This window comes from Periplaneta americana, chromosome 2, assembly GCF_040183065.1.
Source record: "Periplaneta americana isolate PAMFEO1 chromosome 2, P.americana_PAMFEO1_priV1, whole genome shotgun sequence".
Taxonomy (NCBI): domain Eukaryota; kingdom Metazoa; phylum Arthropoda; class Insecta; order Blattodea; family Blattidae; genus Periplaneta; species Periplaneta americana.
Window position 1 is genome coordinate 199,864,763 of NC_091118.1, and position 121,583 is coordinate 199,986,345.

General features: G+C 36.8%; 3 protein-coding genes across 4 annotated transcripts in view; 1 reads left to right on the forward strand and 2 right to left on the reverse strand.

Annotated features, from left to right (window-relative positions):
* Myo81F (Myosin 81F) overlaps positions 1-2,387 on the reverse strand; it is a 337,994-nt gene extending 335,607 nt beyond the window's left edge. For both annotated transcript variants that reach the window (XM_069819364.1, XM_069819362.1), the window contains exon 1: positions 2,182-2,387. In XM_069819364.1, the coding sequence (XP_069675465.1) occupies positions 2,182-2,194 (13 nt within the window). In that variant the 5' untranslated portion in view covers positions 2,195-2,387. The remainder of the gene's footprint in view (positions 1-2,181) is intronic.
* Positions 2,388-29,409: 27,022 nt separating this feature from the next.
* On the reverse strand, positions 29,410-96,906 carry Pkc98E (Protein kinase C). Its single transcript, XM_069819365.1, has 14 exons — positions 96,346-96,906; positions 83,591-83,651; positions 82,817-82,976; positions 62,468-62,499; positions 57,319-57,401; positions 54,685-54,832; positions 53,139-53,281; positions 51,125-51,344; positions 48,182-48,480; positions 45,342-45,496; positions 42,765-42,903; positions 39,476-39,664; positions 35,917-36,063; positions 29,410-31,884 (listed from the first exon to the last, which is right to left on the reverse strand). The coding sequence occupies exons 1-14, from the start codon at positions 96,688-96,690 to the stop codon at positions 31,708-31,710; spliced, it is 2,298 nt and encodes a 765-aa protein (XP_069675466.1). The 5' UTR covers positions 96,691-96,906; the 3' UTR covers positions 29,410-31,707.
* LOC138695038 (iron-sulfur cluster assembly 2 homolog, mitochondrial) lies at positions 96,879-104,972 on the forward strand. The gene is made up of 3 exons (XM_069819366.1): positions 96,879-96,982; positions 103,817-104,023; positions 104,697-104,972. The coding sequence occupies exons 1-3, from the start codon at positions 96,903-96,905 to the stop codon at positions 104,872-104,874; spliced, it is 465 nt and encodes a 154-aa protein (XP_069675467.1). The 5' UTR covers positions 96,879-96,902; the 3' UTR covers positions 104,875-104,972.
* The last annotated feature ends 16,611 nt before the right edge of the window (positions 104,973-121,583 follow it).

Sequence of the window (121,583 nt, forward strand, 5' to 3'; positions counted from 1 at the left end):
GTTTCATTGTATTTAAAAATTGCAAGGTCAATTTTCTCTGTATGTCGGTCGATTTGAGATGGAATAGCCCATATGTACAATTATTGCTGTCACTAACTGAAATAATTATTAACTATAAACTAGAAAAGCATTGCGACCAGGAAAGCCGACCTCTGGTATCGAGACCCGGATCCCCGGAATTACATACGAAAAGAGCCCATCTGTTGGCAACACTGTTCCTATCCCCGGATACAATTACACATGCAAAACATCCGACAAAACTGCGGCAAGTGATAAAAGTTGGCCAAGCCGCCGAACTTCTTGACTCCCGTGGGGGACGTTGCATATGCACCCGGAGCAGGGCACACTGCGCTGTGGCGCCGGCCCCACCCTACTGCACCGGGGCTAGCAGGGGCTGCATGCGGCATGACGTCACGGCGAGCTGGCTGAGGGGAGGGGCAGTAACGAACGGGGCATCGATTATCATAGCGAGGGTACAGACGACGGCCAGAGCCAACGGGGGAAGACACCGCCCTGAGAAACAGCGTCGTGGCACCGAAAAATGTAACCCTATATGAAAACTTAACATTTGCCGTAACAAAATTAATCTTCCTTGCACTTACAAATCAATAGATTGCTCTCGTAGAGGGCATTGCTTGCTTCTCTCAAATACAGCCAATAAAATTCCTGTCTTCAACAATGCAATAATCGTTATAAACTGCAAATCAGTTTTGTACAGAATAAACATTTAACTTCTTCCTTTATGTCCATTTCTATACCTATTAATTTACATTTATTTAATGCTTTGTTTTTGTATTTCTTTTACCAATTGAGGAGCGTTTTTGCAAAAGTCGATAGGTGCAGAAATTTTCGATAGTGAGTTACATATGGATATCGTATGTTTTCTATCTCCGGAATCGATCTATGAAACCAGATTTACCAAAACTTGATTCATACCGTATGTAGAGACTACCAAACCTTCCAGGTTTTTTTCAAAACTCGATAGATCCTGTCACTTAGTGTAATTTATGTAAAATCTTGTTTTCTGCATTTATCGACTTTTGCAAAAACGCCCCTCAATTGTTTTACGGCTTTTTTATTCGATGTATTGCCACTATTTTAAAGTATTTCATCATTTCCATCAGATATTTTATCGTAACAGCGTCGCTTTCCGCTACACATTGTTACGTGTTTTGTAACAATTTGAAGTCTTGTTAAGCGCATGATATACTAGCGTTGTAAACATATCCGGTAGTCGTAATTATTGTTATATTATTTAATCTCTTCATCCGCAACCAACTACAACATCTATTTATACGTACATGTAAACACAAAAAGAAATAAAACAATTGACTGCACAATACACCGAGTTAATTTATATGGATTGAAATTTCAGACGAAGATTCTGTGCTTGAAGTGACATCTACGATTTTCCAGGTGTGCTCCGACTAAAAATGTACATTTCCGAACTTGTCATTGACCTCTGCTCTAGCAGCACGCGCAAAAGAAAACAAAAACTCTTCCAACTGGCATTTAAAAATTTAAATGCCCACAAACATGAGGGCTCGCTTTCAATATGTTGCAAAACAGGAACATCTGCTTGCAAATCGGTTTGTTCTATGCCCTCAGCTAGACAGGTGGAGGCACAAGAAATGCTCCTCCTCCCACAAGTTCCCGTGGAGAGCACACGCTGAGATCATGTTGGTTCGAAGAGAGAGAGAAGGGAGGCTAGCAACAAAAAGCGTTCCATGAAGAACATCTTTCGCCGACGGTGGAAGATTAAGTTACACCCATGGAACCGTATTCATAAATAAATCCCTGCACGCTAAAAGCCCCCTACTATGTAATTCAAGAATAACGCCCTATGCTCACAGTGTAGTGCATACAACTTCGATCCAGAGTGAACCGAGTTTCTAAATATTAAATACATAAATGTCATAACATTGCAATTGTATTTCCGTAATAATGTGAGTACGCTTTTATAACTTTACCTCATTAAGATATAATAACAAAGCTATATTCACAACCCTGTCTTAAAATTAAAAAAGTGTAGTATAAATAACCTTTGGATCTATTATATTTAATTCAGTATTTTGGGTTTTAATGAGGGGAGAACAGCCCCAGAACACGCAAACATAACAGCATGCCGAAGCAATGTTGTACGTCAATACTGGGGGTAGGCAATGTTGTAGGGTGGCTTACCTTGTCCGACCATGATTGTTGTGTGTATATCCTTTTACACGTGACACAAACACATGATACACTTTCTCATCCACGCACCATTAAGCGAGAAACAGTAAAAAACAAAGCATGCCTAACACGCTGTTCGTCCGGCGTCTACCTAACGCACTGACAAGAGGGGACTAGCATCGTCAATACGGACACGCTACACCACACGAACACCGCACGGTCTCAGCTGAACTGAGCAGACTTCCCCTAGCGACCTGCCTGCGAAACACATGAATCAAGACATGTGCACAAATATGCGCAGTGGATGGGACGAGACGGGGGAGAGATCACTAGCGCACCGCGAGCGGTACAAACTGGAATTACACATGTGAGAGGAGGAAAAGAATAGGCCTACCCCTTATTTCATTTGTCGACTACGTCAAAGCTTTTGACAGAGTAAATACTCGTACTTTGATATAGAAAACGGGATATAATGGAAGGTAAAGGCTACCCACAACATTTAATTAACCTAATAGAAAGATTATATTATAATTCGGCAATTTCAATAGAGAGTGGAACTACAAGCCCTAAGTTTGAAATTATAAATCAAGGGAGGTACCATGGGTACCCAATAATTATAATTATTTTTATTTCGAATAAATTTTATTCAGCTTCCTCCAAGTGAAGGCTGCCTAGAAGACAAAGCTTACCATAAAAAATTGTTGTAATAATGAAAAAAAAAAAAAAAAAGAAAAGAAAAGAATGGAGAAGAAAAAGAATAAGAAATAGCACAATTAGAAATAATTGGAAAAGACTAAACAAAACATCATTAATTCCAGAAGAAACATAAAATTTCCTAGTATCTATTAGCTATTGGGTGATCACAGTCGTCTATTTAGCACTAGTTGCAAGACGCAACTTAAGAGAGCAGATCGCCATAGCAAAGAGATCAATCTATATAACTGTAGAGATGGTTTCTTAGTATTTTTATAGATCCCTTCACTGCAGACATAGATACTTCAGTGACAAGAGTTTGTCCTTGACCAAACTGCTTACAAAAATGCGCAAATCTTTTTGTGATGGTTCCTCTAGCCCCAATCAGTAATCCAATAACTTCGATCGATGTTAGATGATATTTTTCCTTATAATATGGTATAGTGGGGTCGTATATGTCGCATTTTCCCTGATGTATCTCAGCAGGTTGATTTTCGTACGTTTCCATCCTTATAGTTGGATCAATTATGAATTCGCTTGTTAATCTTGTCGGGATAGCGATGATGTCAATGCGCCTTGTAGACCCATTTGTGGACAAACCATGGAACTCCTCCTCTACTTGGTAGTTTTTTCCTCGTAGGGCCGATGCTAGGAGGGATCGAATCTAAATGTAAAGTGTATATGTAAATAGTGTAAATAGAACTAGTTTCATTAACTGAAAGATAGTGATAGTGAAAATCCAATTACTAAAAGTGTATATATGTAAATTGTGTAAATAGAACTAGTTTCATTAACTGAAAGATAGTGATAATGAACATCCAACAGTGAATAACATAATGAATATTAACAAAATCGTCCAGACCTATGTAGTAACGGTTAGCGCGTCTGGCCGCGAAACCAGGTGGCCCGGGTTCGATTCCCGGTCGGGGCAAGTTACCTGGTTGAGGTTTTTTCCGACGGTTTCCTTCAACCCAATATGAGCAAATGCTGGGTAACTTTCGGTGTTAGACCCCGGACTCATATCACCGGCATTAGCACCTTCATCTCATTCAGACGCTAAATAACCTAAGATGTTGATAAAGCGTCGTAATAGTAATATGCGTTACCAGAGCGGTATGTTGAAGTTTTCATGTTCGAGGAAAAGTTTGAAAAAGCGAAACGTAGTTGTACGTGTATCGTACATTATTTTGTGCGAAGATCGTTTATTACATACCTGAAAGAGGAATTTCTAATTAGTTGCAATGAAATCTCCATCTTGGTTTCTGTTAAATGACGGAAATTTTGGAAAAGAAAAATATCTATCTTCAACATTGTTGCTTTAAAATGTTTTCTGTGTTTACTAAACTCCAGCAGGCTGTGATATACGTCTGTCTTTTTTTCCCCCCAGTCTATAAATGCGAACTTAAAACAAACGGCTTCCTTAATGTTACATGCATCACGAAATCCAATTACTTTAGTGGATTTGTAGAGTTTACTTAATTTTTGCAAATATTTAAAAACAATAATTAACAGTGAAATTTAGGTGAAATTGCAGTGGTAAGTTTCCAATTTATAATTATTACTATATTGAACGTCTCTAAAAATAATATGTTAAAAACCTAAAGCAGTAAAATGAATAATATGTCACTTAAGCAGTAAGAAGAGGGAAATTGTTATGTGTGTTCGGTTGGGAATACTGAATGTGGAATTTTAGACTTTCCGCGGATTGATTTTGTGTGGAAACCGAGCAAATACGCACGATCTCGCACAAAATAGCCTACTAAAATAAAAAAAAAATCAACAAAATGACGGAACAATGAAGCAAAAGACAATGAGACACCAATGAAAACATAAGTGATAAAGAAGTTGCTATAAACCATGTAATATGACTATATGTTATGGGGCATGGTGAATATTAAACGAAATTAAAAAGAAATGGGTACCTAATGTCACGCAGAGTAAATTAAGGAAAGCCTCCGGCGCAGTTCACAAGCAAACATTCTCATGGGGGCAGATAAAAAAATTATTTTTTGTCTCCCACCATGTTAATAATGTCAAAGAAATGCTTATATAAATTTTGGCTACTCGAGTGCAATTACGAAGGCCGTAAAAATAAGTTTCCCTGGGTCGTTTACAGAAAGAAAACACAATTTCATATAAAGATTTATTGGAACAGATACAGCAATTGTTGAGCTATTTTTCAACATATTCCCCACCGGAATTGAGACATTTCTCATACCGTGGGATCAACTTTTGTATCCCTGTGTCTTAGAAGTCTGCCGCCTGGGATCGGAACCAGTGTGTGACAACCGTCTGCACATCTCCGTTGATCCCATGGTATGACAAATGTCATAATTCCAGTGGGGAATATGATGAAAAATAGTTCAACGGTAACGGTACCAATAAATTTTTCCAATGAAATTGTATTTTCTTTCTGTAAACGGCCCCAACAGCCCCAACGGCTCTCGTAATTGCGCTTGATTGGCCAAAATTTGTGCAAGCACTTGTCTTAACATAATTAACATAGTGGAAGAAAAAAATAACTTTTTTATCTGCCCCCCATGAGAATGTTTGTTTGTCAGTCGGCTAAGGCGCTTGCCTGCCGATCCGAAGTTGCGCTCGAGCATGGGTTCGAATCCAGCTTGGATTGATTACCTGGTTGGGTTTTTTCCGAGGTTTTCTCCAACCATAACGCAAATGTGAGGTAATCTATGGCGTATTCGCGCCATCATCTCACCAAACGCCATCTCGATATCATCTATTTCATCAACGCTAAATAACCTAGTAGTTGATACAGCTTCGTTAAGATAACCAAGTAAGGAACAATTTTACTTTAGGAAATATGCTTTTAAATATGGCCACAGTCTAGTATATACAGTCACGAAGCTCAATACGTAGGGAATATGCATCCACAGATAGTTGCTGATCACTAGGAGCTACTATCGCCTCATCATAGACAATGTGAAACAGTACCGGCACGATCTATTGTTTCTAGTACCCTCATCAACTCTAGCTTCGTGACTGTATATACTAGACTGTGATATGTTGATGTTTGATAATAATAATCAGTAGATAGTCGATGATTTCTCAACCAGAACAGCACAAACGGGGCCGCATCCCATCCTTTCAAAGGTTGCCGATAATTTTAACAGCCATTAAACTAGACAAGAGGGAGACTGTAAGCTTACCTCTTTCATAAGTGGCAATGTCATCCATTAATCATTACGCTTAAGCTTATTTCAGCTTTCCCGGTGCTAATGGTGATACTTATGGCTTTTAAGGAATCCGGAGGTTCATTGCCGCCCTCACATAAACCCGACATCAGTCCCTATCCTGTGCAAGATTAATCCAGTCCCTACCATCATATCCCACCTCCCTCAAATCCATTTTAATATTATCCTCCCATCTACGTCTTGGCCTCTCCAAAGGCCTTTTCTTCTGGCCTCCCAATTAACACTCTATATGCATTTCTGGATTCGCCCATACGTGCTACATGCCCTGCCCATCTCAAACGTATGGATTTAATGTTCCTAATTATGTCAGGTGAAGAATACAACGCATGCAGTTCTGGGTTGTGTAACTTTCTCCATTCTCCTGTAACTCCATCCCTCTTAGCCCTAAATATTTTCCTAAGCACCTTATTTTCAAACACCCTTAACCTCTGAATAATTTCGAGGGAAAAATTGTTCCTAGGCCGGGCATCGAACCCGGGACCTTTGGTTTAACGCATCAACGCTCTACCAAATGAGCTACCCGGGAACTCTACCAGACACCGATCCAATTTTTCCCTCTATATCCACAGACCTCAAAGTGGGCTGACAATCGTCAAGCAACCAACATTGAGTGCACACTAACTCCGTGTGGCACGTCACTGTTCGTTAACAGAAAACCACAATTTAAGTCACACGGAGTTAGCGTGTACTCAATGTTGGTTGCTTGACGGTTGTCAGCCCACTTTGAGGTCTGTGGATATAGAGGGAAAAAAAATTGGATCGGTGTCTGGTAGAGTTCCCGGGTAGCTCAGTTGGTAGAGCGTTGGTGCGTTGAACCAAAGGTCCCGGGTTCGATGCCCGGCCCCGGAACAATTTTTCCCTCGAAATTATTCAAATCAACTTTACAGGGAGTTATACCTGAAAGCTTGATTTGCACCCTTAACCTCTGTTCCTCTCTCAAAGTGAGAGTCCAAGTTTTACAACCATACAGAACAACCGGTAATATAACTGTTTTATAAATTATTTCATATTTTTTTTTATAGCAGACTGGTTGACAAAAGCTTCTCAAACGAATAATAGGTATTTCCCATATTTATTCTGCTTTTAATTTCCCCCAGAGTGTCATTTATATTTGTTACTGTTGCTCCAAGATACTTGAATTTTTCCACCTCTTCGAAGGATAAATTTCCAATTTTTATATTTCCATTTCGTACGGCTAAAGCCGGGAATACACGGACGAGCCGCGGCAGTAATGCGTAGGAACCGGATTTTTATGTAATTACATATTATATTCCTTTCAACCTAATCGTTTATAAATAACAAATCTTTGCGAATCTTGTAATTACCATTAATATATTTAAATTTGATACTACATATTTTAAAATACAGAGTGTTCCGCTTATAAGTATAACAAAAGAAATAGCTATAACTTCTGAATTAATACAAGTATATAGTTGAAACCAACTGCTACAAAGAATGAAAACTGGGAATTTTTGTTACCTTATGTTCCATAAACCTCAACATGGCTTCCATTGGTGGCACGGGAAATATCCAACCGGTATTCAACCTCGACCCAAGTGTTATGAAGCATCTGTGGTGTAACATTGTTGACAGCAGCATAAATTCTTTCTTGTAAGTCTGCCAAATCACGTACTGGCGTCCTGTAGACCTGGTCCTTAACAAACCCCCACAGGAAAAAATCAGGTGGTGTTAGATCTGGTGATCTGGCAGGCCATGTGATGTACGGTGATCTTCTTCCGATCCATCTTGCAGGGAATTGTTCGTCTAAGAATGTGCGAACCATGTTGGCAAAGTGTGGTGGAGTCCCATCTTGCTGGAAAATTGCTCCATCTGGGAGTTGTGGCACAGCATACAGTTGCAACATATCCAGGTACGTGTTTGCAGTGACTGTCTTTTCAGCAAAGAAATAGGGACCAATGATTCTGTCACGCATGATCCCACACCAAACATTCCATTTAGGGGAATCCCGTTGGTGTTCAATTACGACACTTGGATTTTCCGACCCCCAGATGCGACAATTGTGTCGGTTTACTTCCTGTTTCTCTGAGCTGCCTATCCCATTTCATTATTGAGACGTACGTCGGTACAGCTTCCCTCGGTCTAAGATTGTACTGACGGCGAAACAAGCGCTGTACACGAATTATGGATCTATGTTCTGCTAATGACAGCACACAAAAGGCTTTCTGCTGTGGCGTCCACATGCTGACTGACTAAAGATACGATACGAATTCTCTTATTTAATGATCTGCGCATGCGTGAGTCTTCTAAAAATAAGTAACAACAGTGGATTAAAACTTCCCAATTTCCTCTTTACAATGGTACCAATCTTAACCCATTTGCATGCATTGTTATGAAATTATAACTATTTCTTTTATTATACTTATAAGCGGAACACGGTGTATTTACCCCACATTACATATTATGGCATAGTATTACATAAATCTACATATTTAGGAGTTTTATTCATTTTTACTTCTCTGAAAGGAAAAAGAAAACTTCTGTTGGGGAAGTTTACAATTTGAAACGCACAGATTTAAAAAGCCTTTTTACCTATCCAAGAAAGGATATATTTCGGGATGAAACATAACGTCCTTAGTTCCAGGAAGTAATAGAGGCACTCACCCCATATCGCCCACTGTAAATATGAGTGAACAAAAGGCGACCATTCTCATACAACTACCTTGTATTGTAAAAATCACTCAAAAAGTAGCGTTGTCTTCATGCGGTGGAGGACGACATGATTTTTCTCGAACTATAATTGTTCTGCACACGTCTTAACAAGTCGTTCCCATGCAATTTGCAACCTTACCCACCCTCTTCCTAATTCTTCCAGGGAAAACCCGTGTCAAGTCTGACATGAGACTTTCAGGTTGTTGCTTGACCTCTTTATTTTAAATTTAGTAGACCTATACGGAAATGGGATTTTTCGAGGAATTAAAAAGTATGGTTCTCGGCTGGAATAATCCTACCCTTCTGAATAAGGCAGGAATGTCACTTTTCAAACAACAGTTTGTAAATGCCTATAGTTTGAGGTTTTATTAGGTACTTGTTTCTTACAGGGAGCAGCTAAAATGTATGTGTTCCACATCTCCTCTTATTTTCTCCTAATCCAGTAAAGCGAAACAGTGCTTGCAGTACTGTTGTGTCATTCATTTCACTCAGTTCTCTAGTTTTAGTACTTACAGTACCTATAAAGTGCAAGTGAGTTTATCTACTGCTTTTAACTATCTAAAAATTCCCCCTGTATCTTCAACTCTAACGACAAAAATAAAATCATGGATTGCATTGGACGAAGCATTCACTACAGATGGAAAAATAGTAAAAAAGTGTGCGGTAAAAATGTCGGGTGCTCTATGAAATCACAACTGGAGAGTCTTCCTTATCCTATACCTGCCAGATATTGATATTAAATATTTTCATGATTTTACTTATTTTGGTACATATTCAGCGTATTTTTCTTACATAAATATGTACATATTTCACACCTTGATATTGCATAAAAATCCGGTCCCTAGTAATGCAACAAGGGTCGAACAGAATTCGAGGCTTCGTTCGCTCGTTTGTACGCGATTTCAAGCACCCGCTGCGGCCAGAACGCGCACACCTCAAATGCCGCGCAGCGATCCGTTTCTTGTCGGTTTTTCTCGCGAACACAAAGGGATTCGTTGCCGCAGTGTGGACAGGTTCGTTGCCGTTTGTCTCGTGAAGCGAGCACACCTCAAGCATGGAGTGGTCTGAAGTAGACTGCACCTCATAAATTATGTCCAGTCTTGTCGAATCCTGGTGATATCGACTATTATAATAAAAACAACGGAACCTGCCAGTTAACACGCAAGATGAGACAGGGCTCCAAAACGAGCGAAAAAGCAGGATGATAGTACAGAATTATTGGCAAAAGCCGCTGCTGAGACGTTAATTTTTTAATTGGTTATTTTTACAACGTTCTATCAACTACTAGGTTAGGCCCTATTTAGCGTCGATGGGATTTGTGATAGCGAATTGGCAATTGACGCGATGAGGCCGAGGATTCGCCATAGATTACTTGACATTCGTCTTACTGTTGAGGGAAATTTCGGAAAAACACAATTAGGTAATCAGCCAAGCGGGAATCGAACCCATGCTTGAGCGCAATTCCGGATCAGCAGGCAAACGCGCTACCGCCTGAACCACGCCGATGGTTTCTGGAAGGTTAAAGATCACTGTTGAACAATGTGAAATCAAATCAATTTGTACTTTCTTTTATTTTAGTATTTAGTATTTATTTATTTAACCTGGTAGAGATAAGGCCATCAGGCCTTCTCTGCCCCTCTACCAGGGGATTACAACTATAACATGAACAATACGATTACAATTAATATTAAATTTACAATTACAATAAAAATTAAAGTACGACAAGAATACCTGATTAATGAAAGCTAGACATTTTATCATAGAAGTTAAGAAAAAAGAACATTTTTGTATTTACTAAATTACAAATTAAACCTACAATAACAAAATTCTATAGTGATGAAATTACCGGATATTGAAATATTTTGTGATAGATTAAGAGAACTATTTACAAGAAACCATGTCTGAACGAGTCTCAATTACTGACCAAGTGCCTAGTAAGTTTGCGTTTGAATTCAATTTTATTTCGACAGTCCCTGATGCTAGCAGGTAACGAATTCCAGAGTCTTGGCAGGGCTATTGTGAAAGAGGATGAGTATGAGGAGGTGCGATGGGATGGTATTGTTAGTATTGTTTCATGGCGAGAGCGTGTGTTCAGATTATGGTGGGAGACGACAGGTACGAAGGAATAGAAGAGTTCAAGATTTCGAAGAGAAGGAGAAATGAATGTAAATTTCTTTTCTTATTTAGTTTAAGCCAACCTATTGCTTCCAGGGATGGGGTAATGTGATCATATTTACGAACATTGCTTACAAAACGTACACACAAATTATGAGCACGTTGAAGTTTCGTTTTGTTGTCGCTGGAAAGGTCAGTCAGTAAAATGTCAGCATATTCAAAATAGGGAAATACAAGCGTCCGCACAAGGGACATTTTTAAGCAAGAGGGAAGATGAACATTTACCCTTTTTAGCACATGGATAATAGAATATACTTTTCTGCAGGTTTCTGTGATTTGCATGTCCCAGTTGAGATTATTATCCATGTGAATGCCAAGAATTTTTTACCGAAGAATTGAAAGGGATATGCACTGTACTTACTTTAACGGGGGAAATGTCGAGGTGTTTTACAGCGTCGGTTTGCCGTTTGTGTCCTAATATGATTGCTTGTGTCTTTCCAGGATTGATATTAAGATAGAATTTCGAATTGGGAAAGGAATTCAGCAAGATATTTATGACATTCAGATGAAAGCAAAACGAAACTTCTTAGAAATACCATCTTACTATGGACAAGAACGTTTTCATTCATCTGCACCTTCATTTGATGTCTTATTCCCAATTACTCCCTCAACTTCCTATGCTTCAGCTTCCGAATCACCGCAACGTTCTCCGGCTCAAGTCTTCTCAAGCCGACTTTTAATGACAAAATCTCCAATCCCATTCTTACTACACTACACCCTGTCACTTTCGGATTGAATCAAACTCTCTTGGCTCTCCCCAACATCATCCAGTCAAAACTCCGTCCCCAGAATGTTCATCACATTGGCTACTCCGATAGTCAAAATCAGCACGTTTAATGTCTTCAGTTTTTTCTTATTATCATTTTTAATGAATTGAATAACAATTTTTGTAGTATTTGTTGTATATATTTGCATTCCTATGTTTTATTTTAAAATAATTTTCTTTGGCTGATTTAAAATACTCATTTTGACTGTACACTTAAATTAAAAACATCATTTGGCAAAGTCGGCTTGGGTAGGTTGCGGGTTCGATCCCGGCCCAAGTCGATGACATTTAAGTGTGTTTAAATGCGACAGGCTCATGTCATTAGATTTACTGGCATGTAAGAGAACTGCGGGACAAAATTCCAGCACACCGGCGACGTTAATATAACCTCTGCAGTTGCGAGCGTCGTTAAATAAAGCATAAGTTTTTCTATTTGGCAATCAAACTTTGATTACTCGAAAAAGAATATGTTTGTAGTTTTGTTGTACGTGTTTCTTTATAACAATGCGACTTTGAAATATTATTGATTTTTCTTGGTGTGATATTTCGAATTTTTAACTGTAATTCTCTCAATGTTTCATTATTTATATTGCAATTAAAATATCCTCATTAAAGAAGCACATTATGTTGGTACTATGATTTAACTCTTCTTGATGTTTTTCTTTTCTTTTTTCTTTAATGCGCTGACAATTGCTGGGCAAACTTCTGGGATTATTTCTCCGATAATCTGTATATATCAATATTCCAGTAATTATGTATCTTTATTTAAACTTATTTTTTGTACATTTATGGTTCAATACCAATACTGACGACAATAGAAGCTGTGTCGTACAAATTGTAACTGAAAACAAAAAATTAAATTCTTCTAGTGCAGAAAAATATTTAGCATAATAACATTATGACCTCACACATAAAAAATGAAAATAAAATGAATAGACGATATCGTTCTTCCCGCCAACCCTTCATATCGAAAAGGTTCTTTTGACAGTTCTGCAGTGCAGATGTTAAATATTGTGCATTGTCGATTTTAAACTCATTTTAAGAGAGGTATTCAATTCGATGTAGATTTTGTTACTCTGACAGTGAAAAATTAGAGAAGGGAAAACGAGTCCAAATAACAAACTTTAGAGAAAAATGAATTTTAACCTCTAAAACACTGTGCTTTAATTCGTATGAGTAATGTCATTTACTTTTAATTTTTTTATGGCACCTGGAGATTTTGTAATAATCATGTAAGCCTCTATTAGTTCTCAACGTAATCCAATAGATGGCACCTCTAACTAAATTTCATTTTATGGACCTTCATCGTCAGTATCAGTCCTCTTCGAAGTCTGTTTCACCTCCTGATGCCTCCGCAGACTGTGCTTCCCTGAAAATACCCATATATCATTCACGTCCATCATCATTTACACATTTTAGCAAATCAGTGACATCTTTCGCTTTAGCTGCTTTTATGCAAACACATGGAACTCTTGAAAGATAACTGGCAACAGAGGCATAGCCCTCTTACCCCTCTCCTTCAATATACGTAATTCCCGTCCTTGGTGCTGCGGCATGTTCAATTAGAGTCCTGACTTTATTGTGAAACGTTCGTTTAACATTTTGTGCATCTGACAGTTCATATTTTTAATATCTATATATATAATTTGAACTGGTAATGGAAATTACGGGAAAACGGCTGAACGGATTTTAATAAATGACCCCTCATTTTGAAGCTTGGAACTCAAAGTTTTTCAGAAAAATAGTAGTTTTCAGTGAAATGTCAATTTTTCAACATAATTGTCCTATTTTCCAAAATCCATCTGTCGTCAGTTTTGAGAATTAGCTAATTGCATTTCAGAATAAAACAAAACACACACTACAGTAAACAATATTACACGAAGGCCATGATCTGCAAGAATGCTGACATATTTAGAGCTCAAATTAAATTGGTTATTAAAAACTTAATAAAAATAATTTACAGGTTCGATTCTGTGATGTGTAATTTTCTGGGTACAGCTGTGTATTGGATATTAAAAACTACAAAACTTGAGGTGGTTTGATGACATTATTACTATTAGAAATGAAGTATTATTGTAGTTAATGCCGTGATGTGACTATTTTTCATTAATTATACATATTAATGCTATATTGATGATATGAAAGTGAAATATTTTGGGGTTATGTAGATGTAGAAAATAACTTAAATTAGATTTTGATTTCTATATTTTACTGAGTGGCGGCTATATAGTATATATAGTATATGTTACTGAAAGCTATAAAACTTACGTAAGATAATAATATTATTAAAAATCAAATATTTTTATAGTTATTAATCAAGTGGGGTTGGGTCTTTTCAATAATATTTAATGGCGGTGTGGTGTAGATATTTATATGCGTGGTTCTCTTCAGTATTGGCTCGAGAGAATCTTTCATTGTTACGGAAGCAAATAACTTTCTGAATGTCTGGTATTCTTCATTGAAAATAAATCTGAAAAATGTTTATTTGAACGTCTAATGAACTTAGTTTGCAGCATTTGCTGCACAAGCCACTAGAAAATATATAATATGAGTAATAATAGGGGGAAGTAGAATAAAGTGCATAAGATTTGCTGGTGATATGGCGTTGTTAGTAGAAGAGGAGATGATACTAAGGGATATGTAACTGGAGCTAAACGACAGCTGTGAGCAGTATGGGACGAAGATAAATGCAAACAAGACGAAGACCATGATCATAGCAAGAAACGTAAAGAAGGTAAACTTGCGAATTGTAAATGAGGGAGTAGAACAAGTGGACAGCTTCAAATACTTGGGATGTACTATAAGCAGTAACATGAGCTACTGCCAGGAAGTAAAAAGGAGGATAGCAATGGCAAAGGAAGCTTTTAATAGAAAAAGGACCATCTTCTGCGAACCTCCAGAAGAACAACTAAGGAAGAGATTGTGAAGTGCTTTGTGTGGAGTGTGGCATTATATGGGGCAGAAACATGGATATTAAGACGAAGTGAAGTGAAGAGAAGCGACTAGAAGCGCTTGAAATGTGAATATGGAGAAGAATGGAGAGTGTGAAATGGACAGACAGAATAAGAAACGAAGCTGTGTTGGAAAGAGTGGGTGAAGAAAGAATAATGCTGAAATTGATCAGGAAAAGAAAAGAAAACTGCCTGAGGAGAAACTGCCAACTGAAGAATACACTGGAAGGAATGGTGAACAGGAGAAGATTTCGGGGCAGAAGAAGATATCAAATAATAGACGATATTAAGATAAATGGATCATATGCGGAGACTAAGAGAAAGGCAGAAAATAGGAAAGACTGGAAAATGCTGAGTTTGAAGTGAAAGACCTGCCCTTGGGCAGAACACTATGAAAGAATGAATATAATATGTGATAATATTAATAAAATATCCAACATAGAGCAGTAATAATAGTAATAGTAATAATAATAATAATAATAATAATAATAATAATAATAATAATAATAATAATAATAATACTTACAAATGGCTTTTAAGGAATCCGGAGGTTCATAGCCGCCCTCACGTAAGCCCGCCATCGGTCCCTATCCTGTGCAAGATTAATCCAGTCTCTATCTTATCCCACTTCCCTCAAATCCATTTTAATATTATCCTCCCATCTACGTCTCGGCCTCCCCAAAGGTGTTTTTTCCTCCAGTCTCTCAACTAACACTCTATATGCAAATAATAATAATAATAATAATAATAATAATAATAATAATAATAATAATAATACACACAATTTAAAATACCAATAATGTAAATTGTAAACAATTTTAATAATAATCTCCCTCGTCACTGGGTGCAACAATGACACAAAATGACAGAAAATCGAAGTGGTCTCATTATCGGATTACAAGAGATAAGGAATGGCAAAAGATTACACATTTTTACATCGAGAAATTCTTTCATCAAAATCATTACCACTTGAGATGGACTGTGATTGAAAATCTGTCATTAATGTGGTTAATTCCGTCAAAGAGAGTTGCAAAGTCGTATTTTGAGCTATATTTGTGAAGACATAGGTTCGTTATATGAAAATCTTCTTTATCACACGGAAATAAGGTGACTTTCATGAGGTAACATGTTGATAAGAGTTTTCAAGTTAAGAGTAGAACTTCTAATGTAGGCTACCTGCAAGACGAGAAATCGGAATATGCAAACCTATTTTACAATTCTCTTTGATTTATTAGGCTGTCCATTTTTGCAGATATTTTCAAGTACTTGAACACTTTGAATACGACAGTAGTTTGCAAAACCAATATGTTAACATAATAACAGCTAGATATAAAATTAACGGATTGATAAAGAAGCTTGATTTCTGGTCGACATCACTTGACAAAAAGGAATTTGATTAATTCTAGCGCATTAAAAAATGTATGAAAAATTTGACTACGTGTGATACGACAAATACTGAGTTTGTTTTTGCGGATATTCAATAAGGTAGCAGAATAAAAAAACAGCTTCTTTAGTATTTTTTGGAAGAAACTCAAAACAACAAATATGACAGTCACAAATGAATATTGGATCCATTTTTATAGTTTCGTTCAACTGGCTGAAAAAAAAAAAAAAAAAAAAAACGGAAAACTTAAAGAAGTAGTCTACGTACCTATTTATGAAATATTGAAACTAAACTTCCTTTTCGCAGAGTGTTGGCAGTTTTGGATCAAAATACTCCGAGTTTGCACAAAAAAAAAAAAAAAAAAAAAAAAGCTCTGAAATTATTGTACCCTAACATTGGTACTTCGCATCTATGCAAAATAATTTTGTGCGAGATCGTGCGTATTTGCTTGGTTTCCGCACAAAACCAATCCGCGGAAAGTCTAAAATTCCACATTCAGTATTCCCAACCTAACACACATAACAATTTCCCTCTTTTTTTTTGTGGGTTATTTAACGACACTGTATCAACTACTAGGTTATTTAGCGTCGATGAGTTTGGTGATAGCGATATGATATTTGGCGAGATGAGGCCGAGGATTCGCCATAGATTACCTTGCATTCACATTACAGTTGGGGAAAACCTCGGAAAAAACCCAACCAGGTAATCAGCCCAAGCGGGGATCGAACCCGCGCCCGAACGCAACTTCAGACCGGCAGGCAAGCGCCTTAACCGACTGAGCCACGCCGGTGGCTCACTTTCCCTCTTCTTACCGCTTAAGTGACATATTGATTTTACTGCTTTAGGCTTTTAACATATTATTTTTAGAGACGTTCAATATAGTATTAGTTATAAATTGGAAACTTACCACTGCAATTTCACCTAAATTGCACTGTTAATTATTGTTTTTAAATATTTGCAAAAATTAAGTAAACTCTACAACTCCACTAAAGTTACTGCATTCGTGATGCAAGTAACATTAAGGAAGCCGTGAAAAAATCAACAAGATTCCAGACTCATCATAGACTGGGGGGAAAAAAGGACGGACGTATATCACGGCCTGCTGGAGTATAGTAATCACAGAAAACATTTTAAAGCAACAATGTTGAAGATAGATATTTTTGTTTTGCAAATTTGCCGTCATTGAACAGAAACCAAGATGGAGATTTCATTGCAACTAATTAGAAATTCCTCTTTCAGGTTATGTAATAAACGATCTTCGCACAAAATAATGTACGATACACGAGCGGTATGTTTTCTTTCAATTCTCGGAAATTAAAAAAGCTCAACTATGTTTCGCTTTTTCAAACTTTTCCTCGAACATGAAAACTTCAACATACCGCTCTTGTAACGCATACTACTATTGTCGTCTATGACTCTGTCATCGAAACAAAAGTGAGAAATTTTCTTGAACAGAAAATGAGGTCAGTGTGTGTGTGTGTGTGTGTGTGTGTGTGTGTGTGTGTGTGTGTGTGTGTGTGTGTGTGTGTGTGTGTGTGTGTGTGTGTGTGTAGAATACGGAGTCCAGATTTGAGAAGATTCTTTCTCAAAAACAGGCATATTTATCGAGTTCATTACTTTTTACTTTATAACAACTCGTAATTAAACGTTTTTTTTTATTTTATGTTCAACGGTGTTATATTTCTAAATATAAAATAAATGTATTATGCATGATAATTTGTATCGATCATATCATATCATATCGTATCGTATCGTATCATATCATGTCATATCATATCATATCATATCATATCATATCATATCATATCATATCATATCATATCATATCATATCATATCATATCATATCATATCATATCAATTTCAATAAATAGCATTGATTTCAAGATGTTAAATGCTTTAATCAAACCGCAAAAGTGTAGTAGGCTAAACTCAATTAAAATGGAAACAACTACAAAACTACACATTTCCTGCTTGAATCAGACATTAAGTAAAGTAAATCCATGGCGCTACAACCCTTTGCAGGGCCAAGACCGACCAGCCGGCTGCTGGCCTCACATCCACATGCCGAGGCAGAGGTGGACAATCATTCAATCAGAATGGAGGTATCGTGTGGTTAGCACGATGATTCCCCCACCGTTATAGCTGGTTTGCGAAACCGGATTTTCGCTACCTATCGTAGCTCCCCAAGCGCATCACGATGCTGAGTGGGCACCGGTCCCATACACTGGCCGAAATTTCATGAGAAAATTTCTTCCCCCATGAGGACTCGAACCAGCATGCATTCCGTAACGCGAGTCCTAAGCGGGATGCCTTATACCGCGACGCCACGGCGCGGGACTGAATCAAACATCATTAAATAATTTTTATATTTCAGTTAACGTTAAAACCTTTCAAAAAGGAACTGTGATTTCATTTATCTGTTTTCGTACCTATAGGAACTGCCAAAGCCATCTTCAGTTACAAGTCGGATCATACGTCGACAACACTGTAATGAACTGTCAAGCGGTGGCCTACGATACAGAACATGTGTGTTTGTGCTAATGCCGATTTTCAATGTACCTAAATTAATGTTACAATATAAGTGTGTGTCGATGGAATTATGTTCGCGGTCGTACCAAACGTTAATTGTTGATGTATTATAAACCAAGTGCGTGTTGGCGATAAAAACAAGACAGAAAATATGGCTGCAGTCTTTGGCAATTTTCACGGTTATTAATAATGACAAAGCGATTGACAATTCTTCTAAATATTAAATGAATGAATGAATGAATGTATGAATGTGTATATTTGTCTTTAAGCAATGTACCTTTTGGTGAGACGGCACTTCACATTATTAGTATACAGTGCCGTCTCCCCGTTTTACAACGCCTCTCGTACAAGTCATTTAGGTCGTTATTTATTTTTAATTTATTATTGCAATTCTTCCACTACTTTACTTTACAATGCGAAGTTGTTGAGGGTACTAGGAACAATAGACTGTGCCGATACCAGTGGCGTAGCGTCAATGTAAGCTAAAAAGCTTAGCTTCCCCAGTTAATAATAATTTCATAATAAACCTGCAGTTTATGGACAAAATTATTTATTAATTTTAATAGAATTTATATTTACGCGTTAAATATTGTGATGCGGCAGGCCAGGATGATTTGTGATGCAGCAGTAAGCAAGAAGCCTGCACACACCAGCTTCCAAGCAGACTGGTTCTTTCACTCATTCTTCTGTGTAACCCACCCGCAGATTTTCCATCCCTTTCTAACTAAACTACACTGGTCGCAAGGCTCTCAAGAAGCTAGCTTTGACATTTAAAATAAGTAGTTTCCGAGTTATCCCTTTTCGTCAATTGTGTTCAGTTGAAGTGTTAGTGTGCATTGTGGCTGATATAATAAATAATGAGTGAAATAACAGTTCCTGACACCAATTTACTTGAATTTTTTAGGACAATTCTATTATCAAGACTGACTTACGAACAAAAGTGTGATCTAAAAAGCAAATGACCGACTCCCTTGCTGTCAATGAAGGGCACACTCAAAATACAGACGCATACTTACGTAATGATACTAATACTGTATCTATTGACCGTTAATATTGTGATTTATCTAAGTATGACAGGGAATGAGCGAATGTTATACGTATACGTGTCTATTTGTTAGAGATATGTGTAAAAACCGTGAAATCATATTTTACTGCGTATCATTTGAGGTCATGCCTTATTGGTGTTACGAGGTTCCAACCAATCTTCGACTGCTGACTTGACATTGACTACTATTTATTTTAAGACCATATTTTTGTAATAAGTTTTCTCATATTGCATGAAAGACAACTTGAGTTAGCTTCCCCTGCTCAAAATTTCATGCTACGCCACTGGCCGATACTATTTCGCATTGTATGTAATGAGGCGATAGCAGCGATCCTAGTGAATAGCAACTATCTATTGTATATTCCCTACGTATTGAGCTTCGTGATTGTATATACTAGACTGTGAACCTACCCATGCTTCGGCTTGTAACTGAAGAAGGCTCTGGAACTGCAAATAAAAATCACTTTCATTCTTTTGTGTCCTATTGTCTCAAACGCCACTGTTTTGTTTCCACTATCTAAAACCATATTCATACTTTCATATTGTCAACTAGCCGTACCCGTGCGCTCCGCTGCACCCGTTAGAAATAAATATAAAGTAATTACATAATTAAAATAGGACATTTGATCCCGGGAACATTCGTGTTTGATAGAAGGATAAATCGTTTATTATGTTACTTAATTTAAATTGTATTTAAAAAATTAAAATGCGATCATTTTGGTCCAGAGACCACTCATTCGGTCATAAAAATTATATTAGGAAATACAGGAAACGAATGTACAGAATAGCCTATCAAGTTTTCTGTGCATAAGAAGCTATTTTAATCTTACCTGTCCTCGATTCACTCAGAAGTTACTGTAATAACATTATAGCATTATGTCGATCTAGAAAAACTACTCTTTCCAATGGTGAATTAATAATTAATTATACAAATCGGTTAATTTAGCTTCCGATATTACTTCATACAAACACAGAAACATTCTCTGTAGGCTACCGTATGTTTCATAGCTTTCGATTGTTGTTGTCCAAGGCCCCTTATAGACAAAGTCATTTGTTTTTTATTTCATTACACCGCCTTAGATGGCATTGTTATTGTGATTTTGAAACTCATTTATCTCATTAAATATCAGTCCTATCAAAATTTTGCATAGAATAAAACTTATCGGAAATTATTTTTAAAGAAACTTTTGTTATGTAATATTTTTCATGGAAATTAATAATAAGGGAGATCTTTCGATTTATTTAATTCAAGCCCCCTTATAACCCCCCCTTTTAAATAAAATATTTTGAATGCCATATAGCCTAAATTCTAAGTTACAACGAACTTAATTTATATTCCAATTTTCATATAAATCGGTTCAGCCATTATCGCGTGAAAAGGTAACAAACATCCAGACAGACAGACATACAAACAAAAATGTCAAAAAAGCGATTTTCGGTTTCAGGGCGGTTAATTATATATGTTACGACCAATTATTTTTGGAAAATCGAAAATTACCAGAAAAATTTCTGCTACAGATTTATTATTAGTATAGATATAAAGAAGTATCTAAACATAAATTTTAATTTTTAATGAATTAATTAATTTTTGTCTAACCTTACTACAGGTCATAGAAAAACAGTTGTATGTAACTCTCATATAATAATCCTAGAGTACTCTAGCATATAATGGCTATTAGGACACTCTTGCAGTTTTTGACGCTCGCGTCGAAACTCGGCCACTCGTGTCTCAATAGCAATTATTAAATGATCGTTTATAAATAACTATTAATTAGGTACTTTTTGATTTATTTTGTAAATCGTCTCGCGATCTCCCTCAGCTCTTTACATGACCCCTAGGGGATCGTAACTTACACTTTAGGAACCACCTAATGTGGTGACATGAGTAGTTACTTAAGCGACTCATTTACTTAGTGATAAACATGCACTTCAAAGTCCACACTTGTGGAGTAACGGTGAGCGCGGATGGCCGCGAAACCAGGTGGCCCGGGTTCGAATCCCGGTCGGGGCAAGTTACCTGGTTGAGGTTCTTTCCAGGGTTTTCCCTCGATCCAATACGAGAAAATGCTGGGTAACTTTCGGTGCTGGACCCCGGACTCATTTCATCGGCATTATCACCTTCATTTCATTCAGACGCTAAATAACCTAGATGTTGATACAGCGTCGTAAAATAACCCAATAAAATAAATAAAAAAATGCACTTCAAATTCATATAAACTTACATATTATATAACTGTATATTATTATTATTATTATTATTATTATTATTATTACACTATCGGCCACCGGCGTAGCTCAGTCGGCTAAGGCACTTGTCTGCCGATCCAGAGTTGCGCTCGGGCGCAGGTTCGATCCTCGCTTATTACCTGATTGGAATTTTACCGAGGTTTTCCACAACCGTAAGGTGAATGTCAGGTAATTTACAGAATAATTCAGTGACTATGTTATGATAGAGGATACAATTATGAACATCTTTCATATACGAACCTGTGTGGAAACATTGTTTGGTAGTTACAAGCCTAGATATGTTAGTGTAACCAGCTAGAATCGAACTTAAGGCCATCCTTTTGAAGTTATGTTGCGAACAACCTGCTCCTGCGAACGTTGGTGATTTCTCATAAACATGGTATAATCTATTTGGCATCCCCGGTAAACAGTCGCACTCAGGTGGCCCATAACTCAAAAGAGGTCACTGTAGTATATAAAGCCTCGTCTCCACTATTAAACATTTAACAACATGTTAATAAATATAACATGTTGAATTTAACATGTATATGGACATTTCAAGTCTCAATTGACTTAACAGTTAACACTTTTAACATGTTGGCGTGCTTTCCAGCAGAAATGGAAAACATGTCAAGTCGATTCACTTGCTCGTGCAATGTCGGTACAATTCGGCAAAGTTCGTACAGTTTCTGCAACAAACTTTCGATTTTGTGGCGCGTAACTAGGAGCACCTCTTGATTTTTTTTATACGATCCTTAGTGTTGGCTGTAAGTTGTTCGAAGTTCTGGAGTGGACGAAAGAAAATACCGTTAAAATAAAATTGATTAATGCACTCATGGAAAAAACCTTGTTTGTGGGATATGGCTGCAAAATAATACAGAGACAAACCAAAGAAGGCTGACTGTTTTAGAAAACTGAAAATTATTATTTAACTGTTCTCGAGAATACAATAGAGAGTTTTCGCATCCTCGTGGTACGCTAAACGTTAATACTATGTTGACGTCAGTAATGGTCGTATTTGGTGACGTATGTTAACATTAATATTCGTAAAACTTCGGAAATAATAACATGATATTAACTGCTCCTTAAACATTTATCATATCATAGCTCCTATGACAGACAATCGCGCTGTAATTTTTTTAAATGAGATGAAATGGCTGCTCTTAATTGTGTGTTTTCCTTTGATATGACAAAAAATATTTTTTGCAGCACTACATTATTAAAATCGTGTTCTGACATTCTCAGAAAGTTTTTGAATCCAAATCGATCTTCAACTTTAAGCTCGTTTAGAATGTCTTCTGCATTGTGTCTTTTACTAAGATATTGCCGCATCCACATTCTCATCTTTTCAAGGCCTTGTAACAAGCAATAGAGGCAATTACAAAAGCCAAACCATCTTCATCTGAGTCCATTGTCCAAGGTTGGAAAACAAGAAACAATTGGTACCTACATTAAAATCTCATAGACTGTTTATGGTGGACTACAGAAGGAAAGTAAAGTTTACCATCTTAAAAGTATTTATTTCAGTCACTGACTTCACAGCATATGTTTAAGGTGCTACACCTTTACATTACATATTTAAAAGACGTATGAACGTTTTCGTTGGTCTACGCCAACATCATCAGATACGAAGTACATTTCAGCAATATCAATGCTCTCTACATAATATCTACAAATACAAAACATATTTAGTGGCATGCAAAATGAGACATATTAAAAACCAACATTGCTGTGATACACATTGATATTCTATATGACTGCCTTGATTGTCACTTACTTAAAATACACGTATATATATATATATATATATATATATATATATATATATATATATATATATTTATATAAATCAATATTTTTTGTAATCTATACGTGTATTTTAAGTAAGTGACAATCAAGGCAGTCATACAGAATGTCAATGTGTATCACAGCAATGTTGGTTTTTAATATGTCTCATTTTGCATGCCACTAAATATGTTTTGTATTTGTAGATATTATGTAGAGAGCATTGATATTGCTGAAATGTACTTCGTAACTGATGATGTTGGTGTAGACCAACGAAAACGTTCATACGTCTTTTAAATATGTAATGTAAAGGTGTAGCACCTTAAACATATACTGTGAAGTCAGTGACTGAAATAAATACTTTTAAGATACAATATAGACTTCTCTGAAAATTAAAAATGAATTGCAAAAGTTTACCATGTTTAACAGTGTGGACAAAGTGTTAAATGAAATTAGCATTAACATGTTTAATAAACATGTTGGGATGTTAACAGTAAACAGTTTAACATGTTGTTCTTAAATGTTTATTAGTGGAGACGAACCTTTAAACATTTGTCTTCCTTTATCAAAGAATAGTTCAAAAAATCAGCAAAGACGTAAGCTTTGTCACAGGAAGCAACAATTATATACTCCCCAATATTTTAAATAGCAAACCATAACTTTGTTTCGTGTTTCTTTATCTTGATACACTGAACCTCTTATAACCCCTCAATAACATTGTACAATTTAAAAACAAAATGATTCACAGTAAACAGAATTATCTACATCAACATGCCAGGTCAGGGCTTGGGAAAACACTGAACAAGCAATGTACAAGGGACACCTCAGGGTTTATTGGAAAGATAATTCCCCAAATTTTCAGTGTTAATTTAATCTGGAAGCAACAGATTCTAAATGGGAATAATTAAATGTGAAATAGTGCACATAAATTACAATTCTTACATGTTAGTGTATGTGAAACCTGTTAACAGCCATATCATCTAAATCACCACTATCATCATCATCGGGAACTAACAACTGAAATATACACGAGTTCTTGACCTTGTTCAATATGGAGAAATGCAACTGCTTGAGACGACATAAACACACTTTCAGCCCTTCTGGAACAATCTCAACTTTCTTTACTTAGGACGCAATCCATGGTTATAGAACTTATACCCATACTTTCTATAGTTTTCCATAGAGGCAGACTGCAGCTCAACCAGAACAGTTCTGGAAAATTTTTTCAATGCTTAATTTCACAAATAATTGCGTTTTTTTTTTTTTTTTTAATGACAGATGCTTATAATGTATTTGGGTGCTAAAGAACTTGTTTTGTTCAAATATGATTTTTCTGCTACGAATATACATTTCACAGATTTATAGAGAGAAACTGGATGCTATTCTGCTCTCTAAATAATTTTTGCTCCTACTTTTCTTTCAAGTATATAAATTTGCACTTGCCTCAATCCCTTACTCTGGATCCTCCGGAGCATTAAACTGCTGATATGCTACAAGATTTATAACCACAAATGGACGGGCTGTTATGCTAAGGTTTGATTATGCGGTTATTGTAAGACGTTATGTAGATCTTAAATTTTTTCACTAGGATTATTGCAGCATGAGAGAAAAATCTCGCAACAGTATAATAATTGTTGTATCAGAGACATTTTCTAACGGTTCAGAATTGAATTAAAAAAATACATTTTAATAGTATTGTGTTTCATCTTAATAAAAAATTGCAACACACGCTGTTTCTTTTATCTACTAGCCAACACTTCATTTTTACATGGAATTTGTAATTGTTGGACAGGATAAGAAAAGGATTTGGTGTAAATCTTCTGGCCCTCATGTTCTCTAAATTTAACTTCTTAGTCTAGTAAAAGCATCAGAGCTAGCAACACAAACTTGCAAGGAAGTGAATATACAAAAAGATGAGAGTAGATTGTTGAATTTACTTAAATTATGTCTTGCATTCTGTGGAGGGCAAAAAGCTGTTATGATGCAATAAAAATACTGAAATATTGGGTCGATTTCTAAAACACAGACGAAATCGTGGTTCCTAACCTCGGCTTTTAAACCGTGATTGAGGTCTAAATCCTTATGCGATTTCTAAAACGAAGTCGAGACGCAGCTTGAGAAGAAACTGAGGTTCGTGGGTTTTATATATGGCAACGCAGCTTAGAATCGATTTTTATTCTTGTAAACAGTCGATATTGGAAAGGAATGAACATCGGGATTAATATTTATATTGAATTGCACAAAGTCACATTCTTTTGTTCTCAGCTAATATATTGTTATATTTACTAATTTACAGAATAGACTATATGTGCATTTAAAATACCAGTATTACTTAGTATTTAATAGGGAACGGACTTCTAGGTACCAGAATGATTTTGCCCAAATAATTAGCATAAATTGAGCGTTTATATTGTAGTTTATCATTTGTTCATGACTACTACCAACATTAACTACCTGAAAACCCGGTTCTAAGAAATTAATAACCTAAATATTAACTGGATTAAAATTTCAATTGAAACTAAAATGTAGTATGGTTTTATTTTCACATGTACTAGGCTAGTACTACGTGGAAAGCCCGAGTAGCATAAAACTTAAAATAACGAGACAAAATCACGTTTGCTTTTTATTTTTATAGGCCCACATCAATTTCGAGTATTACATAAAATATCCAAAATTACTGTAAAAACTACGAATTAAGTTATATAGTCTTATGGGCATAAATTTATAATTAATATAAAATATATCTTACTTCCCTCAAAGCAACAAGAAGGTGTAAAAAATTGCATTTCGTTGCAGATTGTTATAGTCCAGATCAGCTTACTTAATACCCAAGGGTAAAACCTAACCATTTTTCCACTTTTATTAAATATGCTAGTGGATTATAGTGATTTTCTAGATTTCAGGTTGAATTTTCTTTTACCAACTTTGTTTCGAATTTCGGGTACTGACAAATACTACAATTGGCAGTTATTTTCTAACTGTTATGTTGGCAGCAATGATTTCGGTTTACAGTACAAAATACTAATAAAAATGCAAGTAAATAAATACATTTTTAGGTTAGGTCTCATGAATCGTAAATTCTTTAGTCAAAGCAATAAATTTCATGTTGCCTGACAAAATAAATTGTAATACTAGATCATACTAATCCTAATTAACAACATAATAAGCGAGAAGTCTAGAAGGAAAATATACTATTTCATAAATAAATTATTGAACCATTTAGGAAACACCTCGCAACATAAAGATGAGCTGTGGTAAATAAGCAAGCCATTGTTATTGTTAACACTGTATTATTATTATTTCAGTACGTAGCATTGTGATTTTACCCTCTTTGGTGATATCTCATATTAGTTGGCGACACTGAAGAGACGGCCAAATTAGACTTTTAGGAACTGCTCTTATGTGATCCTCACTATATATTTTAGCGTTCTTGCTCAATTTTGCGTTGATTCCTTCGAAAATCGAAATATTCGTCTGAAATTATCGTTGTTATATAGTTACAAAGGATTATCCCTGTCACTCATCACTTTAATCCGGGGATTTAATATCCATAGAGACAAATTTTCCTTTGGTAATCATCCATCTGATCTATCATCTCCATCTTGCATACATGAAGCTGTGGTTTTAAACCTACTCCAGCCATGGTCTCTGCTTCAGACTATGGTTTCGAGCCATGGCTCAGGAAAATGAAAAAGACCTCGTTTTAGAAATCGACCCTATATGTTAAACATACACAATGTTTAAGTATGAAATACACGATTATGGAATTAAGGTCCTTGTCCTAAAATTCTCCAGTTTAAGAATTAGATATACTCGTTCATTTTTTCTATCTCAAGTTTCTGAATTTAAGAATTTCTACTTCGGAGGTTGCCAGCCTGTTTCATACGACCTTTTGGCTGTAATGTTGAGGTTATTTACTTAACTTTACATTTTCTACAGGGTTCTCTTCACTCTGAACCACACATTTTCTAAAATTCTCTATAAGTTATCACATAATAGTGAGAAAAGGCCAGAAAGTTTAGCAATGCGGCTTAATAGGAGTTCGACAATAAAATTCTAAGTTTAGGGACCCCAGAAGTTTATTATATTGAGGTTTACAATAAAGTGTAAACTTTATAAGAGGGTCATACTGTACAGTACTAGGGCATGTCCACATGTTTGCATAAGAAATTAACAACCAATGCAAATTTCCATACAGATAATTTATTACTGAAAACAATAATTTCAGGAAGGGGTGCACACAAAATAAATCAAAATGTTTAATGTAATTTATTACACAATTAGAGAAATCAAGGGAGACACAACTTTATAATACTGAGGACATTGCAAGATTTATTATGTTGGGAATACTGATTAGATGGTTACACTATTTTGGCACAGTCTGTAGCATACTGGTTACTATAAACAATGAAGGGGAACCTACATGGCAGCACAAGATTAAAAAGAAAGAAAAAAATTAATAAAAACGTAATAAAAAATTAAAAGCACTGTCCTAAAAGCAATGTCCTCTTTAGTAACAATAAAAATATATATAAATAAAAATAAATACAAAAACACATGCTAATTACTAGCAGATACATATTTGTTTAATCTCATGGACAACAAAAGCATGTTCAGGCAGCAGATAGACATCATCTAACTCGGGCTCTGTGTGTTCTTTGAAGAAATCAAGCTTTATCACTATTCACAATGATAAACATTTATAGGATAATATTTTGCTGTAACATAACTAGAGGATGCAGCAGCATATCTTAATCGTCCATACATCTCGATAAATGCAAAAATTCAGATTTATAAATAATTTTACATTTCTTAATACTGTACACACAACATTTTAAAGTCCTATTAATTTCAAACAAACGTATTAAAAATTTTTAATTGCACTAAAAACTTATAATAGTTTTCTCCCCTTTGCCAGATCTAACATTTTTCGTAACAATTCTGTGTCAAGAGCCTCGACCCCTATGTTTTCCCACGGACGTGTGGGAAACCAGCCTGCAGAGGGACGTGAGACTCTTGCCGCGATCTTATCTTACAGAGAAAATCAATACTTAACTACTCTTGGCCGTGTAAAATAAAAATACTTTTATGCCTTCAGAGCCATCTTTGGTAAAATACTATACATGCATAGTAAAACAAACATAATAGAGTGTAAGAGGATTCCTTTGATAAAATACATGCATGTCCCATATTTCCAACACTCTCTTCCTTTTTTTAATGCTCTGGTGACAGCAAATACTGCAAATTTTCCACAATACTTTGAAAAGTGTTCTTAAAGTACATCGACATTAATTAACTAAAGTCTCTTGAAGAAAGAACTGCTGCATTAGGTCCGTAACCCACCCGCTCTACTAAGCCTAGTACAGAAAGGTGACGCAGCACTGCATTCATTTTTTTATGCTCCAGGCACAGGTTACTATTGTTAGCAAACAACTCATTAGACCATCACATCACAACAACACAATAGATTTGATCACCAAAATATACTAAATGCATTTTTAAATATAATTTAAACTCTAATAATATAAATAAATACGAGATTTATTATTGTACTGTTTCAAATGACTATGAAATAAAATATTTTAGGCTTTGCATGGACCAGACATATTGGGACATGATGCAGCTACGGGGTGTCAGGCTCTCATTGCGTCAGTTTTTCTCAACAGATTCACTCCCGCCGATGCCGATCTGTCCACGTCACTTGAACATCCACACTCGAGACTTTGTAATCGGTTGAAGAAAACCAAGAGCTAATGATACTTCAGATCTCATTGTGCGATGACAACAAATATTGATGACTAGTTTTTGTCACTTTTTCTTTTTTTTTTTTTTTAATGAACAACACGTAAAGTTTTCACATCAACATACAGAAGTTACTGGAGTGAGCAAGGACGGCTAATAGGTTTGGTTGCAGCGCTAAGCGGATCAACAAAGCGATTGAAAACACAGCCAACATTGCTGGCGAGGAAATAACAAACGAATGCATGAAGCAAATGTCTCGAACACTCGCTGCAGGTCCGTTCCAGTGACAGGACTGTGGAGGTGCAGGCTGCAGGAGGCTCCGTTCAGCTCCGGCTTCCAAGCATTCGTTCATTACTGTTGGGCGAACAGGAGCTGTGTGACGCATTGCCACCAATTGCGTTGGAGATATGTCCATTGTGTCAGGAAAGGCCTGTTTCTATTCTAAAACACATAGCTACAAATAGTTATAGACTAGGATTGCTTACTATTTCTTTTTTTTTTTCTTTAAAAAAAAAAATGACAGTAACATTTCATTGCCCACAGTTGGCTGCAACGCAGCCAGTGACTCCCAGTTAATGCAACAGTCTGGTTTCATCGGAAAATGGAAACAAAAACAAGAACTGTTGGGAAATTCCGAAGAAATCGACTGGATGTTTCAATCAGGTCACAGTCACATTGTCACTCCTGTCTTGTGCTCAACTTTGTGCAATTCTCATCACAAATATGTTAAGTATATAATATTAAGAGATATACATATATTACATATATATATGTATATATAGTTTTTCTCTCGTGTTAAAGCTAACAAGTTCTTTTTTTTTTTTTCCTCAGTCAGCTCGTCTACAAAAAATTTACACAAACTTTATACTCCAAGTGTTCAAAGCTTGGAGTTAATGTTACCGACATCCATGTGATATAGAATAGGCCAGAAACTTCCCTCAATTCACTGCAAGATTCGGTCAGGCCAGTTCATATACTGAAATGAACTTTGGTTTATTCATTATTAGTGATCTCGTTCCAGGAAATTTGACTCCCAATGTTGTCTCGAGTTTAAGTCACTGTTATTTATTATTGACAGTGGTATGCAATTAAATGCACTTGTCCCTAATGACTAGATTGCAACAGTCAGCATTGTGTGTGGTAATCAGTTGTCGGGGAAGATCCCCTAGATCATTTACAGGCTTGTAGATTTACCTCAGATAAGTTCATCTCTTGCAAAGAAGAGAAGTGTGCATGAACTGTGTTATAGTCTCTTTATAATATGTTTTTCTTTTTCTATTTAAAAATGCAGTTATGTTAAGTTCGTACACACTTAGTACAAACATCTAAAAACTCGTTTTTGTTTCCACATTTACAATATGTATTCATTTGTCTATGTATATAATGTTGTTGTTTTCATTTACAACATGTAAGGTTATACCTCTCAACTACAGTATTCTGAAAACACAGCTAAATTATATAATGCGCATTGTATCAACAAATGTGACAACAATGTAAACAACAACAATTACAACAACAAACACCCGTAAATATCTTCAGACTCTAACACAACAAACACACATACTTTTACAACAAGACGGAGGACAAATTTTTATGTAACATTACGTACATAATTTTTTGTTGTCGCTCAGCATTACGAGCGATGGTAGGCCTTGGCAAAATACTTGCCACGCAAAATGGAAGCTTAGAACCGTGCATGATACGTAATAACAATCTCATTCACACTTTCACGCACGCTCGCCTCTCACGCGTTACATAATGGACTACATTCTATGAGCATACTGTGCATTCATCAATCCAGCCATAAAACTAATCTCGTAAGTACACCATTGTAACAATGACAATTTCGTTTTTTATTTTTTACTTTTTTGGGTCGGCCAACATTCAAAATACTGACCTTAAGTACTACTTCGAGTAGAGTCAACTCTACTCTGTGTCCTTGGGAGGTGCATCAACAGAAATGTCATTATTCAAAAACAATTTCTTAATATTATCTCTGAATTAGAGAAATGTCAGTTCATCTACATAAAAATTATGGTTATACTTACAGTTACTGTGTGTCTATAAAAATGCTTACATCGACAACACTCAGGGGTTAGATAAGGGCTTTTCTTTTTGGCTTTACACAGGAAACAACATTCTAGACTAAGTTAGTTCTACCTTAGGGTATTAGGCAGCCATCTTATTTACAGGCATTAGGCAGCCATGTTGTCATGGTGCATCAAGTAGGCAACCATCTCACACAGGCAGCGGTACGCTTGTTGCCATGACGTCAGATTTAGGCAGTATTTCACAGGTTGTCATGGCAACATGCCACTGCCGCCGTGGGAACTGTTAGGACCGACAGCACTTTTCTCCTTAGGCTGTGGATTTATCCGCCTGGTATCTTCCTGGATTGAAGTCAGAATTCACGAATGAGAAGCCTTTGAACTCTTCTTGATTGATTGCACGGACAGCCTCGGCATTCACAGGTGTCAGCACTGGCTCTTCTTTTGTGAATTCGGCATCAAAGTTCAGTGCATCCTTTTTACTTTTCTGTGGAACAATAAATACAATATTATATCAATAGTGATAGGCATTTATGTCAGTGGCGGTTCCTCGGGGGAGGGAAGGGAGGAATGTCCTCCTCACATTTTCTTCTTTTGAAAGTAAATACCAAATAAAAGATGTGCCTTGAAATTCGAGGAAGATTCGATAATTTTTAAGTTCACAGCTATAAGAAAAACTAGGTTGATCGAGTTTTAAACGATGCGCGCTCATGTGCTGTAGAAAACTGCGAGAAAGATGCGAGATTGTCTGTGTGGAGGAAAGGCACTCCATTCCTCCTCTACTGCAGTTAACACACATAGACAACAGCGCACTAGCGGCCAGAGAAAGAAGCAGAGTTTTAAAGCAAGTAAATGAAGAGAGAGGGAGGAGATCCTCCTCTGAATCAGTCATGGGCGGGAAATAGAAACCGACTGGTCGTGCAGCAAGCTCGCTACCGCTGCTACCTAACGATGCTGCATTCAACCGGACTGTAACACATCTAGGAGGAGACACAACAAAAACAGTTTTAAGACACCTTGTAAACTTTTTTTTTAATTATAAATCAAAAATATTATTCACTGCACTTTATATAGGCTACTATCCATGGTTTGAAACTTTCGTGGATATTTGAAAGTTAAAGGCGGGTTTATGTAAAACAAAGAGGAAGTAGTTCTACGTAGTTGGCCCCTGAAATTCACTTCTATTCATTGTTTACTAGACAGGGCAACAGCCAAGTTGTCAGTTTTGTACAAATATATTTGAAACTTAAAGTAGGTACTCCAAACTACATTATTTTTTATATAAAAAATTAATCGGCCACCGGCAGGTTTCAACAATAATGATAGTATGACTTTACAAGAACTGACATTCTTCAAAAGCATGTGATACTGACCTTGTAAAATGTACATGTGGCAACACAGACCACGTGGGTGGGTGCAGTGTTCTCTCTTTCCTCAGATTATTTCCCATTCCCATTTCCATTTCCGTAAAATGGTTCCGGTTACGAGTTAGTAGCTGGTCTCTTCCAACACTTGTGATGCTGTAGTGTGCTCAAAAAATGCTACGAGGTTGTGAATTTCCTTGTAATTGTTAATTTTCGCAATTATTCAACAATGAATGGAAGTGAAAACATAATATATTTTGGACAATTTAGGAAACTCAGTTTACAAGAACAGATTATTGCTATACAGAAGGGAAGGCCAACCCCAACACTACCTGGTCTTACATGTATGCATGTGGGCGAATTTTTAGCATGTTTCACTCAAAAAGGTTTCATTTCGTGCTGTTAACTTCTTTCCTCCTCTTAAGAAATATGCAGGAGCCGCCACTGATTTATGTGCTTTCAAGTCTCCGAACACACTTGTAAAAATAACAAAATTCCAGGTGAGGATGGACTCCCTATAGAACTTTTCAAATATGCTGACAGATCTCTCAAAATAAAATTTCTTAATCTTTTGAACAGAATACTTGAAGGAGAGGCTCCACCAACAGCATGGCAAAAAGCTGTCATCATCCCAACCTTCAAGAAAGGCAACATCAAAGATTGCACGAACTACAGAGGAATCAGGCTCCTAAATAGTGGATACAAAATTTTCTCAAGAATAATAGCTCTTAAGTTGGAAGCTCACTACAAAACTCTCATTGGTGAAGAAAAAATGGTTTTCGAAAAGGCAGATCTTGTGCAGATGGATATTTTACTTTGAAGATTTTGATCAAAAAACATAGGGAATTTAATAAAGAAACTCACTTGGCTTTTATTGATTACGAAAAACTTTCGACCGTGTTGACAGAAATAAGCTCTTTCAAATTTTGGCAGATGATTCAGTTCCAAACGCAATTATAAGAACAATTTACGAATTATATAACCACAATATTATCAAAATTACTATTGGATCAGGACATACCGAATGGAGACCGATAAGGTGTGGAGTTCGTGAAGGATGCCCCCTCTCACCACTTTTATTCAATATATACATCAACTCCATCATCAGACATTGACAACTAACAATTCATGGAAACATCCCACTCTTCCGAAATTGAACTCTAGATACATTATTATATGCAGACGATCAGGTTCTTTTTGCTACAAATGAAGACGAGCTGCAATACTCAATACATCACCTGAATATAATAGCACAAAATTTCAATATGAAAATTTCCCCAAACAAAACAAAAATTATGGTGTTCCAAGGTAAACAGCCAGCTAGGAGTAAAATTTGCATTGGAACCCATACGTTAGAACAGATAAACTCATTTAAATATTTAGGTTATAATTTGACATATTTACCTGTTACTGATATATCTGAAAATATTAAACATTTTAATGGAGCCTTAAGAACCATCAACCAGGTTTTCACAACCACGAAAACCCAAAAACATACCAGGTTAAAAGCATATAAAGTTCTAGCAAGACCTGTCCTCATGTACGGTAGTGAGGCCTGGACTGTCCGAAACTCAGATGTTCAACGCCTAACAACTGCGGAAATGAGATTTCTAAGGAGGACTGCCGGCTACAGCTTGCTTGACCACAAAAGGAATGAACTAATTACAAAAGAATTGAAAATTACACCTATTTATGAACATCTCAACAAAAATGGCTGAACCATGTCAATAGAATGGACCGTTCCAAACTCCCAAGACAAATTCTCCGCTATATACCACATGGAAGACGATCTTTGGGACACCCCCTGAAAAGATGGATGGAGACCATAACAGGCCACTAGGCCTAATACCTGCAAGGACGATGATGATGATAGTGACTGATTACTGAAGGGGTAAAATCAACGCCCATTGATGCAATTCATTTGGCCACAGGGAAACATTACACTCAGGTTAGCTATCGAAGAAAATTCTTTGCTCCTATACGTGAAATTACGAATTCCTAGTGACACATACTGGAAGGTTTACGACAACAGGCCAAGAAACCTCAAAACATAGTCAGGTCTCATACAAAAAACTACAGAACTGAAGGACAAGCCATTTATCTCTAATAAACTGGAAGGCCTTCCTCTACCTCAAGACCACTCGGAGATAACTTTTTATTTTAGTAGGTTATTTTACGACGCTTTATCAACAGCTTTGGTTATTTAGCGTCTGAGTGATATGAAGGTGATAATGCCGGTGAAATGAGTCCGGGGTCCAACACCGAAAGTTACCCAGCATTTGCTCGTATTGGGTTGAGGGAAAACCCCGGAAAAAACCTCAACCTGGTAACTTGCCCCGACCGGGATTCGAACCCGGGCCACCTGGTTTCGCAGCCAGACGCGCTGACCGTTACTCCACAGGTGTGGACACTCGGAGATAACGAAGTGCAACTTTATACCAAACTGCTTGACAACTCCAGTAAAGCAGATTTCTCTCAGGAAAAACCACGACTACTGGCCAAAGGATAGATAGCTCCAGGTTTTCACCGATGCCAGAGTCCGTGGATATCCACAATACAACAATCCTTTGCACTGGAAATGCCGGCAAATCAGCCATTGTTATTCCAGCGAGCGCTATTGCCGTATACAGTTGTATAGGGAATGAATGTAGTCTAAATCAAAGTCAAATAATTTTAATTTCCCCAATAATTTCGAAATATAAGTCCCAGGGAAAAATCCAAAACTCTCCTTTTAATTGCCACCAAGACTATTTTGTTGTTTATGTTTACTATTAAATTTGTAGAAATTTACTTTAGGTCCAAATAAATTTTCGAAACGTTAAAGTGTTGTTGAAGAAAGCAATTGAATTCAAAATATAAACAGGTCACACAGCACTCTACCAGCAAGATTTAGCAGGACTGAATTTCTCCCATCAGGGATCAAATCTGATTGGTCAGGGATGTTAAGTAAAGAATTACAATTGCAAGAACTTCATCCCAGTTTGAACCTACTGACTCTCCAGTTTCATCCATTGTAAATTGCCATTACTGAGCAGAAAGGTAGGTGGGTGGAGAAGAAAACTGCACCAAGAAACACATACACAATTTTGGTTCAGACGGTTAACAATGCGTAATGATCCAAACAAACGGAACATCTTCATAAATGCGTTACTTACAATCTTTGGCTTGAATGGTGGCTTAACACGTCTTGCCTCGAGAGCTTCCCAGTCCATGTCTCGGAAGAATGGGTGGTTTCTGATGGCCGCCTCTGTACCATGGGCTGCAACACAGCCCAACCTCTTGGCAGGATTCTTGGTCATGAACTGGCAACAAGAAATACTTCCATTTACTACATGAAAGTCATTAGCACATATCATATGTTACTGAGTATGCATCTCTGACCTCAACAGAAATTCTTTTCTGAAATGCTGAAATAAATTTTTGTTGTTGTTGTTTTCTAATGCCAGGCGTTTGACAATAAAGTCATTTGACCTCTTGCACTCCAATAATTTTCAAAGATATTATCATGGCCAGCCAATGAAGCACAGATTTTGAGGTGTTCCGAATCCATTTCTTGGTTTGAGTTGCACAATGGGCAGTTAGGAGATTGATATATTCCAATTCTATGCAGGTGTTTGGCCAAACAATCATGGCCTGTTGCCAATCTAAATGCAGCTACAGACGATTTTCGTGGTAAATCGGGAATTAAATGAAATACATTTATTGCTGAAATAAATGTAAAGTTAAAAACCTTATAAATCAACATCAACCACCAGAGAGTAAAAGTGATTTGACAAACTAGAGTACAATAACTACTTTCAGAATGTGTTCGTTGATTTTCTGAAGGAATATCGAACTATTATGAGCAAATTTCAAATTCCACAATTAGGCACAAACAAAGTGAAGCTATACAATATAAACAAAGTTATAGGTCATGTGTGCAAAAATATAAATGAAAACTGATGTGTGAAGAAAGTTATTAACATGAAAAACAAAAGTTAAAGTGAAAACAGGCTTGCAAGTCATGGGAAGCAAGGCAATCAGTTAAGGTAAGAGCACATGTCACTACTTTTGCTGCGCAACTTTTCCATATGGCCTAATTAGTCAATACCACTCTCTTCACCTCCACGCTGCAGCTCCTGGGATTCTTAAGATGGAAAAGAGAGAACAATGTGCAAAAAACTACCACATTTATCTTTCCCCCCCCCCCCCCCAAAAAAAACTGCAAACAAGCCATGATGAGTTTTTCCATGGTAAACTTTCCCCACATTCGGAATTGTGTACTTTAAGTAGTAATGCACTACTGCCAGGAGATCGAAAGGAGGATAGCAATGCCAAAATAAGTTTTTAATAGAAAAAGAAGCATCTTCTGCGAATCTTTGCAAAAAAAAACTAAGGAAGAGACTAGTGGAGTACTCTGTGTGGACATACGACAAAATGAAGAAAAATGACTAGAAGCATTTGAAATGAAGCTGTGTTGCAAAGAGTGAGTGAAGAAAGGATCATGCTGAAACTGATCAGAAAGAGAAAAAGGAATTGGTTGGGTCACTGACTGAGAAGAAACTGCCTACTGAAGGATGCACTGGAAGGAATGGTGAACTAGAGAAAAGTTCGAGGCAGAAGAAGATATCAGATGATAGACGACATTAAAATATATGGATCATATGAGCACAAAAATCAAAAGTAATGGCATTTTTAGGACAAGACCCAGTCAGAAGTAAGATAATACACAATAACCAATGCCTCGAACAAGTGCAAAATTTCAATTATCTGGGTTGTGAAATATCTTATCAAAATGAAAAAGATGTGAACAAGAAAATTACCAAATTTACACGAATTCTAGGAATAATAAACAATACATTAAAAGCTAAATTAGTACAAAAATCTACAAGAATAAAAATATATAATACACTAGCATTACCCACCCTTCTATACGGAAGCGAGATTTGGACATTAAAGAAAAAAGACATGAACAGAATCAAAGCAACGGAAATGAAATTTTTCAGGAGAACAGCAGGATATACTCTTTTAGACCGAAAAAGGAATGAAGAAATTTTAGAACAATTAGAAGTAGAGTCAGTAGAAGAAAAAATCACCAGATACAAATTCAATTGGCTAGATCATGTAAGAAGAATGGAAAATTCAAGAATCCCAAAAATTATGATGCAATATAAACCTAGAGGACATCGTCGACCAGGAAGACCGTTAAGAAGACTGCTAGATGGGGCCGAAACAGGTCTACAGAGGCCTAATTCGTGAAGGATGATGATGATGATGATGGATCATATGAGGCGAGTAAGAGTAAGGCGCAAAATAGGGAAGATTAGAGAATGCTGGGTTTGCAGTGAAAGACCTGCCATTTCGACAGGAAGAGAATGAATACGATTATTCCACAAAGCATTTAAATAAAGAAATCTATATGACAAAGCAGAAGAAATGACAATCATCTTTTATCTACTGTATGGTATCAGCGCTTTGATCTCCGAAACTAGGGTAGAATGAAATTTAAGTCTCCACTACATTTGGACTTAGATTTTAACATATGGATCTTGAAACTTAGGTAATTAGGTATGATGTCTTACAGAAAAACATTTCCTTTGATCTGAGACTAGATTTGGAACAACTGGATAATACCCACGGCAGAGCAATGTCGATAGGCGACGTTACTCGCTGGCCACTAGTCACCAGGCCGTACCGAGCCGTGCCAAACAAAACACAATCGAAATGGTGGTAGTAAAATTCGCGACTATATTCTTAAATAATTCACTGCATTAGTCAAGTGCAAGACTTCTGGCTTCTGTTGCATTCAAACAATTATAAAATACAATAATTTGGTCCAGGGAGCATCCGTTTTTGATGCAAAGATAATTTGTTTGGCTTGTTTCTTAAATAAAATTACGAAATGGCGTTCCTGTGCTCAACATTTAATAAAAAAAAAAAGAAATATAGCAAAACTGTTTTGTCCCGAGACTCTCATCTAAGTCACGTAATCTACTTCAATATATTTGCGCAAATATACCTTGTAGCTAACAGTGGTGCTATATCTCAGTAATGTTCAGAACGAAGGAGGCAGAGAGAGAAAAGAAACAAATTTCTCCCTCCAACGACGCCACACACCAACGTCGTGTTCTTATGTTGGCGAGATTGTGTATTTACTTAAATTTGGTGCTAAACGTAATGACACGGTTCAAAGATACCGTGGGAATTCTCCAGTTTAGCGCTAGATTTAATACTATAAAATAATATTAATGTAAGCGCATGTTCTAGTGAAAACTGTTTGTAATTTTATAAGCAAATGGTTTCATGAACATTTCTCCACCTGCATAGAATTGGAATATATCAGTCCCCTAACTGCCCATTGTGCAACTCAAACCAAGAAATGGATTCGGAACACCTCAAAATCTGTGCTTCAGTGGCTGGCCATGATGATAATATCTTTGAAAAATATTGGAGTGCAAGAGGTCAAATGACTTTACTGTCAAACGCCTGGCATTAGAAAACAATAACAACATTTCTCCACAATGTCGCAAATCATAAGCAGTTGCTTGTGAGCATAGTTGAATTTAGTGTGTAAATGTCATTATTATCAAAAGCAGCAAGTTAAACTAGTACAAAATTCACAAATGTAAAATACTGGACAGCAAAAATAATGATAGATTCATAGCCAAATTGTAAGACATAAGAAAATAACACATCTTCCAAAAATGTACCATATTTACATATTTCTTTACTTACCCCTTTGAGTATGGACACAGCCTCTTTTGTCAACCATACTGGATACAACACATCATCATGCAGGATCGACTCAAAGAGATCATCTTCGTTGTCGGCCTCGAAAGGGGGTTGTCCTGCCATCATTTCGTACATGAGTACCCCTAGTGCCCACCAGTCCACACTTGGACCATAATCCAACTCCTGAAGAATCTGCAGGAGAAACAACACAAGAAATGCAACAACCCTCACTATATCAACAGATTAGATTTATCTGTAACAGAGAAAATGGTAATTTCCAGTGTCAGTCTAACATAGATAAATTTAACTTCAAACGTTGCAATACTTGGAAGACCGAATTTCATTACTCCTGATGATAGGATGATTGGTAAGGATGATAGCTAGCAGCACAATTTTGCATCACTCCGACTTTCAGGTACAACTAAGTGCTATATCATATTTTTGTTGGATTCTTCTGGCAAATTTTATGTAATATATTGTGACAGCTGCCTCGGGAATTGATCATGCGTCCCACAGAAGGCAGGAGCGCGAGAGACGAGGCTAGCTTCCCGAGGCAGCGGAAAGGGGAAACACGCAAGTCGGCCAGCACTGTGGTGCGACGCGGCCGAGAGAACTGGAGGGGACGGATGTAAGAGGGGGAAGCTGGAAGTTTCGAAAAGACACGCAAACCGGTTGCTGCAACGAGATTGTTCGCGAAATCATAGTTTCTGGAAAGTGTGGTTTAACTAATAAAAAGTGAGCAGCCTTCGAAGGGAGCCAGTTGTTGTTAGTATTGGACAGCGAGTTCAGCTTGTGAATCAGCAGCGCCCAGGAGTCTAGGGTTCGACACGCGAGTGAACTTGAGCAGCGTCCAAGCGGAAGCAACGTAATTGGAAGTCTTGAATTCGAGTGCAATGGACTGTCTCCGGAAGTCTTGAGTTCGAGTGCAGTGGACTGTCTCTGGAAGTCTTGGATTCGATATACTGTGAACTTGAGTGAATGAGCTAGAAGAACTAGCCAAGACAAACGAACTGTGAACTGAGAACTGACAGTTTTGTTTGTAAATAGTGCTTTGTGAACATTAGTTGAGATTAGGAGTACATTGTTGTTCTCAATAATCCAAGTGAATTGCCACTGTCGTCTGTGGAGTGCAATAACGAATACTGTGTTCCTATGTGGAGTGGAAATCCCATTGTTGACTGGAGTGTTTAAATTCAATTATAGAAAGTGATTAGTGTTGTGACAATAAAAGTTACATTATTGTTTTGAATTAAAAGTCACAATATATTACCACAAATAACAGCCAAGCAGTTTTAAATATTCTGCCACAACTTGGCAACAACTTACAAAGAATCATGTGACCTATCACACTTCCAGTTTGTTTCAAATTGTAGACTGCACTTCGGTATAGCAAAATGCACCATGGATGACTAACCTAACAGTAAGAATTGTAGGTGAATGTTATGAAGGCTACCGAGAACTTTTTAAGACATTAACTGATCAATTTTCATTAGGTTCCTTCATCTGCCACAAACTTAATATGACATAACTATACTTTCCTACATTAAGAAACCATACTTTTCATATTTTTGTCTGAAAACTAGAACACTCTTAGGTGGAGGAGAATATACGATACAGAGATCTAAAAACAAGCACTGTTACTATTGGACCACGAAATTGGGTCAATAAGTAGGGTTTGAAAATTTATGCATTTTCATTTTTACTTTCAGGACTTTCAACTATACAAACAACCAATTTTTGAGTTCAATAAATATGGTCTTACAATGCATGTACACCTTCACATTTCTGTTAATTTTGCATTATTGATCTTATTTCTTTTTATCATCGCGTGAACACAACAAGCAGGGACGTGAAAGGGATGAATGTGAATCCTCATATTGATCAACAAAATAACCTATGAACTTCAGTTAGAAGTCTGCTAGTATATTCGACCAAGCTGGAAACTCACCACTGTTCTCCAATGACAAACTGGTTAATGTCCTTCAAAATGACTCACATAATTTAAGAAATTCATGGATATCAAGAGATGTAAAAAAATTCGAGACATTCTGGAAGACAAACACATTTTCTCTCATACTAAAAGATTCTCTCTCTGTAGAACTGTTAATGTTACTGCCATGAATAGCATTACTATGACATACGAATAATTTTTTTTACGATACGAAACCACCTTGAGGGGCAATAGTCAAGTGTTGGTCATGAACAGCAATTGAGGGGTTGGGTGCAAGAAAGGCACTTCTCTCAAATGTAAGTTTTGAGAAAATTGATGTTGAAAATTCAAACCGTAATAATGTTACCTATGCACACCTTTACATTTTGGCTACTCCTGACCTCTGTGATCACAGTATTGAACTGAAACTTGGTGATCATGTACATAACAGATCAGAGAACACAATAAAGCGTTTTACTCAAAAAGGGCATATCCTCTAAAATGCCCTTCTTACACCCAGCCCCTCAATTCAGTGCTAATTTTAGACAATGAAACCACTATGGCTTCAATTTCTAAGCACTACATTTAAGCTTAGGCGGCCAGGTAGCTCAGTTGGTAGAGCAGCTGGCTACAGACTGAAAGGTCCGGGGTTCGATCCCAGGTGGTGACAGGATTTTTTCTCGTTGCCAAACTTTCAGAACGGTCCCGAGGTTCATTCAGCCTCCTATAAAATTGAGTACCAGGTCTTTCCCGGGGGTAAGAGGTGGTCAGAGCGTGGTGCCAACCACACCACCTCATTCTAGTGCCGGGGTCATGGAAAGCATGGGGTTCTACCTCCATGCCCCCCAAGCGCCTTCATGGCATGATACGGGGATACCTTTACCTTTTTACATTTAAGCTTATAATCAATATTTGTCACGTTACTGAAAACGTAATTTTGTTGACTTATTAGTGCATATTTACTGGCTTATATTTGCATTAACATTTACCAGGTACAAACTGCAAAACACTATTCCTAAGATTTATATTCACGTTCTAACCATTCATCAAGAAGAGTACTGTCCTGGCAATAAGGACGATGACAAATTTCACAAATCCCACTAAAGCAAAGGAAGGAATGGAAACAAATTCCAAGTCCAGTAATAACAGCCTGAGGAATTCTCCCTTCAAAACAAGACAAAATGGATGATGTTCAATATATTCATACCACCACATCCTTATTTTATTACATTTTTACTTACAAGAATCAATCTGCTTCTCAATGCTGGATATATTTCATCCCAGAGGTTTACTTTGCTTGCCCTGGTTTATTTCAGCAAAGCCATTTCAAAATCCATGTATCCTTTCTGTTAAAACACATACCTCAGGGGCAATATAATCTGGTGTGCCGCAGAAAGTTGTGGTGGTGGCACCATCAATAATTCCTTCCTTGCACATACCGAAGTCAGCCAATTTACAATGGCCTTCGTTGTCCAGAAGAATATTGTCTAACTTCAGATCTCTGAAAGTAACACAACAGGTGAGAATTACAACACAATACACAAAAACATGCATTACTCAATACAAGATTAGAGACAAAGATATGCTAAATCATCAGCCTTACAGTGACGGTGACCACAAGGATCCGAATAAAGAACAGTTATGTTTCTTTTTAAGTAACAAGTTAATTAAAAAAAAAAAAAAAATTAGAATTTGGAATTCAGTTGATGCCTAACTGTCATATTGACAAAATTATCTTTCTTGAAAATATAAATGACAGTGGATGTGTAAAGAGTCCATAAAAATTTGTAATACGATGTTCTGTATTTCAAAGACTTCGAATTTTAATTTCAATAGTTGGTAGGTACACTGTGGAAAGGAACTTTTTGCTCTAAATAACATACTTCTGACGATTAACAGATATAGAAGTCATCGGATTAATGGTGGGCGCTAGAAGGACCTTAACAAAACAATTTGTGTCATTCTGTCATAAATTTGCAGTCCCAACAACAATAATTAAGGAAATTTCTATTATAGCTTTGAAGGGTTCTCTGCAGATTTTATGGCGAGATTTGTATTTCAATTCAAATTACAGTTGAATCTTCTGTCTATTTTTTACCTGTATTTTTTTTTTTATAAATTTTCATTATGTGAAATATTATCTACTGCAAATTTTAGTTTCTTGTAAACAAATTTCTTGTAAGATATTTTAATGTCATTTTAAATGTTACTGTTTAACATTCTTTGTCTTTGGCAACCTCATCAAGTTCAGGAAGATTGAATTATTATTAATTAGAAGAGAGGAAAGGCAGGCATGATTAATATATTTCCCGTTTTTCTTTGTTGACCTTGCCTGCTTGCAAGAGGTTTCTCTCAAAGCAGATGGTTGGATTCAATACCATGGCCTTATTTTCATCCCTGTCAATGGGTATGATGTCCACACACCTGTTGAAATCTGCAATTGAAATGCAATGAACCTCTTCATTAACTTCTCAATCAAGGCGCTTTAAGACTTCTGCAATACTTGTCCTCACTCTATGATGTCTATTATTCCGTAGCTGTTCACTTTTCCTGCAGAATCTCAATACGTGACCAATAGTGTCTGTCTTGTTGCAGCCATTATGCCTACAATGAGTTATATTGAAGGTTATGCCAGGAATGGATCTTACTGGAATTGGACTGCAAGATAGCTTCACTGCATTGATGTATTCAGATGTTAAAAGAGATTTTTTGCTGGATGTCCATGAATTAGCTTTGGGCACTCATCATACATAATCACTCCTTTCCCTTTATGTGGCAGTTGACACCAAGCTTGGAAAGGCCTCATTTTTAGAATTTCTCTAAAGGTACGCGTTCACTACATCGTATCGCACGCATCGGACGAATCGCACAGATCGGAAAAAGACTATCTTTGCTGTAATTGTTATGTAATCGCGTTCACTACATCGTATCGGACGCATCGCCTCTCGGCAAATCCGTCCACGTTTCTCAGATGGGCAACTTTTCCAATGCGTGCGATCATGGCCTTCTTTAATAAATCAAATTTAATTGGTCAATTGTTGCTATTATGTTGTGCCATGTTCAGTGTCGCGCCAAAATGGCAGACAGAAAACTTATTTCGCTTGTAGAAAATTGCGAAGAATTATATAATTTGAGGCGTTCCCATTAAAGTAATCAAGTCGTTTCTTGCAAACATATTATGTAACCAATATTTCTTTCGTTTCTTCCTCTTAAATTAAGACGCATGAAGCAATTACAAATTCTTATTCACTAACAGACGTAATTAATAGACCTAACCTCAACTCCTCTGTTTTCAGAATGTCAATATCGTACGACATCATGTTTTAAACAGCTGATAGGGGAATCCGATGAGGCGATGAGGTGGAGCCATTACAGTGAACGCACTGCACTTAAAATATCCGTTGCGTGCGATTTGTACGAGGAGTGCGATACGATGTAGTGAACGCTTACCTTAAGTTTTCTCCCATTGATCCTTGGAAGAAAAGACGATTTATTAATTTTAAATTTTCCAAGGGCCATATTTTTTTCTTCTTTAAGATTCTGTTAAGTCACTTGAAGGAAGTCGTTTACCAAGAGAAAATTACGGACAATGGCCACTTTCAAAGCCGCATTCTTGATGCATGTGCTCAGATGCCTGTCAAGACACTGCACAAAGCGCAAGCTGGGTGAGTCAAACATGTGCATTCATAATGGGGTCATTACTTACTTACTTACAGATGGCTTTTAGAGAACCTCAAGAATCACTGCCGCCCTCACATAAGCCCACCATCAGTCCCTATCCTGAGCAAGATTAATCCAGTCCCTACCATCATATCGTACTTCCCTCAAATCCATTGTAATGGGGGTCATATTGAACATATTTGTAATCACATTCCTAACAAAACTGCTATGTATGGCGAATTTTGAATCACCCTGTACAATGAATAGAGTACTTCTTACCTATACACAACCCCATGCTTATGCAGGAACTGCAATGCTAATGTTACTTCTGCAGCATAAAACCGTGCTCGTGGCTCATCAAACTTCCGTGCTCGCTGAATTTGAAACATGAGGTCACCACCATTTACATATTCCATTACAAAGAACAGTCGGTCCTGTCAACAAACAAAAAAAATTCACTGTGTAATGTTGAAGTGTTACACTATAAATCCAAGATCTAATGATGGAAACAGCAATTACATATATAATCATTTTACTTTTGTCACAATAATTTCATTTCTGCATATGGCAATTCACTAACGTTTCTATCATTCAAGTTGCACTTGAAATTGAAGGGAGGATAGCAAAAACTGGACAAGTCCAAAATATTAATTTTTCAGAAAATGAAAAAAACTGTCCCTCACGTTTCTCATATATTATATAGGTATCTCACATTTCTGCCAACTTTTGGTAAAAAGTTTCACTGTTCCCTTTTATATGATTTATTGCTGGGGGACATTTAGACACATCAACTTTTTGCAGAAAATTTTACATGTACACATTAATTGAGAAAAAGTATATGAAATCATGTTTCATTCATATTGTCAACTGTATCATCAACATACATAGAAAAGAAAGAAAGAAAGCGAGAGAGAGAAATAAGTTCACAATGCTTTTTAATGCTCTGATGCCCACGACTAAAGCCCAGTTCCCACGTTGCTAGTTTCCTTGCTGGCCAGCAAGCTTGGTGCTCTGATGGGTACGCTGCTGGCTCCCATGTTTGATACTATGTTGATTACTATTCATACGCAGCTGACTCTTTTCACAGTTCAAATTGAAAAATAATCTGCTGCTTCATCTGTTGCCAGCACTCATGATGAAAAAGAAACTAAACAGTGAATGGAAAACAACTAAGTCCTACATTAACAACTGTAAATGTCGTAATAATGTAATTAAATCAGAAGTGTAAAACAACTAAAGTATGATATTTAATTGCTATTTCTTAGAAACTGGGGAATATAGAAAAACATATTTAGTTGGAAAACAACGAACATAATAACATGGTTCCAGAGATCATATTACTGTTCTCCAACCAGGAGATCAACCGTCAAAGGAATGTGCTTACTATTGTGTCATCTATTGGAGCGAAGTAGACAGATAATATTATCATTATAACGTCAGTTTAAAAACCATGCACTCTCCTGCATATGTTATTTCCTGTATGGAGGGATTAAAAGACCAGGAGATTAACAGTGATCTAATTTTGTAACTAGGGTAGTATAAATATGTGTGTAACAATGTTATTGTTTGTGCTGTGAGAGCGAGCCAATAGAGATACGAGTACCCACGTGTGTGACCTTATGACATCTTATAACATCAACATTCATTCACAGCATTACCCCGCTGTGTTTCATTCCGCAAAGACTTTCTCGTGGTTGGAGCACAGTATCATTTTTGGTTCCAGCATGCAAGCCAACACGAAAAACAGCAAGCAACCAAATCTCGAAATTCGGCATGACAGCTAACAAAGCAGCCACCAGAGGGGCAGGATTTTCAGTAAACATGCACGCAGAGCTGCCATTAGCACTCCCAGCATGCAATCCATCAGAGAAACGAGCACTGTGGGAATCAGGCTTAAGACAAGCCATTTGAAATTTACCGATCACTCACTGGCAGAAATATAATAAAAGAAATGTGTGTTTATCAACAACTAACGAAAATTTCTTGAAATGGCTCATGATTAGTTCTTAATTAAAAACACTGTTGTAAAATAACATTAAACTACAGCAGCTGTGGCAAAAATGTGATCATGCACCAAGCCACTGTGTAATCTGCAACATGCATAGCACCTATGCAGGGAGGCGGACACCTGAAGGGGAAGTGAAGCAACTGTCTGACTTATTAAAAGGATTTTCATTTTCCTTACGTCAAGCACTTAAATATAATTTTATACAGTACGAGGCTACAAACTAACGTTTAGTATGTGTAACAAAGAAAGAAATGAACAAGCAAACATAGAACACATTATCACAACCTAAAATTAACTGTCTTCGGAATGTCTCCGCGACAGAGTTTCAAAATCAGGAATGATGTCACTTACAGCCAGTCGTAGTTGATCACGAAGGCATTTGTCTGTCAGTTGTGATCTAAATTTGGTTTTTACTATTTTAATTGTTGAAAATAATTTTTCACAAACGTAAGTTGTAGCGAACATGGCTTCAACAGAGCAAGCGAATGAACGAAGCTTCGGATATTTATTTTTTGGCAAAGATTTGAAATGTTCAACATTTGTCAAGTCCTTACATCTAGCTTTCATTTAACATCACATTGTAAATCTGTGAGTGTTAATTGAAGATCTAACAGCATTATTCGTACATCTGCTGAAAAAGGATCGACGTACAGAGATAATAATAATAATAATAATAATAATAATAATAATAATAATAACAATAGCAACACTTAACCTTTTAGTAGTATAATGCCGTTTTATGTTATACAACCATTTTCCTCGTAATACATGTGAATAAATCATACATTTAATATTCTCATCATATTGGCAGCAAAAAAAATACGTCCCATCCTACTTGAAACTTTCGTTTTTGTAGAGGTACATGGTTTCGAGAGAGACATTGCGATACGCCACTTGCAGGTCAGAGACAAATACAAATGGAATGGAGTTTGACTCCAGTGAGTGAGAGGGTGGGGGTTGTGGGAGGTAGGAAGCAAGAAAAATGCGTACCTATTATTGCGAGCCACAATGTGCTCGTGAATCACATTTTCGCCACAGCCGAACTACAGTATTCTCTAAGTAAAATGGATTATCCGTCAACCCCATCATTATAATGGATAACTGAACGTACCTTAGTCTGGAAGCATGAGTGAAGTGCAGTAAGAAAGGGATGTTTAGCAGCGAGAGCAAGGATCCGCTTCTCTGTCATGGTGCAATCTACATCATCGTCCTGGATGATGACGTCCTTCTTTAGAACCTTCACAGCATAGACCTCATCAGTGGAGCCCGCTCCACCAGGAATCTTGCGCTCTGCCAGCATCACCTTGCCAAAGCTTCCCTTGCCCAGCACCTTGATGAAGTGGAAGTCATCCAGACCAATCTTGCGCTCACGGCCACTTCCACTCTTCTCTACAATTTGTTCTGTTCGACCTGAAAGACAGCCAATCAGAAGACATTTAGCAATGGAGTGCTTACAGGCAAGAAGCCACAATTGCTGGCTAATTTAGAGTACAGAAGGTATAACTATGCAGGTGAAGAAAGCTCATTTTTACAATGCAATTTCTACTTAAACAACAAAAGGGTATAGGAAAACAAACCACATTCCAATGGATTCCCTCCAATACTAAGTTTAAAGATAATGAATAAGCCGACTTCTTAGCTAAGAAGGGTATAAACATAATAAACTCTAAGATTACATATCTATCCTGTCCATTGCTGTGGAATAATGGTTAGCATGTCTCACAATGAAACGAATGGCCTCAGGTTCAAATCCTAGTTGGGACAAGTTACCTGGTTGGGATTTTTTTCAAAGATTTCCCCCCCCCCCCTCTCAACCAAGTGAAGCGGAATTGCTGGGAAACTTTTGGTGTTGGACTTCGGACTCATATAGCTATGAACCTGAAAATTTGCGAAATCAGCGAATTTTTTAATTGTGAGGTAGAAAGTATTTTTCTTCATCTGTAAGGTGACTTAGCATGATTTTCTAGCAGAACTGAAAGTGCAGAAAATGTGAATTCCTATCAAATTGCGAAATCACGAGAAAAATGCTAATTAATAGCGATTTATCAGTAAAATATTTCTCAAGCAAAAAGCACATTATATATATATATATTGTTTGGCCAAACACCTGCATAGAATTGGAATATATCAGTCCCCTAACTGCCCATTGTGCAACTCAAACCAAGAAATGGATTCGGAACACCTCAAAATCTGTGCTTCAGTGGCTGGCCATGATAATATCTTTGAAAAATATTGGAGTGCAAGAGGTCAAATGACTTTATTGTCAAACGCCTGGCATTAGAAAACAACAATATATATATATATATATATATATATATATATAATATATACACAAAAACTAAAAGCACTTTTTGAATACTAAAAACATGTCGATCGATTATCTCTTTATCAATTATTATCTGCTCAATTCAATAAATTACATATATTGATAATGAAGGTCAGATGAATGATATACATGAATAATTTCGAGGGAAAGATTGTTCCGGGGCTGGACATCGAATCCGGGACCTTTGGTTAAACATACCAACGCTCTACCAACTGAGCTACCCAGGAACTCTACCAGACACCGATCCAATTTTTCTATATCTACAGACCTCAAAGTGGGCTGACAACCATCAAGCAACCAACATTGAGTGCACACTAACTTTGTGTGACTTAAATTGTGGTTTTCTATTAACGGGTTTGATGCCTGGCCCCAGAAGAATCTTTCCCTCAAAATTATTCAAATCAATTTTACAGGGAGTTATACCTGAAAGCTTGATTTGCATAATACACGTCACTGTTCGTTAACAGAAAACCACAATTTAAGTCACACAGAGTTAGTGTGCACTCAACGTTGGTTGCTTGACAGTTGTCAGCCCACTTTGAAGTCTGTGGATATAGAGGAAAAATTGGATCGGTGTCTGGTAGAGTTCCCGTGTAGCTCACTTGGTAGAGCGTTGGTACGTTTAACCAAAAGTCCTGGGTTCGATGCCTGGCCCCAGAACAATCTTTCCCTCGAAATTATTCAAATCAACTTTACAGGGAGTTATACCTGAAAGTTTGATTTGCATGATTGATATACATATCTTAATATCGATTTATCATGTTCTATATTCGATATGGGCTTGGCTAAAATGCATCATGTCAGTTTACTCGGGCATTTGCTTTTGAGATTACAGCAGAATTGGATAGTTATTCTAGTTATATTGACAGAATTGGTTGAATAAGTGAGACACATGCTCCTTAGTAAAACAGGGCGAACAATTATACTGCTCTTGAAAGAGCACAGCAGTATTCCATTCATGGACTCTATGCTTCATTTGCTAAGACAGTTTTTGTAAATTCTGCAATTGCCGCACTGGAGAATAAAGCATTTTCAGAATGTTGTTTGCAAATACTGTGGACATCAACAAATAATGTTGACAGTGAATGTGTTTTAACACAGTATGGTGCTGTTGTTTCAGACAGTAATTTGAAGGAGGAAAATGCTGAACTGTTCACAATGTTATGTTCTGAGAAATGAAAGTAGAATGCACAAAGTTTTCTTTGGAAAAATAAAATAGATGTTAATTTGGAAAAAAATAAATGTTAATTTGGAATAAAGTGGATGCTAATTTCAGAAAAAATAGATGCTAATTTTGATGAAAATAGATACTAAAAATTCAGATCCCTAACAATAAGTCTCAGGCTGTGGTGCAATGCAAGCCTTTGGGTTCTACTTTATATATAAAAAAATCTATCATTCAGTGAAAATTACAACTAAATCCAGTAGTCTGAAAGATGCAACATCAGGTAAGCCAACGCAAACTGTGGACTGACCTTCTAAATAATAGAGATATGAAACCAGAATCTCCAAGAAGCAAAACTGTGGCAAGATTTCACATAAAAATCAGTCATGATTGTTTAGCAGACCGTCTATATTTCTTCAACATTGCATCTCCAATATGGATGTTATAATGAAATGGGACCATCTCACAGAGTACATTTCAAAACTGACAGATTGACATTTCACTATAAACCTGTAATAGACATATACATTAGAGTATGACTGTGACTTAACACAGCTACTCACCTTCAGATTCTGAAGCATCTTTGTTTTTCTCTCGATTCTTTTCTTCTGTAAGGATGCGGTTTTCAGATTCTTCATCTCCTCCCTCAGAGGTCTGGCACGGGGTAACTAGATCATCTCGCCTCATTCCAGACTCGTCCTCTGCTGTGGCTGACAAGGACACAGTTCCTCCTCCTCCTACGCGGTCACCAGCGGACTGTACACTAGCTGATGAACCACCAGACTGAAGCAGAAAGGAAAAAAAAATCTAGAACTTGTTGTAAAACCATTAAAATTAGACATGTATTTGGGAAATGTTTAACTGAGTTCAATAACATTACATGACCCAGAGCATCAATCATTAAAGAATTTATCATCCTAATATTTTTATCATTACAAATAAGAGGCAACATCAGACAGTTTGTTCCAAAAGTAATTTTTTTTACAATTAATCCAGTTTAATGTTATTTATTCAAAGGTTGGAAACTTCTCACAATTTATTTTATTTTACTTGGTTATTTAACGACGAGGTTATTTAGCGTCGATGGGATTGGTGAAAGTGAGATGATATTTGGCGAGATGAGGGCGAGGATTCGCCATAGATTACCTGACATTTGTCTTATGATTGGGGAAAACCTCGAAAAAAACCCAACCAGGTAATCAGCCCAGGCGGGAATCAAACTCGTGCCCAAACGCAACTCTGGATCGGCAGGCAAGCGCCTTAGCCGACTGAGCTACACTGGTGACCTCTCACAATTAATGGTAAGAGTTTAACAATACTGGGTGTTCCGTTCAAAATGTGTCATGGCTCGCTGTATGCCGTCATGTGGCTAGCCGATGAGCCTAGAGAATTCAATCTTCCTACACTTCCGCAGCTCAGGTGTATAACCTAAGAGGCAGAGAAGTTGCCTAGCAAGTACGGCATTCATTCTGAAGAGTATGTACTGATACGTACGGTAACACCGGTAGTGGCAGGAATGTGAACTGTTTGGAAATACTTACTGTCGGGATATGGGTAGAGGGTTAAGACGATTACTTACATATTTGTTGACATTAACTTTGACGGTCAACATGGACACGGAGCATTTGATTTGTGTTGTGGAATGTTACCGTACGCAACCGATGATAACAAATACCCTGCATACGACTTGCCGGCGCAAAACACAGTTTGAAAGAGGTTATGGTAGCACACAGACCGTACAGACCGCCATCTGTTGCTACGACGTTCAAGTTATACCGTACACGTTCTCAAGTTCAGATTGAAGAATGCCTTAAATAACAGGCAACTTCTCTAACATATAAGCTGAAACTCGTTTCAAATCAGTGACCCAACAACAGTGACGTCATGACACACTTTGAAATGAACACCCAGTATAGCTCTCATATTTTATTACGATGTACCGAAGTACATATGATATTTTCACGCACAAATTCTGCGTCATTATATGATGAAGAAGGGAACCTAAGAGGCAGTGGAGCTTAAACTGAGAGGATTCAATCCGGCATCGGGATGGGATTCCGGTGTGGCTCAGTGGACAGAGCATCAGCACGTAGAGCTGAAGACCTGGGTTCAAATCCCAGTGCTCTACCCATCCTTCAATATAGCTCTCATTTTTAATTTTAATAATTCTGTGCTAAATGAAAGTTCAAAAGCCCTACATTCAATAAATAATCCTAGGCCATTCTTTGGCTATCCGGAAAAATTCAACTTCAGCCAAATTAATTCTATTCAACCTTTATTCTCATACCACAGAAACAAGAACCATCATTACTAAAGCCCAGCATTTAGTCAGTGACCCCCTAGAAACACATTAGCTGTGTACAGATTATAGCGCACTTGTTGATGTAAATTTTAATAAAACTGAGTATTTTCTAAGAAATACCATAGTTTTTATTTCTGACAGAAATTTTGATAATTTGTGTAGAAGTGCAGATGTTCTTTCAAATCATTAAAATGTACTGAAATAGTTCAGTTGGTACGAATTTTAAATACAGAAGGTAAGCTTGTGCAGTCAGTTGTTTAAGTATGGACACTTACCTTATTAGTCTTCCGGGTTCCTGGAACCTGTTTGTCTATTGAGATTCCCATGGTTGCCAAGAGCTGAGCCAGATCCTTTGTATTTATACCACAGTTATTGGCCACATTCTTCTGACATCGCTTATGTACATTCAAGCTGCAAACTGAAATATGTATAACATTAGGAAAGGTATCACAGATTACTGTCTAATAACATATATTAATAATTAATTATAATTATTACTCTTTCCTAAAACAGTGAAGATAAAGAGCAGTTACTGGAAGATAAATATTTTGTTTCATTTACGTAAACTTGCGTTGTGTACAAAAATCTAGTAAATTTAAATAATTAAATCATAACAATTTCAATTGGGCTTTTCTGGACAGATCCACACATGCACGCATACACTCTCTCTCTCTCTCTGTTATGGGAAAGTAACTTCCAAGAAGCAGAAGTTCTCAATAAGATATGCAGACATCTAAATACACTTGCATAAGGGGTCACATTCAAACATGCAATAAATAATTAAGCCATTATTGACTTCCATACTTCACCGGAATGGATGTCAGAATCCGAAACAGAGCATTAAATGTATCAAGGTAGTTGAGTATGGATTTTAAAAACAGAAGGTAGGCCTGTGTGGTTGAAATGCATTTTAAAGGTAAATACGAATTACATAGATTGATAGATTAATGTTCAATCCCAATAAAATTCAGAAAATGCACTAGCTACTTTTAACATGAATATGTTGTTGTTGTTTTCTAATGCCAGGCGTTTGACAATAAAGTCATTTGATCTCTTGCACTCCAATATTTTTCAAAGATATTATCATCGTCAGCCACTGAAGCACAGATTTTGAGGTGTTCCGAATCCATTTCTTGGTTTGAGTTGCACAATGGGCAGTTAGGGGACTGATATATTCCAATTCTATGCAGGTGTTTGGCCAAACAATCATGACCTGTTGCCAATCTAAATGCAGCTACAGACGATTTTCGTGGTAAATCGGGAATTAACTGTGGATTATGATGCAGAGAGTTCCATTTTTTCCCTTGAGATTGTGCTATCAAATTTTATTTGTTGAAGTCTAAGTATGTAGATTTAATAAATGTTTTCACAGAGTAATATGTATATTTAGTACCAGGTCTGTAAGTAGCAGTGCTGCCCTTCTTTGCTAGTGCATTCGCATTCTCATTTCCCAGGATTCCACAATGGGATGGTATCCATTGGAATACAATTCTTTTATTGAGTGATATTAATTGAGAGAGCATTTTAGTTATTTCTGCTGTTTGAGATGAAGGTGTGTGTTTAGAGACGATTGATAGAATAGCTGCTTTGGAGTCTGACAATATAACTGCATTCTTAAATTTATTGATGTGAAATTTTACATGAATATGACCCAAGAAAAACTCTTCCTATATCTTAAAAAAGTTAAGAATGATATAGGAATACCCTCTTACCTTCCTCATATCTAAAAAAAGTGAAAAAAAAAAATACTGAAACACCCTCTTTGCAAGCCCTGCTACTCATCACAATGATTATAAGTGACACCACTTGACATGCACATACCTTCACACTGTAGTCCTTGACGGAACAATCCATACAGGAGAGATCCACAGTGGTCGCAGAATGTGAACCTCTTGTAGTTGTGCACCGTAAAGCGATGTGGTATGTTCACATTGAACCGCTGAACTTGCTGGATGCCTTGGTTCAGTTGCTAGAAAGCAACACCACAGTGAATGTGCCAGCTATTTCAAAAACATTATGTTTTAAAATATATACTTCTTATTTTCATTTATTAAGAAAAAAAAAAAGTGCACGCACACACCACTCTTATATTTATTTATTTATTTACTCTGGTAAAGTTAAAGCCATCAGGCCTTTTATTGTTTACAAAACTATTCTGAGAAACGAGCATGTCACATGCAACCCATGTGACATTAACACCTGGAAATATCATCCATAACAGTTTTGTATAGTGGGGGCTGTCATAGCAGCCCTAAAGATACACGTGCTAATAACTGAGCAATAGTTATAGACAAACCTACTGTAGCTTAGCAATATGAAGAAAATTCATTCATTCATTCATTTATTTTATTCCACAGATCTTACATGAGCAATGAAGCTTTAAGATGTGGAACAAGTCAAAATTTTACAATATTACAATTACAATTTTTACAAATTTTTATAGTTTTACAATTTAGTAATTTTCTACAATTTTTACAATTTTGTGCAATTTTTTACAATATTTTAGCGAGATGTAGTGAGATGAGGTGAGGTCCGAGGATTCGACAAAATATTACCTGGCATTTGCCTTTTGGTTTGGGGAAAACCTCGGAAAAACCCAACCAGGTAATCAAATTAAAGGGGGGTAATCTAATCAAAGGAGTTGATGCCAAGGACTCGCCATAGACCATCCGGCTTCAGTCCCACGGCTGTGGAAAACCTCGGAAGAAACCAAAGACCAATGTTGTTCTTAGAGCAAAAACTAGCTCTTCTCAACTTAATGTTATTCACTGGAATGCTGAAGGTTCATCTCATGAATATGTTCTTGTTAAATAATGCTGAGGTCTTGGCAATGAAACCATTAACTCTCTTGCTCTCCAATATTTCTCACATACAGTGGATTTAGAGGAAAGGGCTGGACATTACTGCAGATGATTCCGATTAATTTCTTCCTGAAAACTGTACAATGGACAAAGTGGTGACGAAATAATTCCAATTTCGTTCAAGTGTTTTGACAAACAGTCCTGCCCTGTGAGTAATCGATAGAAAACAACTGCACTTTTCCTTGGGTAGTCAGGAATTGTATTTTGTTGTACATTGAAAGTATGCAGAAAACTTAACCATGGTCAAAATCAGAAGATCATTGCTCAGTTGTATTGGAAACCGGAAGAATAATGCATTAAATCCAGCAGTTTGCCATTATAAACATGTTCCGCCTAACATAACAGGGAATGAAGAAGATGGGAAAATGGTTTTGATTTGGTGTGGAAGTGACGAACGGAAGTGGAGAAACAATGTTAAGAGGTATTACCCTGCCTGTTTGGACCTCTACCTCTCCTTATGGACACCCCCAAGATACGGACACTCCTCACATACGGACAGATTTTTATGTCCCAACTGAAATAATATAGAAATAATGATAAATTTAACTCTCGTTTACAGACACCTCAGACAAGGACACGGGCAGCTGTTTCACAGTCCTAAAGCTTGCTTTACCTCCTGACTGCGGACAGAACTTGGATTTCAAGATCTAATGTGTTACAAAAATGGAAAATTTAGTTTTGAGAACTGTACAGAAATTCCTTAACATGAAAGACGACAATAAGGCTCTCATGGGCTACCACTAGCTCAGCTGGCTACCCCTTGTTAGCTGGAAGCGGGTGGATAAACAAAGTCATAAATTTAACCTGTCTGATGGGTCCAAGGTTTTTGCGATCGTGAAATTGTATTCGACACATGATTGTGTTAGTAGGATTATTCTCTTCACTTCTCTTAGTTGTTCTGTTTCGAGAGACATGGCACCTGAACGTAAAGATTAAGTTTAAAACTGTAAATTACAGTACTGCATAATTGTAGACCTGCGTGGCACAGTACTGTATTTTCCTTTTTCGGTCTTATCTACTGTAGTTCAAAGTTGCAAAGAATTTACTGTAGTACAGTATACTGTATTTAGAATTAAACTACAGTAATACATTTCATTTAAAGCATGAAGGGATACATAATGCATATCATAAATTTACTGTCAGATTGGGGAGCATCCCTCTCAATAAAGGACACCTCCCAGATGCGGACATATTGTTACGTCCTTTCGATGTCTGTAAATGAGATATTTCACTGTAATCGTAATTTGTAACATGAATTTTATATATTAATGAAGTAATTTTAACACTGAAATGTAATGTAACTACAACCACAAAACTAAAATGTCTCTATTACTAGTTGAATAATGGCGTGAATAACAACCTGTACTCATGCTCAGGAAAGTCATGTTATATTTTGTTACTGGTTTCTGATCTATTTTTAGTCCCTTAACATTTTGCTTATAATATTTTCCTCCATGTTGAATCTTTATTATTAATATTTTCCTGTTAAACATACAGGAGAGATATTATTTACAAATAAACGATTTCCTATGTTAAAATACCTAAGTATAGTAAACTGTGTTACACACAGTATATTTTTTCATTCAACACTTACTTCATCCTGTGTTGCATCCTTCATGCCAGGACATTTGGTGACCACAGACTGGTGACAACGCTTGTGGACAACACAAGTACATACTGAAACAAGACAGAGAACATGAAGATGATTCAAAGTGTTTAAACACACAAAACTTTCACAGATAATGTGTCTATAGTTCCGAAAATATTTTGATTCAAATTCCTAACACGAAGTATACAATATTAATTTAGAAACAGTCATTACAAAAATGGTGGAGAGGAGGATAAATAAAGACTGTTACAAAATAAATTTCACACAATGTCTTATTTATATATGATCAACCTGCATTTAGTAAAATTGTGACAACTAACACCGATCATAAAGCTGGATAGGCTTTGTTGGTAGACCTGCAAACTTGACAGGAAAACTGCAGGTGAAGGCAGGATTTTTCAATTGACTATAACGTGACAAGAGCATAGTGTTGACCTCATCACTTTCTAGTCTAGAGAACATGGGAGATCTAATTATCTAATTCCCTGCCTCCTGTACGCCTGAATGGCATGATAACGGACACATTTAACTAGTTTAATACTGATCATTCACTGGATCATGAACACATCACAGTTTATTTCCCAGCAAATTACCAGTACACCATAAAAATAAAGTAATCTCTGTTCAACTTACGAATAAAAACTCATATGAACAAAATATATAATTACAGCACAATCACGAGACCACCCTGCAGTGAAAAAATACAATGTGACACTAAAATGCCTACAATTACTATACCGTGTAATTGATCTTATGTATGCAGATTTATAGCTGTGATTAGTTATTTAACAAGTATTGACAAAAAAATTAAACTGTATGCTAATATGCTAGTTCATGGAATTGCTTGTTGATCACCTGTCAGGTTGCGCAACTTCGGCTTAACCCATGACATATAATAAATATTGTAACTATGCTGTTGTAGAGTTGACAATATGTAATGTATTTATTGTTGTTGTTATTATTATTATTATTATTATAACCTATTATCACTATCATCATTGGTATCTCTGTTTTTCTTTCTTTTTTTTTCTTATATTAGCTCGATGAGAGTTCTATAGTGTTCTTTTGACCCTGTTGACTCTCTGTAGGGCTTTAATTTAATTTGTATTATTTTCATCAGTGTTTGTATTTCTTTTTTTTTTTTTTTTTTTTTTTGTATTTACACGAGGTCTGTCTAAAAGTATCCGACCTTTAGCCAGAAAAAATATTTCAAATACCTGACGGGGTTGGGACCCTAATCCCCTTCAAAGTAGGCCCCTTGTGCTTGCACACACTTAGCCCACCGATCCTTCCACTGCCGGAAACACCTCTGGAAGTCTTCTTTTGGAATGGTGTTCAGCTCCGTCGTCGCATTCCGCATTATCTCTTCTCTACTCTCAAAATGGGATCCTTTCAGTGGTGTCTTCAATTTTGGAAACAACCAGAAGTCGCAAGGAGCCAGGTCTGGAGAGTAGGGAGGTTGGTGAACGGTTGTAATTCCATGTTTGGCCAAGAAAGTGTGTATCAATTGGGATGAATGTGCGGGGGCGTTGTCGTGATGCAAGTGCCAGTTGTTCGCCGTCCACATGTCTGGTCTTTTGCGCCGAACTGCATCACGGAGTCGCCGGAGAACATCGTGATAGTACTCCTTTGTCACCATTTGTCCTTCCGGTGCGTATTCGTGATGCACAATTCCACGGACATCAAAGAAAACAGTCAGCATCACCTTGATTTTGCTTCGCACCTGCCGCGCTTTCTTCGGCCTTGGAGACTCGGGATGCTTCCATTGCGACGACTGTCTTTTTGTTCCTGGGTTGTACCCGTACACCCATGACTCATCTCCAGTTATCACGGTGTTCAGAAACCCAGGATCAGTGTTGGCAGTGTCCAGAAGGTCCTGTGCAATGTCACGACGGAGGTCCTTTTGTTCCGGGGACAACAACTTGGGCAAGAATTTCGCAGCCACTCGGTTCATGTTCAAATCATCACGCAAAATTGCATGTGCAGAATCTTTACTCACTCCAACCTCTTCGGCAATCTCCCGCACGGTCAAACGACGATCTGCCATCACCAAATTTCGCACCCTCTCAACAACAGCTGCACTCCGAGCAGTTTGGGGCCTGCCACAACGCTGCTCACTCTCCGCTGATGTGCGGCCATCTTTGAATCGGTTGAACCACTCCTTAATTTGTGTTACACCCATCGCATCTTCCCCAAACACCTGCTGAATCTTACGAATTGTTTGACTTTGAGAATCACCAAGCTTTTGACAAAATTTGATGCAGTATCTTTGCTCAATTCGTTCAGTCATCTTGCGAGAAAACTAAATCCGACAAACACCTAGAACAGCACCTTACTTGGCGACCACCAGCCAGTGACTGGCACAAGCGAATGCGGTGAAAAAATTCAAGCATGCGTATTACAGTTCCTCCTTCCACCATGCACAGTGGCGCCGCCTTAGAATCACAACTTTACGCGGGAAAAATTAAGGTCGGATACTTTTTAGACAGGCCTCGTATGTGCTATCTGATAGGATGGAAGAGAAGACCTTATGGCCTTAATCCTGTCAGATTAAATACATAAATAAATTAATAAATAATATTGACATCAAAATCATGCCTGCTGATGAACTGTAAGTATTGTCATTAATTTAGGGAGGGTTATTCTTTGAGATATTTCAAATAAAAAATGTAATACAATTTTCCTCGTTTTTGCTTCCTTTCCGAGATAAAAATTGTTTTAAATGATACATTTCATAGTGTTTTGGGAAATTCCCAATATGCTCAGTCAATTTAAGAAAACAGTGTGTTATGATAAATTATAGAAAGAATTTTAGTTCGTAATCACCATAAATTTCTTTGTTTTAGATGATAATCTAAGAAAGATAGCCTTGATCCCTCCATTGATGTCTTGGTCTTCCTTGATCTCCTCTTAGGCTATATACTGAAACTAATCTTGGAAGTCTCTACCTTTCTATTCTTCCTCTATTGCTGATATTGTGTCTGTCTGGTTTACTTTCTTTAGACTCTTTCGAGTAATGAAGATTACCTAGGTTGGTTACCAGCCATCCACAGAGCAAGACTAGTGGTAGGGTTGTTGCCTTGTAGCCTCGAGTCAGGCATAAGAAATTTGACAATTAATATTTGAGGAGAAAAATTCGCTCCGGCGCTGGGGATCGAACTCGGGTCCTTGGTTCTACGTACCAAGCGCTCTGACCACTGAGCTACGCTGAATTCAATCCACAGCACCGGACCGAATCCTCCTCCTTCAACGTTTCCCTTTGTGGCCTGACTCCAAGTTCGGCATATATGTTGACGTATATGTCCAATGTCAACTGCCATTATACTAGGAGCGCACTCAGCTGAGTGACTTGTTTGGCCGGGATTCCGCAGTTACGTGGACATATACGTCAACATATATGCCTAACTTGGAGTCAGGCCACAAAGGGAAACATTGAAGGAGGAGGATTCGGTCCGGTGCTGTGGATTGAATTCGGCGTAGCTCAGTGGTCAGACCGCTTGGTACGTAGAAACAAGGACCCGGGTTCGATCCCCTGTGCCGGAGCGAATTTTTCTCCTTAAATATTAATTGTCAATATTACAGATATTATTCTGTAGGACAAATTAATAAATCTATAATAAGAAATTTGGTCCGAACAAATGTAACATTTCAAAATTATCTTTCAGAACGAAAAATTACATTTGTTCAGATGAAATTTCTGCAAATTTGAAGGACACAACTAAAATTCTTTCAATCACTTATTACATCTCTCTTTGTCTATTTATCCTCAAACTTCCTACTGTATTCTATGACCCGTTAGTTCTTTCACTGTCACAGCACAGACAAAGAGACAAATTCCCTTTCTTCTTCTACTGATGGCATTGGTTTTGCATACCATACTTACAAAGTCAGTCATTCAAAGAAAGAGATCAGTGACAGGTGTATGAGCAACAAGCGAGTTATTCTGTGTCATTTAAATTGAATGTGATTCACTTTGTAGAGAAAATTTATTGGCATTTTTAAACTAATTTATATATTTAGGCTGACTGTTACCTAACTTAAAAAAACTATTTCCTTACTGTTTTTTTACATATGTGGATATAAGATCCTACATACTTTTTTGCACAAAAAAAGAGAAAAAAAGGTGGGTTTAATATTCGAGTAAATATGGTATTAACACAGTCTACTATAAACAGTCACGAAGCTTGAGTTTTGAGAGTGCTAGAAACAATAGACTGTGACGGTGCTATTTTGCATTGCCTGTAATGAGGCGATATTAGCAATCCTAGTGGTGAGCAACTATCTAATGTTTACATATTTACTACATATTGAGCTTCGCGACTGTATATACGAGGGGGATCCAGGAAATAACGACCGTTTTGTTGTAATAATTAAAAAAATATATATTTATTTGAAAAAACGAAGTCTTTTACATAACTGAAGCTTCCTTTACTTCTCTACATAATCACCACCTACATTTAAACATTTGTCGTATCTGTTCACTAGCTTTAGAATTCCCGTGTTATACTCCCCTGCCGCCAGTTCATTAAGCCAGGTGTTCACTGTCTTCTTCAACTCTTCATCACTTCCAAAACGCGTACCATCCAGAAAGTCTTTCAGCTTAGTGAAAAGGTGAAAATCGCTAGGAGCAAGGTCTGGACTATAGGGTGGATGATCAAAGATTTCCCAACCGAATTGTTCCAGCAGTTGAAGCAGCAGTGTGCGGGCGGGCGTTGTCGTGAAGGAGCACAACTCCTCTCGAAAGCAACTCCTCTCCTCTTCTTTCAATTGCCGGTAAATTTCTGCAGGTTTCAAATGTCGGGCATTCAAAAATCGAATCACACTCCTCACCTCACAGTCGGCAGGATTATCAATCACGTCGTTCATTTTGAAGTAACACAAAATGCACAATGGCGACTTGTTGCAACCAGTACTTACAACATTATGAGAACACATGTTAAGGAAGCCAGTTGACCTTCAAACAAGGAAGGAGAGTCAGCTGCGCGGCGGGTATGCGCAAACGGTCGTTATTTCCTGGATCCCCCTCGTACTAGACTGTGGTATTAATATATTTTGCAAGTCCTTGTCTAGAAAAAATTAATGCTTTGTAACTATTCCAAGTAAGGAAAATTATAGCAGGAAATTGTAAACGTACCTTGACACTGATAGCCTTGCTTGCCAAAACCCCTGGAACAAAAATAATGTACAAAAAAATTAATAATATTTAATGTATACACAGTAAATATTGTTGTACTTTGCAACTAAACACAAGACACGGTGAAAGTAGCAGAAGAAAGCATGTCTGGCTGCAATACAACAAAGGTTCTAGAAATGTACAGAGTGACTACAAAATTCACGGAAAATATTTTTCATAATTAAAGTAATAACCTAATTATTTTAGCTTATTACATATGTACTGTACATCCTGTGATTAACTCTTCGAATGGTATGAAATGTGAAAGGGTCTGTAGTTAACTCATAGCATATTTTGTAATGTGACAATATAAATACGACGGACAGAACCACCTTGTGGATGATAGGTCAACAAATGAAACATAACGGACTGCCTACATGTAAACAATAATAAATATAAATAACAAATTTAACGTTAGTGGCCATCATTTTGAGTACCTGTTGTGAGGTACAAAATAGTAATTAACTCAGACTTGTAAATGTTATGAAAATCGTTTTTAAATGTAAATAATAAATGTACAAAATAAGGAAAATAGTAAGTGATAGTGATAGACATATCATATCTTCTTAATCTCCTTTCGCAGACCTGAAGTTCCCTTTCTCAAAATATCCTGTAGAGCATTCCCTATTCCCTGTTCAATTTCTGCACATTTTTACTGAATCACCCTGTATAATGCAGACTAGTATGAACGTGGGCTTCTGTTCGAATCTTCGAGATTTCATTTTTTTTTCTATTCAACAATTGTTTACATTATTATACTGACACTCTTTTATTTATATGTTTGAATCTACTCTTACTACTCTTATCCTACAATTTGAAATGGGTAACATTAAAATTTTGTGTCTTGTCTTGGCAGCTTTCTCTTGCGAGTAGTCATTCTGGTTAATGGACATACAATTCTATGCAATAACTAACCATACAATGACAGAGTAATGGAACGGAGAAAAATTCTCTCCGGCGCCGGGATTTGAACCCGGGTTTTCAGCTCTACGTGCTGATGCTTTATCCACTAAGCCACACTGGATACAACTCCGACGCCAGTTAGAATCGTCTCAGATTCCGTCGGATCCTGGCCAACTAGTCACTCATATCGAGTGCACCTCAGCACATGTGTGGACTTCGGTCTTGCGTTCATAGACATCTATGACGTAGTGCAGAGGGCGGCCACTAGAGGGAACCCAAGAGTTGGAGCTTAATCTGAGACGATTCTAACCGGCGTCGGAGTTGTATCCGGTGTGGCTTAGTGGATAAAGCATCAGCACGTAGAGCTGAAAACCCGGGTTCAAATCCCGGCGCCGGAGAGAATTTTTCTCCGTTCCATTACTCTTTCATCGTATGATGACGCAGAATATCTGCATGGAAATATCATATGTACTTCGGTACATTAAAAATAAAAATAATAAATAACTAACCAGTTTGCTATAATATGGTTGATTCCCCAATAAAAAGTACCCATGACTTCAAAGCTGTGTCGGAATTGAAAGCAATACTGAGTGGAATCAAAGTTGGAGTCTGTAAAATGCACCAATTCCAACTTTTATGTAAAATCTTATAAGAAAGTACTCATTTAACATTTTGACTACAGTGTGAACTGCTGACAGCCTCACAACTAAGGAAACATATTGTTGCATTAATATATACGGTGTGAGATTAATTCTGACTTAGTCCTAACAACAGTCTTCTACTATTAATCCCCCTCGATGGGAAAGGCAAGGGATGGGGACTGCCCTTGCATGTAGGCCACTTGAGTGGGCCCATTGTACTATCCAGAATGGAATGGTGTGCATGTCCTAAGGCTCCCTCACCCCGTCTACAGATTTCCCTGTGGACTACCTCTGAACTCTGCTATAGCCTACAGAATCCTTTTACCTTTTCGCATAAGCACCACCGCAGTTCCTTAACCCTGGTACCACGAGCTATTACGGGCATAGTGAAGAGCCCATAGTACATAGCACTACCACCAGCAACTAATGGCCACACACCACAGGGTCCAAGTTTGGTGGTGGCTCAGAGCCAACTCTACATTAAAGCAAGCACAACATATGGGAAACAGAGATGATGATGAAAGAGGGGAAGTGTAATTATGACAGCGAAATAAGTCAGAGGTCCAACGCCAAAAGTTACCCTGCAATTCTGCTTCTATTGGTTGAGGAAAAACTTTGGAAAAAACCTCAATGAGATAACTTGTCCCGACCAGGATTTGAACCCGGGCCTGCTCATTTCATAGTCAGGCATGCTAACCATTAATCCACAATGATGGACGACTTCCATTGTAACCTAACATATTTGTCATAGCTGTTTCGTATTAACAATAACTACACAAAGTTGTTTATGAACCAGAAAAGATGTATGGGGACATTCAATGTGAGTTAAAAATAATCAACTGTAATTTTTAAAAGCAAATTATCTCGACTTCTCGAGAATGTTACTACTGAACACTGTTGATTCTTTAGGGCTTTTAACCTAGCCATTACAAACAGTTCTTATAAATCTAACTAATTACCTTATCGAACAAAATTATTGTAACAGCTCTTACCAACTACTTTCATTCATACCATTAATTTTAAACGATAATAATAGCTATGTGTACATTATGAGTATTCATTCAATAGGAAAAAATATATATATTTTTCATCCTGCTAGTGATTCGTCTGTCGGATGGGGACGTTAAGCCTGGCTGCCTCCTTGGTGCTATTCGACAGGAGTAGGCTACATGCTGCATACATACATAATATTGTAAAGCCAAGTTGTTATACAATGCTAGAAAGATTTAAGATTAGACCTCGCTGTAATAAGGTCTCAGTACCATTATGGGAGGAGTAGTCTGGCTCTGCCACTGACTCCAGGATAGAGTAGGAAACTTCCTACCCTATGCCTACAACTACAAGATTTCTTGAAAAAGACTGTCATATTTAATGTTACAGTTATATAGATGACTGCCTATTACTGACTCAATGGATTCACAAACTGCTTCACTGCAAATTTTCAAGCCGTTTTCTAAAACATACAGGATGTTAGGATTGTTATAACAAACACTTTATTTGTGAATGCTTCTTTAATAATAAAATTACCTTCAATTGCAAGGTCAGGCTTTTCTTCCTTGGCTTGAAGGTTCTTGAAAATTATATTTATTAGGACTGTTTCTTGATTAATTGCGACTAACCAATGTTCAAGCTGATCACAGATTCTGCGAGGTGAAAGGAAAAAGTTGGAAATTCTTTGTGAAACATTATTGGAAAAACTGTAAAACAGAATAGCAGAGTCTCCAGTAGTGAAACATATGTACTTATGTTTCAGCAGCAAACATTTAACAAATATGTAACAGATTCTGACACAGCATCAGAACAGGAAATTCAAGAATCTCTGCAGAAACTTATGGGTTGAGTTAACAAAAACAGGATGTACTGTATGTTAAATTCTGATACAGTACAGTAAGAGTTCAGAATCTTGAAGACGAACATATTAAATATACAACGCAAATCAAGCTTTCAGGTATAACTCCCTGTAAAGTTAATTTGAATAATTTCGAGGGAAAAATTGTTCCGGGGCCAGGTATCGAACCCAGGACCTTTGGTTTAACGTACCAACACTCTACCAACTGAGCTACCCAGGAACTCTACCAGACACCGATCTAATTTTTCCCTCTATATCCACACACCTCAAAGTGGGCTGAGAGCTGTTAAGCAACCAACGTTGAGTGCACACTAACTCTGTGTGACTTAAATTGTGGCTTTCTGTTAACGAACAGTGACGTGTATTATGCAAATCAAGCTTTCAGGTATAACTCCCTGTAAAGTTGATTTGAATAATTTCGAAAGCTACAATTTAAGTCACACAGAGTTAGTGTGCACTCAATGTTGGTTGCTTGATGGTTGTGAGCCCACTTTGAGGTCTGTGGATATAGAGGGAAAAATTGGATCGGTGTCTGGTAGAGTTCCCGGATAGCTCAGTTGGTAGAGCGTTGGTACGTTAAATCAAAGGTCCCGGGTTCGATACCTGGCCCCGGAACAATTTTTCCCTCGAAATTATTCAAATTAACTTTACAGGGAGTTATACCTGAAAGCTTGATTTGCGTTGTATATTTAATATGTTCGTCTTCAAGATTCTGAACTCTTACTGTACTGTATCAGAATTTAACATACAATACATCCTGTTTTCGTTAACTCAACCCATAAGTTTCTGCAGTGATTCTTGAATTTCCTGTTCTGATGTTGTGTCAGAATCTGTTACATATTTGTTAAATGTTTGCTGCTGAAACATAGGTACATATGTTTCACTACTGGAGACTCTGCTATTCTGTTTTACAGTTTTTCCAATAATGTTTCACAAAGAATTTCCAACTTTTTCCTTTCACCTCGCAGAATCTGTGATCAGCTTGAACATTGGTTAGTCGCAATTAATCAAGAAACAGTCCTAATAAATATTCCTTTTAGGGAAACGAAGTTTTTAAGAATTATGGAAATACTCATAACTGGGCTATACAATGCTCTAAATTGCAAAGATCTTGCCAAATAATCAGTATTTCTTGTTGGATGATTTTCTTAATTATTAGTTCTGAGGACTGAAATGATAAACATGAATTTGTAATTTGTTGGATCACTGTGCCCTTTTTCGCTAAAGAATCTGCCACCAGCCATCAGCAAACACCATTTAAATACATTTTATTACCACTCTCAAATGCCAGCAATTGACAAAAACTTACCTTCATGTGGTGCAAAATAAGCAATGTTATTTTTTCGGTAAAAATCCTATTACTTGGCATATCACGACTTTCAAATTACACATTTTGATAAAGCATGTGGATTTTAAAAGCCTGTGTATGGATACTGAATTTCAAAATGGGGGCACTTTGCATGTAAATGTCGCTGTTTCTTGCAATATTTTCATGCAGATTTGCGTGTACATTTAAGTGAATGTGCACAATGTTTGCCAAACTGTTGCAAGCATCTGAATGTGGCAGGATAATAGCTTATCCATACGAAATGTTGTGGAAATCTTGTGTCTTTTCACAAAGAAATATCAGCAGCAGTGTCTGGAAAATGGATGGAAGACAAGAGGTGCTGAATGATGAAGGAATAACATATAAATATATTGTAACATTATGAGTTCTATAACAGGGCTTCGAAATGTGCAAGGTCTCTGCCACATGAGTGCTACAAGATCTCAACTCAGTACAAAAGTGATCACCCTAGAAGATATCTCATGATTCTGACATGATGGTGAGATAATGGATAAATGTAATTGATAAAAGCATGAGGTTGACATCGTCCACACTCACCACAAAATCATACGATCTGACAAAATCCTTCATTATGTAGCTGAAGTTCATTTGATGTTTGATGAAAAGATATTCTGATGCGTCATTCTGCTCCACGAGGTTCTGTGAATTGACAATATATTATTTAGTGTTCCTTTTAAATTATACATGATATTCTGAAATGTTGAAGTGGCGAAAGTTGAACAAGCTGAAAAATAAAACAAGTTGGATGCAGTTTTTCCAGATATAGTCAACTAGGCCTACAACCATCCTGGACTCTACTAGCTTTGGAGTGTGAAGAATTCTACTTTTGAGGAGAGTACACATGTCAGACGAAAGTAATTACCCATAACGACAGGATAATAGATCAAGATGATTGCTAGAATAGCTCAGTCTTTATGCAGGTGAGAATGGCCAGTATAAATATCACCAGTTGGGAGAAAGGGGGAGAAGACAGCTTTCTCGAAAAATCTTCCTGACTCTGAAGGGATTTCAACTCAGCCATTCTGATCAGACGTAATCATACTATTTCAAGAATTATAGCACTCATATCTGTGCCACTCACTGGTGGTGTTAATTCTCTAAGACTTTGCAAGGGGGTATGATATATTCCAAAAGTTACACAACACAGAACTGCAAGCATTGTATTCTTCACCTGACATAATTAGGAACATTAAATCCAGACGTTTGAGATGGGCAGGGCATGTAGCACATATGGGCGAATCCAGAAATGCATATAGAGTGTTAGTTGGGAGGCCAGAGGGAAAAAGACCTTTAGAGAGGCCGAGATGTAGATGGGAAGATAATATTAAAATGGATTTGAGGGAGGTGAGATATGATGATAGAGACTGGATTAATCTTGCTCAGGATAGGGACCAATGGTGGGCTTATGTGAGGGTGGCAATGAACCTCCGGGTTCCTTAAAAGCCAGTAAGTAAGTAAGTAAGTAAGTATGATATATTCCAAAGCCATAATGAAGCTTTACTTTCTTCTTCTGAAAGTGTCAAATCAGTTTTCTGGAGTGTATGGAATGAAGTTTCTTAGTTCAGTGTTATTAAAAGTTACATGACTACTTTCCAACTTACCCCAAGTAAGTATATCAATAGGATAAGATCAACATTTTGTAAAAGATGTTCAGGTATTCCATGGAAAGCCTCAAATGTAGTGGCCAGACTGGTATGGATGGTAGCATGGGGACTATACTGGTTAAAGAAAATTAAATTTTTAATTATATTTTGGACAAAGAGGAAACATTATTTCATAAATAGTTCATTTGCAGACCCATATTTATGCAACTGTTTTGCTTCTCTTCGTTTTTACTTCTCATCCCTAAATTTTTTACCATCACTTTTGAAACACCCTGTATAGGATATAAGTAGTAGTGTGTAGTATAGGTTATTTTACGACGCTTTATCAACATCTTAGGTTATTTAGCGTCTGAATGAGATGAAGGTGATAATGGCGGTGAAATGAGTCCGGGGTCCAGCACCAAAAGTTACCCAGCATTTGCTCATATTGGGTTGAGGGAAAACCCTGGAAAAAACCTCAACCAGATAATTTGCCCCGACCGGGAATCGAACCCGGGCCATCTGGTTACACAGCCAGACGCTCTAGCCATTATTCCACAGGTGTGGACTTGTAGTGTGTAGTGGTAAATATTTAGTTGAGGTGAGTATCCAGAAAACAGGAATGTAACACAACCACTATTAACAGATGATGCATAAAATATACATAATAATTTGATGACAAATATACAGACAAAAATATATACAAGCAAGCTATGATCAAGAAAGCTTTATGAGTTTAAAATGTTTAACAACTGTCATTTCATCAACACTTGTAATGTCTTGACACTTGTGAAATCAATGGTCAAATTTCAAATGAAAATTCAGTTGAATAATTTCGAGGGAAAAATTGTTCTGGAGCCGGGTATCGAACTCGGGACCTTTGGTTTAACGTACCAACGCTCTACCACTGAGCTACTCGGGAACTCTAACCAACACCGATCCAATTTTTCCCTCTATATCCACAGACCTCAAAGTGGGCTGACAACCGTCAAGCAATCAACTTCGAGTGCACACTAACTCCGTGTGACTTAAATTGTGGTTTTCTGTTAACGAACAGTGACGTGTATTATGCAAATCAAGATTTCAGGTATAACTCCCTGTAAAGTTGATTTGACCTTTGGTCCCGGGTTCGATACCCGGCTCCGGAACAATTTTTCCCTCGAAATTATTCAAATCAACTTTACAGGGAGTTATACCTGAAATCTTGATTTGAAAATTCAGTTCTTATTTTCACACCAAGATAAATGATTTTTTTTTTAGTATGAGGTGTTTGTTTCCACTGTAGCCAGTTAACTTTGTCCCAGGTTTAATGCCGGGTGGTGACTATGGCTTAGCTTGACTTTCTGAGGACTGAACCTGAACAGGCCTTTGCACTTAGGCCTGCTTTGACCTATTCTGCGTCCTACACATATATGCAATGATTGTCCAAGTCCGACAGGTGGTCTAGATGCAGGGCAGTTCATGCCTAAAATGACAAGGGGTTCACTACTTTTATGATATTATATAGTTTTCCAACAATTTAAATAATATCTCATTTCTGAAAAATTAAAAAAATACTACAGTTCTTTAAAGTAGATCATTAAGTGTAATGCATAAATTTGTAGTATTACCTTTTGCTTTGACTGCAGAAGATACTTGAAGTAGACGTATATACTTCGTTTTGTATGCATAAACCTGACACTACCACTACGAAGTATGTACTATGCGGCAGTAGTATAACCTATCAAGAGTATTCGATTATATCGATTATCGACAGTACTTCAGGCTTATCCGCTAAGATTCCTTAGTTTTCGCCTTCCATGTATTGATGTTAATTTCTTGGTGGGAAAATTGATTGTTGTCCTCAAAATCTGGTTTGTTTAACAAAAAAGAACAATTACGACGAAGTGGGAAGTGTGGAAGAGAGAGAATGAGAACAACTTCTGTTTGTTAAACTATTACGCGAAAGCAATTATTGAGACAAAATTATTATTAAACAAGTCACAAACTCCTGCCGCAAGAAGTGATGAAGAAAAAGCCATCTACGCTATGAAAGTTAAGTCGAAAGTTTACAGTAAGAAAAAAATTGACGAAAAGCAAATTATGAAGAAAGTGAATAACATGAGAAGTAAAGTAAAATAAAAATCAGACATAAATCAGAGAGGCCCAAAATGTTAGTCATTAAATTTACATATAACCTAAAATATTGTACGCACACGGAGTTTTTTCACGTAGCTAAATTAAATGTACCTATTATAAATGCATCATAAAATTATTTTGTTAAAAGTATATTATTATAAATAACAATAACAAAAATCAACTGACAGAATTCCAGTTATCTCAAAATCAACATTTCGCTAGTCCATTACAAAAACTGATCATATAACAGTTTTTATTTGTAAAACCTATACAACTTCTTATAATCACGTTCTGTTTGTTCTCGTCTTTTCTTGTAGGTTTTTCTTGCGCGAATTTGCATGAATTCTGCCATATTAAAACGTGCAAATGCTTGTGATGAGCTAACAAAGTCTCAAACAGGGCACACTACGATTTTTCTTAGTTTACACTTAGAAGTAGAAGTATATACTTCTTGTTATGCATGCAAATAGTGGTTTAAACTACAAATTCTAGCATAAGCTAAACAAGGCCTTCCAGATCAACTTTCTGTTACGCAGGAAAGAATTTACTATGGGTTTTTATACATAAAGGCCGTAGTATATATTACGAAAACCTTAGCAACAGCATTTACTTCAACTTTATGCTTACCAGCCATTATCTTAAAATCAGCCTGATGATGATGATGATGATGATGATGATGATGATGATGATGATGAATTATCTTTGAAAGAACATAGCGATTTTTCCTTACATTATCATTCTGTCTTTCAATATTCTGCCTGAAAGCTGTGCTAAGCTGTTGCTTGATTTCTGTTGTTCCAAGGACTGATAAATCTAGGCAAGCATTCTTATGAGCAATAGATTCCTCATGCTGCTTAATTTTTTCTGTCAAATGGCTTAAATCTGACACACCAGTGCATGTCCAACTCGTATCTTTACCCTTAGCAAATAGCAGGCACGGGAAACAAAAATAATTTATTTGTAGATTCACAACAACAAATCCAACTGTATCTTTCATATATTTTTACATTGAAAGCCCTGCAAAATGTCTTATTTCGGCTTGTTTGTGTTTGCTTTAAATCGAGTTGAGGTAACAGCCTTCCAAGCTTCTTTATTTTACACTTATCTTCCATGATTAAAAATGAAAAATTTGTTTGTAAAATATATTGAACACTATTCACACTCACAGATGAATATATTACGACTAAAACACCATGAACGACCATTCTTATGTTTCCGCCATAGCATGTCGGCTGTCTTACTATTATGTCACTGGACAACTACGCTCGGTGCAGTGTGCTGGTCTTTTAACTAGCACATGCACATGTTTCCCCTGCAGCATTCCTCCTTTACCTTTAGCCCAGCACGCAAGTCCAGAAGCTGGCTCGGCAAGGTTCAGAGGAGAAATTAAACCTTGTAAGCATGTATTTGATCTCTGCGATTCGTAAGTTTTCATACAACAAAAATACATCAGAGCCGCAAGTAAACTTAATAAAGATGAGCAAGAAATAAAGAATGATAGTGTAAATTATAAATAAATTTATTTAAACAATTAAATTGTTTTTTTTTTTTTTGTTAGTTCTTTGAACTATTGAACACATAGGATGCACCACCACTGTCTGGATAACATTCGTGAATGCAATGCTGACATGTAAGCCATCCTGCCTCAGCCTGATGGGACCAGGTTCCATCCTTGGTTGAGTAGCCCGATAAGCCCCAAGGACACGGAGCCCCAAGCCCATCCTATATTAACAGAAATCCGTACTGCCTCCAAGGTTCATCCAAGCCTATTTTTAATTATTGCAGACTACAGATGAAATGAGAGGAGGTGGAGAGTGTTGGTGGAATGACAGAAGGAAATGTGTGTACCCCGAGAAAAACCCTCTACTTTGTCCATCACAAAATCTATTAGGACCTGGTCGAGGATCAAATCCAGGTCGTCTAAATGGAAGATCAGCATGCTAGTACTTGAACCACAGACCCAGACGTGGCTGCCAGGTGGTGGCAGTGAGATTTTCTCGTTGCCAAACGAGAACAGCCTTGAGGTCCACTCTACCTCCAGTCAAATTGAGTAGAGAGTCTTTCTCAGGTGTAAAAGGTGGTCAGAGCATGGTGGTTAGCACCACACAACACCACCTCATTCTAATGCCGAGATCTTGAAAGCAAGAAACTTTACCTTCCTGCCACCCATGTACCTTCACGGTGTCTACTATCTGCTGTGGATAGCTATGTGATCAGTTTGAAGGGAGGTTTAGACATAAGCTCATTAACAATTTCCAAATTTCTGGTTTGAACACCAGAAACTTTTCAGCCATTCTTTTACAACAAATACCTCATACTAAAAAGAAAATCATTTACCTTGGTGTGTAAATAAGATAATAATGTTAATTTGTAATAAAAAGTCTGAATATTTCATACCGGTAGCTTTATGTGTTCACAGAATACTTGTGAAGCATTAATTTTCCAAGTAAAAACTTGTGTTACGTGTTAATTATCACATCCATTACAAATCCATGTCACATCTGTTACAATCCATGTCATACTCGTTAAAGAAAAAAAAAAAAAAAAAAAAAAACATTATTTTTTAAATTAAAATAAATAGTCATGGAACTTAACACATATAGTTAATGTCATTCTTTAAGTACTAGTAAAGGATTTCTAAAATATAATTATTTAAAAGAATTGAGTGTTGAGATGGGTGACATTATTGTCACATCCGTTACGGCGCAAAAATGACGATAAAATGAAAAATCTTCAGAGCAATAAAGATGGAAATTCACATGTGTCTAAGAAAGACCATAAAGTGATAAGGTGAGAATGGAATATCGAAACAACTATTTACATTTTTAAAAATTAGCTTCTAAAACTGTATACATGTCACATCTGTTACAAAAGAAAGGCTGCTTTAGTCTCAAGGCCTTCAGAAAAAAACTACCCATGAAGTAAGAAGTTGGGTGAGAAATGATTTGTAAATTTTGCCCCGATTCCTCTCATGCAGGAAGAAAGTTCCTTTTGTGCTATAAATCTTTAATGCAGAGCCCTTGGCTTTACTTCTCTTCAACTTTAAAATTCCAACATTGTTGGCTTTGCTAGCATTTTGCACTATTTTACAATTTGATCTAAATCAAACAAATATTTCTATCATATTTCCTTTCACATTTCATATTCCCTCTTTCTACAGTGAAATTGGATTCATTCAGAACCTCAATATTTTATATGTGTATTTGTGTAATCAGTAAATCACCAGCATGCCTGCCTCCGAACACTAAACAATCTTGTTATCTCTTCACGAGGTCAAACTGATTTGGAGCTTTAAGCAGTTATTGGCACATTACTGTGAACGTATAGCCAACAACTTCACTTATAGAAGCAAAGCTGCTCCTTCTGTTGACAATTGCCAAGAAATATGGATGGTTTCAACTGCTTTCTCTTAATAGGACATAATATAACAGTCTAAATTTGGATCTGATGTTACCAATTTACATTAAAATGTATATTCCTTGTTCAGTTTTCAATGAGAGCTTCTGACACTTGTTTTCATGTTCACAATGACATAGGTTTGCTTGCTGAGTCTAACAAAAGACAGACGATTTTACTGATTTAATAATTTGTCTGAGTTTCGCACTTAGTATTTTATTTTTTTATGTCCGTTTTTTTAAAACGTGTATTATTTTGTCACATAAATAACAAAATATTGAATTTACCAATTAACAATTCTGAGAAGGTTTCGTCGAGGAAGTTACTGAAATTGTGACCATTGGACAGAAATTAATTCACGCAATGATCAACTTCATAACGATATTGCTCTTCACTAAAACTCCAGTGAGAAAGTAAGTTTCAAGAATAAATTTGTAATGCTCTGTTGTAACATTCATTTCAATCTTAAGAAATAGTTTTAAAAATTAAATGAAGTTTGGCTGTAATAACAAAAAGGATGACATTTAATACACGACTGCATTCATTTGTTGACACAACAAAAGAATATCCAAATATCAACAATGGACATGCATCGAAGATTAAAATACTCAATGATGATGACCTCATGGATAAACAGAAAAAAGTGCTGCAAGCTCCCATTAAAAATTGCACACAGAATTACTTTGGGATGGAAACCTATAGCTGAACTAAAAAAAAGTACTAATTTTTTACCTTTATATAGTTTCCCACTTATAATTCATAATAGAACTGACAGATATTTTTGAGGCACTTCCAACAATTCTACAGCATTAGTATTCATTCAAATTGATTATTTAACAATGCTGTATCAATTACATGGTTATCTAGCTTCAGTGGAAATGGTGATAGCGAGATGGTATTTGTCAAGTTGAGTTCCAAGGATTCATCATAGGATTATCTGACATTTAACTCACAGCTGAAGAAAATATTGCGGAGAGGAAGAGGGGAGTAACCAGGCAATTAGTCCAAACAAGAGTGAAATCCATGTCTGAATGCAGCTTTACAACATCAGTTGATATCACTGTTAAGCTATGTCGATTGCCAGTATCAATAGTGTTAACCAATATTTATAAAAACAAGAGAGGCTAGAAAACTGGCAAATTTTTGATAAGTAATTATATCTGCACAATACGAGGCACATCCAGAAAGTAAGTTTCCCTATTTAAAAAAAAAAAGAACACACACTTTCAGGAAAACATTTATTGGCAACAGGTACAGCAATGTTTCAGCTATTTTTCAACATAGCCACCATCAGAATTGAGACACTTGTTGTATCGTGGGATCAACTTTTGTATCCCTCTGTCGTAGAACTCTGCCGCCTGTGAATGGAACCAGCATGTGACAGATGTCTTCAGCTCTTCGTCGTTGACAAAATGCTCACCGGAGGACAGGAATTTCTTGAAGTGCAAGAAAACGTGAAAATCGCTGGGTGCAAGATCAGGACTGTAGGGTGGATGATCAAACAACTTCCAGCCAAATTCCGTCAAAACAGGTGCTGTGCGTCGAGCTGTATGTGGACGAGCATTGTCATGGAGGAGCACAACACCTGCAGTAAGCATTCCACGCCTCTTGTTTTGAATGGCACGTCGTAATTTTCACAGTGTTTCACAGTAACAGTCAGCATTCACTGTTTCACCTCTTGGAAGGAAGTCAATGAGCAGAATGCCCTTCCTGTCCCAGAACACCGTGCACATCACTTTCCGTACCGACAGCGTCTGTTTGAATTTTGTCCTGACCGGAGATCCACTATGCCACCAATGCATTGACTGCTGCTTGGTTTCCGGGGTGAAGTGCGAAATCCAAGTCTCATCACCCGTGACGATCCTGTCGAGGAACTCGTCGCCGTCATCGTGATACCGTTGCAGAAATGTCAGTGCTGCTCCTAAACGTTGAATTTTATGTTCGGGTGTCAGGTTTTTCGGCACCCACCTCGCACACACTTTTTTGAACAGGAGGTGCTTAGTAACAATCTCATGCAACAAGGATCGCGATATCTGCGGAAAATGGCTGCTCAGCTCCGTGATCGTGAAGCGACGGTTCTCCATGATGCACTGGCGCACCAGCTCAACACGATCATCATTGATGAGGGACGGTCGCCCACTGCACTCTTCATCATGGACACTTTGACGACCTTCGGAAAACTGCCTACACCAGCGATGCACCATCTGCTTACTCATGATGTTCGGCCCATAGACCTGACAGAGCTGCCAATGAATTTCAATTGGCGCAATGCTTTGTGCATTAAAGAACTTTATCACCGACCGAACCTCGCAGGCAGCAGGAGTAGAAATAAGGGCTTCCATTTCGGACCACTGCTGCCACGGTACTGGCACCAAGCGGGACCTGTCTGGCTGGCATATGATTGATAGTCATAGATCTGTTATGCATGCGCAATTGACACGGCTAATTACGTTTACTTTCAAGGGGAAAAATTCGGAAAACTTACTTTCTGGATGCGCCTCGTATAATAATTTAGAATGCAACATGTCTCTAAAAATGCTTAGATTGCTTTGGTCCTCTACAATTCATCTTCGCTGAAATGCTTCATTAAGATACGTTGGACATCCCAAGCAAAGCGCAGTAGATCATCATCCAAAATTTTCCATAGAGTTGATCTGGAGAGACCGACTTCTGCACCATACCGTCTTGTTGATTTGCTTGGACCACATAAGAAAGCCTTTTGTATAGCAATTATGTATGTTTTCAAGGTATCGTCCTGTATGTGGTTGACTGCTGTTTTTATTTCTTATCCGCCACTTAACCTAACACTAATATCCTAACTCTGTCTACACTTCTTCATAACTATTCACTGGTGTTGAAAGTTAAAATTTACAATTTCAGATCATTGGTAATTTCATTTAACTTCGGAAAACTGGAATATCCAAGCATCCTGGCCAAACCTAGAGGGGACAAAGGAACATGACTCTGAAAACCGAAACTCTTCCGGCCAAATTGGGACTTCTGGTCACCTTATATATTTTCGGTTTAGAATATTAACTTCAATCTGACAGGATGGTTATAATTGATCATTTCAAAAGCATGTCTTCTTGTGATATCAGTATGGATGGGCTGTCTCTTTAAATATTCCCAATACCGAAAATGTTTTCCTGGACAAGAAACTACACAGAATCCCTACCCTTGGTGCAAATATCTAATTCTCTAGGTATCGTACAATACTTACTGAAGATTATTATATTTTTTTAAATGATAGTAAATAATTTTTATATCAAGAATCCAGGAGCATGTTACAATAAATAAATAACACATGTAATTATATCGTTTCAGATTAATTACAATTAAGATGAGGTTAACTATTAAGATGATATTAACTGTTACAGATATACCAAAACTAGTGCTTAAGTGATAAGTGACATTAAATGAGATTTTTAATTCCTGATCACATGGGAGTTATCAACACTAAATATCTCCTATACAAGTCGAAGGCCATGGTCACAGGAAGAAAAGTAAAGAAGGTAAACTTGCGAATTCTAAATGAAGCAGTAGAGCAAGTGGACAGCTTCAAATACTTGGGGTGTACTATAAGCAGTAACATGAGCTGCTGCCAGGAAGTAAAAAGGAGGATAGCAATGGCCAAGGAAGCTTTTAATAAAAAAGGAGCATCTTCTGCAGAGCTCTGGAGAAAGAACTAAGGAAGAGACTAGTGAAGTGCTTTGTGTGGAGTATAACACTTTATGGGACAGAAACATAGATATAGAGGAGGATGGAGCATGTGAAATGGATAGACAGTATAAGAAACAAAGCTGTGTTGGAAAGAATGGGTGAAGAAAGAATGATGCTGAAACTGATTAGAAAGAGGAATTGGCTGGGTCACTGACTGAAACTATCTACTGAAGGATGCACTGGAAGGAATGGTGAATGGGAGAAGAGTTTGGAGCAGAAGAAGATATCAGATGATCGACAACATTAAGATATATGGATCATATGCGGAGACTAAGAGGAAGGTACAAAATCGGAAAGACTGGAGAATGCTGGGTTTGCAGTGAAAGACCTGTCCTTGGGCAGAAAACTATGAATGAATGAGATGTGAGGCCAGCAGTCAGCTGATAGATTCAGCGGCGGATTTACAATTCTGCCATCTGTAGGTATCCAGGATTACTTTCATTCCCAATAAAAGTTAGAATAAAAATATTCTGTGCTGTATCAGGGATACACCGACACGTAGAACATATCACCCAGTTTCGAGAATGAAACTACAGTTGTCTTTGTGAGTTACTGAATTAAATAAAAGCACTTTCAATCCATTATGCATAATAATCCACAGAAATCTCATGAAACCCACAATTCATTCTTGGAGAACTTGTTTAATGTGTTAATAATTTAAGACTCCTTGCATCAGGCATTGCAACCACTGTTGTAAAATACATAAGTTTGTTTTCAATAAATTGGTCATAATTTCATCTGTGCTTTTCATCATTACTGACTAAACATGTAACATGCTTTCCTGCCATGGCTTCACAGCTGGGACACAGTAAGTAAGTAAGTACATGTATGCTATAATGCTTTTCATGTGACTTAATTCAAATGTCTCATCTTCTTTGTGGCTACAATATTTTGTTAAGGCGCATGTAATATTTACCTTACATAACTAATTGCGACTAAGTCTTAACATTACAACTAGTTCAATGTTACTTAAGCACGAATGATTAGTGTTGTTCTGGGCAGCTAAAAAGCTGTGATCTCCAAGAACAAAGTTGATGAAAAGGGGTATAGTGGATATCATTACACGTAGAAGACTGTGGATACAAGTACACAACTGGCTCTGTATAGATTAATGACGAGTAATCAAATACCTGCCAGGAAATGATTGTAGATCAGTGGAGTTTTGGATGTAATGGAGACCTCCACAGTCCTATTACCAAGATCTGAGGACGGCGAGACTACAATTTTTCTTTTATTCATCCACATTCATGATAAAATGCGTCTTTCAAATACAGTAAAATTACTAATTGGAATCAATAGCTCCACTTCATCTGATGGAAGCGAGTTGTAAATACAGTATTTCTGCCTAAAAATGCATTACCCTAGCCAGAACTGAACTCGCATCAGTTTGGTTCCAGAGAGAAGTACAGTAACTACTAAACCACAGAGACTGATAAGAAAAATAAATTAAAGAATAAAAACATTTATAATATATTTAGCAGTGAAAAAGAGAAGAACTAGAAAGACAGAAAGCTTTGGGAAAGGTTTTGTTTCGACACAACTCACAACAATAGAAATACCTTTGGATGTGTGATTATGATGATGCAGAGCCACATAATATAGCTTACTTGCCAGAACATGTCAAAACTGGCAACCCAAGGCTGCTTAAGGCTATATCTGGCATGTCTTCACAGGGTTGCCATATGTACGACTATAGTCGTACGCATACGATTATTTTGACTAATTGTACGAGGTACGACAGCACTCTATGTCGTACGTAATTTTGTACGACTATTTCACTGAAGGGAAAACATTATTTTGGAACTTTAATGTTGGTTTATAATTAAAATAAAATTGATGGTTAATTCGTCCCTTTTAGACAAGTTTTCTTCATTAAGTATATCTTTGACTAATATGAAAGAAACATGCTTTAAAGGGGGAAAATGTTTTGAAAATCGAAAGTCATAATTTGTTATCTTTAGCTCTAGGTTTCACGTACACAGCGCGGTTATATCAAAGTATTCATTCACTCATAGTGTTCTGCCCAGGGGCAGGTCTTTCACTGCAATCCCAGCATTCTCCAGTCTTTTCTATTTTCTACCTTTCTCTTTGTCTCGTCATATGATTCATAAATCTTCAATCATCTGATATCTTCTGCTGCATCAAAGTAATACAGGTTTAATTTTATTAACTTCCTTGTTCCTTCGACAACGGAAGTCTTTTATCATTGAAATAGTACCGCAGTAGCATTAAGAACGCGCCGACATTATAGAGGTGTCGAGTTTGAGTCGATTATAGATGAATTAATTTGATATAATTTTGAGTGCCGCATTGATTGATGCTAAAATATCTGTCGCCAAAGATCAAATTTCTGCCGACTTTAAATATAATAAAGCTGTTTCTAACCAAGCGGCACTGTGCACGTTTTACGATGATGACAGTATTGATGATGAAGAAATGAGTGGTGATATGTTTCATTGCTGAATGTCATTGTCAACGTGAACAATAATTAATAGTATTCTCAATTAGAACTAAAATTTACTGGTAGATATAACCTATATAAATATAGGTTTATTTTACGATTCTTTATGGACTGCGATACTTATCTGGCGTCAATGACATGAAGGTGATAGGGACAGCGAAATGACTCCAGTGCCGAAAGTTACCCAGCATTTGCTGTTAATGGGTTAAGGGAAAACCCCTAAAACAACCTCAACAACCAGGTAACTTGTCTCAACCAGGATTTGAACCTCGGCCTGCTTGTTTCACAGTCAGACATGCTAACCATTACTATACAGCGGTGGACTAGAATTATATATATTAGGAAGCTGAGAAAAGTACGACAATTTTATGCTTAAGTATGACAATTTTCATATGTTGGTACGACGGTTCCAATCCCTGTATCTGGCAACCCTGTGTCTTCATAAAAGAAATCCCACACTACATCTGAGAACGCAATATTCTATACTTTGATTGAATGAGTTGGTATTGTCTGCGGGTGTGGACAATAATTAAGAAATGAAATAAAATAACCAGCTGTCATGTGCTGAATGTTCAGTATGTACTCAGAGCCTGATTTATGATTTCAAATTAAATGTACATTGCTTTCAGTTTCAAATATACTGTATTTTCTATATTCATTAAATTAATTATTTTATTAGTGAAATCCGGTGAACGGGTTGACCATGTGTAGAAGGTGCTGTCTGTATTTGTTGCATGACCAATCCATCGACCTAGTAGGTACTGATTTAGGAAAATTGATAATGCCACAACTCATGGATGAAGAGGAACAGGGGTCCATTTTCCAACAAGACGAAGCCTCTCCACAATGGCATGCAGAGGTCAGGAGGTACCTAAATCAACACCTACCAGGTCGATGGATTGGTCATGCAATAATACAGGCAGCACCTTCTGCTGTGGAGTATCAACGACAATGTTTAGGTGCATAACTCCACTTCCAGCGACATTGGCCAAATTGAGAAGGCACATTAACACAGCAATCAGGAACATCACACAAGACATGCTTCAGAGGATTTGACAAGAATGGGATCACCGCCTGAACGTCTGTCATATTACACGTGGGGCTCACATCGAGTGGATCTAAGGTCAGTATAAAACTTGAAACTTCTATCTTTCAAATGTTCAATAACACGGAAATTTTACTTGAAGCAAGTAAAGCAATAGGTTTGAAAGTAAATCCCGAAAAAAAAAAAAAATATATGATTATGTCTCATAACCAGAATATTGTACGAAATGGAAATATAAAAATTGGAGATTTATCCTTTGAAGAGGTGGAAAAAATCAAATATCTTGGAGGAACAGTAACAAATATAAATGACACTTGGGAGGAAATTAAACACAGAATAAATATGGGAAATAACTGTTATTATTCGGTTGAGAAGCTTTTGTCATCTAGTCTGCTGTCAAAAAATTTAAAGTTAGAATTTATAAAACAGTTATATTATCGGTTGTTCTGTATGGTTGTGGAACTTGGACTCTCACTTTGAGAGGGGAACAGAAATTAAGGGTGTTTGAGAATAAGGTTCTTAGGAAAATATTTGGGACTAAGAGAGATGAAGTTGCAGGAGAATGGAGAAAGTTACACAATGCAGAACTACACGCATTGTATTTAGAAACATTAAATCAAGATGTTTGAGATGGCCAGGGCATGTAGCACGTATGGGCGAATCCAGAAATGCATATAGTGTTAGTTAGAAGACCGGAAGGAAAAAGACCTTTGGGGAGGCCGAGATGTAGATGGGAGGATAATATTAAAATGGATTTGAGGGAGGTGGGATATGATGATAGAGACTGGATTAATCTTGCACAGGATAGGGACCGATGGCGGGCTTATGTGAGGGCAGCAATGAACCTGCAGGTTCCTTAAAAGCCATTTGTAAATAAGTAAGTTATTGGTGAAAATATAGCCTTCTGAAATCGTCCAATAATTTGTAACTATGGTGTATTTTCACTGCATAAATCTTTCTATAAACTCCTTCGCCTGCTTGCAATACACTTCTTTCTTATCCTCTACTTGATAGCACTTCAGTTAACAGTTCCCTATGATGTTACCGTATATTTGACATTTATTTGTCAGCCAACTTTACAATTCATAGTTATAGTGGACCTTTACAATATTACTAAATATTATTGTATGTTCTGGTTTGTAAACTATATGTGGCTATGATTATGAAAAAGATGAAAAATAATGGGAAAAACCAAAACTACAAGTTTCTTAAATAAGCAACACAGTTAAGGAAATACAGTACTTACCAAATGAAGTCGCGGCAGTGGGAGCAGAAGGTTGGCTGTCGGAGGAATGTGGCCATGAACTTGTGACCATTCACCTGGTGCACACGTCGTCTCATGGCCCCACGCCTCCTGTTGAAGCCCTGCTTCTCCTTGAACTCCCGGGGTTTTGCAGTCTGATGTTCTGCAATAACAATGAGTATGTATGTAAAAATCAATAATAAAATATGACGAAAAAAATGAATTTGCAAAGTTTACAACAGTACTTCTTGTACAGTACTTGTGAGTACAGAACAGTTATTCTCGATCATTTTAACAACTCTGTTTCATAAATACACTAACCAAATAAAAAAAAAATAACCAATCACTTTAAAAAACCCATGTAATATTGAGTTAAAACATAATGTTGAATGTAATAATACACATTTATCACTGAAAAGTGTAATTAATGTTTTTTTGGTTCATTAGTGATTGAATGTGTCTTGTGTCTTCTCGTGCTTTAAGTCAATGTTGTCAATTTAGCATAGCTAATCTAACTACTTTTGACAATTTTATTGTTCAGAAACAAAATTAATAAAACGTTCATATTGTAAATGGTTTAAATATAATTTAGCGACTTTTGAAAGTTCCCTAACAACAGGAATAAAATGTTCTCCTTTATAACATAGTAATGTACTACATTCTGTCTACCCAATCTTTAATAAGTACTGACTTCGCCACTGCACTTTATTTGAGAATGTCTCAACTGCTAACACTCAGCTGAAACACCGATTTTGTGAAATTTACAGATTTTAGTACCTTGTGATTTCCATTTCAGCTCGATCCGGATGTGCAGCTTGCCATGCGGTTCAAGATCCACCTGAAAACAAAGAAAATAAAATATCACAAATCAATTCAAGTAGTGGCAGGAAAGTATAAGATTTACTCATACATTTGAACTCCTGGAAGATCATTGAACGTACTGAAATTGAGGAAGTTTCTATTAATTATTGTATATTCCTATAGAGAATGATTCACGAGCTTTCACCAGAACTATAGAAAGTAATTTCTCGTCATTCTGAGTAAAAGTGGGTCCGAATTGCTGTCTTTTAGCAATCTGAAAAGTAGGCCTACTAGTAATTGTGTTGAATAAAAATAAACAAAAAATACAAAACACCAAAATAAATGTTTACTAGAACAAGCTTTCTTTTTGGTACTGCTCAATATTTCTGAGTATTTTAGGCCTAAAAAAATTATTATTGTTATTTTATTATTTTCTTTCACATAGCAACCAAATTACTTTATGTGTGATCAAACTGACATTTACACGATCTTTTAACGAAAATTACCTCGTCTATCAAAATTACTTTCAGCAGAATCGTTTTTGCTTATAGCAGAAAGGTTTTTTGCTGAAAAGCGAAACAATTTTGTTTTTCTAGAAAGCACTTTGCTTAACAACGTTTTTGTTTCGCACTTTTTAACATTTTTGCTAGAAACTAAAACATTTGCATTTTCTGAAAACATATGAGCCATGAGAGACAAGAAGCAGAACAAAAATTAATCTTGCAATGACAGTGGAGGATGATGTGGTTGTAGTGTTAAGGCACTGGATGGAAACTTATGTTGTTGTTGTTTTCTAAGGCCAGGCGTTTGACAATAAAGTCATTTGACCTCTTGAACTCCAATATTTTTCAAAGATATTATCATCATGGCCAGCCACTGAAGCATAGATTTTGAGGTGTTCCGAATCCATTTCTTGGTTTGAGTTGCACAATGGGCAGTTAGGGGACTGATATATTCCAATTCTATGCAGGTGTTTGGCCAAACAATCATGGCCTGTTGCCAATCTAAATGCAGCAACAGACAATTTTCGTGGTAAATCGGGAATTAACTGTGGAAACTTCTTATGCAGAAGACTAAAACAAACATTTAAGGAAACACTTTTAAGAACTTTATTAATGAACTACACAGAGATAACAAATTCCGTAATATTACAACAATGGCCATAAATACAGTTGATTATGTGTTAAATATGAATAGTGACAACATGACTCTAGGTTTATAAATCGAATGTCTCTGTTCCACAAGGGCAATTTATTATTTTTTCAGTATCTATTTCCAAATTCACAAAAATTCGCTCGCAACTTACTCACGACATTGCTATATCGGATGTAATAATCTCACAACACTGGAAACTGTGTTAGCAGGGACACCTGCATGTTGATTTTTATTTTAGTACGTTATTTTACGATGCTTTATCAACAGCTTAGGTTATTTAGCGTCTGAATGAGATGAAGGTGATAATGCCGGTGAAATGAGTCCGGGGTCCAACACCGAAAGTTACCCAGCATTTGCTCATATTGGGTTGAGGGAAAACCCCGGAAAAACCTCAACCAGGTAACTTGCCCCGACCAGAAATCGAATCCGGGCCACCTGGTTTCGCAGCTAGACGTGCTAACTGTTACTCCACAGGTGTGGACCTGCATATTGAAAGCACATACACGCAACCAAATATTTTGCCTTGAAACAGTGGTCAGTGCTATGAGCAGTACCTACTAGCTCTGCTCAAATTTGCTGCATTATGCTGAACAGTATTTTTGCTTTTTGCTCAATCATGTTCGAACTTGCTTAACTGTGCTGTAAAGAAGCGTTTTTGCTTTTGTTCAATCATGCTCAGGCATGCTTAAACATGTTGTGTAGCATTTTTATAATCATGCTAGAGTAGTCTGCAGCATTCCTACATTATCAATGAAAAACAAAAACCGTTTAAGCATATTTAAGTAAAAACACTTCTGCTTAAAGACGTTTTGGAGGTAAGTATGTGCACAACCTAAGTGAAGGGTACACGGGAAAAACTAACAATGTCACATTTCCATTAAGGGTGAGGTAATGATCTATTTCAGTATATTACTGCAAAATTTATTGGTGTTTCTACTTGAAATGGAGAAATGATGAGTGTCAGTGGTTTTAATTCACCTTTCCCAATTTTGGTAAAAATAACACTAAAGCTTGTAGTAATACATTGAATTAGATAATGACATCACCCTTAACAGCTTTGTGACCTTGTTCGTTTTTCCTGTGTACCCTTCAAGTGTGAACCAAACTTCGTGAATAACTCTATACAACATTTCTTCTAAATTGGTGTTATTAAGAAAGAATGATCAGATTGATAGGTGAGCAAAGGTAAAATAAGAATAACTGGGAAACCACACTACTCAGGGAAACCCTGCCTCATTGCTGCATTCTCGAAAAATCTAATAATTTTCCAAGGATCAAACACTTACATTCATTGAGAAGTCATCAACAAATTAACTGAAAGCTAGATGGGTTGCAAAACTGCGAATATGATGCATTACATGTGATGTTGCAAACAAAATACAGTGACATCCAACGAGTGATGAGTTCCCAGCAGTCAACAACGTAGTTCAGTGGAGAGAGAGTGTATTGCTTGTGTGTCGTGTTCATTATGATATTACAGTAGACTCTTGCTAATCCGGCCATTCCTTGCACAGAGGGATGCCAGATTAATGAGCGCACATAAAAATGTTGTTTAATTCTTCATGAAATTTAATGTTATAAGCTGCACCAACTATTGCACACGTGCACTTCTAAATCTAACCTAGAATGTTCCACATGTGGCCGGGGCGACATGTCTCACAATTCATGTTACAAGAATGAATAATCCCACCTCTTCTATGCCACTAATTAACATCAGTAACTGCAGTAATAACTAGTACAATCTCAGGTTAGTAACATTCCTCATAATTTTATTTGCTTAGAAGTTAAAGGGCTTTCCATCAAATTCCTGAGTTGTCTGAAGAAATATAGTGTACGAGGCCTGTCTAAAAAGTATCCGACCTTAATTTTTCCCGCGTAAAGTTGTGATTCTAAGGCGGCGCCACTGTGCATGGTGGAAGGAGGAACTGTAATGCGCATGCTTGAATTTTTTCACCGCATTCGCTTGTGCCAGTCACTGGCTGGTGGTCGCCAAGTAAGGTGCTGTTCTAGGTGTTTGTCGGATTTAGTTTTCTCGCAAGATGACTGAACGAATTGAGCAAAGATACTGCATCAAATTTTGTCAAAAGCTTGATGATTCTCAAAGTCAAACAATTCGTAAGATTCAGCAGGTGTTTGGGGAAGATGCGATGGGTGTAACACAAATTAAGGAGTGGTTCAACCGATTCAAAGGTGGCCGCACATCAGCGGAGAGTGAGCAGCGTTGTGGCAGGCCCCAAACTGCTCGGAGTGCAGCTGTTGTTGAGAGGGTGCGAAATTTGGTGATGGCAGATCGTCGTTTGACCGTGCGGGAGATTGCCGAAGAGGTTGGAGTGAGTAAAGATTCTGCACATGCAATTTTGCGTGATGATTTGAACATGAACCGAGTGGCTGCGAAATTCTTGCCCAAGTTGTTGTCCCCGGAACAAAAGGACCTCCGTCGTGACGTTGCACAGGACCTTCTGGACACCGCCAACACTGATCCTGGGTTTCTGAACACCGTGATAACTGGAGATGAGTCATGGGTGTACGGGTATGACCCAGGAACAAAAAGACAGTCGTCGCAATGGAAGCATCCCGAGTCTCCAAGGCCGAAGAAAGCGCGGCAGGTGCGAAGCAAAATCAAGGTGATGCTGACTGTTTTCTTTGATGTCCATGGAATTGTGTATCACGAATACGCACCGGAAGGACAAATGGTGACAAAGGAGTACTATCACGATGTTCTCCGGCGACTCCGTGATGCAGTTCGGCGCAAAAGACCAGACATGTGGATGGCGAACAACTGGCACTTGCATCACGACAACGCCCCCGCACATTCATCCCAATTGATACACACTTTCTTGGCCAAACATGGAATTACAACCGTTCACCAACCTCCCTACTCTCCAGACCTGGCTCCTTGCGACTTCTGGTTGTTTCCAAAATTGAAGACACCACTGAAAGGATCCCATTTTGAGAGTAGAGAAGAGATAATGCGGAATGCGACGACGGAGCTGAACACCATTCCAAAAGAAGACTTCCAGAGGTGTTTCCGGCAGTGGAAGGATCGGTGGGCTAAGTGTGTGCAAGCACAAGGGGCCTACTTTGAAGGGGATTAGGGTCCCAACCCCGTCAGGTATTTGAAATATTTTTTCTGGCTAAAGGTCGGATACTTTTTAGACAGACCTCGTATATGTAATACAGTATAACTAGGGATGTGATTTTATGTCGATTATTTTACCCTGATTTCGGTGAATATTTCGTAAAAAAATAAAAATAAAATAAAAAACAATTTCTTAAATATTTTGCACCCTAAAGAAACTTAAAAAATAATATATATTTTTTAAATTATTATTACGACAATCCCTTTGAAGCTAACAGAAAATTGTTCGAATTATTTATTAAATTTATAATTCAATTTCATTCGATTGTGAGGGAGTTATGGCAATACTCGATAATCGATTGGTAACAGTAGTACCTGAACCATTAACTTTATCATTATTCATTTGGAACCTTATGCACTATGCGACTGGACTGACGCAATTATATCTCCTTACCTTATGACCTACCTTCGTGAACGTCAACAGTGCGTGTCTATTAATAATAAATCGTTATTCCACTTGGCGTACCATGAAGACTGGCATACTGCAGGGCTCTGTTCTAGGACCTTCATTACTTTCTATTTATAATGATATTTCTTCTCATCTAACATACTGCCAACACCATATTTATGCTGACGACACACAAATCTATCTGCATACTCGACCTAACTACGTAGACGCTATAACTAAAGTTTATAATGACTTGAATTCAATATTCTTATGGTCGAAAATGTACGGACTTAATTTAAATGCAAGTTGCAGGCTATCTTAATAGAACCTCAAAGATCGAAGTGTGACACACAAAATTTGCCACCGATAATTGTAAGCAATATTACTATTCCATACAGCTCGACTGTGAAGAACCTTGGCATTTATATGGCTTGTCATCTGGAATGGAATGAATAAGTGAATCACACTTCTAAAAAAATATTTTCGATTATTCACTCATTGAAGCGACTGAAGCACTTTCTTCCTGATAAACTAAAATTAATCCTTGTACAAACACTCGTGATGTCACACTTCGACTATTGTGATATTATATTAAGTAACCTAAATGCAAATTTGAACAGCAGGCTACATGTGCATAATGCGTGCATCCGTTTTTATATTTTTTATGGTTTATTTAATGGCGCTCGCAACTGCAGAGGTTATATCAGTGTCGCCGGTGTGCTGGAATTTTGTCTCACAGGAGTTCTTTCACATGCCAGTAAATCTATTGACATGAGCCTGTCGCATTTAACCACACTCTGCCATCGACCTCAGCCAGGATCGAACCCCCAACCTCCAGCACAGAAGGCCATGCTATACCGACTACACTACCAAGACTGACCTTGCATACATTACATTTGCAATATTTGTAACTATGATCATGTTTCCCTGTCTTTCCAAACTCTGTCTTGGCTAAGGCTAAGCGACCAATGAGCTCTGCATTCTCTTATTCTCATTCTTTCAAATTCTACACAGTGCTACCCCAATCTATTTGGCTTCTCATTTTCAAAATTTATCCAATATCCTCAGCTAAGTACCAGGACTCATCATAACAATTTACTCATTATACTTCACCACAAGACATCTTTATTTTCTTCATCCTTTAGTTTCAGTTGCTAGAAACTGGAACTCGCTTCCAAGTGATGTAAGGAGTTGTTGGACAATAATTTCATTTAGGTCAAAATTATGTAAATTCTTGCTTAACAGATTAATTACTGATTAATATTTGTTACTTATAATGAAACTAACATGTGTCCATTATTATAACCATTAATTTCTATAAATAGAATACAAAACCTTTTATGGTTTATTTAATGCCGCTCACAACTGCAGAGGTTATATCAGCGTTGCCAGTGTGCCAGAATTTTGTCCTGCAGGAGTTCTTTTACATGCCAGTAAATCTACTGACATGAGCCTGTCACATTAAAATGCCATCGACCTCAGCCAGGGTCGAACCTGCAACTTCGAGCACATAAGGCCAGCGCTATACAGACTACGCTACCAAGACCAACCATGCATCTGTTACATTTGCAATATTTATAAGTATAATCATGTTTTCCAGTCTTTTAAAACTCTGTCTTGGCTAAGGCTAAGCGATCGACGAGCTCTGAATTCTCTTGTTCTCATTCTTTCAAATTCTGCACACTGCTACTATTTGGCTTTTCATTTCCAAAATTCATCCGATAACACGAGCTAAATACCAGGTCTCATCATAACAATTTACTCATTATACCTTACTACAAGACATCTTTATATTGTTCATCGTATACAGTTTCAGTTGCTAGAAATTGGAACTCGCTTCAGAGTGATGTAAAGAGTTGTTTGACAATAACTTCATTTAGGTCAAAATTACATAAATTCTTGCTTAAGAAATTAATTACTGATTAAAATTTGTTACTTATAATGAAACTAACATCTGTCCATTCGTATTATAACCATTAATTTCTCTAAATAGAATACAAAACCTCTAATGGCAAAATCTCATTACATTAATATTCTCATTATATCAGTATATTTTAGATTTATATTTTGCCCCCTATAACATAGTTTTAGTAAACTTCAATTATATTAATTCTCATCATTTTAACCACTAGCTATCTCAGTTTAATTATAATTCTTTACATATTGCATGTAGACTGAATTCAATTACATTAGCTCATAAATTAGTTATTACTTTTTCTTATAGATTTTATCTCAATTTAAATAAACATGTACTAGTGGTTAAAACTTAACTGAAGAATATTACTGGGGAATCTTTTAAGTGCATTGTAAATATTCATAATTTAAATATGTATGTCACTATTGTATTGATTAAGGCTGGTTGAATGGGAGACAAGGCCTTATGGCCTTAACTCTGCCAGTGAAAATAAAACATTCTATTCTATTCTATATGTCTTATGAGTAGCGACTGGAATCTTAGTCACTTTTCTTTGAAGTTAAGCGAGCACGGAGTTTGTGCAACAGGCCAAATGGTTTAACTAACTAATGGCACATAGTGATGTACGATGTAAGACTACTCTTGCATGGGACTGTTTTTTGTATTACTTACAAATGGCTTTTAAGGAACCCAGAAGTTCATTGCCAGTCCCACATAAGCCCGCCATCGGACTCTATCCTGAGGTTCAGATCTGACTTCGGACAGTTGACTAAACAACAACATTACTGGTTTTGTTTTAGATATATCATCTGTTACGACATCCATATATTATACAGTCTTAAACTGATATTTCCATTTGGAATGTGCAAATTAACTGAGACAGAAGTTAAATCAACAGTTTATTATTTTCCTCACAGTAAGTAAATTTGCATTTAATCTGGCCTATGGTATATTTTATCCATTATGTATTCTTTACTGTAGGAAGACTCAACATGCCATGTTTGCAGTTTTTCTTGGGAAAGATAAATGTGGTAGCTTCTTGTTACTTTCTGCACACAATTTTTTCTCTCCCAACTTAAAAGATCCCAGGGGGTCCCAGTGTGATTGTGAAGAGAGTTGCTCTTTGGTCAGGGATTTTCATCAAATCAGAGAAGGGAAAAATCCCAATTAGCCTTTGCCTTAATCGATGTTTATATTTTAAAAAGGAAGGAGTTGAAGAGTACGAGACACATAATTGGATTACTGCAAAAAATTCGCGACAGATACCTAGAGAAAAATAAAGTGTATGTACTATTTGTGCACCTGGAAAAGGCTGGACAGAATGGATTGGAATAAACTTATGGGGATTCTGAAGACAATTTGTGCGAATTGTAGAGAGAGGAGGCTATTAACGTAATCTTATATGAAACAAGTCAAAGAGTAGGAGAAGAAATATCAGAGGGAAGTGGAATAGGGAGAGGAGTACAACAAGGATGCCCTTTACAACTTATCATGTTCAACATCTAGCCTACTTGAAGGATTTAGTGAAGAAAAAAAAAACTGTTTTCAGAACATGGGGGGGGGGGGGTGATAGAAGGAGAATGAAGAATAGATTGTATAAGATTTTCTGCTGATTAGCAGAAGAGGAGGTGATACTAAGTGATATGCTACTGGAATTAAATGATGGCTGTGGGATAAAGATAAATGCAAATAAGACGAAGACCATGGTTATCGGAAGAAAAAATAAAGAAGGTAAATGTGTAAATTCGAAATGAGGCAGAACAAGTGAACAGCTTCAAATACTTGGGGTGTACTATCAGTAGTAACATGAGCTGCTGCCAGAAGTCAAAAGGAGAATAGCAATGACAGTTTTAATGGAAAAAGGAGCATCTTCTGCAGACCTCTGGAAAAAAGAACTAAAGAAGAGATTAATGAAGTGCTTTGCATGGAGTGAGACATTTTATAGGACAGCAACATGGACATTATGACAAAGTGAAGAGAAACAAGTAGAACATTTGAAATGTCGATATAGTGAAAAATGAAGAATGTGAAATGGACAGACAAAATAAGAAAGAGTCGCGGCGAAGAAATAATAATGCTGAAACTAATCAGGAAGAGAAAAATAAATTGACTGGGTTACTGGCTAATAAGGAACTGCCTACTGAAGAATTCACTGAAAGGAATGAGAATGGGAGAAAAGTTCGGGACAGAAGAAGATATCAGATAATAGATGTAATTAAGACATATGGATCGTATGTGGAGACTAACAAGCAAACGTTCTGATTGGGGGGGAGGGGGGGGGCAGATAAAAAAGTTAAATTTTTTTCTTTCACCACGTTAATAATGTCAAAAGAAGTGCTTATACAAATTTTGGCCATTCGACCGCAAATACGAGGCCGACCAGAAAGTGATTCTCCCTGGGGCCGTTTATAGAAAAAAGCACAATTGCATGGAAATATTTATTGAAACAGATATAGCAATTGTTGCACTATTTGCCAACATATCCCCCACTGGAATTGAGACATTTGTCATACCATGGGATCAATTTTTGTGTCGTAGAAGTCATCCGCCTCAGATTGGAGCCAGCGTTTGACTGCGTCTGCACCTCTCTCTTTCAATTCCAGGATATGAGAAATGTCTCAATTCCGATGGAAAATATGTTGAAAAATAGCTCAACAACTGCTGTGTCTGTTACAATAAATTTGTCCAATGAAATTGTGTTTTTTTCTGTTTACCACCCCTGGCGAACTTATTTTTTACGGACCTCGTAATCGCGGTCGAGTAGCCAAAATTTGTATAAGCACTTCTTTTGACATTATTAACATGGTGGAAGAAAAAAAATTAACTTTCTATCTGCCCCCATCAGAACGTTTGCTTGTAAGAGAAAGACAGAGAGGGGGAATGATTGGAGAATGCTGGGTTTGCAGTGAAAGACTTGTCCTTGTGCAGAAAATAATGAATGAATGTATTCTTTCACATATTATTTTCTTGTTTAATTTATAAGATTCTGACACAATTTTCCATTTAACCACTCTTCCACATTATCATATTATCTGTGAATTGTTACACAGACATTCCATCTCTTTTAAGTTTGTCTTGATTGTTTTCCCACAGATTATTAATGGGACTCAAATCTGGCAAGTTCTCTAGTGACTTAATTTTCATTTATCTCCATATGGACATTTTGTTTCTGATATTGGTAGTATCTTTCCTGACAAAATTTGAACATATTTGTCACTGTTTACCATTTCTTAAACAGGAAACAACACATCGTTGTGCCTCGAAAATCCGCTGTGTGCATTTACACAGATTTTTCAGGAGAAAGAATCTAATTCCCTTGATCTTCAAAGCTACTTTCAATATAATTTCATCATTTTTCGTGTGATGATTGAAATTACACCGAAAGTAGCTTTGAAAATCATGGGAATTAAAAGTGATAATGTTTTTTTCCTTTTTCCTCAAAAATCTATTTAAATGTATATGGCAGATTCTGGAGATTCAGCGATGAATATATAATGTCTCTGGCAGTAAAACAACACGAAAATAATCCTCTAGGTCGTTTGTTTTGTGAATTGTTAGATATGTTTCAGTCCCATAGGCTTACTAAGACTTCACGCGTTCCAATTAATTTGTATGTCACTGTTAGAAGTTATGGAGTTCTATCATTCTCCATCTTCTCGAAATGAATGTCTGTCAATTTTGAACCAATTCTTAAAATGAATGCACCCTTAACTCTTCTAAAATATTTAAATTAGCCTATGTCTCAGAAATGAATAACTTGCTTGTTCTCATACGTCAGTCTTTCAACAATAGATTTCTAGTAAGTCAAGCCTTATTTTCATAGGTTTCTTTCTGAAGTTTTGTATGGTACATCTTGAATTCTTTTACATACCAAAATACATTCAAATTTGAAATTTATGACTTCATTGATCTTCACTGCAAATTTCGAAAATAAATCTCATAAATGAAAATAAAAATCGACTGTAGACCTATTTATGAACAATGATATCCCTTAATTATAATCATTTGTGCTAAACTGAATACTGGTATATGAGCACATGATTACAAGAATAAATTAAACTGAATACTTATAGGTATATTACTAAGATTGAAGTTCAACAAGTATATGAGCAGCACAGAAAACTTACCTTGTGGGAGAGAGGGAAAAGGAGCACACAAGGGTTTATAGCTTGCATTTTTTTTAGATTTAAATCTAAATTTATCTATGCTGCTTACATTTCTCAAAGTGACAACATTAAAAAACAAAAATATTTGTTTCTAAGTTAATGACACCCAGAACTAACTTATTTCCTAGTTCATTGATTTCTTAAATTACGACTTCCACTGTTTAGAGTGATATTTAATGAAAAATTGACCCAATATGAAGCAAGTCGGCTCTAAATGTAGGCTACTCAGTCTTCTTGACAAGTATTCTGTGTAAATCAAGATTTATGCAAGAACATCAACAACAGACTGCGTTTAAAATTGCTGTGTTAAGACCCAGCCTCAGCTGATGTTTACTGGATGGGAGATGCTGAAGAAAATCACTAACTCGTAAATTGATCTCCACAGTTTCGGTCTACTGAATAAGATATGTAAACATGAAAATGAATTAGCCTACCTGAGTAAATTCAGTATTACATACTAATTTCGCAAAACGACAGTAGGCCCTACTATTAAATTAAGTTAAATACGAATTTCAAAGAATCTTGGGCCGTATTCATACACATTCTTAGCGCAGGCTTCCAGTAGATGATCAGCAAACTAACGTTTTTCGTATTCATAAACCAGTGTTAGCGATATCATATGATATGAATCCTGTACAAGTAACCAGTCGATAGCCGGGGCTAGTTTAGCACGCTCGTAGCGCGGGCTAGTGAAATGTCTATGACTAAAGTTCATAAATATGTACCAGTAGGTCACATGTCTGCCAGATGCCAATCAAAGGTCTCAGTACCAGTAGTATCAGTAGGTATGTTACATTTGTATAGGCCTAGACTGTAATCTGTAACTCTTTACTAGCTACTTAAAGTTCTTTAACTACGGAATCTATTGAGAGATGATGATAACACCATGAAGAAGCAGTGGTGCAACGATAATGGCAGAAGAAATCGAGATACTCCAAGAAAATCTATCTTACCGTTTATCGTAAATCACACAGAATAGCTTCGGATAAAACGTCAATTCTCTTTCTTTGGAAGAAAAAAAAAAGAACTATCGTATCCAATTTTATCAGCTCGTATGGGTAAGTTATGCTTCAATTATGTTAACAACAAAATCACACAATGTTACAATACACGATTTCAAAATAAAGTTAAAATCGTTTAATAGAATGATTAACACTCTTTTCAATAAGAAAAAACAGTTAAAATGAAAAAGTACAGTTTACTTAAACAAAAAAATAAGTTAGGCTAAATAAATAAAGTGGCGTACAATCTAGAAGTTAAAGAATTGTAGTAGGCATTTTCACAAATTCTGTTATTGCGCTGAAAATGGTTCGAGGTAAGCAAATTATGTCGCCTACTAACTACAATGGACCTGAATGTTTCCGACAGACATATGAAATTTCATTGAAGGCAAATGTGTAGCCTAGCTAACAGAATAAGTTCAATGCTGTTCCAAAATAACATAGTTGAATCGCCTATGGAACTTAAAGAAAAACAAACCAAAAGAAAACTCTTTTAAGGTATGTAATTATGACAGCTAGTAAACATGCATGTCATTAAGCTAATGATTCATTTCTCAACTCAAAATGTCACATTGCATTTGAAAATTGTAATTCACGTTAAGTAAACTAAAACGGAAGCAAGTAAACTAAATCGTAAGCGTCATTCAGTGTGTTCACAAAATTTATAATCTGCAATATGCAAGTATGAATGCAAAGTAAAGGAAGAATGTCTGCTAGTATGTTATTGAAGAATATGTTCGTATAGAAGCAAATATCTGCATTTTTATGTTACCCAAAGCGACCAGGGCTAGTGTGAAGTGTACTATAAAGTTCAATTTCGTTATAACGCTCAAAATAAGCAAGTAAACATAAATTTTGTGCACAGAGAACTGTATTGAGTGCATGCACCAATGGCCTATGAGACTAGCATGCAAACTAGTACACATTCCAAGCCCATAACATCAGAGCTCAAAATAAAGAATCATACCCAAAAATCAGCAGATTCCCGATCTCTGTGAACGAGATCTTCGAATGGAATATTGCAGTTGGCCACAAAATCATCGGGCGGGATGGCGGCATCGTGGAAAACAGTCAACCCCAGGTTGACGGCGCTTTCGACGTCGTGGACGAAGGACTCGTTCCATACTGGGTCGAATGTCTTAGGTTTAGTTGACGACCGGTCTAAATGATTTTCGTCTACGTCTATCGACACATAAGGATCTATAGGCTGGTCATCAGGTTTCCCAAACGCCATATTATGCCGCTTTTGAAAATCCGTAGGTCTCAACCCGCAAGCCTCGCATATTTTCACCCTTACGGTTCCAGTGAACATTGGCGTCGTCTGACCCACAACTCGAACAAAACTCTTCAGCAGATCCGGCAACCCACTCACGTAACTAAATAGTATGTCAACCGCATAGGGAAACTCTTAAAATTTCTTTCAAAAACAAGGCTTTCTTGACAGCCATGAAGGTCGATTTTGATAAAAATTCACTGCACTCTAATTAGCTATCCCACAATGCCTTTCGTTACGTCACAACCAACATGGCGACTATTGGCAGAGTGGTGGTGCGTAAATTAACCACTGATTTGGGATTTAAAACCAGTTATTTGCGCTTGTTGAAGTAAGTCACACACATAGAATGTTTGTAGGTAATGTCTGTTTTGCAATGATACTGTTGTAAAACGTGACCTGTTTTCATATTCAACACAATTTCATTGCAGCGACCCTTGCAATAAAGCACCCGATATAGTAATCAACTTGGATGCCATCTGTGAATACCTTCAGGAACTAAATTCTTTTGGATCGATTTTAATTTTACAAATGACAAAATTTTGGCTTTATTCGTAATAACATTGCTGTTCTTACGCATTATTTTTAGAAATACTCTGTAACAAGTCTGGATGAATACTGAATAGAATACTTTGCAGCGCATTTTTGCTTTGCTGCAAACTTTATGCGTAGTCGCATCGTAGTTCATAAACTGGTACTGTTTTAATGGTTAGTAATTAAATTCCGTGCTAAATTCGTAGAGGATTACAAAAATGTTCTCAAAAAATTGTCTGTCAAAGACTATTTCCCAATTTTCCTGTCAGTGATCGTTGCAGACAAACACTTTTGTACGGTATCGAAATAAGTGCAAAATTGACGGATGTGTGTAAGGGTGAAAATTATTCTATTTACTTTCACGTTTAAATGAAGCAGAGTATATACAGTTAATGTTACAATCGAGAAGACAAATCAGTAACGGTAGGGAAGCTTGCAAGTCGAGAATAAACAATTGCCACGAATGTCATCACACATTTTATCCATAAAAATGCAGATAACATAACACAGTTTCTGAAATAAATGTAAAATCATTATTAACAAGAATTACCGGTATCCTTGCTTCATCTCCTCTCATACACAATGTACTTAGAAGAGCAATATCATTCAGTTTCTTGAATAGTTTTAATCATATTTGCAATTTTCAGGTCACTGAATATAAAAAAGGAAAGTTAAAAAAAAAAAAAAAAAAAAAAAAAACTTTTTCTTGAACCTGTGTGAGCGAAGATAGTACCAGTAGCCTACATAGACCTACTGCTTCAAAAGTATTGTATATTCTACAGGTTTAGCGCGCGACAAGAAAATCCCTGCTATATACAATGTAAAATTTTTATTTTGCCATCTTATAACCACTCTTTGTGAGGAAGACATTTCCTGTTGGGAGTAGTTGTAATGCTTTTTCTTTTTCTTCAGAGTATCAAGGTCCATATAAAAGACTTGAAATGAAGATGAAACGTTCAGTATCAATAAAAATGTGTAGACTGGGGCTCTAAAATAAATACTGAAATAGTTTCGTATAGCTATAATCGCTTTCTTTCAGTGTTAATTTAATAAGGACACACTGTTATTCATTGGAGGCATTTGCCTTACTGTGTTAATGCCCACTGCATTAAGTGCATAAGGGACACATTGTTCTAAGAGTCTTTGACGGATTTCACTCATTAATAACTTAATTGTTGAAGACAGAAACGTATTTTTTTTTGTATTGCAATCGTGGTCTCAAAAATTGCTCTAACTTATTCTCTACCTCAACATGAACTCATTTAGTTGCCCATAGGGTAGAGATATATAGGCGGTAGTAAAGTTCTCTCCATGTGTTTTATAACATTTCTGCAGTGCATCTCTGATTCTTCGTTTCAGTTCTTGAATGTTTGATTCTTTATATATGTACACACCACCCTTGAAAAACTCCACAAGAAAAAATCCAGTGGCGTAATGTTAGGGAAGCAAGGGAGTCAGGATATTATGTTGTGTTCTCTATGGCCAATCCACCTAGGCGTACCTCTGAAATGCACATTTAAACTAACACAGACACTTTGGGTCCTGTGAAAAGATGCAATGTCTTACTGCAAAATGATATTTTGTTGTAAATTTTCAATTTGTGGAAGCAAACTTTCTAATATGTCAAGATAAATGTTTAGGTGGGGAGGAGGAGAAGAACATTCCAATGACCCTATCATGTATAAATCCACACCACATGTTCATCTTTGGGCTACCTTTTTGCATTTCACAACAAACTGCATGTGGATTCTCGAATCCCCATATCCCTACATTGTGCCTGTTAACCTTTCCAGATAGGTGAGAAGTGGATTCATTTCAAAAAGCAATCCAGTTCAAATAATTATAATCCTTTACCAAAAAATTCGATTGTAATTGAAATACAAAATCTCTGGGACAAGGTATGCTTTTTCTGTTTAAGAATAAACAAGAGTTTCTAAAATTAACCTTTCATATACCAAGCGGGGTACAACTGTACCCCAGTCGTCATTTTTTAATTATTGTGTGCACTAAACTTCTTGTAGGTATTTCATACATAGTTACATTGTCAAATAGACATTGCTGATTATTATGACACAGCCCAAAGCAAAAACGAAGTCATATTTTATTAATTAAGCCTTTGAAAACGATGTGGGGTACAGTTGTACCCCACAGTAAAGTAGGCCTATGTTCAATGTGTTTTTTTTCCTCTCCACCAGATTTCGGTCTAACAGAAATTCCACAATTTGGGACATCTGGCCGAAATCTACGGCTGACCACTAGGATCCAGAATACAAAGCAGAGGTTAAATTAAAAATACAATATGATTGCGGAGAGAATACGGAACAATGATAAATTTAAAAATAAAGTATAATTTGATTTCGGACAAACATGAGATGAAAATACATTGAAGAGTAATGAAATGAAGTAAAAAAAAATTACATAGTATTATACAAGTGATTGTGTAAAATGGATAATGAATCTCTCAATACCATTAGACAAATTTTGTTAATGTCCTCATTAGAAAATTTAAGAGAAAAGAGAATGGTTTTGGATTGACGCATTTTTTAGCTTCCCTCAACAATGTAACTTTTGTTTCTTGTACGACAACAACACAGACTTCAATAGCATCAAATTAAATTTGGTACATTTTGAAAAGTATGGTGTAAAATATGGATGATATGTAACGTTGCAATATCATATGCTGTGAATATACGGATTTTTACAGGAAAAGAAAGGTCAACAGCAGAGAAGAATCATAGTTGCCAAGTCGTGTTAGACCTTACGAACTCATTGAAATCAGGCCATGGAATTACAATCGAAAATTTTTCTTTATTAATGTTTCCCTGGCTCAAGAGCTTTTGAAACTGGACTCACTCTGACAGGAACACTAAGGAAAAACAAAATTGAAAGTCCAGCAGAGCTTCAGCCTATGTCTGCTAGGAAAGAATTGCCATCAATGTTTGTTTCCAATGAGAATTTCACTTTAGTCTCGTATGAGCTCTCCCCCACAAAAAAGGCAGTTATTCTGCTAAGTTCTGGGCAGTTAAGCCAATGAAGAAAACGGATACAAACCAGATATTATACTTAATTACAATCAAATTAAAGGAGAAGCAGATACAATGGATAACATGGCAAGTGAATATTCCTGCAACAGAACTACCATCAGGCAGTGGCGAAGCCAGTTTTTAAAGAGTGGGTAGGCAGAAAGTCTTACCTTAAATTTTCTGTACAATAGTTCCAAACGGCGAGTTTCCTTGATGGCAAAATTGTCAATGACACGATCCTTGAACATCTGGTCACTCATCAGTTCTTTCACTAGCTTTTTCTCAATGGCAATGGTACTGAGACAGCTGAGTCTTTCATTGATCAAAATTACGCAAGTATGTTTTTATTCTTTTCAAAGTACTCATACTCCTTTCAGAAGACTGTGGTCACAGGAAACATTAAAAACAAACGAACTAATTTGAACACTTCCACATATACACTTTCCAGGCCATTTAGGACAATATAATCTAAAAGTCTTTGAAGGGAAAATAATACAAAAATGATCTTCACTCACTCATTATTTCGGGCACATTCTAGTAAACTCACACTTAATTCTAACAACAAAAATGGTCTTGAGTAACTTTTGCGCCGACTAAATCAAAAGGAGCATTTCCCACTAAAGCAGCGTTGCCAACAGTGTTTGTGATATAAAGTCCTTAAACAGCAGTAAAAATTCACTATAAATATGCTATCAATGGAGAAAATTTGTACTCCTGTCGCTAAGAGGGCTTTAAAAACTCGCTAAATTAACAAAAAAATAATACAATACAAAACTTTCATCTATGTTGCCGCTGAAAATTAGTTAAAAATAGCTAGATATAGCTACCATAAATTGGCAACACTATAACTGCAAGCGAGAAAAAGTCTGAATATTCTTTGTTGGTCACTGTGGTTGGTCGTGAGACATGCCTCCTTGCGACGTGGAGGGGGTTGCTAGTAATTCAAACAACCTCACACCTTTTTCCGTCACCTCCAATCCCTGCCGTAAAGCCAAAGCCTGTTGAAGTGGCAGAAGAGGCAAGCGAGAAATTGTCTCACTCGCAGATGCTCATCACCCTGGCCGAGCACAACAGATTTTGTAGTTGACATGTGCCGATGAGCGAAGAATCCTGTATAAACTGCTGATTTTCTCAATCACAACAATTATTACGGTCGAGAAATTTATGTTAGTAGGCTTGTTTGTAATTCTTTATCTTGAGGTTTTTTCTGGGTAGGCATTGCCTCAATTGCCTCCACGTAGCTTCGCCACTGCCATCAGGTGACCTTTCTTGCTGTTCATGGACATCATAGACTTTGCATGAGTTAATGCATTTATAATGTGAAAAATTAAAAATCCTAATTGGAAAATAAAGTCACCGAACTGGTGAAGAAAATTTCTTCTGGAGTTGGGAAAATAAGTGAAGGAAAGACTGATGAATATGAAGGGACTGACATCACGAACGGTGGCTGCAATGGAGGACCTTCTGGGAGCTGAACATGTGGAGGAAACAGTGGAAGAAAGTTCTAACTCTGGACAGTGGAAACTATGTGTAAGAAAAATGAACAGGAAATCCAGAAATAGATGTGATAAGTGCTTGTGTTTTGTTTGTAAGGAACATTCTAACAGTAAAACTGTAACAACATGAAGTCTTATTCAGAGAGACTTAACTTTGTGACTGTAATATTATAAGGAAGTTCAATTTTTCCCTTATTAAATTCATAGTTCGAATTTCTTGTGTAGAATAAGGAAAATATAAACATTTCTGTATGGAGTACATTTGTACCCTGCTTGGTAAATCGTGTACATTTTAAAGCTTGCCATTTAGAAGGTTAAATTAAAAAAATACACTTTAGAAAGTTGGTCACAATCTTGTCTCCCTTACAATGACCTCTGAAATATGCCACTACATACAACAATTTTAGAACTGTAAAGCCACTAATATATGTAGAGTAAAGGTAAAGGTAAAGGTATCCCCGTAACATGCCATGAAGGCACTTGGGGGGCATGCTTTCCATGACCACGGCACTAGAATGAGGTGGTGTGGTCGGCACCACACTCTGACCGCCTTTTACCCCCGGGAAAGACCCGGTACTCAATTTTATAGAAGGCTGAGTGAACCTTGGGGCTGTTCTGAAAGTTTGGCAACGAGGGGTACCGGTAATTATAAACATCACACTGAGATTTGTGGAATGAATTATTTACACCAAAGAAAAACTTTGGAGAGACTGCAGTTATGAAAAGTCATTGGTTCTGGTTCACGTTAACACATTGTTTAAAAAACTTAAAATTGTTTAACAACACGTTAAAAGTGTTAAAATTTTTAAAAAAGGTTATGTACCTTAGACAGACGGCCTGTTTCGACGCCAGTTCTGCGTCATCTTCAATGTCCTACGAACTACTGATGTTCCTGTTGATCTTGCATACTGCCATTTGCATTAGTCAGTTGTAGGGGTGGGGGAATGTTGCTCCTATGGTGGGGGTGATTGTTTGTGTGCTATGTATCATAATGTCAAATAATGTGTGGATATTGAACTGTAATTGTGTATTAAGTATATGTTGTGGGTGTGTTATTGTATGTTTGTATATTTCGTATTATTAAACGTCTTAAAACATGTATGACTTGAGGCTTTCCCGGCGTTTGATATAGAATAACTCTTCTCGGGTTCTCAGCCAGGTGAGTTGGAGATTAGCTTCCAAGCTTTCAACGGCTAGCTCTGCCATCTTCTTCAGGGAATTGAAGTGATGTGGGACCATGTCTAGCCAGTATATATGCAAAAGTAGAGCTTCCCGCTGCGGGCCAATCAGGAGCTAGTTCCTAGTCCTGACTGCCAGGCGCATTCTAGTTGGTGGAAGCGGCAGCCAATCAGGAGCTACTTGCTGGTCCCGACTGTTTGCCATGTGCTGGTGGTCTAAGCGTATTGATGGCAGGTTTCCATGCTGTGCTCAGCTGTAGACCCCCGTCTCTGTTGAAATTATTGCCATCTAGTTGGATTTCGATGGCTTCCTTGATAACCAAGTCCCAGTAACCTGATGTCTTGTCCAAGATGGTGGTGGCGCCAAAATCTATCTTGTAACCAGTTTCTAGGCTGTGTTGGGCTACTGCAGACTTATTGGGATAATGTAGTCTTATGCTGCGTTGATGTTCCTTGCAGCGTTCCATAATGATGAGTCCCGTCTGCCCGATGTAGCATTTCCCACACTCACAAGGTATTTTGTAGACACCAGGTGTCCTAAGACCAAGGTCGTCCTTAACTGGTCTCAGCAAGTTCTGGATCTTTGTGGGCGGCTTATGGATGGTCTTAATCCCGTGTTTTCTTAGCAGTCTGCTAATTTTCCCTTAGATGGGGCATTTCGATATCATGATACATAGCACACAAACAACCACCCCCCACCACTGGAGCAACACACCCCACCCCTACAACTGACGAATGCAAATGGCAGTATGCAAGATCAACAAGAATATCAGTAGTTCATAGGACACTGAAGATGATGCAGAACCGGCATCGAAACGGGCTGTCTGTCTAAGGTACATAACTTTTTTTTAAATTTTAACACTTCTAACGTGTCATTAAACAATTTTAAGTTTTTTATGAAAAGTGTTACCTCCCTGACTTACAACTGTTGTAGAGTGTCACATGCTCCACTGACGTCAACAGCCCTGCGGGCTGAACACATGGATTCCTCAGAGGCACTGCACATCAGTGAGAGCTGCGTGAATCGACTGAAGGAAATTGCAGGTGATGGCAGCAATTTGAGAATAATAGTTGAAGGGGGCGGCTGTTCGGGATTTCAATACAAATTCGACTTGGATAAACAAATTAATGACGATGATGTGTAAGTATATAAAAAAAAAACTTTTACACTATTTAAGAACAAATATTGGTTTTTTAACAACATTGAATACAATCTTGGTCCATATTTAAACATTTTTGCAATAGAAAGGCTATATTTCTTGGTCACTGACATATTTCACAGTGATCTGAATTTCGCGTTATTCCGCGAGTTTGTTTTCCTTAAATATGGTATCTAGACAGGTAAACGTAACAAAGAAAGTAATTGTGAAAAATTTCGCGCATATTGCTATTACCAAAATTACTGAATATTAATATGTTGTTGTTTTCTAATGCCAGGCGTTTGACAATAAAGTCATTTGACTTCTTGCACTCCAATATTTTTCAAAGATATTATCATGGTCAGCCACTGAAGCACAGATTTTGAGGTGTTCCGAATCCATTTCTTGGTTTGAGTTGCACAATGGGCAGTTAGGGGACTGATATATTCCAATATTCTATGCAGGTGTTTGGCCAAACAGTCATGGCCTGTTGCCAATCTAAATCCAGCTACAGACGATTTTCGTGGTAAATCGGGAATTAACTGTGGATTATGATGCAGAGAGTTCCACTTTTTCCCTTGAGATTGTGTAAATATTAGTGTAGTTAAACTGCTCATTGTGTACTTAAGACTTTTTTTATTCCAGTAACTAATACCGATGTATATTTCTTTACAGCATCTTCGAAAGAAATGGTAAGAAGATAGTAGTAGATGAAACATCACTGGATTACATTCGAGGCTCAACAATTGAATATCACGAAGAACTAATACGGTCTGCTTTTCGCATAGTTAACAATCCCATGGCAGAGCAAGGCTGCTCATGCGGGGCATCGTTCTCTATAAAAGTAGAGTAGCAATGACTGAATATTCGTTATAACATTTTCTGTATATACGTATTAAATTGAACTGTATATATTGCTTTCTGTATAATAAAGTACAATGCTTGCCAGTATCAATGTAAATAATTATACAGTCAAACCTCGATACAATAATTTTCTGGAGACTGTAAAAATTGTATTGTTATATCAGAGTTATTGTTGTATTGAGGGGTTACGAAATTTTTCCCAAATTTTTGTTCTGAGCCAATATAAAATTCTAAAACATTAGGGGTGGTATTCATAGACATTTCGCAGCACGCGCTATGAGCGTACTAAGCTAGCCCCGGCTATCTACTGGTTACTAGTACAGAATTCAAATCATATCCTATCGCTGACACTGGTTTATGAATATGAAAAACGCTGATAATCCACCAAAAGCCTGCGCTAAAAATGTCTATGAATACGGCCCTGGATGTTTATATGAGTAGTTTAATATCAAAGACGGACATCTGTCGTCTCCATAGTTTTGATCTAGAGGCACTTTTTGTTTCACAGCGTTCTTTGTAGTATTTTAAAACAATTTATTTTTATAAATGTAGTGTTAGAGTTTGTATATAGTTTCACCATAACTGAAAAAGCATGACAAAATGTATAAGAATCCAGATTATCTAAATTTCATCTGAAGGTCAGATGTCCGCCTTTGATATTAAGTTACTCATATATTGATGACATGGTGCAAAAACTCAAAAATGTCACACAAAGTTACATAATTATCCATTTTGAATCTTGCGTACACTACTTTTAACACTTGAATATAATTAATTGATTAACTAATGGACTTACTCGTGTTAATTATGTAAGATTTGTCCTGCTTACAGCTGTTTCAGTGCTTACGCACCATCCTCAGAGCAATAACTAGAGGACACAATACATCTACATATGCCGATCACATAACCAATGCTAACCATACATACAATAACATAAATACGGACATGGAAATCCTACACACACAACCCAAGAACCAAAAACTCAACTCACTAGAACAATATGAAATACACAAACACACTAAAACACACCCCGATCAAATTCTCAACAAACAGATCAATTTCAGTACACACACACACTATTTGACTCCACTCTTCAACACCTTTCAACAATCGAACACACCCACATAACAGGCAGAGAAGTTTGAGATGACGCTGTGATCTAGTAGGCTCTGAGGATGGTGCGTAAGCACTGAAACAGCTGTAAGCCGGACAAATCTTACATAATTAACACGAGTAAGTCAGCTAGTTAATCAATTAATTATACATAATTATGCTTCAAAATTAACCGTAAGAAAAATAATTAAAAACCACGCCTAGTAAACACAAATGAAACACGTGATTCTTCCCTGCAAAGGGACATGCACACAGGTCAAATTTGAAACATTCTCTTCCCGACTTTCACGGGAGTGTCATGGCTATTTTTTTTAACCCAGCACTATCACATCAAAATGAAAGGGGTACAAGTTTGTCCCTCTATCTAGCTGACTTTTTAAGTGTTGGCTATTACTTGCTAGAAGAATTTTCTTTGAACAATGCACGGTACTCTACAGAAAATATTTGTCAGACTAGTAGCTCAGTTATGATGGAATAGTTGCTGTCATGCCTATGTAAAGTCAATGGATTTCTAATTCTATTCAGGTTTATTAGCCTATTTCCCTTTACAAGTTTCTAAATCTTTCCTTGAATGCAGATATTTCGCCAGGCAATTTACACCTTTCTAAAATAAAATAAAAATGTGTAGTTTGCAGTACAAAAGCCAGTTTAACATAAATAGGGCTGGGAAGTATTAAAGCAGATATGAACATTATTTTCTAAAAAAAACTATACATTATGAGATATCAAAAGAAAGCCTTAAGAAAACACGTGTTCTCACTTCAGCTAAATATTTTATCCCTCTCAAAAGTTATAACAGGAAAAATTCAATACTGCGCTAGTCTGACCAAAATGCCATGTATGCGATCTCCCAAACAATACAGTATATAGCGATCTCTCACGGGTTAAGGGCCTTAGTCTAATCAATTGTGGAACACATAAAATTGTGTCATAATATTAATACCGTATGTATAAAATATGATTACTTAAAAATAATTTTCCACTTTTATGAAATTAACTGTCACATAAAACTAGGATAAAGTGCTTTTGGTAGAAGCAATATGATATTTAAAGGCCAAATACTGTTATGTTTGAAAAGGAAAGCATTCAGTCAGTGCATTCTACCAGTTCTTACTTATGAATCAGAGATGTGGATGCTTATTAAGGGGTAATACCTATAGAGACACTTTTTTCTTGGTACCTGTAAATGATTTAGATGGCTAGAAATGTTGACAGGTCTTGGAAATTAAGATTAAAATGTATTTTTAGACCAACCAAGAGTCATAAGCGCAAAAATGTCATAAAATCAAGGTACTGACACATAACAAGTTAACTTCCTCATCCTTTGACACATATGCATGTTCTAGGACTTAAATAAAATCTTATGAACTGCGTAACAAATCTGATTGAGGAAATTTTGAAAACACTTCACTGAGAGTCTTTAAAAATTATCAAATATCGCTTGAATATTTAAATTTTTTTATTGAAAAATTTGTATTTCATACAAAAAGGAAGATCATTTGGAATTGTTCAATTAAGGTACATTACACGTATCAAGTAAATCTCAAGTGAATATATTTAATAGTGCCAGAGTTATGGTATTTTGAAGATTGAAAAGTAGCATGCATGACCATTTAAAAATAAAAACAGATCAGTTTTTGGCGTCACATCATGATGAGGTTTTCTTTAACGATATTTATATAGATCAAGCGATTTTTTTATGAAAATAAATTGTCATGTATGTCAAATTTTGTTAGTTTATCTGGTCCTTAAGAAAGTCCAGGGGCTACAGACAACACAAAGGATTATGGAAAGATGCATGTTAGGCATTACAAGGAGAGACCGCAAAAGGTACCAATGAATCAAAGAGGAAAAATGGTAAGAACACATCATAATACAAATTTAAAAGCTTAAATGAAAAATACTCGCTGAGATCATAGAACACACTAAGATGTTATGCCAGAAACTTAAAATAGAACAGTGGATACAAAATATCTCCGAGCCTGGCCTATGTCACAGAGAAAGCAGGTGAGAAGAGAACCAATGATTCTGTAATGCAGATTGTTATGCATGTGTAAGTATCGCAGATATGAATAATTTCAAGGGAAAAATTGTTCTGGGGCCAGCTATCAAACCCGGGACCTTTGGCTAAGCGCACCAACGCTCTACAGACTGAGCTACCCGGGAACTCTACCAGACACCGACTTAATTTTTCCCTTTATCCACATACCTCAAAGTGGGCTGACAAGCTGTCAAACATCCAACATTGAGTGCACACAAACTCTGTGTAACTTGATTGTGGTTTTCTGTTAATGAACAGTGACGTGTATTATGCAAATCTAGCCCGGCCTCAGAACAATTTTTCCCTTGAAACTATTCAAATCGGTAGGTCAGTTTCTATCAGATGCGTTTCCAATTCACTGCGGGCTAAAGCAAGGAGATGCACTATCACCTTTACTTTTTAACTTTGCTCTAGAGTATGCCATTAGGAAAGTCCAGGATAACAGAGAGGGTTTGGAATTGAACGGGTTACATCAGCTGCTTGTCTATGCGGATGACGTGAATATGTTAAGAGAAAATCCACAAACGATTAGGGAAAACACGGGAATTTTACTGGAAGCAAGTAAAGAGATAGGATTGGAAGTAAATCCCGAAAAGACAAAGTATATGATTATGACTCGTGATGGGAATATTGTACGAAATGGAAATATAAAAATTGGAAATTTATCTTTTGAAGAGGTGGAGAAGTTCAAATATCTGGGAGCAACAGTAACAAATATAAATGATACTCAGGAGGAAATTAAACACAGAATAAATATGGGAAATGCCTGTTATTATTCGGTTGAGAAACTTTTATCATCCAGTCTGCTGTCGAAAAATCTGAAAGTTAGAATTTATAAAACAGTTATATTACCGGTTGTTCTGTATGGTTGTGAAACTTGGACTCTCACTTTGAGAGAGGAACAGAGATTAAGGGTGTTTGAGAATAAGTTGCTTAGGAAAATATTCGGGGCTAAGAGAGATGAAGTTACAGGAGAATGGAGAAAGTTACACAACACAGAACTGCACGCATTGTATTCTTCACCTGACATAATTAGGAACATTAAATCCAGACGTTTGAGATGGGCAGGGCATGTAGCACATATGGGCGAATCCAGAAATGCATATAGAGTGTTAGTTGGAAGACCGGAGGGAAAAAGACCTTTAGGGAGGCCGAGACGTAGTTGGGAAGATAATATTAAAATGGATTTGAGGGAGGTGGGATATGATGATAGAGAATGGATTAATCTTGCTCAGGATAGGGACCAATGGCGGGCTTATGTGAGGGTGGCAATGAACCTCCGGGTTCTTTAAAAGCCAGTAAGTAAGTAACTATTCAAATCAGCTTCACAGGGAGCTATACCTGAAAGTTAGATTTGCGTATCACAGATCTTTTTGGCCCCCGACGATATTTTAAATGTTAAGCAAAGAACCGAGTCACTATCCAACTTGTATGTTGTCTCCCAACAAGCTGCAGCCCACAACCGATACCTGCCTGCCAATCAACGTGACACTAGAAGTACACTCAGAACTCATGTAAATAGACCTATAATGCCAGTAAGTCACAAACATCAAAGCTAATAAAACATTACAGACTGTGCATTTATTGTTATTGTTAGAAATTACTGCCACCATTTGCATTGTAATTTGTTATTATTATGATCTCCATCCTATCCTCTATCATTGTGGCTTCTATGTACTTATATAGTTATCTTCCCACTAGAAGAGGGCTTCTGTTCTTAATTTTATGACTGATAGAAATGATATTCTTTGCCTCTTGATCAGAACACTTTTATTTTTCCTTGTCTTCTTACACTTGCACCCTAACTCCCTCAAAACATTCCTTAAACTAGTGCTCCCCACTGAATGATCAGTGATTTCGCGTATAATAGGTACGGTATTTTGCCATCGATGATTCTTCCCTGGTACACTCATTGATGTTCCTTCAGCTCCATGTTATTTTTGTTCAGGCAAAATCCTCTCCACTATTGTTAGACATCTTGTTTGCCTGTGCTAATCTCTATACTTTATTTTTTACCGCTCTGTTTATTGTGTCATAAAATTATATACATTGAGAACGATCTCTCTTGTTCATCCCCTTTTAGTAGGCCTGCTATATGTTAGCTTTGCCACAGCATGTTAGCGCAGTCGTTAATTAGGTGAGTCATAGAGAACAATCCCCTTTCTCTACGACCCACCACTGTGCCAGATCGATTGTAAACTTCAGATTACGTAAATTAAATGAAGATGTAACATAAATTGTAAATAGTATTTTAATAATGACAATTGAATGCTCGTTTTTAAAAGTAACAATTTGAACTTGCATATTATAGTTCAGTTGATAACTCACCGTATTATTTAAAAAGATTATTCCATTCCTGTCACCTTACGATTATGAGTATTTAGCTCCAGAATCCATATGTTATATCAACCTCCATAGTACTAAAAATTGTTTTCATACTTTTTAGACCTATTGTTTAGGTATTCTTCTATATTTCGTATTTGGGGATTATTCCTGTGTTCGTCCATGGTCTGGAATTTAGGTTAAGTTTAGATTAAAGACCTCTCCTGGCACCACATTATCATAATCATCCTATCACATCATCGGGGTAATGTAACTCCGCCTTCCAGGCACCCCAACCTCAGAAGTGGGTTACAACTAAGCCACGGCCAGGAGAGAAGACCAGAAATGTCGAAAAGACAACCTGGTGGCATTGGATTAAAAGAGTAAAATATTTTAGTTTAAAAAGTATCGGTGACATCTTGCCTACAGGTCGACTTCTTCTAAGCAACTGAGCATACTTTTCTTTAGTGTCATTACTTCTACCTTGTCTATCCCAGTCCCTTTGCTTGACCCAATCCTGCACAGAACCACAATCATAAAGGCTCGCTTGCTAACTTTCTCTTTCCTCACAAGTGCCAAAAAGATTTGCGAGACTTGTATGTTAAAACTGAAAACACAGACCACTCATCGCTGTCTATGTTGCTTCTCTACCCTAGTGAAGTAATTGAGTGTGACAGTGATAGTGAGCAGATGTTTTTAATTTTAGCAGTGTGAAGGATTAGTTTTTATAAAGATGTCACCACATCCGTCCCTTTCTTCTGCAAGTCTGCTTTGAGGAATCAAAATCGTTGTCATAACGGTCTTCAAGCTCAGAGATATCCTGTGACCCTATATATATTGTGACAGCGACGTGAGATTCGAACTCACGACCAGCGTCCCGCAAGAAAGCAGATCGCGTGGAGCACTTTGAGATGGCGCGCGGCGAAGAGGGGAAAGGGCCAACGCGGCGAGAGAGTGGAGAGAGAGTGCGCGCGCATCTGGTGCTGGTAGAGAGGAGAGGGCTCGGGATTTTTCTGGAGTGCCATCTCTAGAGACGCGTGGAACCTTCGAGGCTACGTCGCTGTGGTTATAAATTACGGACGCGAAGGAACGACAGCAGTTTCCAGTTTTCAGTTGATTAGTCAGCCAGTCAGTGAGAAAGCCAGAGCAAGCAAGCCAGTCTTGTGTACCGGAGTTCGACTCGAGTGTGTGTCCGCATCTGCGTCAGCATCCGAAGGCCTGAGTTCGAATGCAGTGGATCGCAGTTGGAGGGACCTGAGTTCGAGTGCAGTGGACCGCAGTTGGAGGGACCCGAGTTCGAGTACAGTGAACTGTCTCTGAAGGTCTGTGGTTCGAGATACTGTGGACTCGAGTGACTGAGATAGAAGAACTGTGAACTGAGAACTGATAGTTCTGATTTGTAAATAGTGCTTTGTAAATATTAGTTAAGATTAACAGTTCATTGTTGTTCGTACTAGTCCAAGTAAATTGTCATTGTCGTCGGTGGAGTTTTATAACGAATATTGTGTTGAGTGAAAATCCAATTGTTGACGAGAGCGTTTAAGGCGAATTGTAGAAAGGAATTATTGTTTTGACGAATAAATTACATTGTTGTTACTAATAAAATTCACAATATTTTACGAATACTTACCAGCGTCACTGGAAAAATCACGTACAACATCTGCATCCACCGAGAATCCCAGAAGCTACGCTTCATTACTGTCCACATGAGAAGACATCCTTGGGCCAACCAAAGAAGACATGGACTGGAAATTCAGCACCGAGACCATAACAGGCCATTGGACCTTATACTTGAATGGAAGGTGATAATTATGATGGTGGTGGTGATTATGATAATTAAAAAGAAAAGAAAAGTTTATTAATAACAGAGGAAAAAATTAACAAAATAAATATATAACAATATCAGAATTTTATGCTATTCGAATGTTTTGAATATCAGCCTCAAAACTACTGCATACATACAAAAAATAAAAACTGAAATACTTCACTCTGCAACTCAATTATAAATAATAATAATAATAATAATAATAATAATAATAATAATAATAATAATAATGTTCAATCCTGTTTTCGGTACTTACAGCTGATCAGGTATGAAGCCCTTTCCATGAACCAAAAGAAATAATACAGGGTGTTCTGAAAAAAAAAGGGTTCTAATATTTAGAGAGGAGGCAATATGCATAAAAACAATAAATAAAAGTCTTACAAACAAGGGTTCTGAAATTAATATTATCGTCTGAGAAATGAGCAAATGTTTACCATCATTGTAAGAGCAGTATATCTTCCACTACGAGCTCTTTGGCAGGAAACAAATGAGGAAACAGAATACAACTGTTTGGCATTACGTATTACACAGCACACCTTTGTATTTGTATCAAGAAGATTCTTAAGCAGACGGCAGTATGTAGAGTTCGTAATCATATTACTGCAGTAGTATTACTGTATCAGTCAGGTATGTTAGTTTCATATCTGTAATACATAGTAACAAATGGTTGCATTCAGTTTCATTTGTTTCTTGTCAAAGAACTCACAGTGAAAGATACGCTGCTTTTACAGTGATGGTAAACATTTGCTAATTTTCAGAAGATATTAATTTTAGAACCCATGTTTATAGGACTTTTATTTCTTATTTTGATGCATACTATCTCCTCTCGAAATATTGGAAATTCAGAACACTCTGTATATTCAGGCTATTGCACACTCCTGGGGGCGGTGATATATGAATGATGGCGCAACTACAGAATGAATTAGTAGAAGAAATCGAAGCATTCGGACAAAACCTGCCTTAGAGCTGCTTTATCTGCCACAAATTTCACTGGCACTGCCAGGGATCAAACCCCAGTCACCTTCGTGAAAGACAGTATTATTTCCAAGGCCACAGCTCTGCTACAGTTTTAATACAGGTCTACTTTATATTAAGTAGAGTCATACTTTTCAACAGTTATTTTCTTTGGAAGGTGATGGTCTTAGATTCATCAATATGGTAGTGTCGTTGTAATCAACAGATGAAACAATTCCCAGTTCAACATAGTGTGTCTTGTTTCTGCATTGCCTGAATTTTGTCTTCACATGCATGAGTTTAGAGAACTCTCTTTCACAAGTGCAGCTTGTCACTAATATAGATGAAAACCTCTAAATGCAGTAAAACTTAATTTATACTTTTTATGGGGATCTGAAGAAAAAACGCATAAGTAACAAAAATGTACAACTGAAATAACAACTGAGGCTAACACATATTCTTGAAGAACATAAGATTATTTATAGGAAATTTTAGCCGCTTAGAGCCAAAACTGACTGATATATTACTTTTCAAATGCCAATCCAGAAAATTTTTCGATACCGGTACTGACTTAGTTTGTTCTTCCAATGTGATCTTCATTTAACAGTACAGTGAAATCTCTCATTACGGACACCTCCAAGATACGGACACTCCTCATATACGGACATATTTTTATGTCCCAACTGAAATAATATAGAAATAATGATAAATTTAACTCTCGTTTACGGACACGGACAGCCGTTTCACAGTCCTAAAGCTTGCTTTACCTCCTGACTGCGGACAGAGCTTGGATTTCAAGACCTAATGTGTCACAAAAATGGAAAATTTAATTTTGAGAACTGTACAGAAATTCCTTAACATGAAATAAAACAATAAGTGCCTCGTAGGCTACCACTAGCCCAGCCTGCTACCCCTTGTTAGCTGGAAGTGAGTGGATAAACAAAGTCATAAAATTTAACCTGTCTGATGGGTCCAAGGTTTCTGCGATCGTGAAATTGTATTCGACACATGATAGGGTTAGTAGGATTATTCTCTTCACTTCAATCAGTTGTCCTGTTTCGAGAAACATGGCACCTGAACGTAAAGGTTAAGTTGAAAACTGTAAATTACAGTACTGCATAACTGTAGACCTAGAATAAAATTGCATGGCACAGTACTTATTTTCCTTTTTCGGTCTTATCTAATGTAGTTCAAAGTTGCAAAGAATTTATTGTAGTATACTGTATTTAAAATTAAACTACAGAAAAAACATTTCATTTAAAACGTGAAGGGATACATAATGCATATTATAAATTTGCTGTTAGATTGGGGAGCCTTCATCCCTCCCAATAAAGGACACCTCCCAGATGCAGACAGATTGTTACGTCCCTTCGATGTCCGTAAATGAGAGGTTTCACTGTATATGATTATTTTACAAAAAGTCAGTTATTTTAAACTGCTTGCTCCTAAGTAATAAACCATCTCCTCAAATTGTGTTTAATTGTTTCATAATTTATTCACTTACATCATGGTGTGTTACAAAATGCTTCATTGTTCGTAAAGTAATAAGAGCATCATTAAATAACACACAAGATTGGTGGAAGGAAACATGGGCAGCTTCGAATTTCCACGAATTTCAAAGTAAATCTCATTTTAACAATGGACACTTCTGTATTTTCGTGTTCTTACATTTTCATGGCAAACCTAATTTCGAGCAAAACTGATTTAGAACATATAAATGACATTTCGTATCTCCTGAGTTTTTTAAATATGATCATATAAGTGTAAAAAACGTATAAACAAAAAATGTATAACCAAAATAAGTTAACACGGAAAATACAGGAATTTTACCGGGACTTCCCAAAAAAAAAAAAGTATAAGTGTGAAACAAATAAAAAGAATAGGTTTGGATTGTATAGGACCGTCTAATGCTTATCTACTAATATAATATTAATATGTTACAATTTATTCATCATGAACGTTTTCGGCATATTTATGCCATCTTCAGATGTTAAAATAATGTTTGTACATGCTTAATATATGCTACAATGGTGAAACATGGTGACAAGCGACATAATCCTTGCGTACTATTTAAATGAACTTGTGAGTTGTTGTGTTCACACAGCTGCTAATTATACAATATCACTTCGTAGTGGATTAAAACACAGAATGAACGGAACAACTGGACCAGATCTATAAAACTTAAGTTTAAAACACTAGCGAATGATGTTTAGTAAAATACAAAGATAAATGTCATTGATATCAATTACTTGATTTACATATTTAAAAACATATTAAAATAATGAATCTCTGCGTCTATAGTAGTTTGCTGTGTGGTTTTCAGCTATTAGCAATACGTTGAAATACATTTATCTTTGTATTTTACTAAACATCATTCGCTAGTGGTTTAAACTTAAGTTTTATAGATCTGGTCGAATTGTTCCATTCATTAAGTCTGTGTTTTAATCCACTAGAAATTCATACACAACCATTGTAAGCTGATACCAAATAATAACATCACTGTATTTAAACGTATTGCTAATAGCTGAAAACCACACAGCAAACTACTATAGACGCAGAGATTCATTATTTTAATACGTTTTTAAATATGTAAACCAAGTAATTGATATCAATGACATTTATCTTTGTATTTTACTAAACATCATTCGCTAGTGTTTTAAACTTAAGTTTTATAGATCTGGTCGAGTTGTTCCATTCATTAAGTCTGTGTTTTAATCCACTAGAAATTCATACACAACCATTGTAAGCTGATACCAAATAATAACATCACTGTATTTAAACGTATTGCTAATAGCTGAAAACCACACAGCAAACTACTATAGACGCAGAGATTCATTATTTTAATACGTTTTTAAATATGTAAACCAAGTAATTGATATCAATGACATTTATCTTTGTATTTTACTAAACATCATTCGCTAGTGTTTTAAACTTAAGTTTTATAGATCTGGTCGAGTTGTTCCATTCATTAAGTCTGTGTTTTAATCCACTAGAAATTCATACACAACCATTGTAAGCTGATACCAAATAATAACATCACTGTATTTAAACGTATTGCTAATAGCTGAAAACCACACAGCAAACTACTATAGACGCAGAGATTCATTATTTTAATACGTTTTTAAATATGTAAACCAAGTAATTGATATCAATGACATTTATCTTTGTATTTTACTAAACATCATTCGCTAGTGTTTTAAACTTAAGTTTTATAGATCTGGTCGAGTTGTTCCATTCATTAAGTCTGTGTTTTAATCCACTAGAAATTCATACACAACCATCGTAAGCTGATACCAAATAATATCACTGTATTTAAACGTATTGCTGAAAACCACACAGCAAACTACTATAGACGCAGAGATTCATTATTTTAATACGTTTTTAAATATGTAAACCAAGTAATTGATATCAATGACATTTATCTTTGTATTTTACTAAACATCATTCGCTAGTGTTTTAAACTTAAGTTTTATAGATCTGGTCCAGTTGTTGCATTCATTAAGTCTGTGTTTTAATCCACTACGAAGTGATATTGTATAATTAGCAGCTGTGTGAACACAACAACTCACAAGTTCATTTAAATAGTACGCAAGGATTATGTCGCTTGTCACCATGTTTCACCATTGTAGCATATATTAAGCATGTACAAACATTTTAACATCTGAAGATGGCATAAATATGCCGAAAACCTATTTGTACTCTGCTTATCGGTTAAAACTCTAACAAAATGAAAATAAAAAGAAGTTTTACTGTAGTTTTACAGAATCAACTGAATATCTTGTTTCTATTCTATTTTCGTAACCAATGAAGCCATTTCTGACAGAAGAACTCTTTGGCATTGTCAATACTGTACTCTTTTCAAAAGCTATATAATGCCTGTAGTTAGATCTGTACATATAGAAGTTTGTTTAGTTAGCACAGCTATTTCTTCTTCCTTCACATTCGGTGTCAAAAGATTCCTCAGTGACGTAGTATCTCTCATCAATACCAGAAGCTAAGGAATCTAAAAGGGGACAGAATTGAGGGGTCACTTGAAACCTCTTCTAAATCAGAATCTGAATTCCCACACAAAAAATTGTCTTCTGTACCATCCAATACATTATTCCACTCTCTCAGTTTCCACAGCATTCCATGAAGCTTTGGCCCATTCACAAACTCAATATCGGCATGCTAGATCATCCTGTTTTTCAGGCCCATTTTCAAAGAAAAAAATATGTTTGATACGCTATCAAATACGGTACTATAGAACTGCCTCGAGATCTCTGTCTTTCCTTAAAAGCATTTTACATTTTAACTCTTAAGGTTCTGAAGAACTCGTAATTTAACAGAAGTAGGAAGATGATAGTCTGTTTCTCGACATACCTGTCACCAGAAAAATGAGAATGGACATAAAATGAAATTAAGCAAAGTAAAGGTTAATAGGAAAGGTACTAACTACATCAGGAAAGTGTGAACAGGGAAGTTAGTCTAGCCTATAGGAGTGTTATATAAATAACATATAAGTAAACCGACAGATGTTTCAATTTTACCATACTTTTATGTCATGTATTGTTTACTTAATATAAAATAGTGTACTGATCCTTAACTCAAGACTTAATTCAAAATTATCCTGTGTGGTATACAGAGTGGTTCAGGAGAAATAGTAAGAATTATAGTGAGTGGTAGTATAGACTATTCTGAGCAAAAACGTTCATATAAACATGTGTCCTATTTTAATGGACATGAAGATACAGCATATTTGGGGCTAAGAGGGATGAAGTTACAGAAGAATGGAGAAAGTTACACAACGCAGAACTGCACCCATTGTATTCTTCACCTGACATAATTAAGAACATTAAATCCAGACATTTGAGATGGGCAGGACATGTAGCACGTATAGACGAATCCAGAAATGCATATAGTGTGTTAGTTGGGAGGCCAGAGGGAAAAAGACCTTTGGGGAGGTCGAGACGTAGATGGGAGGATAATATTAAAATGGATTTGAGGGAGGTGGGATATGATGATAGAGACTGGATTAATCTTGCACACTGATGGTGGGCTTATGTGGAGGCAGCAATGAACCTGCTGGTTCCTTAAAAGGCATTTGTAAGTAAGTGAAGATACAGCTGTGGCTAACTACAAACAACTGTTTCTCTACAGCCATTATGAACAGTGCTCTCTCAGACGATCTCAGGCCGTGTCTCAAAGTTACATTTTCAGCTGAAGTGAACTAGATAGTAAGTTCTCTAAAAAGCTGGATGTAAAGGTACGGTCACACGTCGCTACTTTTGCAGTGCTGCAGTATAAAAAACTGCACAACTCTCGTACTGCGACATGTGAACAACGGTGCAACCCGAAAAGTAGCGGCTACCGAACCTGCTGCCCACTACTTTTTCATGCTGAGCGCAGCTTAAAAGTAGCGACGTGTGAACAGGGTTGCAGCCGCAGCATTTTTGATATCGGTTTTGTTGAAACTTTTGCTGCGGTTGCAACCAGTGTTGCCACCCAAATGTGCCAATGATACTTTTATTGTTTGGATATATTTTAATGTTAGATGTGATGAAAATAAATTATTTGTAACAGTTATTAAATGCACAACACAGTCTGAGCATATTTGCTGACGATATATCGGTAATTCATTTTTTTAATTTTCCATAGCGTAGTTTCAAACAGGAGGGTTGCCAACATTGATTACGTGAATATGCTGTTGGTTATCATTTAAGTATATAGGCGTTTTTAAAAGCTTTATAGTAAAAATAATGCCAATTTCTGAATACTACTTAGGACAGAAAAGCAAATAACAGATAAGTAAGCTTTCACATGAGTTTCTTAATAATGCGAACATGACCACAAAATGTATATTGAGAAGTCAACACGGAGATGGAAACCTACAGCATGACTGCGGCTGCAAAAGTAGCACCTTGTGTGTGAACATACTCACAACCTCCAGTTGCAACTTTTGCTGCACTCGGGTTGTGCAGTACGAAAAGTGGCGTGCAGCACGCTACTTTTGGCTTGTGTGTGAACATGACACGCAACTTTTGCAGCTGCAGTACAAAAGTTGTGCAGCAAAAGTAGCGACGTGTGACCGTACCTTTACGTCAAAAGTCATGATCCAAAGCTACATAGTGCATAGCAATCAAGTCTGTAATAAGTAGTAAACGAAAATTCTTGCTTGATTGATGACTTGTTAACTAAACAAACATGGATACTTCATCATTAATTGGGGTTATGATATCTGAAGATGCTTTGAAAGTGAAATACCGGTAATGTGAATATAATATACAATAACACGTTAACTTTGAACATTGACATTGTTAGTAACTTCTTTATAATGTTTTAAACATTATTGCAATATATTAGGCCCTTATCATTTCCACATAACTCGTAATGAAACTGGATTAGGACACTGCCTTCTTAATTCAGTGCTGCACCATGATGTCATTGTTTTTAGAAAAATAGTCTATGAAGGTCGTGTTTCAAGCATACATGTACAAACCTCCCTAGAGTATAGTTTACAAGTCACCTAGTTGCTAGTCACTAGTGTGTAGTATGGACTTGAGCTTTGAGACATAGCCTCAGAAGAACGATACATACTATAATTTCTTTGTATATAGTCATTTGTTGTTCCTTGCTATCATTTGTAATACTTGTTATGCGCAACATTCAAACAGCTGTATCTCCACACCCAATGAAAATTGGACAAGTGTTTACACTAACTTTTTTTCTCATAAGGGAAGGGTTTCGGCTCGAACAGGAATTTTTGGTTACAAATTTGTACAGAGACTTATGTCACAATGGTGATGAAGACCGTAAAAGCATTCTTTTGTGTAACTCTCCGTTTGGTTGGTATTGGTCAATACACTTCTTTACAAATATACATGAGGATTCTCTATAAAATGTATAAAACAGCATGGAGCAGAGCAATAAGCACAACACGCAGAAGCAACACCTGAACAATCTTCTGAACCACACTCCAGTGCTGAAAAATCAAATGCCACCTGAATTAAATTTTTGAAGCCCGAGACTTGTTCAGGATTCACGTAACCAGCTGACTGCCAGGAATATTGAAGCATAGGGCGGTACACTGGAGCAGACAACTGGTTATGAATAACAGAGTGCATTTTCATTATAAACACTCGATTTCCCGAGTTAAGTTCTGGATTCTCAGCAAGAGTCCTTATGCAATCTGTTATCCTCCGAGCATATATTTTGTATTGTCTAAGGAAATAGATATCCAGAGGCTGGATATATTTAGCTTTTTAGTTGGAATGATCATACATTCCATGTCTTAGCCTTGGAATGATTCATTTATTAAGGTTGTGTCCTTGTGCGCATTCAATGACTCAGACAACAGTGTACACTTTTGATTAGTTGCAATATTTTCAGACAGTACGTTGGAAAAATATGTTCTTAAATGGGCTCTAGACATTTTACCAATCGCACTAGCTTCTAGGCTAGTGCTATTCTTACGGGTAAGGTGTCCCACCCCCTTAACTTGTGCAGTGCTCTCTTCCCACCCCTCAACTTGTACAGTGCTCTAACAGACAAACCACACATTACACAAACGAATGCTTTTGGGATCTTTACGGAGATGTAAAGATGGGCCTGTATACAAATTTTGGATACGAAATTCCTGTTCGAGCCGAAACCCTTCCCTTGTCAGAATAGTCCATACTACCATCTCCTAAAAAATTTACTATTCCTCCTAATCACTCTCTATAGAAAACGATAATTGCGTTATGATGGGAGCTTTAAAAAATTTCACTATGGATATCAGGTACCGTTATGGTATAGATTATTCCAATTTTTAGATTAACTATTCATCCTGGCCCCTTCATTACAACGAACAATCAAGGTTCTACTGTATAAATAACTTAATAATTATTATGATCTCAGATCATATAATTTTTGGTATTATTCTTAACTTCTTTCGTATAGTAATTACATAATGTTTATAGTTACTGTAATCACAGAACATATGATTTCATATGTATGTATAATATATATATAAAAAAACTTAAAAATAATTAGACTTATCTTCATAATATTTCATATACATAACCTGAAGATATTACAAAAATGTGATCATTGATTGTAATACAGTTATAATAATAATATTTTCTTTTTGTATATTACACTGCCAGCCTTAACAATAGTCTGCGTGCAGAAGCTACAATTCAGTAAATTAAATTCCAGGCATTATAATGTATGTGGGCATGTAGCAGGGTAAAAGAACTGTGGTGAACGACTTCCCAATTATTAGGTTAGATCAGAATTGAAAATTGTATATGAAATTACTAGTGATTTTAAGGTTTTACTTTTTGAACACAACTGTTTCAGTCAGTGTCTTTTGACAGTGAAACCTGGTGCACTATGATCAATCCGTATGAGTGAATATGGTGATGTAACACAGAAGTAACATGGCTGAGCCACTGGCACACATTGGCGTGGTTTCTTGCTC

Bases quoted from the DNA above. Each gene is read 5' to 3' on its own strand.
- Pkc98E (XM_069819365.1), bottom strand. From the start codon at position 96,690: ATGTTCACTGGAACCGTAAGGGTGAAAATATGCGAGGCTTGCGGGTTG. The intron at 83,652-96,345 runs GTATGATTCTTT...CTTTGTTTTCAG, and splicing joins GGGAATCTGCTGATTTTTGG to GTGGATCTTGAACCGCATGG. The intron at 31,885-35,916 runs GTAAGTAACGCA...ATTGTTCCACAG, and splicing joins CACCATTCAAGCCAAAGATT to AAAAGTAAAAAGGATGCACT.
- LOC138695038 (XM_069819366.1), top strand. From the start codon at position 96,903: ATGGCGACTATTGGCAGAGTGGTGGTGCGTAAATTAACCACTGATTTG. The intron at 96,983-103,816 runs GTAAGTCACACA...CAACTGTTGTAG, and splicing joins AGTTATTTGCGCTTGTTGAA to AGTGTCACATGCTCCACTGA. The intron at 104,024-104,696 runs GTAAGTATATAA...ATTTCTTTACAG, and splicing joins CAAATTAATGACGATGATGT to CATCTTCGAAAGAAATGGTA.